This window comes from Agelaius tricolor, unplaced genomic scaffold, assembly GCF_023055355.1.
Source record: "Agelaius tricolor isolate 1412-34295 unplaced genomic scaffold, bAgeTri1.0.p SCAF_23, whole genome shotgun sequence".
Taxonomy (NCBI): Eukaryota; Metazoa; Chordata; class Aves; order Passeriformes; family Icteridae; genus Agelaius; species Agelaius tricolor.
The window spans coordinates 12573649-12715599 of record NW_027269283.1 but is presented as its reverse complement, the minus strand read 5'-3'; the positions used below and the strand labels follow the sequence as shown (position 1 = coordinate 12715599).

The 141951-nt window shown below is 50.1% G+C and overlaps 1 protein-coding gene and 1 long non-coding RNA gene across 5 annotated transcripts; one reads left to right on the top strand and one right to left on the bottom strand.

Annotated features, from left to right (window-relative positions):
• Positions 1-31770: 31770 nt before the first annotated feature.
• Positions 31771-51267, top strand: LOC139599385 (uncharacterized). 3 transcript variants are annotated; one of them, XR_011682228.1, is made up of 5 exons: positions 31771-33692; positions 35058-35128; positions 35555-35638; positions 41137-41223; positions 46319-51267. It is a non-coding gene; the product is annotated as an uncharacterized lncRNA (long non-coding RNA). The 3 variants fall into 3 exon arrangements; XR_011682226.1 differs by having other exon boundaries at positions 41137-51267; XR_011682227.1 differs by lacking the exon at positions 35058-35128 and having other exon boundaries at positions 41137-51267.
• On the bottom strand, positions 48189-132845 carry NFATC2 (nuclear factor of activated T cells 2). 2 transcript variants are annotated; one of them, XM_071446647.1, is made up of 10 exons: positions 132557-132845; positions 116990-117499; positions 115523-115691; positions 104903-105105; positions 102881-103053; positions 93599-93739; positions 83010-83065; positions 82092-82218; positions 79867-80559; positions 48189-54139 (listed from the first exon to the last, which is right to left on the bottom strand). In XM_071446647.1, the coding sequence occupies exons 2-10, from the start codon at positions 117484-117486 to the stop codon at positions 54084-54086; spliced, it is 2115 nt and encodes a 704-aa protein (XP_071302748.1). In that variant the 5' UTR covers positions 117487-117499; positions 132557-132845; the 3' UTR covers positions 48189-54083. The 2 variants fall into 2 exon arrangements, with proteins under 2 accessions (XP_071302748.1, XP_071302747.1); XM_071446646.1 differs by lacking the exon at positions 132557-132845 and adding an exon at positions 125949-126300 and having other exon boundaries at positions 116990-118016.
• Positions 132846-141951: the final 9106 nt, after the last annotated feature.

Below are 141951 nucleotides of genomic sequence, written 5' to 3'. Positions count from 1 at the left end.
CCTCATCCTCAGAAGTGTTATGTTTGCTTGTCACAACAGTGAGGTTGGCTTCAGTTTCCATAGTTCCACAGCACCCCTCGTGCTGGGCAGCTGAGAGCAGGGAGACTGGGGCACCCAAACTGGAGAGCAAATGAGAGGGGACAGCAGAGGGCAGGGGAGGCCGCCCTGGAGCTGATTAATGTCCTGCTTTGAGCAATGAGCTGCTCACACCCTGCGGGTGCCGCACTCTCCTGGGCACCAAACCCCAGCCGTGCCCATGGGGCCCCCTGTGCCCCAGTGCCGGGGCTCTGGGGGCTGAGGCTCCCAGGAGAGAGGCTGGATGTGCCCATGGGGATAGCAAACAGCAGAGATGCTGTGGCTCTGCTCCTGGTTTTACTGGGCTTTATCTCACAGAAGGTGTCCTGTGCTGCTGGATAAACTGAGCCCACTCAGCAGCAATTTGTCTGCGCCCTCCTGATGGTTGCAGCCCTGGGATTTGCAGCACTGAAGGTCTGGAAATCCTCCAGACAAACGATCAGATTCCTCTCCTCCTGCATGGACACGTTTTTCAGTTGAAAAGAGTAAATCAGTCCCAATGTAGTGGATGTCTTCTTAAGAGAAACGGCTTGGTGCACACACCCTGGAGAAACTTTGGCCAATTCCTTTGTGTGGTTCATTTGCTCACAAGGTACCAAAGTGATGACAGACCTGGCTGTTCATTTTGTACTGCTGTGGCACAAGCAGCTGTAAAACCCAGGAAAATGAGCACCCTGCTTGAATCCTGAATGTTCTGGGAGTAGAGAAGGTCCCTGTGGGGTGAGCAGGTGTTTCTGAGCCACTCTGGATGCTCCAGCAGGACCTGAGGCTTTTGGGGGCCAGAATAACACACTGGGAAGGACAAATGATATTCCATCTTCTTTAGGCTGAATTACTTTTCTAAAAGTGGTTGCTAATGCTCTCTTGCTGTGGTATTTTAAGACCTACTCAGATGAATAACTGCTGTACCGAAGAGACTTAATTACTGGAAGATAATCCAATAATGATTCAATGAATGACCTGTTCCATGAGATGGTGAGGTTCAATATGGTGAAAGATCTTGTTGTTTTTTTTTCTTCTCATAAACACAAATTACTTAAGGTTGGTTTCATGCAAATGAAAAATCGCCAACAAATTAATGCCAGAGAAGCCTAATTTATGGATTTTCCCCATCTGTTAAGATCTAGCTTATATAGATAAATATATATATGAGATTATAGAGAAGCAGAGAGCTGAAAGCACGAAGTTCTTTGTGAGCTGCAGCTCTTCTTGATGAAACTCAGCCCATGGAATTTCTCCTGGACACATTTTGCCAGACATTGTGTCCTGCCTTTTGCAGAGCTTTGTGTTCCCAGGTGCTGGGATGATGAATGCCCATGGATTATCATCTGTCTCAGGTTTTGACACCTGCACTTTTAACTGCAATACAAAAGGTAATTGTGGGCCTTCCAGGGCCTGTGTTAGTTACAAAACACTAAACCCCAACACTGTAACTAAACTGGGACAAATCCTTTTAGATAATAAATCATTTTGCTGCCTCACCACACGCGTCCTGAAGCTGCTGTTCCTCTCCTGTGGTGGGGCTGGGGCTGCTCTGGGTCTCTTGGCTGCTTTAGTGCCACTTCTGCTCACAGGCAAGGGCTGGGGTCCAGGGAACTGGAAATAAACCCTGCAACTCTTCCAGTGTCAGGGAACAGGTCTGTCAGGGAATCGAGCTGGGCCTTCTCCATCTCACCTCAGGAGCAATCTCTGCTTTGGGGCATGCTCAGCATCCCCTTTGTGCCATCAGAAATTGCTGCTGCAGACCCCAGTGCTCTGTGCATTCCTGTTTCAGTCACTCCTAGCTGCATCTGCTCTCCCTTTCAGCTGTTACTCACCAGTTGCAATGCATTTAACTTCCTCCATCTTCACTCTGGAGAATGAACCTTTTCAAAATGATTGCTCCCACTCATCTCCAGAGCAATCGATAGAGCGAATAAACCTGGAGGCTGCCAGGGGTTCAGTTCAGTGCCATTTTCTGGAAAATGTTTGGAAACTCAAAAGAATGGCCCTAAAGGTAGGGCTGAGTTCATGAGTGCTGCTGTGGCCCAGGGACTGTCCTTTGGAGCTGTTTGTGCCAGCACAGGAGCAATGGGGTGTCCCAGGCCAGAGCTGCACCTCAGCTCTGGCATTTCTGGGGCTGAGGGCAGGGCAGGGATGGCACCAGAGCTCTGTGCTGCCCTTCCCTGCCAGGGATAACTCCTCAACAGGACCACCAAGGAGCACAGAGCTATCAGAAGTGACTTGGATTGGTGGATCATGGTTGGCATGGAGAATTTCACCCTTCTGATGTCTCTTTTCCTACCCTGGTGCTACATGAGCCCCTTCTCCTCTTGGACTGCTTTTCATGGCCAATAAACACACCCGGGAGAAAAAAGGAACGTGCTGTAAAGCAGGAAATATCCTTCTGCAGCAGCTCCTCTCCTTCCTCACAGGAGTTTGGTGCAGTTTGGTTGCAGAGTGTGCCAGCTAAACTCAATCAGATGAATTATTAATGCTTTGCAGGCTGCTTCTTTCAAGTGGCTGAGCTTCGGTGGGGCGTGTGTAACTTCAGCTCTCAGCAGCAAAAATAGACTGCAGGCCTCAGAGGAATGGGAAGCTTAACAGACTATTTTTGTCAGCACAGTTTTAGTTCTATTATGTGTTATTTTGTCAGAGTGGATAGGGTGGATTGTTATTTTGGACGTAGTGGGTGCTCTGACTGAAACACCGCTTCTGTTTCCTTTCTATATGTCACAAGCTGCTTCGAGCTAGGAGCCCCATATTTCCCACATTTCCTGATTGTATCCATGGCCAGAAGGAGATAAACAGGATGCTCTGGCTGCTCTGCAGGTTCCCTTGCAGCCTGTCTCAAGCAGCCACATTTCCTAGGGAGAGGATTTGAACCTCATTAACAACTCAAGGTCAAGGTGGTTGAAAATCTTTCTCTTTATTGACCTTTCTCAGTGCTGATGTTTAATTGGATTAATTAATTTGAGCACATGCCCCCTCCCCTGCCATTCTGCAGTCCCTGTGCTGCACCCTGTCCCCAGGCTCTGCTTTGGGGGTGATGCTCTGCCAGAGCTCCTCAGTCCCTCAGCCCAATGAACAAATGCAGGATCAGGAGGAAAAATGCTCTTGCAGGGCCTTTAGAAGTGTTCAAGGGTCTTAACAGAGAGTTTATTTGCTGGAGCTCCTTCCTGAACAGGATAAATGCTTGTTTGCACCCTTTGCTGCCTTTGTTCTGGCAAATCGGGTCAGGTTTTGTCCAGTTCTTTACTGAGCATCACTGCTTGGGCTGAGGACTTTGCTGTCAGCATCAAGCTGGGATAGAAATGAGTTCATACACATTCCCTGTGTTTCCATAAGCACATGGAAATGCATTTGGCAAAGCCAGTGGGGAAAGTACTTTCTAGTTGCTCTGAATGGTGCCTTTCACATGGGATTTGTTGCATTTTGTGTGCGAATACAAATCAATATTTGGGAATTTGTTCTGCTGGCAGTTCCAGGTGACTGCCTGGTCTGTAGCACTTGTGGGTGATGCTGAACACTGACCTTGTCACACCCCGGTGAGGTCAGACTGGCCCTGGAGCTTTCTTAATGCTCTGTTTTAGTTGATGGCAGTCTTGTTTTCTGCCACACTCAAGATGCTGGTCTTGAGCGCTTCACTTCTCCTTTGGGGTCGATGGTGGCAGAGAAAATCTCAGTTTGTTCTGTCTTTGGTGTGTTTTATTCCTTTCCTTCCCAGGCTCTCAGATTTATGGGGACTGGTAGGATAATTTCCTGCCATGCTGTGCTGTGCCAGAGCCTTGCCCTTCTCCTGGTGCACTGCATCATCCCCTGCAGGTTTTGTGACATCTGGTGGCTGACATATTTTGAGATATTTCAAAATTCCACATGAATCATTTTATTTGCTTCCTCATAATTTTGGATGTGCCATCTTGTCAGTGGTGCTAACATTTAAGCTCTCTTTTAATTTACACTATTAAGCCACAAGGAAAACAATCAAATACAGCAACTAAACATGGTTTGTCTTTATCTCCAGCTTCTGTGTTTTGCTGATAAATTCACTTACAAGCTATTCCAGTCAAGACATGACCTTTTTCTTTCCCTGTGCTTATTAAATGGCACAAATAATAAAAGTTCATGAACCCCCAAAATTACTGCTACAAGTAATTTTTTTTTTAATGAATAAACAACTTTGCTCTGAATGGAGGGGCATGGAGAACAGGAACTCCATTTTGCACATGAGGAAGCTCTGCACACTAATTTTAGTTATTTAATCTCCCTGTAACAGTAACCTGTCTCCCCCCAGGCAAGGACAACTGTGATAAAAATTAGAAAACACCTTGTTTGTTTCCACTTCCTGCATTTTTATTGTCACCTCCACCTCCCACTTTTGTTCTCTCTGAATTTCAAGGCTTCACATCTGGTCTGGTGTTAATTGCCCCTAAAAAAAATCTGTCTTTATTGGAGGAATCACAAATCCTGTAATCTGCCATAGCTGCTAATTAAATTACAGCTGACTTTTGATGTTACAGAAATAAACATTTCCTTTGCATTTTATTCTCTCTCTTCTAAATGAACTATGGAGTAATCCTTGCAGAGGCACATTTCAACCGCAAATGCTATGGAATAATTTTACATTAAAATTATTTCTTTCAAGGCAAAAATATCTTCAAAGTAGAGGTGTAGAGAGGATTTGGAAAGGGATGTAACAGCTGAGTTGGGTTGGGTTTGTTTGTTGAGGGGTTTTGGGTTGTGGGGTTTTTTTTTGTTGCTTGGGTTTTTCTCTTCTTTTTGGTAAGAACGAAAACGTTCTCTTTGCAGAATTTCCTTTATTCTCATGGTTTCATGTGCCTGCCTTTCTTCTGCTGGGCTTGCTGTTCCAGGGGAGATGTTTAGAGCCAAATCAATATTAGAATATTCCTCTGAACTTTGGGGTCTGAGATGAGAAGAGCTCCTGTCTGATTACCAGTGGCTTTGCAAAATCCAAACCTGACATGGGTTGTACTCGTTGCTGATATTGATCTGGGGAGGTTTTTGCTTCTCTCCAAGCTGTGACCTGAAGTTTCTGAGCTGTTTCTGCTCCTCACCATACTCAGTTCAGATCTATAACCACTATTACTCAGGGAAAAGGCATCCCACAATTATCACAACATTTAGCCATGATTTTTTTCCATTCTCTACAAGAATGTTTGCAGATAAATACCCTGTTTAACCCCCTCCCTTGGTGAATTTATGGATATTTATAGATATATAGATATAGAAGCTTTGCCTTCATTGCCATGGAGGGAGTGTGAGCTCTCAGTGAGCCTGGGGATGCATGGAGGGGCTGGGGGGTTGAGCCCAGGGGATTCAGGAGCTCCTCTCTCCAGGGAAGGCCCTGCCAGGGTCGGTGGGAGAGGAGAGGTTTGTTGCATTAACTGCAGACCATTGGGTCATGCTGCTCTGAGGAAGCTTCTTCACAAAGGTTCTCGTTGCTCATCAGGGGACTGGGGGAGTTCATTCATCCCTGGGAATGCTGCCTGGAATTTGCTGGATTTGTCCCAGGGAGCTGCTTTGGCCTCAGGTGCCAGCTTCCACTTTGAAGGATGTGAGGGTTACCCATAACACCAAAACTGCCATGGCACAGAGGGCCTGTCCTGCTGCCAGTGTTGTGGCACTATTGTTCTGCTGTCACTTATTTCCCAGTTCCCCACCCCGGATTCAGCTCCCAGCGCGGGTTTCCCTGTGCCCCGTGCCCCAGGAGAGGATTTCTGCTGCTGAGGAGGGCAGGGCTGCAGGCTGTGCCCCCATGGGTGCCTGTCCCCAGGAACACGTGGGGCTCTGCTAATGAGCTCTTCCAGCTGTTTAGAGCTGAGGGTTCATTTTTATCTCTCCTTACCACGTTCCTGTGGCAATGCAAGTGCCTTTTGAAAGTCCTGTGATACCACCCCTACGACCCAGCGCTGGATTTCTCTGTCATTTTAATGCACAACATATTCTGCCCATCCTTTCTAAGTTTCTCTCCCAGAAATGTATCAAATTCCAGCCCAGAAGTCTCTCTCTTTTGAGATCCATTGATTTAGCTCTCATTATGTATCTTGGAAAAGCTCTTCAGCAGCCCTTGGGATGAAAATCTCTTGAATATATAGAGAAATGATTTTGCTGTTGCTTCACATGCTTGACTTCAGTTGGCTTTAAGCATCAATGAAAGTTACAGCTGCTTGAGAAATGAGGGTTCAGGTTTTTCAGATCAGTCTCCCTTGCTCCCATACCCGTACTCTGATTTTTCCTGCCATTTTTCGGTAAAACATTCACATAATTCCTTGCCTAATCGACAGGAGGAGTTAATGGCATTGAATGCACAAGTGGTGTTGCTGTGGGTAAAAAATAAAAAGCCACTTGTGGGCGTGCAGGGCACACTAATGAGGAGCCTCAGCATGTGCCAATGTTGTACCCTCACATGGAGGCCTGAGAGGTCCCAAATCAGACACACAAATCTGGGAATCAGCTCTTTGCAGGTGGAATTTGGGAAGTTACTGCCCTGTAATCACAGGTGTTTGTCATGATACACATTTATTTAGGCTCAGAATAAAGAAAACCAGAGGAGTGAGGGGGCTGCAAACAGAATTTGAAAAATATTTAAATGAAAAATGAGATTATAAAAAGCTGGTTTTGTCAACTTCCCAGGCAACTGGAATATGAAATGGTCTAATGACTACATGTATTAAATGAGATTAAGAGCAGAGTTTGAAATGGAATCAATATAGATTTCAGGGGATAAAAGGATTATGATGAATGAAAAACAAAGCCAAAGGTGCCAAGTAAATAAAATACTTAAAAAAAAAATTGACTGAAATTTACATTGCAATGGACTTTCTGCCCGACGATTTTCTCTTTGGTTGACTAATTGTACCCATTAATTACATGAAAGGCGGTGGGAAATGCAGTGTGTTGTTCATTTTGGGGTTTAGCCCAGCATCAGCAGGGGCCCAGGAGCACGGGGGACATCCCCAGCTCCTTGGGAAGCGTTTTATTTCTATTTCCTGCATGTCTGTCTGCATGGCCTGTGCAGCTGAGAGGTCCTGGCCGTGGCAGGGGAGGCAGCAGGAGCTGAGCACCAGCAGCAGCTCTGGCATTTAGACAGAGAAACTTTGACAAATCATCACTTTGATATCCTGTGAGCAAATAAACCACACAAAGGAACATTCCAAGCCCTGGCAGGGTTTGTGAAGGGCCTGGCACCTCTGCAGGCACTGGGAGGTGGGCACGGTGCGAGAGCCAAACCCAAAGCTCTGCTGGGGTTTCCTGACCTTCCCTCAGTGCAGGAGAGCTCCAGGGAGCCAGCCCCGTGCCTGCCTAATGGAGGCTTCTCAGTTCCAGGTGCTCTTTTTGGTCCTGTGTTCGTTATGGATTTTTTCTGGTTCCTTTCTGTTGCTAACAGTCCCCAGGTTCCAGCCAGTCCCAGGGGCAGCTCCCAGCAGCCCAGGTTTGGTGCTGAGGGGCTGCAGAGCTGGGCATGGAGGTTTTCTTCTACAAATGGCTCTGAGGGAGGGAGGATTTACTCTTGTGATGTGCTCTGAGGGGGAGAGAAAAGAGCAAATGATCAAGTAAGGACTGCAAAGTCTCTTCCCTGTGATCCTGACACAGGCTGGAGCATCCTTGGTGTGCAGCTTTCCCCTTTGGATCTTTTCCTGTGCCATTTGCCAGGGTTTCTGATCATCCTCTTCATGGGTGTGTGCCAAAACCATCCTTAGTGTAATTACCCACTGCTGCTGCATCCCTGCCAAGGGAATGCTGTGCCCATTCTTCCTGCTCCACTGATCCCGAGGCCCGTGGGAGTCCTGAATCCAATGGGGAAGAAAGATCAGCAATGGAATACTACTCTGCTTGGGATCCAGGGACATCTGAGCTTCCTTTTGCTCTTCTTTCTAAAAACAGATCAGCTGCCTGCTCCTCCCTTTCCTCCTCCTCCTCCTCTCCCCAGCTTGGCTGCTTTCCCTTTCCCTATTTTGGAATGGAGATCAGGCTGAGTCAGAGTGAAGTTTGTCAGATTCTGAGGAAAATAACTCCCAAGAGCCTGGGCCTGGCTCAGGGAGGAGCTGGGACAAGGAGAGCAGTGGGGCTGAGGGGAGAGCTGCTGGCACTGAGGTACAGCAGCCTCGGCTTCACCTCTGAGCCTGGGCTCAAACTGGACGGCACCTGAACCTCACAAATCCTCATAAATCCACCCAAAAAAGCGTGAGCTGCCCTGAAATCTTTCAGTCACCCGTCTTAGTGAGATCCTTCTGGCTGTGCAGATTGAGCAGGTGAAATTCAGGGGTTTGGATGGATGGTGGTGGTGGAGCAGGATGATGTTGGCATCACGGGCTGCAAGTCAAAACATCCCCAGGAACCCGGCAGGTTTGGAAGGGCTGGGCTTTGGCCCTGCCTGGAACCAAGGGGCTTTGGGGTCTCTGTCTGACAGGAGCCAGGACAGGGGGGTGCCCTGTGACCTCCAACCCTCTGCAGGAGATCTGTGAGGATTCCTAAAGTATGAAAAAAATCATGGTTTATACAGACCTGTGGAATTGGCAGAGGCTGTAGTGAGAAATGTAGTTTGGTTTTCAATCTGAAGTCCCTTGCAGTTGTTTGTCTTTGATTTGAGCAGAATGTATAAATGTGTAGCTTGTTGTCATGGCACTCATGAAATGCTGCTTTTCCTTCAGCTTTGCACCACTTCTACCAGAGCTGTATTTTATTCATTCATGATCATTCCTTATCAGTAGCTGCAGCGTGCAGGGTGACTCCTGTAGCAAGGTGTGAGTAACCTGTGTGCAGAGTAACTCCTGTAGCATGGTGTGAGTAACCTGTGTGCAGTGTAACTCCTGTAGCATGGTGTGAGTAACCTGTGTGCAGAGTAACTCCTGTAGCACAGGGTGAATAACCTGTGTGCAGAGTGACTCCTGTAGTACAGTGTGAGTAACCTGTGTGCAGAGTGACTCCTGTAGTACAGTGTGAGTAACCTGTGTGCAGAGTGACTCCTGTAGCACAGTGTGAGTAACCTGTGTGCAGAGTGACTCCTGTAGCACAGGGTGAGTAACCTGTGTGCAGAGTAACTCCTGTAGCACAGGGTGAGTAACCTGTGTGCAGAGTAACTCCTGTAGCAAGGTGTGAGTAACCTGTGTGCAGAGTGACTCCTGTAGCACAGGGTGAGTAACCTGTGTGCAGAGTAACTCCTGTAGCACAGGGTGAGTAACCTGTGTGCAGAGTGACTCCTGTAGCACAGGGTGAGTAACCTGTGTGCAGAGTGACTCCTGCAGTACAGTGTAACCTGTGTGCAGTGTAACTCCTGTAGCACAGTGTGAGTAACCTGTGTGCAGAGTAACTCTTGTAGCACAGGGTGAGTAACCTGTGTGCAGAGTAACTCCTGTAGCAAGGTGTGAGTAACCTGTGTGCAGAGTGACTCCTGTAGTACGGTGTGAGTAACCTGTGTGCAGAGTAACTCCTGAAGCTCAGTGTTTTACTCCATGTGTCCCCAGTTCCAAAGAGCAGCTGTGCTTGTGACCATGCTGAGGCTCTCTGCATTCACTGACAGAAAAACCACTTCATAAATATTGGATTGAGCTGCTACCTGCAGCACACCTGGTGTGTGATGGTGATCTAGAAATAAATTGGTAGGAATTAGGTGATTATCACTGGTGGTATTCATGAGAGTTTCCAGGCAAATAAATAATGGATAGAAATGTCACTTACTCAGCTTTAAACCTAAGAACAGCATCCTCATTATTCTGTTGACTCAGTAAGAGGGAAGAGCTGCATGAGGGAAGAAAATGGAAAGCTGAAGACAATCAAAGCATTTCAGAAGCATCCTAAACTCCCCAGTCACAGCAATTTAGGGATGGAGAGCCCAGGAGGGGATTAGTGCTGGGTGAGAGGTTATTCAGCACTCTTATCACAGCACTTGCATTGATCTGGTTTAAGAACAGAAATTATCGTTTCTCCCGTGCCAGGCCTGCCCTCCTGGCCCAAAGCTGCCTCGTGCTGCCTCTGCCAGGGGTACCCAGGCTCCTGGGAGCTGCCCCATCTCTGCCCCCCTGGCATTGCTGCTCTGGTGGCCAGGGCTGAGTGCAGCACAAAACCACCCAATAACCCCCAGCGCTGCTGGCTCTCGGCGAGGAGGGCAAACCCTGGGGCTGTGTTCTGCAGAGCAAAGCACAGCGGGAGTTTGGGTGGGGTTTGCCTGGGTTTTGGCCAGGCCTGGGTGCAGTGTGTGCAGCAGGGCCTCAGCCAGGCTTTTCTCAGTGTCCGGGGGCCTCCAGAGGGGTGTGGCAGCTCCCTGCTTTGTCACAGCATCCTTTGCAGGGTCAGGTTTGGCCTTGGCCTGCTCCCCTCCCTGCTCTCCTGCTGTGGAAGTTCCATTACTCAAACTCTGATAAAAATGCTGAGCTCTGGAGCTATCTGCTGTCAGGTAATAGTTTTGTGCTATCTCCCTTTCCTTCCAGTACTGATTTGTGACTCGCTTCTCCAGCTATTCATTTTCTGAGCCCTAGCATCAGTGGGAGAACCTCTAGGAGAAAATGAGGACAGTATTTGTGCAGTGCCATTATTTGTCTAAAAATCCATTTTAATACTTAACAAAAAAAAAAAAAAAAGTGGCACTAGATATTTTCCTTTGAAGTGTGTTTGTCCTTGGGAACCCCCCCACTATTTCCAAAAGCATTTCTCCCTCTGACAGTGTGTGCTGAGTTAAAGTGAGGACAGGAACATCTGAGCATCTCTATTTGTGCAGCTTCTGCTCAGTGACTTCCACTGGGCTGGAGGTAAAAGGCTCTGCCTGATGCTTTAAATCCCACTGAAGTCTTGTTGCAGCTAAACGGGGTCATTTGGGGTCAAACAAAATTAGTAACTTTCTCCTATTCCTTTATATACAATGCCCTGTCTTTATTAAGAAACAAATATATCATTTTTAAAAAAACAACCCTGTCCTTTGTATTTTGTGGTCAGTGGCTTTTCTGTTGTAGTGGGTACTGAGATGTGTCACTGCTGTCACAGGCTGGGTGAGCTTTAGTGCTGGGCTTTAATTGGTGGGTCATGTTACTTTCTGAAATAGAGAAATAATCCCTGTCACTGTGGCCTGCCTTACAGCAAGCCACAGAAGAACTGGGAATTCAGGGAGTAAAAGTGGCTTTTTTGGCTTTCATCATGAATGAAATATGAGTGTAATGGCACCATTATGCCAGTGCAGTCAGATTCTCTGAAAGTTGCTGGACTTGTGAAGAAAGGGTGAGTGGAAGTGTTGGTCACGTTGGAAGTGCAGCATGAAAGGGTGAGTGGAAGTGTTGGTCATGCTGGAAGTGCAGCATGAAAGGGTGAGTGGAAGTGTTGGTCATGTTGGAAGTGCAGCATGAAAGGGTGAATGGAAGTGTTGGTCATGTTGGAAATGCAGCATGAAAGGGTGAATGGAAGGGTTGGTCATGTTGGAAGTGCAGCATGAAAGGGTGAATGGAAGGGTTGGTCACGTTGGAAGTGCAGCATTCCAAAGGTGCCATGGCAAGGGTGTGTGCCCATTTCTGTGGAGGAAAGCCAGTGTGGCCCTGCAGGCGAAGCCTCTGAGGGAGGGGTGGCTGCTGGTGCACAGAGCAAATCCCCTCGTGGTGGAATTCCAGAGTGAACCAGTTCTGTCTGGTTAATATTCCTCTGTGTTTTCCTGCAGAAAAGGGATATTCTCAGCGTTCCAGCATTTGGGCTTTAACAGTGATGCTATTTTAGCACCTGGAGCAGAGGGAGCAGCAGATGGGATCAGCCCTGGCCCTGTGTGGAGCCTCCCAGAGCAGCAGCAGCAGCAGCAGCAGCCCTGTCTGTGTCTGTGCCATGTGTGGGTGCTGGGGGCTCCCTGGGGAGCTCTGGGGTGACATCTGGGTCACCTGAGCCCCAGGGGAGGGGACCTGGTGGGGCTGGGACAAAGTGCCCTGACTCACTCATGGCAGCATCCTCAGGCCAGGTGAGCCCTCCTGTCCAGGCCTTGGTGTGGGGAGCTCCAGCACAGGAAGCTGAGTAGCCCAGCTGGGTGTGATGAATCCCAGCTCAGATATTTGAGCCCTGAAGAGTTCTGGGGTTTTTCCAGGGGCTGTGGTGCTGGCAGAGCTGGAGTGTCTCCTTACCAAGGCAGAGGAGTGTAGGTGGCAGCACGAGGGTGCAGAAACCCAACCTCATAAACTCTATTGGAGCTGCCTCTCGAGCTGTAACCCCCAAACTTCAGCCCTTTCATTGCAGGAGTTCTCAGTTTGGTCTCTCCTGCTTAGCTGGGTGGGATATTGGGGTAAATATCACTGCACAGCCAGGACTGCTCCATGCTGTGTGTGCTGCCCTCTGCAAGGGCTCAGCTTTCAATGCACAGCTCACTCCCAAATCGTGCCATTGGGAGATTGCCCTGCAATGAGACAGAGACAAAAGGGAAATATTTCTTTTCTCCTTTGTTTTTGGGCCCAAGGAACACTGGGCACAGGCATCCTTTTTCTCCCCACAACGACAACAGTTGTTCTGACAATCCAGAATTTTCTCCCTCTCTCATCCTATTAAACAGCACAGACTCAGTTGTTGTTTTGGTTTGGTTCATTTCATGTTATTTTTTTTTCCCCTGTCTTGAAAATTCCATTTATAGAGTGGCTGGCACAATTCTGCTGCCACTTATCACGATCTAGCTGAGCTGATGGCACATTCACAGATCTGGAATGCACGCTGAGAGGATGGAGAGCAAAATGCCTGTAATGGGTTCTTGGTATCTCCAAACCCCAAAGAGCCCTTGTTGATAAATTCTGATTTTGTGTGATTAGGGGGGAGCACCTTGCTGGTCAGGGAAAGTGGCAGAAAATCAAAGCTGCAATTCAGAGCCAACATCCTAATGTGGGATCTCAGATTGCAATTTCTACTCACACTCGTGGTCATTTTTATCCCCATGGAGCATCTGATGGAAGCAAGAGTTGCTGTAATTGGATTCTCTTACCCTTCCTGTTACTGGTCAGGAATTTAATTGAAATTCTGGTCTTTTTAATAATTATTGAGAAATCATCCTTTTTCCCCCCCGTTATGGAGGCTTCTAATGTGAACACGATGTTCATGTAAAAATTGAATTTAAAAACTCTTTCTGGAGCATGTCTGAGTTAATCAGCTAAAACTATCCTTTCATGCTGAGCAGAGGAAAATACTCTGCTGTTTAAGGGTAAAGCTCTGTCCAGCACTGAAGAATGAAACAACCTAAAGGCTCTCAGTCAAGTGGGAGAATGAAGGGAAGCTGGATACGAACCAAGCACGGAGTCTGTGCCACGTGCAATGTTTAATTACTGAAATGTAAGGAATAAAGGCTCTGGGAGTCTGAAGAGGTCAGAGAGGGGGGAGGTCTCACACCACCACCATCAGGGGGTGTTTGTGGAGGTCAGTGAAACCAGTGTCACACTCTTAAAGGACAGTCAGGAGCTCCAGCTGGGGTACAAAAGGTACCAAAAGTGGGGATTTTGGCTTTGTTTTCCTGTATTCTGATCCTAGGCTGCTCTGCATTTTAACAGCAATCTTTGAAGGAGTGTGTGAAAGGAAAAGAGGTGAGGGCTGCAGGAGTCTCATCCTGCTCCCTGCTCTGGAAACGTCTCTGATGCAGCTGCTGAGGCACAGCCAGGGAAAAGGCCACTGTCCCTGGCCAAAACCTTTAAACACAGCCAAGCTCCTCCTCATTTACACGGCTTTTGTCAGAAAATCACGGATTTCAGGAAAGGCGACTCTTGAACTCCAGGAGCTGTGGTTAGTCCTGTCACAGGCATCCTCCATCCTCCTTCCCTCTTGAACTCCAGGATCTTTGGTTAATCCTGTCACAGGCATCCTCCATCCTCCTTCCCCCGAGGGGGGCCCGGTGGGGCACAGCACTGGCTCTGCCTTTTCCCATCAGCTGAGACTGAAAGCGCTTCCTGGAGGCTGCCACAAGCAACAGCTCCGGGCTGAGCCCTGAGAGCAGCCCTGGAGCCCATTCCTGGGGCAGGCTGAGCGTGGCACAGCCTCTGCTGGGGGCTGCTGCAGTTTGGGCTAAATCTCAAACACAAGGGATCAGGAAAATGGCAGCCCAAAACTGGGATAGCCCAGAGTGGTTCTTGCCAGAGCACAGGCTGTAACTCCCTGCAATCTAACACTCTCCAGGGGTTGGGCTTGAATAAAATAGGAACTGGTGACTCATGCCTTCGTCTTAAACTCTGAATGAACCTAAGCATGAAATTAAAACATGAGTAGCTTTCCCCCCTCCTTTAATTATTTCCACATTTCTCTGTAAATCTTGATTCCTACCCAGGCTGGAAGTGGGGATTCTCTTACCGCAGACAAACCTGTGCTCCCAATGCATTTGGAAGCAGAAAATTCATAAACCTCTGTAAGAAAGTTTGTTCCTGGGAGAATTCTGCTCTGTGCAGGGCCAGTGTCCATTTTCTTCATCCATTGTATGAAATATTTAATCCTACAGGTGCTGGAAAGTTGTTTCTTGTAAGGACTTGTACCCACATGGGTAATTACACCTGATATTATTAGAAGCTGATCAGGATTTGCCCATCATTTTTAATAAGGCTGCAGAAATCTCTGAGCCCATCTCAAGAGTTATTCAGGCAATATTTCTCCTGATTTCATCAGCTCTGTTTGCTTGATGAGCTCTGATGAGGGGGCTCAGGGTAAGTGCAGTGATTGCAGAGGTGCCACGTTCCCCTGGGCTGCTCCTTCTCCCTGTGCCAGGGTTGGCACTGCAGCTGCTGGGTTCATCTCCTGGGTTGTTTGGGGTGAAAGGAGCTCTGCTGTGAGCAGGAGCCACCCCTGCCCCTGCTGGGTTCATGTCCTGGGTTGTTTGGGGTGAAAGGAGCTCTGCTGTGAGCAGGAGCCACCCCTGCCCCTGCTGGGTTCATCTCCTGGATGGATGGGGGGAAAGGAGCTCTGCTGTGAGCAGGAACCACCCCTGAACCTGCTGGGTTCATCTCCTGGATGTTTGGGGTGAAAGGAGCTCTGCTGTGAGCAGGAGCCACCCCTGGGTGCAGCCTCCTTCAGGGGGAGGCCAGACCTGACCACCAGCACACATTTGTGTCTGCCCATCTCTTGCTGCCATTCTTGACTTTCCCTCCCTTGGCCAGGAGTGCCAGGCTCTGAACACCCCCCTGTCCCAAATTCCCATCTCCACAAGGTCCTGGAAGGAGAGTTAGTTGTATACAAGGTCTCTGCCCATGCGTTTTGGTGCCTAATTGGGAACTCAAGCCTTTCTTCACAGGCTCCCCGTGCCCCTTCCATCGTGGATGTGCCTCAGGGATGCAGCCACAGCTTTCTCCAGGCACTTCTCCCACCCCAAACTGCCCTTGCTCTGCTGCTTTTGTGTAGGATCTGTGATTGTTTGCCTGCACACCTGAGCTCTGCTGCCAGGTTTATAGCAGAGCCCTCTCCTCTGCAGTGCCTACTGCACGGGGTCCTTCCCTCCCATTGAAATGCCTTCCTGGCACTGCTGTGGATTCCAAATCTCATCTGGAAATCTCTTTTATTACCTCTTTAATTTCCTTTTTTTTCTCTCCCCCCACCCTCTTTTGCTACCATTATGCTGACTTTGTAACTCTGTTATTTAAGTAAAAAGAACATTTTAGGTAGAATTTTATGAAAGCCATGCCTTGGCATGCCTATTAAAAAAAAAAAAAAAAGCAAGTCCCAAACAAGATTTATATGTGATATGGCATAACAAAGATTACACTGCATCTAGATTTAAATTAAGACTAAGAGCCTGTTGTTCATCAAAATGAACAGGGGCCAGAAAGTGCCAGAGGGGCAGAATGAAAACCCAGCCTTGAGAGGAGAGTGTGAAGTCTATAATGAGAGCACAACTTTATCCTTGTGAACATTATTTGCTATTTCTCCTCTGGCTTTGCCCAATTTAATAAAATCTTGGAGAACTTTCAACCCTGCACAACCGCAGATTTTTAATGAAAAAAGATGAAAGAGATCAGGGATCTCTGTACTTGCAATCTCCTAAGTGAACCTCTGTACATCAGAAGCTCTGCCTGCATAGAAATGGCTGTGAGAGGTAATTTTTAAAGAAATCCCCATAAAGTTTATTCTTGTTTTATTGGATACTAAACCCAATACTCCCTGTATGCTCTTGGCTTCGTGTTTACACTGGAAAACAGAGTTTTCCAAGGCAAAATCTCTCTTCATTTGTGGCTGTGGGCAGGTCAGTGTCCTTCCCTGCTGGGGTTTGTGTCTGGGCACTGAGGGGATGCTCAGGGGTCCCACAGAGCACCTGGAGCTGCACAGGTGCCAGGAGGGCCCAAAGCTCCCCTTGTTCCTTTAACCCCTGGGGGTTTGGGGGAGCAGAGGGGCCAGGCTGGGCACAGAAATGTCCACAGATGTGTTTTCCTCACTTGGAGGCTGAGAAAAGCTGGGTTTGTTTGTTTGTTCCTCGATGCCCCATCAGTGGAGCTCGGTGATGCCCTGGGTGTCACAGCCCATCAGGACAGCAGGGTGGGTGTCACAGCCCATCAGGACAGCAGGGTGGGTGTCACAGCCCCTGGGGACAGCAGGGTGGGTGTCACAGCCCATCAGGGGCAGCAGGGTGGGTGTCACAGCCCATCAGGGGCAGCAGGGTGGGTGTCACAGCCCCTCAGGGGCAGCAGGGTGGGTGTCACAGCCCCTCAGGGCTACAGGGTGGGTGTCACAGCCCATCAGGGGCTGCAGGGTGGGTGTCACAGCCCCTCAGGGACAGCAGGGTGGGTGTCACAGCCCCTCAGGGACAGCAGGGTGGGTGTCACAGCCCCTCAGGGGCAGCAGGGTGGGTGTCACAGCCCCTCAGGGCTACAGGGTGGGTGTCACAGCCCCTCAGGGGAGCAGGGTGGGTGTCACAGCCCCTCAGGACAGCAGGGTGGGTGTCACAGCCCATCAGGGCTGCAGGGTGGGTGTCACAGCCCCTCAGGGGAGCAGGGTGGGTGTCACAGCCCCTCAGGACAGCAGGGTGGGTGTCACAGCCCATCAGGGCTGCAGGGTGGGTGTCACAGCCCCTCAGGGGAGCAGGGTGGGTGTCACAGCCCCTCAGGGCTGCAGGGTGGGTGTCACAGCCCCTCAGGGCAGCAGGGTGGGTGTCACAGCCCCTCAGGGCAGCAGGGTGGGTGTCACAGCCCCTCAGGGGGCTCCAGCACGGTGACCCCTGCAGCCCCTGGGGGCTGGCACCTCCCAGCAGCTCCCACTCCCGTCCTGCCTGGCCTCTCCCACACTCCTGAACAGAGCCCTGAGCCTGCAGGCTGAGGGGCAGAAGTGTGGAAGTGAAGTGTGAAAATGCAGATTGCCAATTTCCCTGTTCCAGGTGCGGTTCTGCCTGGGAAACGTTTGCAGCTGTAACAAACCCAAACAGAATGGCACCGTTTATTAAGCCAGAGGCAAATGTAAATGATGAAAGGCTGCTGTGTAAAACTGCATTAAACACATCCCATTACATGATGCAAGCCACATTATGTGGCTGCTTAAACATAATGCTCCCTTCATTCCTCTAATTCCTTGGTGATTTAAATTTCTGTATTTTATGAGGTAGGAAAATAAGAAAATATTAATTGCACTTGTGCATGCTAATGTTCTGTTATCCATATAAAAAAGAGAGATAAAATGATGGCTCCAGGAGGGATGTAGGTCTCTAAATTCCTGTTGTCAGGAAGGGAGAATCTCTTTGCACCCTGGGCTGACTGAGGGGGTGACCCCCCGTTTGTTTGGAGTTTTCCAGAATGTTCTGCACAGCTCTGGGAGCCGAGGTCACCCCTGCAGGGCCCCGGGGGCAGCCCCTGGAGTGCCCATGCCTGCTTTGGGAGGGGCTGGTGCTGCTGGGGCTCTCGGTCAGGGCCATTGCTCTCCCTGAGAGGGCAGAGCGGGGCTGTGCCATCCCTGGTACATCTCAGCTCCTGCCCATCTCTCAGTCACAGCCTTGCCAGGTGCAGAGGAAGAGAAGCCTCCAGGAGCATGAACAGTAGGTGGGTCTGTTCTGCCTCGCTGGTTAAAAATGGAGTTGGAAAGGAAATCGATTTCCCATCCCAAAAATGATATTTGCTGTGGCATAAAACCCATTTTGGGCTGTGCTGGAGGTGAGGCTGAAGCCCTGCAAGGCTCAGAGGAGACCCAGCCCTGGGGCCAAGGTGTGGGCACCGCTCTGGGCCGATCCAGGGCAAGGGGAGCCTGGCTGTGAGTCCAGACACCCTGGGCTGCAGAGCAGGCCTGGCACAACCCCTGAGCTCTCTGGGAGCCCTCCCAGGGTCTCAAATGTTCCCAGGGGATCCCTTCTCAAAAACAGATCCATTTCTCTGTTCTTTGAGAAAGTGCCATTTTCTGGGGCTTGGGTTTTCTCCCAAACAGACCCAAGGCAATCAAATTCAGTTGTGCCAGAGCAGAGAGACTCATTTTGAAGAAATATTTATTATTTGTGGAGAGAAAAGTATTCCCATTTATTCTCCACTATTTATGGTGCTCTCATCTCCTGGTCCTTGTTAGTGTGCATTCAGTGGGAGCCATCAGCAGCTCAGTGATAAAGTGCTGATCTCAAACCCTAGCAGGGCACAGCCACAGCAGCAGAGCATAACTCACAGCACCAATTAAAAATATTTACTGCGCTGCACTTCCTATATGAAGTTTAAACACAGCTTTTTCGTCTTCTCAGGGCTCTGTTTTGCATAAGTTTGATTACAATTTGCAGTTCCCATAGGCAGGAACAGCAGTGATGGCTGGGATGTGCCAGAAGGGGTTTGGAGGCACCACAGCTCTGTTCATTTGTCCACCCCTGCTCTTACCCCACGCTCTCATTTTCCAGTTATTTGGGGACTTTCTGTGCTTCTGGGTATTTACCAGTCTGGTCACTGGTGCAGGCCCTGCAGAGACCCAGCAAACCCACCCTGGGCCTGAGGGCATCCTCCAAACCCTCCAGGAATGGCAGGGGCAGCCCCGAGGAGCAGAGGAAGTGGAGGTGGTGGGGATTTGCTCAAGTTGGCAATATGAATTAAGCATTTAAATTTTAGCTTGCAGAATTATGTGCTGAATTTTAACCTTTTACTTAAGAAACCTCTGCCATGGTACAAAGGGCAGAGGAAAATGCCAATTTCTGCAGCTTCTTGTGATAAAGGACAATTCCAGGAGAGGACCAGGGAATGCAGAAACCTTGCTGACAACACATACCCGCTTCATAACCACATCAGGCCGTGGAGCCTTTTTATTCTTATTTATTTTAATTCTCTTATTTATTCTTAATTCTCTTACTTATTCATAATGCTTCACAGAGGGGGCATCCAGCTCCCTTTCTGGGGTATCCACCTCCCTTCCTGGGCATCCACCTCCCTTCCTGGGCATCCACCTCCCTTCCTGGGGGATCCACCTCCCTTCCTGGGCATCCACCTCCCTTCCTGGGCATCCACCTCCCTTTCTGGGGTATCCACCTCCCTTTCTGGGGCATCCACCTCCCTTTCTGGGGTATCCACCTCCCTTTCTGGGGCAAGCCCTCCTGCATGTCCTGAGGAAATGGCTTTCCAGGAGAGCTGCCTCAGCAATGAAGAATTAATGATGTCACAGCCCCACTCCCAGCCCGAGTGGCCCTGGAGCTCTGCGGTGTCCCCAGGATGAGGAAAGGGCTCTTGCCTTCCCTCCTGGGTGCTCCTCTCTGCCGAGGAGGTGATGGGATCTCAGAGCCCTGACCCCAGCAGGAAGGTTTGGCTCAGGAAGGTCTGGCTCAGGAAGGTTTGGCACAAGGCCTGCATCAGAGTCTGGATTCACACCCCCTTGCCTTTGAAGAGCTCTTTAAGGCTCTGTCCAAAATGTCAGAAACATTTCCAAGAGCTGCTAACCTGCAGGCGTGTTTTAACCTTGGATGGCACAAAAATCACAGCAGAAACTTCCTAGAAGTTCCAGCAGCAGCTGCAGGAGCCTGAGGGCAGTGCTGCTCACAGCCCTTGGCTACATCTAAATTAGACTTGGGAACAAATTTCCCTTCACTTTATTCCCTTTGTGTTTTATGGATGCAAATCCCCTTTAGGTCCCTTTCTGGGGAGTAATTGCACTTTACCCTGGTGTAATCCTGGCTGGTCCTCGGCTCAGCTGGCCCCTGGCACCCAGAGGGTCCCACAGCTCCTCCCTGGCCTTGCTGGGGCTGGGGGCATCCAGCAGGGACAGGGACACTGAGGCCAGGGGGCTTGGCTGCCTCTGGGCCCCCTCGGCTGCTTTGCCCCTGAGGTGCTGGGGGGCTCCAGGAAGGACTTTGCAGAGGGTGGTTTTGCTCAGCTCCTCTCCCAGTATTTTTGTGCACCTCCCATTATAGTCATTAGGCTTGTGTGGCTGTTCAACCCCTACATGCTCCACATTTGTGTTTTCCTCCTACCTTTTCAAAAATAGATATTTCAGCGATCTGCAGCATCACATTTGTTGCTGTGGAGACGATTGTGATGTTGCCAATGGAGATGTGACTTCACTGACAGCCCTGAGGAAGGACAGGAACATGAAGTGGGGCTCTGTTTCCCTCCTGCCCCATCCCTGCTCGCCCCCTTCCCTTCTCTCTTCCCCCTGCTGCACCTTGAGCCTGCAGGGATGCTCAGATCCATCTTCCTCCTCAGCCCGAGCTGCTCTTGGCACCAATATGGATATGGAGCAGATGCAAATTGCCTCTAATTAGAGGTAGAACACAGGACTGGATTAATGATTTGTGGATTCTTGCCACACTCTTAACAACTTTACCGACACCCTTTGGGCTGTAATTGTGTAGGAAGAACCCACCAAAGGTACAGGCACGGATAAATTGTCTGATATTCAGGGAAATGGCAGTAATTTCCTGGTTCTTTGCGTGGGCAATCCCAAAGCTAAGTGACAGGTTGGAGGGAGGGAAGGAAGAGGGATGGGCAGAGTGACAAGCCATTATTGCTCCTGCTGCTCCTGCTGAACGTCTGGCAAAAATACAAACGTTGGTCCCCACCCTGCTGCTACCCCTTGGTGTGCCTGATGAGAATTGGTGAGAACAGGCTGGGCAGGAGAGAGGAGAGGAGGAGGAGAGGGGGCTCTGCAGGAGCCCAGCAGAGGCTGCTCTGCTCTGGGGAAGGATGGCAGCTCTGGAGATGCTGGGATGGAGATGCTGGGATGCAGGGCTGTGCTCAGGGATGGCAGCAGCTCTGGAGGTGCTGGGATGCAGGGCTGTGCTCAGGGATGGCAGCTCTGGAGATGCTGGGATGGAGATGCTGGGATGCAGGGCCCTGCTCAGGGATGGCAGCAGCTCTGGAGATGCTGGGATGCAGGGCCATGCTCAGGGATGGCAGCAGCTCTGGGAAGGGCAAATCCAGCTGTGAAGTTTTGTAGAAAATTCCCACCCAAAGGAGCTGTTGGCCCCGGGGAGGTGCAGGGCCCTGGGAATCCAGTGGTGTTTGTCCCTGGCAGCCCCAGGCTGCCTCAGAAGTGGTTTGTGCTGTGATGGTAATTGGGTTTCAGCTGATTGCAGCAAAACTATGAATCAACTGCAGCCCATTTTTAATAATGAAACACTGAAACATAATCAGAAATATATTCACAGTGCTACAGCTTCCAGTGATTACATGCAGCAACTGGTGCCTGCAGCCTCTTTTTGGACTCATAGTCTCTATCTTGCCTCTTTTTTTTTTTTTGTTTTAAAGTTGAAGCATCAGAAAAGAATCCAGTGTTCAGAGCAGTTGCTCTGGCCTGAGCTGGAGCTGGATGCAAGGATGCACAGTGCTGTTTCTGTGCTCCAGTGCACTCATTTCTGGTGACCTGCTGGGGAGAGCCTCCTCTCCCTGCCCCAGGCCCAGGCCATCAGTGGCACCAACAGCAGCACAGAATGTGGCAGCCAGGATGGGCTCCTGAGATCCCTCGTGAAAATGGTGCAGTAACCTTGAGTGCTGATAAGGGAAAGTGGATTTTCCCTCTCCCGAGTTCCGCCCTGACAGGAGGATAAGTTACTATGGTGATGAAGGCTATAAAACAGATGGAAATAAATATATGTATAATGCCTTTTAGGTATGATCTGACAAAAAAGTGGTGACCTGGCTCCATGGGACTCGGTGGAGATGGGAGTGTGCTCCCACTGATATTTGTGGAAGTCAGGAGTGATGGATGAGAGCCTGGATTCCTGTCAGGACAGCTCTGCAAGGAGCCTGAGCTGCAGCAGCAGCTCCTGAATCTCACATTTCTGCCCTGGTCACTGCAGGCCTGGCACCCCTGGCCCCAGCTCTGGGCTGTGCTCCCAGCACTGGCAGCTCCCCATCCTTCCCCTGGCTCTGCCTGCTCACCCTGCCTTTGCCTGCACACTCAAACGTCAGGGGCAGAGCTCTGGGCTCCTCACAGCCCAGCTCTGGATGCTTCAGCTCCAAACATTCTCTGGGGGACAAAAGGAATTCCTTTCCCTGCTCTCTGCACCTCCCTGCCCGCAGGTCACTGGATGGTTTCCAGCTGACCCTCAGTAATGGTTTGTTTTTCTCCTTCCATAATCTCCCCCAGCCTGAGGCTGCTTGCCACTGGACTCCTTCTGCCCCTTATCTCCATCAGAAAAACGCCAGAGTGAGTTATGGGGAGAGCTTAGCCAGCACCGAGGGTAATGGGATCATTATGGAGATTCATTTTGGAGCCTGTTTTGCTTTCAGAGTTTGGTTCATGACTCATGTTTGTTCACAGGATGTGATTATAGAAGTTTTTAGAGCAATGGCATGTGTGCACTGGGGAAGGGCTCACGTTGGTTTAAAGGGATCCTCTCGGATGAGGAGGAAAAGTCAGGTCTCATAGGAGACATGAGGAGTTTGTTTTATGTCCCAGCTGGTTCTGTGAGCCTGCAGGTGCCGTTCTTCAGAGTGAGCTGTGGCAGGGATGCTGTGCTGCACCTGGGCTGCAGGCTGGGATTGCTCTTGTGCTGCTGGGATCTGCTCCTTGTGTGCTCTGCAGGCTGGGATCTGCTCCCTGTGCTGCTGGGATCTGCTCCCTGTGTGCTCTGCAGGCTGGGATCTGCTCCCTGTGCTGCTCCCTGTGTGCTCTGCAGGCTGGGATTGCTCCTGTGCTGCTGGGATCTGCTCCCTGTGTGTTCTGCAGGCTGGGATTGCTCCTGTGTGCTCTGCAGGCTGGGATCTGCTCCCTGTGTGCTCTGCAGGCTGGGATCTGCTCCCTGTGTGCTCTGCAGGCTGAGCAGCTGCAGAAGCTGCTTTGGTCAGGAAACCCCAGGGAGATGAGTGGAGGGCAGAGCAGGGGCTGAGTGAGCTGCTCTGCTGCCCTGCCCCAGGGTTTCAGGTGGGCTGGCAGGAGCAGAGGCGCCTGCTGAGCCCTCACACTGAGCTGTGCCCCTCATCCCCTACAGCTCCTCCTGACACAACAGCCAGGGCTCGCTTTTTGGGGGAGTTTAAGGGAGCACAGCAGCTCCCAAAGTGCTGAGATCCAGCCCTGCTGCTCCAGGTCCAGCACACAAAGGGCAGATATTTATCAGGGGTTTATTTCCCCATTCACAATTTTGTTCTCCCAGAGGAGCTCCTGGTGGGCTGTGCCACAGCATTTCATGGAGTGCCTCAGCATCCCTGCAGTGCCAGCAGTGCCCTTGCCTGGCTGGGAGTGCTTCAGCACCTCCAGCAGAGCCTGGCTGTGCCCAGGTGTTGCTCCAGCTGGGGCTGGGCATGGTCAGGGTTTGGGCTGACCCAGAGCTGCTGTGGCCTGAGCCAGCTCTGATTTATCCCTGCACTGGCACTCCCGGGGCAGATGAATCAGAGGAATATTTGCATTCCCTAAATTTAGCGTGTGCAGCTCTGGAGCCAGCCCGTGTGCCTGTTTGCATTTGCATTTTGTCACATTTAGCTGAGGGAGGTGCAGAACATGTTGGGTTGAGCAGGACCCCTCGTGGCCACTCCACCAAAACCTGGCACTCCCAAACCCCTGGGGTTTGCTTGCAAGGGAAAACTTCTCCAGCTATGCCAACAAAGTTTAAAAAGTGCACGAAAATATCCAAATTACGGAGTTTACACCTCAGTTACCCTCATGGAAAGCTGCTCTGCTGTAATTGCATCAGCCTGAATCCACAAACCAACACAACCTGTGGAGCTTCCTCTGCCAGCAGCCTTTAAATCTCTCCAGTGCTGTGTTTCCAAACTGTCCATTGGTGTTTGCTCCCACAGCCTCCATTAAATGCAATTACTGGGCATTAAACATTGCACAGGCAGCAGGGCCTGCCATGGAGTCACCCCTGCCCTGGGACTGCCCTGTGCCCTGCCATGGGCACAGCCTGTTCCTGCCCCAAGGCTGCTGCTCCTCCTCAGGATGGAGCAGGCTCTGGATGCTGCTGGAAGCACCAGGGATGTACAGGAGGAGCCACAAGGGCTCTTATCTCACATCTCCATCGGTACAAAGGTTTTATCTCACAATCTGATTTCATTTTCGGTCCTGAGAGTAAAAGGAAGCTCCCAGAGGTCTGGGTGTTGTTTTTGAGGAAATTAATTCCCATTTTCATCCCCGTTCACTGCTGTGATCTGAAGTTATTGAAGCACAGGCAGAAGAAATGGCAAGGTTTGGGTGCACCAGGAATTTACCCCACTAAAATGAAAGTGAACCTTTCCCAGTGGAGCGCAGCAAGTTCTGTTCCTGCTGGTGGCTTTTGCTGCTCGTTGTGCTCCTGTCTCCTCCCCTGGCAGAGGAGCTGGGGGTGCCGGGGTGTGGGCACATGCCTGGGAGCAGGGGAGCATCACTGTCCTACCACCGAGGCACCAGGCCCTAAAGAAGATGTTAATGAAGCTTGAAATCGCATTTGCATTGCAAATGACACGATTTGTTCTGGCTTTATAGGGAATTAGTGTGAGCTGTTTGCTGCTTTGTTCCAATTGTGCATGTGAATAATGCTGCAGCTCCGTGGCTCAGCATGGGAAAGATCTTAGTCACAAACAAGGCAGGGGAAATTAAAAATATGCCGTGTTGAACACATCAGCTATTCAACTTCCTGACTTCTTTTTTATCAGCCACCTTCGAATTACCAGGCCACAGAGGAGTCCTGTTCTCCCTCAGGCCTGAAGGATTGATGCTGATTTGCTCAGTTCCAGGCAGATTTTTAATTACAGCTACATTAGAGATTACCTGAGGGGTTAAACCAGGCTCCTGCAGTGGTTCATGAGCTCTCTTGAGCACACAGAGCAGAGAGGGTGAGGCTTTGCCAGGCTGTGAGCAGGTTCTCCCCATGCAGGGCATGGACAAAGCTCCTGGCTGCTCCTCCTCAGAAGCTGTAATTTCATGGCAGAGTTCTTCCTGGGCATGTGGAAGAGCTGAGGGTGACTGCTGGGTCATTCCCATGCTGAACAGGCAGGGAGCCTTGGGAGCAGAGCTGATCTGTGTGCCTGAATCCCAGGATTCAGAAACTCAGGGGGGACGCCTGGGCTCAGACCCTGACCCTGATGCTTTCATTCCAAGCCCGTTGGAAATGTGGAGATGGCATTTCCTGGGTGTTTGTGGATGTGTGTGTGCACACAGTGCTGTGTGGCAGAGCTGCACTGTGGAGCAGAATTAACCACATTTGGGGTGCTTTATTGCCCAAAGGGCAGCAGGGGGGACCTGCTCAGGGCACCCAGCCCAGCCTGGCTGTGCCAGGGCAGCTTTGGGAGGCACATTGTGGTCAGAATCAGCTGGCTGTGGCACAGAGCAGCCCTGGAGGGCAGCCTGGGGGCTTTGGGCAGGGCCAGGGGAGCTGCAGCAGCCTGGGGGCTTTGGGCAGGGCCAGGGGAGCTGCAGCAGCCTGGGGTCCCTTTGGGCAGGGCCAGGGGAGCTGCAGCAGCCTGGGGTCCCTTTGGGCAGGGCCAGGGGAGCTGCAGCAGCCTGGGGTCCCTTTGGGCAGGGCCAGGGGAGCTGCAGCAGCCTGGGGCCCCTTTGGGCAGGGCCAGGGGAGCTGCAGCAGCCTGGGGCACCTTTGGGCAGGGCCAGGGGAGCTGCAGCAGCCTGGGGCCCCTTTGGCAGAGCCTGCACGGCTCCCTGCCAGCCTGGGGCTGCCTCTGACAGATGCAAACAGCCCCAGAGCCCCTCTGAGCGCCTGGGCCTTGGCCAGAGCAGCCCCTGGAGCAGGCAGAGCCCTGAGCTGGTGCTCAGCAGCTGGGGAGTCCCCGAGGCCAGCAGGGCTCAGACCTGGGGGAGCTTCTGGCTTGGCCTAAGAGCTGAATTTGAGAAGTTGCTGAGGGTTCAGGAGCAGTTCCCACTTTTCCTGATGAGGGCTGTTGCTGTCCAGGGCACATTTGATGAGCTTTGGCAGGAGGGGTGGGAGTTTAGGTGCTGGCCTGGTGGCAGCTCTGCCTTCCCTGCTGGGGTGGGCAGAGGGGGAGGCACAGCTGGGGCTCTCTCAGTGCCCCAGCACAGGAGCTGCTCTGTTCCCCTCCAGAGCAATCATCCCCAGTCCAGATAAAAGAAAAGCAGCCCAGGTGATCTCACAGTCAGCATCCAACCTGCTGAAGTGTTGCCTTCTTTCTCCCCCTACTACTCGTGTGTGTTTTTTCCTTTTAATGCCATTACAATTTTGTTTTAAAGTGAGCTCTGTGCTGCCTCAGCCTGACAGCAGAAACACCTCAAGGCTTCACTGTGCTTCAGCTGAATGCCACTGTTATAAATGTTTGCAAAGTTGTTTTCAAAAGGGTGCAAAGAAAATCTATTCCATCTGCTCGTGGTGGATTTCAGATCTCTCCATCCTTTGGCAGCTGTATCAAAACATGTCCTGAGTCTGTGGCCTTCCCAAACTGGTGCCTGTCTGCCTCAATTGGCATTTCCAGGACTTTCTGAAGAGATTTTTGAGAAGTTTAGAGAGGTTCAGCTTCCTCTGCATACAGAGACGTTGCTTTTTTTGGCTCTCTGCAAACAGAGGCTTCAGAACAGTCACATCCACAAATTATTTAACTTTCAAATGCTCATTAAATCCCTGGCTCCTTCTGCAGGCTCTGCCAGTGCCACGCACCAAACCCTGGGAGCGAGGTAGGAGGAGGAGCAGGCTAAGGATGGCTTTTGCTCCCCTCTGCTGCAGCTGGGCTGTGCTGTGCCCTCAGCCCTGGGTCCCTTGGTGCCCAGGGCAGCTGGGGCAGCCCCAGCAGAGCCCAGAACAAAGCCTGGCTGCAGAGGGGCTGGGCAGCACTGGGGGATCCTCCTGCAGCTCCTTGGGCTCCGTGTGCAGCAGAGCACCCTGAAAGGGGCTGGAGCCTCCGTGCCCTGCTGGGCCTCCCGTGGGCAGGATTATTGTGGTGCCTGAGCTCAGCCACGCTTCTCACCATCTAAACCTTGTTTTTATTCCTGCTGCATCGTTTGAGCAGGAAAAATGAAAGAAAAATTGCTGTCATAAAAGACTCATCTGCTTGCCATGCCACTGACACTTAAGGATTGCACACATTTAAACACTCCTGTGCACTACAGAGGGGCTCAGAGGAACCAGTGATTCAAAGGGAGATTTGGTAGTTCAGCCACCCTGGGTGGGTGTGAAGCAGGCCTGGGATGGAGAATGATCCCCCTGCATCCCACCCTCCCTGCAAAACACAGGAGAAGCAAATGAGATCAAATTGTTTTCCTTTTTCTCTGAGGCTTCTCAGGGGGAAATCCTGGGCAAAGAGGATTTTTCAGAGGATTTTTCAGAAAATATGACAGTGACACACTGGCACAAAGCAGGATGTGGGGACAGGGGTGCAATGTCAATTATTTTGTGCTTGAAGAGGGATTTCCTGAAGGGAGTGCTGCTGGAGCTGTCTGGCTGAGGCTGTACTGGCAGGTTTTTGCAGGTTCAGTGACTGTGGCCAACAAGAACGTTCCCCAAACCAATTTCCCTGAGCCCTGCTGGCCTGTTAGGAGCCTTTCCTCTGGGGCCTGTCAGAGGGAAGAGGAGGAGCTGTCCTGGTGCTCTGCATCACACACTGCAGCACTTTGGGGGTTTGCAGAGCATTTTGCAGGCTGCATTTGCTGCCCAGAACACCATTCCCCGAGCTCTGCATGGTTTGCTTCCCAGCTAAGCAGGATGCTTTGGAAATGGTTTCCCTTCCTGGGGCTGTGTCCCTTTCCCTGCCTGCTGCAGTGGTGCTGCCTGCTGTGATTGCTTGGTTGGAGGCAGGACAGGCTCTCTTCTGGTCTTTTTGCTGTATCAGGCTCATCTTGGATCCCTGTCATCCCAGCAATCCAATGTACTCTGTATATAAACTCGGAATATATATGGAAAATGTCTGACTCTGAAGCACATGGACTTTGTGTGGTTTGGACACAGGATGGCTTGGGATAAATAACATTTATGTTCTCTACAGGAAGATATTTTTAGTATTTTATTAATGTCTTTGTCAATCAAAGTTTAAAAGTTATTTTTGTAGGAAAACCATCCTATGCTAAATGTTTGAAGCTTTCACAGTAAGTAATAGTGTGCATATTGCTACTGCTATTTAAAAACTAATTGCTAAGGTTTATTGGAGAACTGTGAATATTAAAGGCCAGATTTGTCCTGTCTCATACCATGCAAGTCTCATTAAATCTGTGATCAGAATCTGATCCAATAAAGAAACTTTTCTCCACTGATCCTCAGCACACCTTTTAAGCCAATTAGCTTGGCTGAGTGTTCTGATTTGATCTTAAACAGGAACATGTTCTTAGAAAAAGATTTATTGCATCCATTTGAATCAATACTGCTGTTAAAAGAACACTGGGAAAGAAAAGCACAAATGTTATATGAGGTAAATCAGTGAAACAGGACAGTAAATTTAATAGAAAAATGCAGGAATGAGAATTGACAGTCCCAGTCTCAGCCAGGGCCTGGGTTTGGTGCAGACATGGAGAGTTTGAGGATTAACCAGAACAGCTGAAAACCTCCTGCAGGACACAGAGCACAGCAGAGGCTGGGAGCAGGCAGGGAGTGAGGGGAAGGAATCTGGCAGCTCCTGAGCCCCTTGGAGAGCTCTGTGTGTGCTCTGTGTGTGTGTGTGTGTGTGTGTGTGTGTGTGTGTGTGTGCGTGCTGCTCTGTGTGTGCTGTGTGTGCTGTGTGAATTGCTCTGTGTGTGCTCTGTGTGCTGCTCTGTGTGTGCTGCTCTGTGTGTGTGTGTGTGCTCTGTGTGTGTGTGCTGCTGTGTGTGCTCTGTGTGTGCTCTGTGTGTGCTGTGTGTGTGTGTGTGTGTGTGTGCTGTGTGTGTGTGCTGTGTGTGTGTGTGTGTGCTGTGTGTGTGTGCTGTGTGATGCTCTGTGTGTGCTGCTGTGTGTGTGTGTGTGTGTGCTGTGTGTGTGTATGTGTGTGTGTGTGCTGCTCTGTGTGTGCTGTGTGTGTGCTGTGTGTGTGCTCTGTGTGTGCTGCTGTGTGTGTGTGTGTGTGTGTGTGTGCTGTGTGTGTGTATGTGTGTGTGCTCTGTGTGTGTGTGCTGCTGTGTGTGCTCTGTGTGTGTGTGTGTGCTGCTCTGTGTGTGTGTGCTGTGTGTGTGTGTGTGTGTGTGTGTGCTGCTCTGTGTGTGCTGCTGTGTGTGTGTGCTGTGTGTGTGTGCTGTGTGTGTGTGCTCTGTGTGTGCTGCTCTGTGTGTGCTGCTCTGTGTGTGCTGCTCTGTGCCCCAAACGCTGCTCAGGTGTGAGATCAGAGCTCCCCTGGCAGGCAGGCTCCCCTGCCCTGGCTCCTGGGCCACAGGTGCCAGTCCCTGGTGCCTGGCACTGCCCTTGCTGCCAGCCCTGGGCAGGTGTGGGCTCACCTGGCTGCCCCACCCAAACTCACTGCTGGCTTCACACCTCCCATGGGAAACACCTCGGGGATCATCGAGTCCAGCCAGACCCGAGGAGCAGGAGAGGAAGGGAAAACAGGAGGGAAGGAAGGGAAAACAGGAAGGGAAGAAGGGAAAACAGGAGGGAAGGGAGGAATAGCACAGCCAGGAGAGCAGCAGGCAGCCCAGGAGTGCTCTCACAGGGCTCCAGCCCAAAAGAGAGGTCTGGCAGTGGTTTGGTGGTGCCAGGCTGGGCACCATGGCTCTGCTGGCAGGCAGATTGTCCCATGGGGCTGTGACATTGTCCTGCTCCTGTGAAATGTCCCTAATAAGTGGGAGCAGCACATGGAGCTGTCTGAGCTGTGGGTGAAAAGCCTCATCTCCGAGCAGGGAGCTGCTGCTGGTGTTATTGTTAACAGTTTCCTGCCAGAGTGATCCTTTCCCTCAGGTGTCACCCACAGCCCCATGTTTGCCCTGTCCAGCTCTCCTCCCTGGAGTCGTGTCCCCCCCAGGCACCCAGGGCACCCCAAGGGGAGCCTTTGGCACCACAGATCTGCTGAGACTTTGGGCAGAGCCCGTGGAGCCCTGGCCACCCCAAGTTCCACACCACACTCAAGCCCAGATGGTCTCTGGATTCCAAACAGAGACAGCTGGCAGTCTTTGACTTCCAGACATCAAACAGCCTTGTGTTTGCTCGGATTTCCCCTCCAGCTAATCAGTTAATTGGAGTTAAGTACTCTGAGACGTTAGACATCCCTCTCCTCCTGATGAAGAGGCACTGCCAGCCGGGCTCCAGGGTCCAGCAGCTCCTGCCCTCCAACGTGCCTGGAATGGCAAGCTCAGGAGGCACAGACAGGACAGGGGCAGGGCCTGCAGCCTGGCACAGAGCAGCTGGGATCAGATTAGGAAGGAATTGTCCCCAGGAGGGTGGGCAGCCCTGGCACAGGTGCCCAGAGCAGCTGGGGCTGCCCCTGGATCCCTGGCAGTGCCCAAGGCCAGGCTGGACACTGGGGCTGGAGCACCTGGGACAGTGGGAGGTGTCCCTGCCATGGGTGATGTCCAATTGCCCTCCAGCCCAGCCACTGTGTGCTCCTGCTCTGTGCCATGGCCTGAAATGCTCTGCAGCTCCCTCTGAGGCTGCTGTTATTTTTTTATGAAGGCCAAATTAATTCAGAAATATGAAAAGAATGGAAACAGGCACCAATATGCCAATTTATGCATTTAGCTCTCCCCCCAGCATTTTTGATTTTCCTCTCCTTCTCCTTTCCCCCATCCCCTTGAGCAACTCAGGATGGCTGTGTTTCAGTAAGAGCTCAAACGCCTGTGAGTTCCTCCAGAGTAGTCTCATAAATTCTCATCCTGGTCTTCCCAGATGCACAACTGGTTTTTAAGTGCAGTATAGAGGTTTATCCTCATTTAACCACTCATCTCTCCATTTTTGATCTCTGCAGGCTGAGATTTCAATAGTAAACAATATTATAAACCTTAGTTTTTATGAGCTTTCACAAGCCCCAAACATTTGCTGCCTTACCATTGCACAGAGATCCTAGACCTTGCTGAAGATCAGCTCCTATAAGCCAAGAAAGTTGCTCAACAAGTTCTTTCAGAGCTGGTTCTTTCATAAAACTTTGTTTCTAGAATTCTGGGTTGGTTTTTTTCAGTTTGAATCCTGGTAGGATGTTTTAGGCAGCTGCATTTTAATCTTTAGCATTAATTAATTTGGTAAAGTATAAAGTAGCAGAAGCATAGATGACAATGCTAATGAAAGTAATAAAACCAGATTAATGGCTAAATCCAAAGAAACAGAACGCTCTGTCTCCCTGCAGACATGGATATTAATGAGATTTCCTTTGTTTCTCTCCGAGGGTGGGCAGTTTCTCCCACCCCACAAATCTCTGCAAGTGCCAAAGTGTTTTGGTATTTTGTGCCTGGTTCCACTTAGAGCTGCAGGCAGAAACTGGTAAATACAGTGAAATATTGTTAGAAACAGGGGTTTCTGACCTGACAGTAAAAGTGACAAACCAACAGCATTAATGGGGCCTTTCTTTCTTGAGGTGACCAGAGAAGAAGAGGTGCTTTGCTCTTGGTGTCTATACCAAGTGAAGTTCTGGGATTGCTTTGCTTGGGTGGGAGACACAAAGTTTTCAGCGTGTACCCGACTTATTCTGGAAATTTAAATACATAGAAATGGAAATTTAAATACATAGAAAAGAGGTGAATTAGGGAGATTCTGCCACACCAGCTGCTGGCCTGGTTATTTGCTCAAACAAATAGTGCCAAGTGTCTTGAGGAGAAATGGAACAGACTGGCGAGTGAGCAGTGCCTGTGAGCAGCTCCCATTTCCCTGAAATCTCTTTGTGCTCGGTGCCCCCTCCCCTCCTGCATTTCCAGAGGCCAAACAGGGATAAATCACAGCTCTGGCACTGGTGGGGGATATCAGCACCTCAGCCTGCCTGCCCCTTGTCTGGGAGCAAGGGCTGAAAGGAGGAGAGGGTCAGTCATTGCCAGCCAAGACATTTCTCCTGGGGAGAGAAACTCCACAAGGTGTGAAAAACGTGTGGAATTTTTTATGTCATTAGTGCTTCAAGATACTGGTTTAAAGAAGCCTCAAACATTTTAACTTATTGAATTATTTCATTTTCTGTTTTACTTTTCTATCAAGTCCCTTCTACCAAGATGACTGGAGAACCTGTGGGTAATGAGGCAAGAAATATTGACAGCAAGGGCTGATCAATGGTGAGGGTGAGAACGTTTTTTCAAACAGTTTGAGGCTTTCTTAGTGCTACTTTAACTCAGACTTCTGAGAATCGCTGAGGCATAAAAAGTCTTTGTTAAAATTCATTACTTCTTTCCCTTTATTTAAAGAAGGAGAAATAAGAGACTGCTGATGAGTTGCATGGAAAGGTCAGAATTGACAGCAACTGTAAAGAAGAACAAAACAGCTTTAAAACCTCATCCCTTTCTGATGATAAATAAAGAGCATAATCTCAATTATTTTGCTCTTCTGAGGACCAGTTTCAAGTGAAGACTTTTTTATTACATGCAATTTCTTGTCTGAAAACAAAACAAGTTGGCAGGAAGAAGTGTCCTTCCCTTGGGTGCGCTTGGCCAGTGAATTCTGAGCAGGCAGGGCCATGGATTGTACCCCAGAGAGGGCTGGACCCTGCAGGGACAGCAGGATGTGCCTCTGTGTGTCCCATGGAACGAGGGGAACTCTCTGCTCTGCTCCAGCACAGCTCAGAGCCAGCTCAGGGATTCTCTCACCTGCTGGCTGAGCTCTGGCCTGACTCTTTGGACCCACCAGGAAAGTTGCCATTTAAATTAGGCCTTTTTGGACCAAGGGAGGTTGTCCCCAAGGGAAAAACCCCTGCTGGTGCTGCAGGTGCAAACCTCATCTCCAAACAGCGAACCATGGAGAGGAGAGCAGGCACAAGGAAGGGCTGAGCTGGAACAGCAGCTGTGGCACTTGAGCCCGCAGTGCATGAGCTGCCAGCCTGTCCTTTGTCACCGGGGTGTGACTGGGACTGTGGCCTTTCAGCAGCAGCCCCGGGCTTCCCAGAGAATCCATCCCACCCCTGCGAGGCAGGACAAGCACCAGGGCTCCAATGGAAATCCACATTTCATCCCAAAGCCCTGGGACCAAGAGCCTTCAGCACGCTCACGTAAATCATGAGAGCGGTTATGAGCTGGCTGGATCGTTTCTAATGCACTGGATGTGTGTATTTAATCCTGGATGTGTGTATTTAATCCTGGATGTGTGTATTTAATCCTGGATGTGTGTATTTACTGACTGTGGAAGGGATGCCAAACGTCCCTGCTCAATCCGAGGAGCTGCCTCTCCCTCTCCGATGCTTTCCATGCGCTGGGCAGGTGAGGAGACTTTCCCTAAGTTACAGAAGGAAAAGGCTCCCCTCTCGTGGCTGCGAGGGAAAACGGCATTTTCTGCACAAAACTGGGTTCTGCCCTTCCCGAGCTGGGGAGAAATAGAAGTAAGTTACAGAATTCTAACTTATATTATATTCATATTATATTATATTCATTTTATATTTATATTCATTTTATATTTATAGTTATAGTTATAGTTATAGTTATAGTTATAGTTATAGTTATAGTTATAGTTATAGTTATACTATGTTATATAATATTATATATTATATAATATATAATATATATCATATGTTATATATCATATATTATATATATTATATATCATATATTATATATTATACATCATATATTATATATTATGTATCATATATTATATATTATTGTGGTGCTCCAGCCCAGCACAGAGCCTGCCAGCTGTGCTGCAGCAGGGGCTCAGCAGCCTCTGCCCTGTTTGCTTCAGGGAAAGGGAAATATTTGAAGGGAATTGACTGAAGTTATTTAAATGACAACTAAAAGTCATGATCTATATCAACAGTCAGAAACATTCGAGGTGAAGAGCAGATTTAAAGCTGTTTTGCATTTGCTCTTTTAAAATGCTTTCTTAGTAAATGTTGACTTTTATGTGTTGGATTTATTTTGCTCTATAAAGTCTGCTCTCGGAGAGGAGACCTGATAGATGAATGTTCAATCCATTCTGTAAATCAGGAGGCACCCATTCAGACGAGCAGGTTTTCTGGTTTTACTAGGTTAGAAATGCTGGAAAGCATCTGTTATTTACAGGACACCTGGTTTCACTTCCAGTTGGTGTGAAACTGCTTTTGAATAAAACCTGAAACTCAATTTAAAAGCTTTAAAAACAGCAGCTTGAAATTATTACTTAGAAGCTGTCTTGAAAAGCTTTGGCTGTATCGGGAAGAGAAGCTCACACAGGCACAAGTTCCAATTAAAATCAGGTTTTTATGGACCTAGGGAAGCCCAGGAAAGCCAAGTGCTTGTTCCTCATCTGTGTCTGTCAGAGGTTTGGAGCTCACAGACTCAGCCTCCCACCCCTCCTTGCTGTGGATAAATGGCAAAAAGAGGAGAAGTTTTCTTGCTTTTCCAGTTCCTTATTGGTTCCTCAGTGTTGAAGGACCTCTCATTGAGCACAGATGTACTGAAACTCAAATACACTGAATTTCCTTTTCTCCTGTTCCTGCTCCAAGTAAAGCTCATTTACTCATTTAACTGTCCAGCTTCTTGGAGCCTTACTCCCTTGTCTTCCTCTACAATATCAGCAGCAGTGATGCACTATTTGAGAATATAGAAATAGTTTATATGAAATTTAAAATAGCTGGTGTTTAATTTAGGCCCCACTCTAAGCTGGTATTATTTCATATTTCCTCTTTAAATGTGCATATTCTTAAAACACAAACACATATCAAATAATCTGAAGGGTTTTTCTTAAATATGTATTTGATCTATTGCAGAGACACTTAAATTGCAGGAAATAATTTGATCCTTGGGATTTGATGCTGGACCTACAAGGAAATAGAAAAAGGTTTGGATTCAAGGTTATGATCTTGGACAACTCTCAAAAGGAAATACAGAAAAATGTGGTGTAGGAAAGAGGCAGCCTGAAATTAGAGCTGTTGTTAACACAAATAGAACAGATTTAGGTTTTGGTTCTTACCCTCGTGCTATTTTTATACTAAAAACAGGCTAAAAAGGGGAAGTATTTTATCTAATGAAAATCCAAATATAAACAATGCGGTTTTGATTTCTAGATTTTTCTATTGAGGAAAATGTATGATTTTCAAATAATTAAAATAATCAAAATTATTAATATTGTTATTATTACTATTGCTACTATTATTTAAGATGGGCTGTAATAGGCCCAATGCTTTGACATGCACAGTAGAACTATTCATTTTTAATTATTACTTTGTGGAACTGAATCTTGTCATTTTTTCCTGATGTTGAGCAGATCTATTCAGAACACCTGAAAATGGGATGGAAATGGAATTGATCTCAGAGCCAGAGCAGGACCAGAGGAGCTCCCAACACTGGTGTGAGTACAATTTCTCAGAGCTGATGAAAATCTGGCTTTTCTCTGGTTTTGTGTCCTGTCCTTGGCCATGTCCTGCCCTTGGGCCCATCAATATCACTTTGATTATCACTGGGGCTGAGGCAGGGCCACCAGGGACCCGAGTGCTCCTCTGTGTTTGTCCAACAGAAAATCTTTTGGAGCTGGAAACACCCCCAGGTGTGTTTGCTGTGTTCAGCCCACGGGCACTGGGCACATCCCCAGCTCCCTGGGGCTTCTCAGGAGGTGCAGCCACAGCCCCAGGGCAGCCAGGGATGGTTCCCTCTCCTCTGAATGACAAACACAGCCAGGGATGGCACCTGCAGCCAGCCCAGCCACAGCCCCAGGGCAGCCAGGGGTGGTTCCCTCTCCTCTGAATGACAAACACAGCCAAGGATGGCACCTGCAGCCGGCCCAGGCACAGCCCCAGGGCAGGGTTTGTTCTCTCTCTCCTCTGAATGACAAACACAGCCAAGGATGGCACCTGCAGCCAGCCCAGGCACAGCCCCAGCAGGGAAGGGCACCATGAGGGCTGGGAGCTGCTGTGCTCATCTCCTGCACCCTGAGCAGGATTCCAGCAGGAATTTCCCCATGGAAAGGGGGTCAGACACTGGAACTGCCCAGGGAGGGCTGGGGTGCCCATCCCTGGAGGTCTCCAGGGAATTCCTGGGGGTGGCACTCAGAGCTCTGGGCTGGGGACAGGGTAGGGATGGGCACAGCTTGGAATGGGTGTTCTGAGAGGGCTGTTCCAACCCAAATGATTCTGTGATTCTGAGAGCTTTATTTATTTAAGAAACAAGGTGCAGAGGTCTCAGATCCTCCCTGAAAGTGGAAACCAGCAGCCTTTGGGCATGGCAGAGGTTAGGGAGGGCTGGGTTCTTCCCTTCTGCCACAAACAGCCTCCCCACCCACCCCTGCTGCTCAGCATCCCCCTCAAAAGCCTTTTTGGGAGTAAAAGGTGTATTTAAGCCATCCAGCTTGGAGATTTGGGTTTGCCCTTTAATGCTTAGTGAGAGGTGAAAGCTGTGCTGTGCTTGGTGCCTCATTGCTGTGCTCAGGGACACACGAGGTGTGACTGGGGCTCCTCGGGGTGAAATGAGCTGCAGAACACAAGCTGCTCTTCTGCTCTACTTTGAAGCAATAATTTATGATTCTAATTAGGCTCTGGTTTGCAAGAATGATGAATATTCACATTTTAAATAGCTGAGAAATATTAGAAATGTCTGACAGCTTTATTGGTGCCAGCTCTGAGGGCTGTGGGGGATGTTGTCCTCAAGGTGCTTTCTCAGCATCCCTTCTGCCCCATCCCTGGCGCTGCCCAAGGCCAGGCTGGACAGGGTTGGAGCAGCCTGGCACAGTGGATCTGTCCATGGAATGAGGTCCCTTCCAGCCTTTGAGCTCCCTCAAAAGGGCTGAGCCATCTCTGGAAAGCATTTTCTGTTGGCCAAAGCCCGTCCCAGGCTGGCTGGGGAAGGACAGCTCCGAGCTGATGCATTTTCCACCTAAGTGGATCAGACAGACCAAAGGGGAGCGTGAGGAAGTGTCATTATCCTGCTCCATGGGCTGGGAATGGCAGGCAGTTGCTCATTCAAAGTCACACAATAGATGTGTGGGTGCCAGATGCTGGAGATGCCAGAGATGGGATTGAAACCCAGATGTCCTGAGTGCCAGCTCAGCACTAAATTCGTGGTTAACCATCCTCAGATATCCAAGAACCTTCCTGATTCAGTCAGTACTTAGAACACTTTGCCTGCTGTGGGGATACCTCAGAGAACTCTACAGTTCCCAATGTAAAAGATGCTTTTGCTGTCCTCTTTGTCTCCTTTAGATAATGGAGAGTTCATCCATCTATGAGGTAAGAGAAGAGCAAAAGAAAACTACAGAGACTTTTCAGAAGTTGCTGTTCCATTGTGACTGAAAGCACTTGCCAGTAACAGCTGAGAATTCTTTGTTAGGAGAAATAAATCTGGTCCCACTGATCCTGTAGTAATCTCAGGTACCCCTCTGTAATATTCTGTTCCTTGGTTTCCCTTCATTCTTTGATGCATTTTTAAACGTTGCAGATCATAAAAATTGTGTTGTTTTCAGATTGATAAAGCCCTTCCTTGCAGCAGAATAAATGGAGCCTCTCTGGTGGACACAATTGGTCTGATGCAGAGCAAAGGGACAGCTTAGAAAGGAGAGCACTACCTCCAGAAAACCCAGAAAGGAAAGGAGGGGAATGTGAGTTCCAAAGGCTGTAAGCTTTGGAGCATAAATTACAATGGAAGTTTATGGAGTCTTTTGGATTAAACCAAAAGCCAGCCCCATTAAACCAAATGGAGCATTCCTAATCTGACATGTTGACAAGGACAGCCCTGCCTCTTCCAAAAGGGAGTTTCAAATGAATCCAGATTTGTCTGATGTTCCCAACAGGGGCTGGGCTGCCTCCAAAGGAAGCGATCCAGGCCAAAAGTAAACAAGATGCACATGAAGCAGTTTGTGCCACAAGGAAAACTTCCAGGGAATATGCAGAGAGGAGCAGGGGAGCCAGCAGAACCCCAGCCCAAGATGTCTTTCCTGTCTCCTCCTTGAGTCCCCTTTCTGTTCCTTTGGGCAGTGTAAATCGGAGTTTCTGCCCCAGGAGATCCCTGCTCCTCCTGCTCCCTCTCCTCCACTTTGTTTCCCCCAGCACTCAGCTCCAGGGGTGCTCAGAGGGAGCTGGCTCATGCTGGGAGCAAACCCAGCCTTTCCCAGCTGCTCCCACTGTGGCAGACACGTGTCACAGGCACTGCAAGAGCAGGACAAGCACCTTCTGCATTTGCATTTCATCCAGCTGGGACCAACCTTTTCATTTTCAGCGAGACCCTGGGAGAGCTGTCCTGGAGATTTGGGGTTGTTCAGCCTGGAGAGGAGCAGCTCTGGGGTCACCCAGTTGTGAGCTCCTAGTACCCACAAAATGATGGACAGGGACTCTTTACAAGGGCTGGAGTGACAGGACAGTATTTGGAACTCAGAAATCTCAGAAATCTGTTCCAGAGATGTGTGCTGCCTTCCACCCCTTTAACATTTAGATTTTGTGAGTGTCACACCAAACAACAGCAGTGCTGTTTGTCCCTGAGCTGTGTCATTTGCTGTCCCCAGTGATAACTGGATGATAATGGAATATTCTGGTGGAGTGTGACACTAGAAATAAATACTCTAAGAGAATTAAATGTGAAAAACAGGTTATTGGTGCCCCTTGCAAAGAGATAGCACAGGATATGGCTGCAGAATGGAAAGTGGAGACACTGCTCATAAAGCAGAAAAGAGACAATCAGTGATTTTATGTGTGTGTTCCCCACAGTCATGTTGGCTTTAATGGCAGTTTTAGGTACTGCCAAGGAAGATTTTTTATCATATATTCCCAGATAGCTGTATTTATAGATCTCCATGTACATGAGTAGATAGATGTGTGTGCATTTGTGTATAAAACCCCACAAAACCACAGCTGCTTGTTCTGTCTGGTGGAGATTTATTCTGATAATATTACAGCTGCATGTCCCAAAAAAGGGAATTTTGTTTGTTTGTGCTTTTTGTAGGTACTACAGAAGTAGCTGGAGTTGGGGATTCAAGCAGATGCTAAAATCCAAGGTTGGCCAGATCAGAACTTGGGCTTGAGAGGTGTGGAACAGAGAGAGGATCCTGCAGCAGCTCTGGGCAGGGATCCTGCTCTCTGCCTGCCTGGAGATGCCTTTTGACTTGCTCTCAGCAGGGAACTCACATTTGAGGCTTTGGCTGTGCTCCAGGGGATGTTGGGGCCAGCACGGACACTGGAGTCTCCCATGCTTGAGGAACCAGCAGAGTCAGGGGCTCTGCACTGGAGGTGCTGCTTTGGAATGGTTCAGAGCAGGGGTGCAGTTGGGATTTGGGGGGTGTCCCGGGACAGCAGGGCCCTGAGTGCCTGGGAGGGGCAGCTCCTGCTGGCCTGGGCCCTCTGCACAGCCCGGCTGGTGCTGGCCTGGGCACAGCTCATCGGCCTCTCCCTGGGGAGGATGGAGGGGTGGGGGTGACTCACAGCAGCTCTGAATCACCGGGGCTTCCCCGGCCTGGCCTGGCCTGGCCTGGCCTGGGCTGGGCTGGGCTCGGGGCCCTGCTCATCCAGGGTGGATGGGATCAGCCTGCAGCTGCCCCAGGAGCAGGGACAGCCTCCCCCCGGGGCTGGGAGAGCCCTCAGGGGAGCAGGGAAGGGAGCTCGGTCCTGCAGGACTCGTGGCTGTGGCTCCTGTGCCAGGCCAGGTTCCCTGCAGGGGCTGGGAGCTGCTCTGCTCTCCTGGCATCACCCCCTGCTTCCACCCACCCCTGAAAACCATCTCTGGCCCAAACTGGAGCTGTGAGCTGTACCACATGCTCTAAATGAAGTGCTAATTAAATACTTGTACTTAATGTAGACAGCATTTCTTTGAGCAGGCTGTAATGCAGTGCAGATGTCCCAGTCCCTCAGAGAGCAGCCCAGAACAGCGAGCTCCTTGTGTCCCTGTGGGCTGGGGCTGAGCCCAGGGGCTGGGGCTGCTCAGCCCCTGGCTGACCCAAACCCCCTCCCACAGGAACCCCAGCACTGGGAGTGCTGCAGGTGCTGCCATGGGGGTGCACACCTGGCCACGAGGGGAGGAATGGGGCAGCTGCTGAGCCACAGGGGGCTCTGTGCCCTAAAGGGACCAGGTGGGAGCTGCTGGTGCTGCAGGAGGGAGCTCTGTGCCCTAAAGGGACCAGGTGGGAGCTGCTGGTGCTGCAGGAGGGAGCTCTGTGCCCTGCAGGGACCAGGTGGGAGCTGCTGGTGCTGCAGGAGGGAGCTCTGTGCCCTAAAGGGACCAGGTGGGAGCTGCTGGTGCTGCAGGAGGCAGCTCTGTGCCCTAAAGGGACCAGGTGAGAGCTGCTGGTGCTGCAGGAGGGAGCTCTGTGCCCTAAAGGGACCAGGTGGGAGCTGCTGGTGCTGCAGGAGGCAGCTCTGTGCCCTAAAGGGACCGGGTGGCTCCCGGCTGGGGCAGCCCCAGTGCAGACAGAGCTGCACAACAAAGGGAGCCCTTGGGTTCAGCACCAAAAGCCTTTCTGGCAGCAGGAGGAAGGCTGAAAGGCCAGCTCTGGAGTAGCTGGATGCTCTGCTGAGGTTCCTGCCCCTGCAGTCGTGCTGCTCCTTGTGTTCCAGGGTCAGCAGGCGCTGGGCTCAGGAGAGCCACCCTGCCCAGGCTCTGGGGTGTGCTGGGCCATGTGTGGGCAGTGTCCCAGCCCATTCCAGACTGCCCTGGGCTCCTGTGAGGGCCCTGCTGGGCTGCATCCAGCTCCAGCTCTGTCTGCAGGGCAGGGCTGGAGCAGAATGGGAGCCTTTGTGCAGAGCCAGGCCGGGCTCAGTGGGACACACACGGGGCTGTGTGTGCAGGGCTCCTGCAGGGATGGTGCTCACTGTGCACTCTTAGACCAGAGGTTGTTATCATTTATTTATTGAGGTATTTATTGTTGTTATTTAGTGAAGCCAGCGTGTTTCCCTGGTGGAGGAAGGACCAGCATGGACTGAGCTGCACTGGGACCCTGCCTCCAGTGCCCCAAGCCTGCAGGTGAGAGTGTAAAGAGCTTGAAAGCTGCTCCTGTAGCGATTCATGGACTATTTCCTCAGCTCTTTGAAGATGGTTCTGCAGGGCTGGGAGTGCTTTTCAGGGTTCTGTGCTCTCTTGGGAGAAAAAGGAGGTAGAAATGCAAGATGTTGTAGGAATAAGAGAAAGGGGGAAGAGAGAGCAGATGGTGAGGTGGAGAGCTCCCCTTAACCGAGTGTTGCACACTGAGGATGGGAATTCAATTGCCTGTTGCTATTTATTGTGACCACATCAAATTCAAAGTACTTGAGTATTTAACTCACTGTGGATTCAGAGGTGAGTCATGAAGCAGAGCTGATCTTTTATCTTGGCCATGCTGGTGAGTGTTTCTTAGCAAGAGTCTGATTTCCACCTTCTCTGTTCTAATGGCATTGCCATTCTCAGATCATTTTGTTTTAGAGAAAAGGACAAAATGAGTAAAACTGCTGCTGCTGAGGCTCTCTGCTATGGCAGGCTCACGCCCTGCTGCAGGGATATTCTGAATTTTCACTCTCCAGACAGAGCTAATTCAGAGAGAGGGTTATCTCCTCACTCTGCTTCTGTGGACACTTCCAGGGGGATCCTCACTGCTGTTGGTGAGCAGGTCCCTGAGTCAGGCCTCATTTGGCACATCTTTGCCAAGAGACAAAGTGCCATTGGTGTGAAAGGCACATCCTGCAGCAGGGAGAGTTTGGGTGGGAGTGCAGGGGAGTGCTCCCAGTCCCAGGGCTAAGAACTTCCAAAAAAAAAACCAAAAAAAGAAGAATCCTGCAAAGCTCCAGTCTGCATGTGGAAGTGGATCTGATTTTCAATTTTCAAGTTCACTTCTCCTAATATTTCTGGGTAGGGCAAGCTGGAATAGGCTGAAATTTGTGCTGTAAATAGGATCATTCACAAGGGATGTACTTTGCCACAAAATCCTGTTCTGCCCAGGGGCCAGGCAGCCCCTCAGCCCTGGAACCATTTGTTGTGGTGCTGGGGTGCTTTTCTCTTCCCACAGAGGAAGAGTCACGTTTGAGAGAAGACAGATCCTTGTCCCAAGGATGATCTTGGAGCCAGGGGCCTCGAACAGAGGCTGCTTTTGGAGCAGGGATGTGGAGATTGTTAATGCTGGAGAGGGAACTGACTCATCACATCATCAATTCTGCTCCTCTGCCAGCACAGCACAAAACCTCCTTTATCATCTCCCTCTCTTCTTCAGTTCTCTTTTAGAGGAGTTTAGAGCTGCTCAGGGCTCCTCCTGCCCAGCCTGTGCCAGCTCTGTGCTGCTGGCTGCACCCTGGGGTGATGCAGCCCTGAGCAGGAGGAGAACTCTGCTCATCTGGGCACAAGGCAGGGGTGAATGTGAGCTCCTCACTCTGGGGTGATGCAGCCCTGAGCAGGAGGGCTCTGCCCACCCTCAGCACAAGGCAGGAGTGAAATTCATCTCCTCACCCTGGGGTGATGGAGCCCCTCTGTGCAGGAGGATTTTTCCCACCCTCAGCACAAGGCAGGGGTGAATGTGAGCTGCTCTCACTGAGCTGCACACAGAGCCCTCAGGTGCAAGGAAACTCATCTTTCCCTGGGGCTCAGCCCTGCAGTGTGAGCTCAGCAGCTCTGTTTGGACAGCAGGGGCACAGGAGGGCTCTGGCCATGGGGTGGCCCTGGGGCCCAGCCTGTTCCCTTTGCTGGGGATGCTCTGGGCGTGCCAGGCACTGCTGGGAGAGCTGGAGCTGCTGCTCTGCCCTCACATCTGCCTTTGATTTTCAATCAGAGCTGCCTGGGGAAAGGCCAACTCATCTACAGTGCTCAGGGAGGGTTTTTGTTTGTTTTAAAGGGGCTGCTTTGAGCCAACTTCAGTACCACAGAATTGGTTTTTAATACACTTTCCCCCCCCCCTGAATTATAAGTACTTTTGGGTATAGAGTATTTCACATGGATCTTAGGGGGAATTATTATTCACCATGATTTGTTTGTATGTTAAGAAGGCCCAAGACCCTCCTGTAGCAGGGGCACAGCAAAATAGGAACCCAGTGGTCCTCATGGTGCCAGGGATGCTCCTGGGGAGGTGCTGCCTCTGCTCCCTCCTCGGGAACCAGGGAACCTGAAATTTTCACTTCTCTGAGAAGCAGAGGAGGAATTGTCCCAGGTTTTATGTGAAACTTCTGGCACTTTGTTCGGGCTGGTGTCACATCCTCTCCCATTTGTGCTGCTGTGGCAGATGAGGAATTGGCTTTGTACTGAAGATCCATGAAAAGTCATTGTTTAATCAGGAACTTCAAAGGAGCTGGAAAAGGATCCATCTGTGATTCAAGCAGCTCAAGCTTTAGGGGACAAGTCTGGTACCAAAAGGAAAACAACAGAAGGTCTCAGATCACAGAGTTTTCACTCTTTTATGGCAATTTCTCTGTGAATTGCACTAACAGAAAGACTGGCCTGGAACTAACACAGGCTGCAGAAGGACCTCTGGTATTTCTTGCTGACCTTTATTTATCCAGGGCTTCATTTGATACTTTAAAAAGAGTTCTCTGAGTGGAGCATCCAGTTCCTGCTGGAAATGGCTGAGCAGTAACCCCTGGGCAGGGCAGGAGTGGGAGTGGGGCAGGGCATCCACCAGTGCCAGGAAAGGACAGAGCAGGCACAGCCAGCCCCTGAGCCCAGCAGAGGGGCTGGGACCATCACAGCCACACCTCTGGGCCCTGTGCCTGCCTTTTGTGTCAGTTAGGGCAAAACCTGGGTGAAAATCCTGCACCCACACAGCCTTGGGACTCCCGGACCCCAGACACCATTTCACCATGGATAAATGTGACCTTTCAGTCTGCTGGAGTCACTTCTTTTTTTCCTTTTTATAAATTATTATTACTCTATAGCTGTTGATTTATATTTTCTATAGCTGGTGTTTTTTTGGCTGAAGGTGCAGGTTTTAGTGCTGAAAATCCACGAGCCCCAGCCTCGCTGTGCCAGCAGGTGTGACAGGCAAGAGTCTGTCAGAGAACTGGTTCAAATATCTGTCAGAGAGCTGGTTCAAATATCTGTCAGAGAGCTGGTTTAAATATCTGACAGTAATGACTGTGTGCCTGTAGAGCAAAGCCCAGCCTGCAGGAGCCCTCACCTCTTCCTGCTGTATGGCAGAAGCCCAAAAGGGCCCTCAGTGCTGGACAAGCTAAAATCCATCATTCTTCCTGGGTTGTTGTCTTTTTGCCCTCAGAGGCTGTGACTGCAGGGCCAGGCTCCTCTCTGCCTCACGTGCACAGTGGAGCACTCAGAATTTTTCATCTCTACTTGTTTCAGTGTTTGTGGGACATTTTCAGGGAGCTGGGACAGCTTGGCCTGTCTCCTGTGGTGTGTGTAGTGACATTACCAATGCAAGATGAATAATTTTAGCTTTTTAAGGTTCTTAATTGCAATTTAAGGGTTTTTAATTGAAATTTCTTTCCTTCCTCCATGCTTGGCCTTCTGAAAATGAGTTCCTTTTTTAAAAATTCTTTTTTAAGGAAGGAAGGAAAAGCGTTGAGCTTGTGTCTGGCCCTTTCTGTTTGAACAGAGCCCTGTGTGTTACCCCCCAGCACACAAAGGGGCTCTGTGCAGGCAGAGCTGCCTGAGAGGCTCCTTGTTCAGGCCCCTCCATCCCTCCTGCAGATGGGGCAGATTTGCACCAGGGGAGCTGGGGAAGGGAGCAGCCGGCTCTGCTGGCAGGGAGGGCTGGGGTCATTGGTTCATTTAGAAATGAAGGCACGCTGAGGAGCAGAGGGAGAGTGCCAGGCTGGCTCTGCAGGATGCTGCTGGCACGTGGCAGTGCCACAGGGACAGCCCAGGGCTCCTCAGGTCTTCTGGACACTGGAGTCCCCTTTGGAAGATGGGACTTGGGAAGGGAGTCCAATGGTGAGGCATTGCCTGGACAGTAAAATCAGTTCAAGGAAATAATGAACTGCTGCACCTGCTGGTGTGAAGCCTCAGGACCTTCACCAGGTCAGGAAGCCATGGGAGCAGTTTCAGATCCCACCTGGCCATGGGAGCAGTTTCAGGTCCCACTTGGCTGATTTTCAAGCAAAATAAATGCCAAACACATCGGGGGCACGCAGGGATGAATGGGGAATGCAGGGATGAATGGGAATGTTTTGTGGCTCAGCAATTCCTCCTCCTCCTCCTCCTCGAGGGTCTCAGACCTTCCCCTTCCCTGGTGCTGAGCTGGGTTAGTGAGGGACCAGGCCAGAGCCCAGACCAGGCCAGGCTGGGCTGAGCTGTGCCAGGAGCATCCTGGGCTGGGCTGAGCTGGGCTGAGCTGGGCTCAGGCTGGGCAGTGCCTGCTGCTCCCTCCCAGACCTGCAGCTTTCCTGGCAGTGTCTGCTCAGCAGGCAGGCCATGAGGAAGCCTCTCCCACTCCCTGTGTGCTGGTGGTTTGTGTTAGAGGAGGAATTGCAGCTCTTGGCTCTGCTGGAGAGGAGCTGCTCTGCTTTCCGAGGCGTTGCTCCTCGGTGAGTGTCTCCAGCTGCTCTCCCCTCAGCCCGGGCACTGACTCATGCTTTTTGCCATCACAATAAGTCTGTTTTCATAAACAAAATTAAGTGTGCTGTGTTTATTCATTAGGGAGATTTGAAGTCTCTCAGCAACCAAGAAATATACTTGGTGGGATGATCTCCTCTCCATACTCCCCCTTTTGTCTTTTAACAGCTGAGTTGGAAGAGAAGCTTTGGGAAAGCCCTGGGTCAGTGTGTGCTGCTGGTGTGCAGCACCTCCAGGAGCCTCAGCCACTGCCAGCTGCCTCTGGACAGCTCAGGACTCGGGCTCCAGAGAGGGGAATTGCAATGGCACAGAGAAATGCTATTGAATAGGACTGAGATTGCTGAGAGACAAATGGAACTAGAAACAAGTTTCAAAGGATGTAAATAAGACTGGATACTTTAGAGAAATGGAATGTGAAAGATGTATTGTAGTAGGAACTTATCAAGGGTCATTTTAGATGATTGGCTTTGAGGCATTTCCAGCAAGGTGTGACTAAAGCTGATAGGCCAAGGAACACTTATAATGTATTGTAATTAAGAAGTAGTTTTTGATTGTGATGGTGTGAATTATAACATCAGTATTGTCTCACCTTTCACAGGAGACTGAAAATGGAATAAAAGTTTTTAAAACTCCTCTCTGGGTCAGAAAAGGGCATAATCCAACACCCTCCATGTGGGTCCCTCCATGGCCAGGCCAGCCCTGCTCCCCTGGGTCCCTCGGGTGGGCTCCCAGCCAGGCTGTGCCCAGCTCCCTGCAGATGGCACTGCCACCCTGTGCTGCAGCAACCCGAGGAAATGCAGCCTTCTGCTGTTTGTGGGTATGGCTGAGCAACAGATAAAGGGTTTATTTTAGTGGCTGCCCCCGTGCCCACCTGGATTTGGCTTAGTTTGGTCTGTGGAATAAAGAGGTGCCTCTGTGCTGCAGTCACCCCCAGTGCCTGCAGCTCCTGCAGTGCCAGCCTCTCCCAGCAGTCCAGGCTAAGTGATCCCTCAAACCTCAGCAGTTTTCTGTGCAGTTTTGCCCTTTGGGTCAGTAGGAGCTCAGATCCTCTGCTGGGGCTTTGTCTTCCCGCAATAAAATAAATTCAAGCCCCTCTACCCCGGGAGCTGCTGAGTTCAGAGGAGCAGCCAGTCCCAGTCAGGCACAGGGATGGGGAAGGTGAGGATGGTGCTGGGTGGGAGCTCCTCTTCCCTGTGAGGAGCAGCCCAGTGAGCCTGGCCACCTGAGCAAGCCAGTGATGATGTATTGAGAAAAGAATCTGCTCTGAAGCTGAAAGGCAGCTCCTTAAATTGCCTAAATTACATCTGTATTTCAGGGAAGAAAAAGAAGCTGTAAATCGCATATTTACACAGCGGAGCACGCGAGTGCTCATATGAGACCCAGATGTTCATTAGAAACATGGGCTTTTCTGCCTTGCTGCTACCCTGAAACTGGGAAAAACTCAGCTATGTTGAAGGGTTACAAAAGAGCGAGTTAAGTCTACAAAATCCAGGAAATTTCCCGTTAAGACGAAAAACCTGGGGTAGTGTTGTGGTCCTTTAATTCAGCCCCAAGACGTAAATTAAAGCCAGAGGAGCAGGTCAGGTGCTCAAGTTCTCAGAGCAGAGCTGTGGAATTTCCAGGTTAAGTTACTTAAATTTTCCTGTTGCTGAATAGAGCTGAAATCCTGTGTGCCATATATTTGCTCATCATAAAATGTTCTCTCCTAGCCAGTAACAGCTTCTTTGTTGGCGAAGCCTGTCTGGTTCCTGAGGCTCCCAGCCTTTGTGCAGGGGTTGGGACTTAAGAACTTCCACATGGCCCCTGCTCTGAGGCTTTTGTGAATAAGCAAGGCAAAACACTTGCTCCATGGCCAACAAATGCATGGAATATGGTTTGAATTCTCTGGGTTTAAATGCAAAGGATAATATTGATTTTGTTAAGGTAAATGTCTTTAATTGGACGCTGCATAAACTCGGCTCTCACTGGGCCATAATGGGCTCTGGGCATCTCTCCAGCACAGCAGTATGAAAACGTCTCTTTTAGTGTCTCCAGCAGAGAAATGCAGAATTAAGATTTAGATGAAAAAAAGTGAAATGGAGTCCATCCTCAGACTATCAAAAAGCATCTACTGCTGCAGAAGGACATTTACATAGGTGGAAATGACTGCTTTATTAAGGTCAAGCCTCTGCAGCACCTGTTGGTGTGGATTGTTTGGGGCTTTTCATTGGGGTGGTGAAGATAGAAAATGAGAAGAGGGAAATTAAGAAGTCTCAGTGTGACCAGTCTCAGGCACAGGACCCGACCCAAAGGGGAGCTGAGCAGCTCATTAGTGATGAAATGCTCCATGCTCTGCAATCCTTTTGCACAACCATTGCTGAGAATTTCTGAGGGTGACAGGACAAGAAGACAAGTGGGTGACTCAGCCCCCTGATATTCATTTATCAAGGGCAGTAAAGGTGTTTAAGAACAGACTAAACACTCTTGCAGCAGGTGATGCCCTTTCATTTATTGCTAATCTACCATAGTACAGGCAATATATAAAAATACTTTACAGATAGCAAAAAATCATTACATTGGAGGTTAACAACGTTGTTGTAGGAATGTAAATGATATAAACCCCTTTTCAATTGTGAGAGTTGGGTTTTTGAACAGGAAACTTGATTCAAAAGACATCAGTTAGGATGATGTGAGTGACAGTGCTTACTCATGTGTCAAAATATGGCTTTACCTGAACATCCAGGGCAGGGAGGGCTGGCTTGGGGGGAATCACTTCATAATTACACAGAGAAAAATGTGAGTGCCAGGCAGGCCAGCACTGCTCAGGCTCCCTGTGCCCAGGTGCCACCAGCACAGTGGTGCCCCAAGCAGAGCCCATCCTGCAATAACTGCAGGTACCAGCAGCACATCTGGGCACTCCTGGGCTTTACAAACGTTATGAATTTCTGAGACTTCTGGAGCTTTCCACCCAATGTTGCTATTTTAGGAGTTACAGAAGGAAACTCAACCCCCCCAGGTAACTTTTTGCATTTGAGGACATCTTTGCAGCATCAGCACCTTCGGATGAAATTTATTGCAATGTGCAGGTACTAATTTATACTTTTGTACCGCTGAAACAACACAAATGGCTAAAAAACCTTAAACAGACCAGGGTGGGATGGACACTGGCTGGCAGCTACAGTTGGTGTCAGCTGGGAGCCCTGCAGTTAGAACCAGCAGATACTAAAGACACAGATGCCAATCTGATTTAAAACATTCCAAAAGGTGGATTATTCACTGTGAACTGAGATGAATAAAGGATTACAATCTTCCACGTGTGATGGCAGAGTGTTGCCTCACAGGTAAGAAACCACTGCCATGTAAATGATGAGGAAAAGAGTTGGTTTCTGGAGAATTTTACAATTCACCCCACTGAGACCCAGCAGTGGCATCTCTTCCTATTGCACAGGAATATGGAACATAAATAACAAACACTCAGAATTGCAGCTAAACTGGAACATCAGATCATTTTAAGTGGTGTAAAAATTATGAGGATCTGAATCGGTTTAAGATTTGAAATTAAGACAGTCATTTTCCTGAGTCCCATCTGGCAGATCATTGTTCCTTATTAAGTAGCAATTTGGAAAGAAATGCAGGGGAAAAAGTCAGATTGAAATATTTAGAAACATATTTCTGAAGCGTTTAAAGCTGTCTTTGAAGTCTTTGGGAAATTTATCAAATACATCTTTTTCTTTTCTTTTTTTTTTTTTTAGAACAACGACAATTCAACAACAATTGCATAGAAAAGTAAGAAAATGAAAACTGATCCTTTATAAATACAAACCTTAATCCAAAAGTTGTTGCATATTTGGTCAGACAAAAAGCACAGTCACTTTTGTTGCAAAGATACGGATTACAAAATGCACTTTAAAAAACATGCTAGCTACTTTGAGGACTGGTCTAGATATGTTATGAAGCAGCAGCTTTTTATACACTGGAGAATAACATAGTGCTGGTTTTGGAAATCCTCTACATTCAGGAACTGCTGTATTCCTACAGAATGGAGGGGTACATATTTACATGGATACAAATAAAGCAAGTGCAAAACCCATGACTCTTCTACATTCTTTCTCCCAGTAAAAACAACATACATGAGACACTTTCACTCCTCTGCTGTTGCTCAGATCTCATTTTTTGCTCATTCTCATGGAGAAAAACAAAACCAGGACTTTGTATTTCATTGCAAGTATCTTCACAAGCAATTCCTCTCCTGGCAAACTCGACTTCCAACACTCATAACTGACAAAAAAAAATCTTCCTGATATCTGCCCACTCCCACTCCACTCTCAGACTGTTTACATATCATGAATGATGATTTTTATTCTACGTATATTTGATGCAGAGTTTATAGAAGCTCATCCTGTATTCGCAGCCAAAGCTCGGATGGAAAAATGGAAGTTAAAAAAAAATACACACACACACACAAAAGACAAATAAAAAGAGATGAACTTTTGAGTTCCAACATGAACTTCACATGGTGCAACTTTGGTGGAAAATGCATTAGAGTTGTTCACCCTGCAGACAAGATATTTGTAGGCCTTTGGTACAATGGCAGGAAGGCACTGTGGTGAAACATTCAGATAACTGAGGAAAGAGAGAATTTCCTCATGTGCAAATATGGCTATCTTCCAGACAAAGTGAGAACAAATTGCTCACAAAATGTATTAACTCTTCCAAGGTTAAGCTCGTGCCTCTACAGAGAGAAAGTTGTACTAAATAACAGAAATACTAATACTGGAAAAACTCTGCCCAGCAAGAACAGGAAATAATTTAGTACTGTATATATTGAAACTCTTCAGCCTAGCTATATATTTTAAGATATCATTTTCCTTTTTAAAGAGACAACGATGCACAACACTACGCCTGAGGATGCTCCTTTTCTCCGGAAATAAATACAAAGGTGGTTGAAGCTGAATTGTTTAACTACTGCTGCATGGAAAAGCAGATGGGGCAGCAGAGCCTCAGCTCGTGCAGCTGTGGCTGAAGCCCTAAAATTCAGAATACATGGGGTGAAGCCTCCAAGCTGAGCTGCTGGGAGACAACACAGGAGGGACCCGGCTCTGCACGGGGTGTTCACTTCTAACCATGGATAAAATAATCACCCACAGAGAGCAGGGCATGGCCTGGGCTGGCAGGGACCCCAGGCACAGCCAGGGATCCAGGGGCAGCCCCAGCTGCTCTGGGAATTCCAGCCCAGCCCCTGCCCACCCTGCCAGGGAGGATTTTTATCCTCATTTCTGATTTAAAGCCATTTGAAGCCATTGCCCCGTTGTCCTGTCACTGCCAGCCTGTGTAAAGAGCCCCTCTCTGTGTGGGTGTATTATACAAATGACATTGTGCACTGCATTAATACCTATGCATTAAAAAGGAGGAGGGAATACAGCCAATGCAAGCGTGCCTGGAGCACCTGTAGCACATTAAAAACCCCTTCCCCCCAAAAAAAAACCCAAACAAAAAACATCAGCCCCAAAAAAACGGGAAAAAACCCTCAAACCCTAAAAAAACCCCTCCAATCAAACAAACAAACAAACAAAAAAAAAAGGCAACAAAAGAAAAAGCAACCCCCAGAAATAATCCAACAAATCCAAACCCAACTCTCTGTTCCCCTCTATAGCAAAGAGCCTGAAGAACACATGAGCACAGTGGAAATAATCTGGTGTATTTGGCTGCAGGGCTGTGCCTGCCTGGCTGCCCTGGGCCCTGAACAGCCTTTGCTCCAAGGTTTCAGCTACTCCTTCCTTTGGGGGGTAATTTATTAAAAGGACATTTCAGCCTCAACAACCCAGAAGGCAGAACTTAAACACTGACCTTTCCCTTTGCTCAGATCCAGCACTAGATTTTACTTCCAACCCCCTTTCCTAAATTGATATTATCAAAAAATAAATATGCAAAAAATTATTCTCCTAACTCGATGAGTAGTTGCTGCAGACAATCACCAGAGCAGCAGCAGCAGCAGCACATCTCACATCTGAAAGGACCTTCCTGGGCTTCTTTCAGCTTCCATTTAAAATCCAGCAAAAGAGAAGGTTCTGCCAGTAATCTGAAGATATTTTTTTTCTGTGGATGGGTTTCTGTTGTTTTTTAAATTTCTCCTATACTTTACAGGTTGGATCATGGAAAATGTTTGATACATCCAAGTATGAAACTGGGGAGATGCATTTGGTCTGTTCTTTTACTCAGCTATAGCACAGAACTTCTGACAAGGCAACTTTTGGCCTTTAGAATATGTCAAAATTGTCTCATTCATCAGACTGCACTAAAAACCCCTAATATGTGTCAGATTCTGGCCCAGTGACAGCTTTTAACAATCCAAAATAGCTTTTTGAGGCGTGAGAGCCAGTCAGGCCTGCTGAGTGCTGCCTAACAGGAATTCCCCTCTTCAGCAGGGCTGGGCCTCACTTTAGTTTCTGGAAAAGGCAGCAATTAAAAAATTAAAATTAAAATGAAAAAAGGCCATTTTCACCTGTGCAGGTCCAGGCTGGGGCTTGGCCAGGGCACCTGCAGGGCAGAGCTCACCAGAAGAGCACCAGAGAGGCACCCCAGGAGTTCGGGGTGTTGGGATACAGGGAACTCATTTTGGGGTGAAAGATCTGAACCCCACAAAGCAGGAGTAGAAGCCAGGGGTGCCATTGATGCCAGGCTGGGATGTGCAGGGCTCTGCTCTGGGTCTGGATCTGAGCTGGGCAGAATCTGGAGTTCAGAGCTGCTCTTGTGATGTTCAGACTTCGGTTCAAGAGCCAAATTTTAGCTGAGCCCCAGCTCAGGTGTTCTGAAGAACCTAATGCTTCTGTCTCCCACTCTAACCCCAAGACCTTGCAGAGTTTAAGCTTTCAGTGGCAGAAAATATATTCTTTCTGATAGTCCTGAAGAAATTTTAGTTGGACCAAGCCATGCTGTGCAGGTATTGTGCAAAACCTTTCTTGAGACATTGGGGAACCAATTTTGAGGCTGCTCTGCTGTATTCCCATCCCCTCACTCCTGCTGTGAGCAGTGGACACTGCCAAGTTTACTGTGACACAACTGAGAACTGGATTAATTTCACTGTGCTCTAGAGCAGAGCTCAGGCTCTGCATTCCTGAAAATATCAGCATTCCTTATTTATAAAACCAGGAAAGATTGCTATGGAATTCCTAAAATGTTATGGCTATCTTTGACTGTACACTGGTTACCCACTCAGAAGCCTTTTATCCCTGACTCCCTAAATATTCTAACTTGTACAACTGCAGGTGGCAGTGGTTACCTGGAATGTGCTAAGCAGGAGTCAGGACAGGATATTCTAACACACGAAGCAAAACATAACAGAATACTAACTCCCATGGAAATGGAACCTTTCCAGGAATTGCTGGTAGCTTTGCAAAGCTAAAGAGGCCAGGTGAATATAAATAAGTGTCTATTTTCTCTGGATTGTATGGCTTCTGTAAGATGCAATTATTTTCCTCTGCAGCTTGGGTGAGTAAATGTGCCAGCTGCTAAATGAGACAAGGTATGAGCCAAGAGCAGGTTCTACATGAAAAGAAACAGCAAAAATTTGATAGAGAGAAAATATCTAAGGTGTGTTCATATACTGCCTAAATACTAGTAAGGATCAATCATAAAATCTTTGGATTTACTGTGACTCCTATATATTAATCTCTGGTTTACCTGGGTTTATTTTACCTTGGGGCAAGCATTTGCAACTGCTGAATTGCTCTTTTCACTGGTTGGTTATGAGAATCCCTCTCTTTCAAATTCCTATCCAGCCTGACAAGAAAAATGAAGAAAACTGGATTGAGCTGAGATCTCCTGTTTGAAATACCAACCCCAGTGCTCAGAGCAAACTGGCTTTGATCCTGGACTGGCTGAAGGCTGAGCGAGCTTGGCTGCCTCAGTTCCCTGCAATAATGACATTTCTCAGGAGGGCTCTGTGACCTGCAGGGCACATCACTGTTGGTGCCCTGCAGGATGGTGCTCCTGCTCCATGAATAGATTGCTGTGTTCCCTCTGCCCACCCCAGTGCCCTGCCCAGGGCACGGCTCCTGCGTTCCCCCACGGATGGACGGATGGATGGATGGACGCACAGACAGATGGGCTGCAGCAGGCCTGAAGTGTTTCCTCAGACAGATGCTCTGTTCCAGGAGAACAATGTGGTCTCTGGATGGAAGGAAGGGTGTCCTGCGTGCTGTTTACACACAGAGGTGCGAGGTGCTCAGCCAAGGCTGTCATTGGTGCCAATTCATTGTTCCTTGCACTGAGTCTCTGCCTGGAGATGAACTGCAAAGGAAGCCAGAGGTTGCAGGGGCACTGGAAGGATCTAAGAGGTCACTTGTGGAAGGATTTGGTAAAAGTTGTCTCACAAATCTCTTCTTCTATGTCTGACTTCTGGCAGGGAGTCCGGAAAATTCCTTCCTGATAATTTCGTTAACTGGGAAATAAAAGAAAGAAGAGGAAACATTAAAGCACTTCCAACATCAGGACAAGTAAAAAGTAAAAGCAATCCTTGGGCAGTCAAGCTGCAAACATCCCCTCTGCATTCATAACTCAATTTCACTAAAATCTAAATAAAAGATTTTTAGGAGGGGAGGGGAGAGAGGGTTTTTTTAGGAAGGAGGGGAGAGAGGGGGTTTCACTGCATTCAACATGATTCAGGTGCCATAGAACAGAGAGAGGTGTGCCCAGGGCCTGCCCCAGCCCTCACACACACTGCCTGTGCCACAGGCACTGCCCTCACCCCAGGGGAAAAGGGAGGAGCATCTCCAGCTATCCAAGCATTTCCACAGCTTCACTAGGCTGAACGAGAAATACTTTAAAGAGAAAAAGGCCAGGTTTGGAGGAAATACAGTGGACAGTGATGAAAACACAGAGGCTGCAATTCAGGTGAAAAAGTTTGCATTTGGGTGGTTTATGTTTGGAATTTTTTTAATCCCACTCTAGACTCTAGCTGCTTTACATCTTTATTATCATTTATTTGCAGAGTGGAGCACAAACACCCTGCACTGTTTGTGGGAGAGGCTGGGACAGGCCTGTCAATAAAGCTCAAGGGAAGACACTGAAGAGCTCTGCTGTCTGTTTAAAAGTCAGAACAATATCACTTTAATTACAACAGCCAACGTCTCCTGGGAACTTTCCACACTCACTTGCCTAAAGCACCCTCTGGCACCTCCTGGAACAATAATTCTCTCTCTAGAATTCAGGTGCTCCCTGGAATTTAGGTGCAGAACTCCAGAACTGCCTTTTTGGGGCTCCATTTCACCTGCAGCCCCTGGGTGCTGTATTCAGCATGGTGTGCAAACTGCTCAGTTACTCTGATTAATTTGCCTTAAAACAAGAAAACTGAATTTTCTAGGTTCCAGACCCCAGATCTAAATGACTTCTCCCTGCTGATATTTAAGGGCTGAAACAGGGACTAATTCAAATCAAAGCAGGCCCTCACCCAAGACTGATTAATCCTCAGGTTTGCAGCTCTAAGACTCCTCTATATTCTATCAAATTTCTAATAAATGTTTATGAGAAACATTAATTAACATAGTATTAACTTACATAGAATTTCAGTACTTCCCCCTATCTAAAAGACCTGGTGCCTAGTCTCTGGGAAGGGGAACACATGAATTAGTTTTTAGTATTTACGATTCATGGTTTGAAATCTCCTTCCTCTCTGCATGCTGGGATTTCTCTCTGAGGAAGTAAAATCTGCATTTTTTCAAAGCTCCATGTTGCTGCTGGACCTGTGGGGCTCAGAGATCCCACCAGTAACAGCCCATGGCTCAGCTCTTCCCAATTCTGGCTGGGAGATGCCTGATTTGAGCCAGACTGGGGCCTCCTGGAGATGATTTGGGCGAGAAAAGCAGAATTCCTGCCCAGCATCCCACCTGCCACTGCCAGCTGCTGGCTCTGGGGTGACTTGAGGCAAAGGAGGAAGGTTTGGGTGCTCGGGCAGGGCTGCTCTGCAGTGCAGGGCAGCAGCCAGAGGGAGGGGAGGTTGGTCCAGCCTGACAGAGCCTCCCCTGCTCACTCACAGCTTCCTGCCTGCTCTACCCAGGAAATGACAGGAGCAGGTCTTCAATGGAAAGTTTTCACAGCCTCAGCTAAAAATAGCAGTGAGGTAAAAGAAGTGGGCACCCACTCTTAGAGGGTCATTTCCTTCTGAGAAACAAGTGGGCTGAGGCTGCAGGCAATTTATTTATCAACACACTTGTTTGTGCTACCAAAAATACCACAGATGAGTTTTACCTATCCCTTTCATCTACTACAGTCATGGAAATAGCAGAGCCAGCAGTCATCTGCATCTAGGAAGGGTTAAATATGAAGTGAAACACAGCAGATAATTCAGTGGAGCTCTCTGAAGAGGCTTTGAGGGTCCAGCTTTGGTTGTTCCCTCTTTAGGGCCAGGTTGGATGCTGTGGTGAAGTGCTGACTCAGCCTGCAAACTTCACTTTCCCTCCCCTGAGGTCAGCAGTGGCTTCTGTGGGCTGAGGTTACAGGGGGCTGCAGCCTGAGCAGGGCTGAAGGTGCAGGGGAAGAGTGTGAAGCATGAACCCCATGGACAGGCACACCCAGGACTGCTCCCTGCCAGCTCTCCCACGTGGAAAATTGGGGTTTTTGTGAGAACCTGAGTGTCAAGAGCTTCCTGTTATCAGCTGGCCTGAATGCCCCACAGCCACCCTGAGCTTCACCCAAATCCAAGTGGTGAGAGGAGTGTTAGGGCAGGTGAGGCTGGGCATCACTAGAGTGTGTCAGGGCTTGTCCCAGCACTAAACCCTACAACCAGAGTCCCTAAGGCCAATCAAGATGTAAATAAATTAACAGGAATGATCCCAAGGCATGGCTGGCTCTCCAAGCTGGAAATGACCTCCAGCCCAGGCCAGTGAGATCACACATCCCTGGGGATCTGCTCCAGGACTGTGTGCCCACAGCCAGGGCTACCCAAGAGACCTGGGCTTCCACAGAAGGCTGCCCCAAACCAGAAACTGAGCCTGAACCAAATCTGCCTGGAGCAAACCAGCAAACTGAGCCTGGACTAAACCAGAAACTGAGCCTGAACCAAACCAGCAAACTGAGCCTGGACTAAACCAGCAAACTGAACCTGAACCAAACCAGAAACTGAGCCTGGACTAAGCCAGAAACTGAGCCTGAACCAAACCAGCAAACTGAGCCTGAACCAAATCTGCCTGGACTAAATCAGCAAACTGAGCTGTGCCTAAACCTCAGAGGAAGCCCAGAGCATGTGCTGAACCTGCTGGTCTGAACTCCCAGCTATCTCTTTTTGGCAGTGTGGTTAAAATGTATCTCAAGTATCAGTTGTCATTATTTGCTCATTTCTAGCTGAAAGGAACAGGAGATGATGTGATTAATAAATAAAACATTGCTGTTTAAGGTGCCTGGCACTGGTTGCTCTGGAGCACACCACTATTGATCTGGTTAATGAGAGAACTGATTAAATGAGGCCACAGGCACATATGCAAAGATAATGAAAAATTAAATCATAAAGAAAGATATTGAGATCACAGCTGCCAGCAGCCTGCCTGGGCACCCTTCAGCATGTCCTGTGTCACCTCCTGCTGCTGTAGGAGTGGGACAGAGCCCTGGGGGTGCCAGGGAGGTGACCCAGAGGCTGCTGGAACTGTGGGGGCAGTCTGTGTCCCTGGTGGGCATCAGCCCCTGCCCCAGGCCCCACTGACAGCCAAGCCTCCCCCTCATCCTCCCAGCTGGAAACTGGGCTGAGTTCCTGTGGGGTGACACAGAGACAAAAGGAGCCCCTTGAGGGGGCAATGTCACCCTGTGAGGTGCCACACTCACCCCTCTGCACCTGTGCCACCCCACAGATCCCCTGGGTACCAGGGATGCCATGGGTGCTGCACACAGGTGGCAGTGACCCTCTGGGGACAATCCCACAGATCCCCTGGGTACCAGGGATGCTCCACACAGGTGGCACTGACCCTCTGGGGACAATCCCACAGATCCCCTGGGTACCAGGGGTGCCATGGGTGCTCCACACAGGTGGCACTGACCCTCTGGGGACAGCTCCACCTGTGCCACCCCATACAGGTGGCACTGACCCTCTGGGGACAGCTCCACCTGTGCCACCCCATACAGGTGGCACTGACCCTCTGGGGATCCTGCAGCAGTTTGGGGCTCCTCAGGAAGGCAAAGCTCAGCCCCAGAGGCTCCTCCCTGCAGTGCTCCATTGTCCTGCCACGGCCAGCAGGAACTGGGACATGCAAAGCAAAGCCCTGGGCAGGAACTGGTGCAGCAAAGCTGACCCTGGCTGGCAGAGTGCCCTCAAACCTGCCCTGCCTGGAAGGATGGGATCCTCTGGATGCTTCAGCCCAGCATGCACAGCCCCACCTCTCCTTCCCTGCCCACCAGGCCCCAGCTACCTCAGGACAGCTCTGTGCTACACAAGTGGGGAAGAAAAAGAATATTAAAATAAAAAAAAAAATTAAATAAAATTAAATATTTTAAACCCTCTACGCCAAATAAAAAGGTGGCATGACTTCTTAATTGAAAAAATAAATAAATAAAGGTTAAGAGAAACACACAGCTGGAGAAAAGGCAGAAAAATACCAATTACCTTTCTTTTTGATTGCTTGGATCAAAGATCACAGTCATTCTTTTTCATATAATGTTTTGTATCCAGCTAAGGTGTGTATCTATCAGCTCTGAAAAAGATTTGCAAAACCATTTTTGAGAAAAAAAGGTAACCTTTGACCTATGCTGCATGGCCAAGTGTTACAGCTTTCACTACTCTTCCACTTTGTGGGTTAATTTCATAAAAGGAAATTTCAGCATAGACAACACACAAGGCAGAATTTTACCCCTGACCTCTCTGTTTGCTCAGATCCAGCAGGAGATTTTACTTTTCCCCCCCTCTTTTCTCAACTGATATTATCTAAAAATGAATATTCCAAAACTTACACTCCTAGATTGGTGACAAAAGTGAAAAGCTGATGATTTGGTCTGAGACTCCAGAATTTTGCCTTTGCAAAATTCACTGCTCTGGTCACCCCAGTGCCCAAATAAGATCCAAAGTCAGTCCCTTTCAATGGAGAGATCCAACCACAGTGGCTGTGAAAATCAGACTTTGCCTTAATTGCACAGAACAGGAAAGATCTGAGTAAAGAAGTCATGAAAGTTACAGTCTTTGCTTCAAATGCAAGTAAGGTGAATTATTTTCCTCAGGAAAAGGCAGTATTTAAAATTTTCTGCCTTTTAAAAATTTCCTAATCTTTTTAGATTTCTTTTGAATTCACCATGAAAGCATTTGGCACTCCTGCAAAACCATGTGGAAAAAATAATAAAAATTCGCAATATTAAGGAGCAAAAAGTGCTTCTTAAAAACCAAGTTTGGAGTGCAAGATTCAGAAGTGTCTTTGCTGCTGGATTTCAGGTGACTATATATAGAAAGGAAGTATTTTCCTTGGCTCCCAGGGATTGTGCAGCCACGTATCATGCCCTGGAACCTCCCACTCAGTACACAGCCTATTTTATATTCTGCATCCTGGAAAATCAGCCCCTGCACACGAGAGCACAGCGACTCCCTGGCTGGGAAATACCAGTTTGGGTGCACCAGGCACAGGGAGCCCAAACCAACAAACTGGGCTGGGGAAAAGTACTGGGGTTGTTTTAGAAACCAACAGCAATTAAAGGCTTTTTTCCTGGAAAATGGGGACGTACAATCACTGAGGTGTTCTCGGTGTAAAGGTTTAATTACACATCAAACCCAGGGCTCCCTCCTCACTGAAATAATGCCAAGAGATGCACCCTGCATCTGCCTTGTCCTGCTTATCCCCCACAGAGTCTGTGTGACCTGAGACCCTCCTCAGCACCCTCCAGCCCAGCAGCAATCAGCTCCCCTCCATTAATTAAGCCAACTCTTGGAAGAGTTGCTGACCTCAAACTAAGTGGCAACTCAAGTCCCAGGATGCATTTTTGCTGTGGGAGTATCAATAGACTCCAAAGCCATTGGCATCTTTCCATGAATTTAGCAACATAATGCAGATATCTGATGGAAAACAGAATCTAAATAAAATGCATATTTTTGGCTAAAGCCCATCCCAACTGAAATCAATATCTGAACTGCTCTGGATTTACAGGATCTGGATTGCACCATGACATTTAAACATCCTTCCCTTATATTTCAGCACAGTGCCAGAGTGAGGTGCAAAAATTAAACAATTGGTATCTTCAGTATTGTCCTACCCAAATTTAACAGTAAGCTGGGTGTGCCTGCAAGAAAAGAGCAAAAAATAAAGATAGCATTTCTGCTAAAAACATTCAATGCCCTAAATGCACTGTAGATCAAAACCAGCAGGAAGGAAGTACTCAAAACACAAATCTGTCTGTGACACCACCTCAGAAACACTAAAGGTTCTCTAAGCACTTTCATTATTGTCACTGTACTTCCAGAAAAGATCAAGAGCCTCAAAGCTGGCAGGAAAAGTGACCCAGAGGGGAATGGGGGGACTCCAGGGCTGGGAGCTCTGTCATCATCCTGCCATGTGGCCCTGGCCAAGCATCCCTGGTACAGATCTGCTTTGGGCTGCAAAATGCACAAAGGCTGGGAGGTCACACTCCTGGAACCCCAATAATCCCTGCTCAGCTAAGAGAAACCAGCCTGAGAGGTGACAACCTCCACAACATGAGCTACACCCTCTGCAAATCCACTCTGCTGTGTGTGGGGATCTGGGAGCAGAGAGCAGCACCCCCAGGAGCCCTGCAGGAGGGTTTTAAAGTCCTTAGGCAGGACTGCAGACCCTTGAGAGCCCAAAGCACCATCAGGTGCTCAGCTCACACTGGCAGGAGGAGAGTTAGAGCACAAATGACATGGAAAATGGGGCAGGAGGAGAATTACAGCACAAATGACACAGAAAATGGGGCAGGAGGAGAATTACAGCACAAATGACACAGAAAATGGGGCAGGAGGACAATTACAGCACAATTGACAGGTTCTCCTGCAGAAACAGCTGCCAAAGGCTGCCCTGCATGAGCTGCAGGGAACAGTCCTAAGGCTGATGGGTGCCATTTGTGGTGCTTTCAGTTATCTCATCCATTTGATCCCTGTTTGAATCCACTGGGTTACGTTTTCCATGAGCCAGGGAATTGTGATATTTGCAGGCACACATGCACACACATGAGCTGGGATTCTATCCTGGCTGCTGGCTACCACAAAGAGCAGTTGTTGCTCCAGAGGGTGATTTCCTGTTTGCTTGATGGATTTCAGTATTTAGTCACCACTTTTTTCAACAGGCAGTTCTAAGACTGGTGCAAGCCCTGCCTACACATGCACTGGTGGAAGAAGGGGCACCTTCAGGAACAATTTCATGTCCTTTTCCTCCTGCCCCAGCAGGCTTCAGCAAGTGCCTGTGGGCAGCCCTTGGAGCTGTTCTGCAGGCTCAGACTCCCTGAGCTGGGTTTGGAGGGTTGTGTCAGACACTTGGAGCAGAGCTGGGAGAGGCACCTCAGCAAACTGGGGTGGTTTTGTTTCTTTAAATCTCATTCTCTACACCCTTTCTCTGCCCAGAGCACTGCAGGCACTGACACAAACCCAGGGATGGTGCTCAGGGTGGCAGCCAGGGCCAGGCCCTTCCCAGGTTACTGACCAAGGACTGGCTCTGGGTATCAATGCCAGAGCTACATGGGCATGAAACAAAAGCTCCTGTATTCCTGTTTGCTAGGATGGTGATAAACATCCTGTGCTTTATCAGGTAAACCCCTGAAGCCTGTTTAGTCACCACACAGGAGGCAGAAAGGGGCTGCAAGGAGCTGAGGCTCTGTGCAGCTCCTCCACCAGTGTCAGCAGCTGCTTTGGGAAGAGTACCTTGAAAGTGGAAAACTAGATCAGCCTGGGTGTGATGAGGAACTCCAGGCCACCGTGGATTTGGTTTGTAGTAGCTTTCCATAACAAAGTCTTTTTTTAACTGACTTTCTTTCTGCTCACATATATTTAGATCTGACTTTCATTCTGCAGCACTCTGATGCCAGAGAGTTTTGGCTGCAATTGCAAGGAAGGGACACGTGTTTGAGTCATGGAGTTGGCTCTCTCTCCTTGATACTTAGTGAGTTACTGAGAAAAGATGAAGTTTGTATTTAGCTTTAGTTTACATGCAACAAGACCAAATAAAATATTCCAAGTAGAATGAGCACATAATAAATAAATACACAAAAACTTATACCAGAAGGGGATGGAGTTAATTTTATAAACCATGTAACTTGGCTAAACTCATGCAGAAATATTAGGCTGATGGACTGAGGCTTAGGAACCACAAGGCAAGAATCCTCATTTTGTCACTGCTAACTCTTGACTGTGCTGCTGCAAAGCACAAGGGTGAAGTGTGCTCCTGTCTGGTTTATTGTGCTTGGTTTGGGCCTCAGGGATTTGATCCACACTTGCTGAGATAAGCAGTGTCATTTGGTACTAAGACACATTTCTTTTAGATCAAAAGCAGCACAACCAGAGGAGGCTGGCGATGCAGCAGCACCTCGTGGTTTAAAACCTGATGAAATTGGAATTGGACACCACAACACCCCTAAAACAGCAACTGCAGGGAAAGCACACGAGCAACAGCTCTCTATCCACGTCACTGTGCAGTTTCATCATTCTCCTAAAGTTAACCTATTTACTGGGGCAGGGTGAGTCATTCAGCAAAGTGATTCAAAAACAGAGAGAGAAAAGGGAATGGATGTGAGAAAGGCATTTTTTACAGGAAATAATTGGGGGGAGGGCAGAAGAACAGCTACAGCACGTTCAGGATTAGCTGAAAGTACAAGATAGGCAATGCTGCTGCTTTTTTATTTCTGTCACAAAGGAACCCCCAGAACAAATATTTAATTGAGGGGAAACAAACCATGTAACAAATATTTAATTAAGGGAAAACAAACCATATTAAGCCTTCCCTTTAGGCAGTTTTGCAGGGGATGAACAGTCAATAATGGAATCTTTTCCCTCCCTTGAGCTCTAGTGCTTATGTCTGTTAATCCACAAAACTATTCACTGGCTCTAATTCTCTGGCATCTTATCTTGTGCTGTGTCTTCACTCTGACACGTCCCCTCTGAAGGGCTGTGAGCCCTGCAGAACCCCAGCCTCTCCCCACTCCAGCCTTCCCTCCTGACACATCTGAACTGAATCCTGAGCCTGGTTCTCAGGGGAAAACAGCAGAAAATCCCCATCCTGAGGTAACAGGGAAGATGCACAAGTGGCCTGTGAGGAATTGTGCCAAGCAAACCCAGCTCCCCTCTGCCCAGACATGCAAATCTCCCTCTGCCTGCAATTCCTCTGCTGGACAAGCAGCCCCAGCCCAGCCAGCCTGCACGAGGCAATGGCTCCCATGTGCTTGATTGTCAGCAGGACCACGGGCACAGGCACCACACTGGGCAGGGGAACACACAGCATCACTTTCACACACGGATTATTTCTTCTATCATGCCTCACATCCTTTCACAAATGAGTATTTGGGAGAAGATTGTTCCCCCCTTTGGGAAGGGCCTCCAAGGGCAGAGATGGGCAGCAGCTCTGCAGTCCTGCCAACAGCAGTCCAGCACTTGGGGGCTGCAGTTACTGCTCCCAAGGCAGCTGGAAAGCAGCCAGACCATGAAATATTTAACTGCTTACTGACAGAGTGTTACAATTCACATCTAATAATGTCAAGGAGGTGCCACATACAAGATACTGTGTGCCTGCCCACATCCAGCTGTTTGCTCTTATTTTGCACTTTGACTGGAACTCCTTTGAGGGAGGAACTGCTTTTTTTAACTGTGGAGTCAAAGCAGCATCTGCCACAACAGAGTGCTGGGGTTTCTACCATAAAATAATGTACTAATAAAAATACTATCCAATACTATGGGGTACATGTACAAATCAGAGAACATGAGACAGACCTAATTATAAAGAGACAGGGATAACTGGGAAAAGGAGTGCAAAAGACCAGGGGAGCAGATACTGTAACTGGTTTTACATCTTGCCTCAAGAAGGCCAGGAACATCTGACAGTAAACAGCTTGAGAGAACAAGAAAAATGTTATCTGCATCATCCAAAGCCTTCAAACTTTCAATCTGAATCAATGGCATGAACAAGAAAACTTTTGTTTTCAATACGAAGAGAAGACGAAAGAAAAGAAAAAGCATTAAAGGAAAGAGAAAAGAAGGGCTATCAATTACCAGAAACACAACGAGCTCCTCCATGTCCAGCAGAGGTTCACCTTTAGCTGAAGTGCAGCCCATACTGCTGAGCTTGGGCAATTCCCAATAATGAATTACAGCACAATAGCAATAACCTCCATTTGTTCAGAAATTAGCCCTCAATTATTTCCAGATCTCCTGCAATCAGTTCAGATATCCCAATTCCAGATCAAGATGCAGGAACCACCACCCAAAGAGACTGCCCCAGGGAATCCTTCCTGGGGTGTAATGATGAGCATCCCCAGTTTCCAGCTGTGAGGTCTGGGGCTGTGTGGGTCCCCAGGCCAGGCAGGCAGGAGGTGAATGCTGTGCTCAGGCAGTGTCCCAGGGGCACGCTGCAAGCTCTGGGATACCTGGCAGGCCCATCCTGATCTCTCCAGCTGTGTAACCACGCTCTCCTTCAAACACAAGTGTGCTCAGCCAGCTCAGAGCTCCGTGCCTCATATTGAACCTATTACTTTGCATTTAACCATGCACTGCTACGCTTCCTGGGAGAATTCCAACCCAACAACAGCGCCCTTGGAACCACAGCATGATAAAACACCCTCCTGCCCGAGAGAAAGATCAAACTTGCTTAGCTTTGACGTGATCTCATCGGAGCCCAGCACACACTCAGCAGCAGTTGGCAGGCTGGGAACGGGGATTCAGTGGGAATGCTGTCTGTCCTGCAGAGGGAACCAGCCACGGACAGCTGGAACACACAGCAGCAGCAACAGCAGGGCCAAGGGCACATCCCCAGCAGTCCCTGTGAGCAGTGCTGGCAGGAGGGTGGCTGCCAGCAGGACAGAAATGGCCTGGTCACACACACAGGGCAGGGCCCCCACACGGAGCCTGCAGCAAGGCCAGCTCCGAAAGGGACCTGGGCAGCTCACTCTGAACTGGAGCTCTGACACCCAGCCATGTGTCACAGCACACACACACAGGACGTGTCACCCTCAGGATGGGGCACAGGCCGTGCCCAGCACCTCTGGGAACACCACAGAGAGTCCTGAGCAGGACTGGGAACATCCTTTGGGATGGCCTAAGGGAATGGCCTTGGGATGGCCTAAGGGAACAAAGTTTGGGATGGCCCAAGGGAATGGCCTTGGGATGGCCTAAGGGAACGGCCTTGGGATGGCCTAAGGGAACAGCCTTGGGATGGCCCAAGGGAAAAACCTTTGGGATGGCCCAAGGGAATGGCCTTGGGATGGCCTAAGGGAACGGCCTTGGGATGGTCTAAGGGAATCGCCTTGGGATGGCCTAAGGGAACAGCCTTGGGATGGCCCAAGGGAACAACCTTTGGGATAGCCTAAGGGAATGGCCTTGGGATGGCCCAAGGGAACGGCCTCTGGAATGGCCAAAGAAAGCAGCAGGACGTGTCCATCCTCAGCTGTGCTGGCCCAGCTCGAGAGGCTCAGACACTTGGCCATGGGCTGCAGGCCATCTGCAGAGCCTGTCCCGGCCAGCTCTGGCTGTGCCCTGGCACTGCAGGCCTGCCTGGCAGGGAGCACATGCCATGCTTCCAACCACACTGGAGTTGTGCCAAAACAGGCCTGGTGAAGGGGAAGGAATATCCCAGGTACTACAAAAATGCCACATCAAGAGACCTAAACATGGAAGTGATGGGAAAAACCAGACTATTCCTGAGGCTGTGTGTTCCTGCTCTTCGGCCAAGAAGCTAAAATTTGCTCAAGCTGAAGTGGGTGGTTAAGCCTTGGAAACTTCAGAACAAGTTCATGCCACTGTGGGTGCTGGGAGAGGGCAGAAGGAGCATCACAGAGCTGGAAACTTCCCCTGTTTTGAACTGACAGCAAGCAGAGGCCTTGGGAGAGCCCCCTCAAGCAGAGCTGGGTTATGTCTCATGGCCAAGTCAGCAGCCAACATCCTGTTGGTGAGCTGGGAGTGTGCTCTGCCCTGGCTGGGTCACACATGGGTCACACCACGGGGCTTTCCTTGGGGTCCCCTCGGCAGCACCGTAAGCAACCCCTCAGCATGAGTAATCAACACTGAAAATAATCACCCAGTGTGTCTTTTCGGGCTGGAAATCACCACGGGGAGTGGACACAGCCAGCAGAGTCTGCAGAGGGTTTGGTCACTGCTGACCCTGGCTGAGGGTGGGATGACCCCCAGGAGAGACAGGCTGCAGCCTCCTGGCCACAATTCCTGTGACTCAGGAGGGTGACTGGCCCCACTGGGGGCTCCCTCCTTCTCATTCAAGGTGCTCAGAAACACCCCCAGCTGTTTTCTTTTCCTCCCAATGGTGTGAGGTGCCCAGCCTGGCCCTGCATGGGAAGGGGCCAGAGAGCAACTGCTCTGGGCTTGGCTTAATTTGAGAATGTCATCTGCATCCAGCTGTTAGCCTTTTGGAAATCTGCTGGGCTTTGTCTGCCTCGTGTGGCTGATGCTCCAGCTGCACACCCCTGGCAGCCAGAGAGTTTGCTTGGAGGACCCAGACAGGAAAGCCTGTCCTGAGAGCACCCTAGGGCTCCCACTCAGGTGGGAATGAGGCTAAACTGCCCTGCAGTCACAGCAGGAGGGTGGGGAAGCTGCACAAATATGTACCCATCAATAAAACTGCAAACCATTACAGCATTGCTACCCACTTTCTGGTTTGCTGCTTTTTTGCAGTTGTTTTTGTAAAATCCCATCTTGTGATGGGAAAAATCAATGCTATCTATGATTGAGAAAGAGGACAGGCTGGACCAGAGTGCCTTGAAAGGGCAGGGCAGACTGCAGAGTTATGAGGAGGTGGAGGCTTGCTGAGACTTCTTTCCAAGGAACAAATCTTTAACCGGGTGTGGGTTATACATGTGAAAACAGGGTGATCAGGGGATAGAGCTTTACTACCTGAACAATTCTTCCACTTGACAGCTGAATATCAAATCCCCTACTTTTGTCCACAACAGCTCCAATTCCACACTGAGTTACTCAGGGACATGGACAAAACCATCCATCACTGAACAGTCAGGTAAATACAAACCACCACTAACTGCAGCCTGATCACAAAATTGGCTTTCACACCTTTCCTGAGCAACCACAGGAACGATGTGGGGTGATTAATAACTCCTCATTATTTACTAACAAGCTATAAAAGAAAGTCTAAGTGATAGGAAAGTGTATTTGGAGCAGTGCTGTGCTGGGGGTGCTCCCCTGGCAGGGGCAGGATGGCCCTGGAGGCAGGGATGCTCTGCAGGGCCCTGGGGGGAAAAAGGGAGGCAAAATCCCCTCTAGAGAATCCCCAACTCCTGCTGATGCTAAGCACATTGTACTTAAAATTAAACTAAGCAGAAAATACATAGTGTGGGCTGCCTGTAAGGTCACTAAGCCGGGGAGAAGGGACTGCTTTAATTTCCCTTTTACCTGGAAAGAAAAATAAACTGGAGAAAAAAACCAGTCCAACAAAATAACCCCACCACCTCTTCTGAGGGCTGGAAAAAACCTGTCTGAGAGGGGAGATAGGTGCAAACACCTCATTGAACATGGGCTGTTTTCCATCCCCCAGCAGAGGCCTTGCTGTGCTCTCAGCTGGGCTGGACACAGGCAGAGGGCTGGGCGAGGAGCAGGAGGACGTGAAGCTGGCTGTGCTGTCCAGAAGATGAAAACACTACTGCTGTTTATAGAGGGAAACCCAATTCGTCAGCCCAAATGAATTCCTGGGCTAATCCATGCAGGCTTCATGTTTTCCACCGGCCCCAGCCACTGTACAGACTATCTTTAGGAGGCACAGTGTGTTTGGAAAGGAGCAGCTGGAAAGAGGGGACGCTTATGCCAGCTTGGAAGGCTCTCTGCTATGGAAAAAGAGGAATGCTCTCTTGGGTCTCCCCACAAAATTAAAGCATCTTCATCCAGAGCAGAGCGATGCCAAGCACAACAAACAAAAGCGGCTTTCCCCAACTCTCCTGGGCAGCCTCGCTCGGGGCTCACAATGGTTTCCATAGAACTTGTTTTGCTATCACAACAAATTCGAGCTGTCCAGGCGGGATGGCCGCGCTGTTTTCAAAGACAAGAAAATTCATTTCCTCACTTCTTGCCCTGCCAAAGCATTTCTGCCTCCGTGCCACAGACAGGGGCTCCCCAGATAACCGAGCATCCGAGGGTGGTGGGAGAGACCCCAGAGGCTGCGCAGGCTGCCCTGTGCTAACCCCAGAGGCCCTGTGGCACTCAGGGGCTGTGCAGGCTGCCCTGTGCTAACCCCACAGGCTGTGTGTGCCCTGTGGCACTCAGGGGCTGTGCAGGCTGCCCTGTGCTATCCCCAAAGGCCCTGTGGCACTCAGGGGCTGTGCAGGCTGCCCTGTGCTAACCCCAGAGGCCCTGTGGCACTCAGGGGCTGTGCAGGCTGCTCTGTGCTAACCCCAGAGGCTGTGTGTGCCCTGTGGCACTCAGGGGCTGTGCAGGCTGCCCTGTGCTAACCCCACAGGCTGTGTGTGCCCTGTGGCACTCAGGGGCTGTGCAGGCTGCTCTGTGCTAACCCCAGAGGCCCTGTGGCACTCAGGGGCTGTGCAGGCTGCTCTGTGCTATCCCCAAAGGCCCTGTGGCACTCAGGGGCTGTGCAGGCTGCCCTGTGCTATCCCCACAGGCTGTGTGTGCCCTGTGGCACTCAGGGGCTGTGCAGGCTGCCCTGTGCTATCCCCACAGGCTGTGTGTGCCCTGTGGCACCCAGGGGCTGTGCAGGCTGCTCTGTGCTAACCCCAGAGGCTGTGTGTGCCCTGTGGCACCCAGGGGCTGTGCAGGCTGCTCTGTGCTAACCCCAGAGGCTGTGTGTGCCCTGTGGCACTCAGGGGCTGTGCAGGCTGCTCTGTGCTAACCCCACAGGCTGTGTGTGCCCTGTGGCACTCAGGGGCTGTGCAGGCTGCTCTGTGCTAACCCCAGAGGGCCCTGTGGCACCCAGGGGCTGTGCAGGCTGCTCTGTGCTAACCCCAGAGGCTGTGTGTGCCCTGTGGCACTCAGGGGCTGTGCAGGCTGCTCTGTGCTAACCCCACAGGCTGTGTGTGCCCTGTGGCACTCAGGGGCTGTGCAGGCTGCTCTGTGCTAACCCCAGAGGGCCCTGTGGCACCCAGGGGCTGTGCAGGCTGCTCTGTGCTAACCCCACAGGCTCTGTGGCACTCAGGGGCTGTGCAGGCTGCCCTGTGCTACCCCTCACCCTGCAGGCTCCCATCCTGCCAGCCCGAGCTCGGGCACTGCACGCAGGTGGGGAACAGACCCCAGGCAGCAGGGTGTGCTCACTCAGGAGGACACCAGTGCCTGGTGCTGCTCACACACACTCTGAGACCAAGGCATCGCTGCAGCCTCTCTGGCAGCAAGGGCTGGGTCATTTGCCAGGTTCTGGCCCCAAGGGCTGCACTGCAGTGTCCCCGTGGGAGAGGCTCCCTCCAGCCCCTGCACACACACACACGTGCTCAGCAGCAGGCTCTGAAAGCAGAGATGTGTTTCTGCACCACAGACTGGAGGAGCATTCAGTGCTGCATCTAAACCAAGACTGTTATCTGAACAGCCTGAAATTCTCTGAAGCCATAATCTTGATCTAAAATTTACATTGGTTTTGAAGAGCTAAGAAGCGTAACCAAGAACAAAACAAAGGGCCAGAGATACTAATTTCTAAAACAGACATAGCACTAGTTTTGTGTTTTAATAATAGCCTATAAAAATTGTCCTGAAGAAAAATTTGTATAAAGATCAATGGCATTTTTAAAAAAAGGAAACATCTCTTACAACACTACTAAGTTATTTGAGGGTATGAAGCTGCAGGATGGCCTCAGAAGAGCCCTCATGTAACCCAGCCTACCTAGCTGAAAATCAGGGTCTACCTGCTGGATGCTGCAATCTTGGACTCCTTTCCAAGGAAAGAGACAGCACCCCACTCAAAGCAAACAAACAAGGGTGCAGGAGAAATCAGATAAGAGAAAATGTAATGCAATTTTAAGGAAGAAAGATACACACCCAAACTACAATTAAAAAATGCAGCTGCTAAAAGTTCCCCTCATGTTTGCCTCAGTCCTGATTTAAGCCTGGATCTGCCTGATGCCTGGTGTGTCCAGACTATTTCCAGCCTTTGCAAACATCATTTGCACAGAATTAGAATGACTTCATCTGCAGTGACTTGAACTGGGGCACTTCCCTGAGTCCTAAGCTCAGATTCCTCTGCTGGTGACCAGGGGCAGAAGTAGAAGCCCACAAGTGGCTGATGAAGGCCCAGCAGTGGGAGGGATCTGACCCCAGAGGGAATGCAATGTCTGCTCCAGCAGCCAGGGCTCTGGCCCCGTGGCTGTGGAGTCTCTGGAACCCAGACCTCAGCAAAGAGCTGCTCACAGTGACAGATGCTGAACCCAGGGAGCTTCAACTGTCACAGTACGTTCACCACTGACCCCCATACTTATGAAGTGGTTCCCCCTTCTTTTAGGCACTCTCACTCTTTCCAAAGAAACTGAGAAACCACCTAAATAAACCAGCAGCCATCCATTGCAAATGTCACAGGAGTCATTCCTGTGTCTCACTATTTGTCCTACATTTGACTCCATTCATTCAGGGCTGATGAAGTCATTCATCATTAAGAAACCAAACCAAACCACACCACACCACAATTTGGGAACCTTTGACTAGACTGCCCTGACAGAACTGATCACAGGGAATGACTGCAAACTCACACTTCTCTAATTTACTGCTGCCTTTGCCCTCCTTGCAGAGAGTCAGAGCAAGTCACCACTGAGGAAGGGCCATGCTGCTGGCACTTTGCAGGGACATCACCCCACAGCTTGTGCAGGGTCTCAGCTTCACGCAGAGCACAGTTATCCACAATTATCCTCGTGGAAAAATTCCCCCTCAGGTGCAAGCCTAGCACCCCAACATCCACAGGCAGAAGTCAACAACCCTTTTCTCACTACATCTAAATTGCAATCTCACTCTAAAGAAGCAGTGTTTGTTCAGCTGAAGGCAGAGGTTAGTCTATGCTTTGGAGTGCAAAGTTTCCAAACTCAAAAGGACATGGCTTGATTAAAATGGGAACTGTGTGGATTAGGAGAACGTGTCAGAAGATGAGGAGTGTCAGCCTTGTTTGTCACTGGGTCACCAAGAGCTGCTCTGGTGAAGCTCTGTGATCCTCAGTGCTTTGACTCCAGTTAACAGTAGCTGAAGATTTAACTCTTCTGTACCTAACACTGGCTAAATCCAACTCAGACCAAGTTCTCAGTCATTTGCAGACCATTAGTCATGCGAATTTGTAGGGATCAGAGTTTTAATTCCAAACAGACTGCAGCATCCCTTGGAGATGTGCACACAAACTGGAGGATATGAATGCTTGCAAAATTGGGAATCCTTGGATTTCAGGTTTTTGCACAGACCCCTCTTAGAGCGAGGAGTCATCTGTGAAATCCCCAGCTGGATGCATGCCCAGATTTCTGTGCTTGCAAAACTGAAGCATGGGGACTCAGTGATGATTCAGACACAACTGCATCGCTTATACATTTTAGGTTTCTTCTTGGTAAACACAGAAAAAGCTGCATTACAGAGTGAGAGTGTGAAAGCCAGCACCTGCCTCAAAATCCAAACCAGCAGCTGAAGTGCTGCAGGGAGTTTTATGGTCCCAAGTATTTGCTCTTCCCCCATCCCTGACTCTCCCCTGGCACAGCCAGGGATGTGCTGCTTGCTGTTCACATCACAGGAGCTGCAGTCACCTATTAGGTCATGGAGCACCTCACACAGCCAGTGCAGGATTGTCTTGTACATTTGCTTTAAAAATGCCTCTAAGCACTCACTGCATCCAAATGTGAGCACAGAACTCCCTTGGAACTGGTGAGGAAACAGCAATAAAAGGGTTGGGCAGTGTAAGGCCATACCAGCTTCTGCTGGGCAGAAAAGCAGCTCTCACTGCTCTGAGTTCTCCCAAGAAAACTTAACTCAGATGGGACATTCAGATGATTCATCCTCATTTTCTTAATTTAAAAATGGCCAGAGATTTATCAATAAATACATATTATAAATTATCATTATATTTCTAGAGGTATAGTTAATTATAAATAAATCACATTATTATTTATAACAAACCATGAAAAATAGGTGGAAAACCCCCAGATTTTAAGCTAATAAATTCTAGGTCTCCATTCTTGTGAGACAAGAGGTTTATACAGACAAAAAGTGCCCCACCAACTATCCCTGGTCCCTGGCAGGAGCAGACCTGAGCTGAGAAATTCTGCTTCTGCAAGTAATGCTGAGAATCCAGGCATTTTTCTACAGTAGAAGACTTTATAACTGCCTTTCAGTTTGCACCATAAAAAGATTGTAGATCTTTAAGATGGTTATTCTTGCCAAGCATTTTATTTCACAACAGTTAAAAAAATGTGCAGATGTTTTCCAAACTTTTCTGAGCAGCAAGGCTCTGCAGCTGCTCCCAGCATTTCAAAGTGCAGCTCAAAAAGGACTCGAGTCCTTTTCAAGAGCCATTGCAGGAGGAGCTGAACCCTCCCAATTATTACATCGAGCTTTAAGGGGAGAAAAGACCTTTCCCCACCTCTGTGCATTCCTAGCATGAACTCAGTTTGTAGCAAATGAAGCTGTGAGGAGCAGCAATGCCAAACCCAGGCGTTCAGGGCTCATGAGTCAGGCCTCCAACAATCATGAGACTGGTTTTTCAATCATGCAATCAACCTCCCGCCCCAAAGTTGCATCAGTTTTGTCTGTCTCAATTTTGAAAGCCCAAAACATGCCACTTGTATTTTTAACATTTTGGTTTTTTCCTCGGATAGGACCTGAAAAGATCAGTAAGAAAAGTCACCTGCACAGGGACTTGTAAATCGCCATTAATATTCCAAAAATGCAATGAAATTTGCAAAGAATTAGCAAGAGCCTCGAGCTGCCATGTGGATGTGAGCTAGTTCACTGATTAATATTCAATTACATCATGCTCATTCTGAAGGGGAGCTAAAAGGATTTTAGGATTTTCCCTATTTGTGAGGGCAAACACCCCCTTGCTGCAGGTACAAGGTCCCTCAGCAAAGCCTGCTCCTGGCCATGAGCCCAGCTCAGTGCTTCACCTGTGCTGGGAGTTACTGGGATTCATCCTGAGGTACTCAACAGACCAAGCAGGCTGAGCTCTGCAATGACTGTCACATAAAAATCCCTTCTATTTCCCCATATGTTCACATTGACTCTATCAGCTACCCCAGCTGAGCAGAACAAGCCCCCTGCCCCTACACAGCCACCCCAGCACAAACCCCTGCAGGGAGGGAGCTGCTGCTGTTCCCTGACTCTGCTGATCCCAGGCTTTGACACCAGCAGAGTTTTCACCAGAATAGCTGTGTTAGCAAAATAAAATTAAAAAACAAAAAATCCCAACCACCTTAACCAGCCCAGCTCTGTGGTGAGCTGCTGGAGTGTAACACAAGCCCTGCTCGAGGTTTGCAGAGAGCATTTCTCTGGTTCAATGCAAAATGGAGAATTCAGCACTAGAATGAGTTCATCCCCTTTCCTACTTCACATGGTTTTGTTATAAACCATTTTCTAGCTGCACACCTCTCATCACCAAAGTCCCCGTTTTTAAAACCTGCTGTTAAAACTGTTACGATTTTGACAGAATTTCTGTGTGAGGCACCCAGAGTTTTCCCAGCTTCTGGAAGATCCCTTTTCCTCACACCTGCACTTGCTCACACAACAGCTTTGCTCAGTCTCCAGATTCATCCCAAGCAATGAGAATGTTTCTGGCAGGCTGACCCCAGTGCCAGAGACCTGCCAGCAGTGCTCACTGCTGGAAGCACCTGCAGCTCTCTGACAGGTACAGCCCGACAGGAGCTCTGCCAGTCCCTCCCTTCAGTGCAATGTGATTTAACCACCCACAGCACAGCCAGTGCTGCTCCAGCTCCTGCACACCTGGGGGCACCTGGAAGTCTGGGATTCTCCAGGAAAGCCACAGTTTCACCACTGACTTCTTGCCTCAGCTGGAGCCAAGTCCTTCAATAGCTCTGATCCTGCTTCAGCCATCTGTGAGAGCTGGGGACAAGCCTGTCTGCCTCCTCCTGCAGTGGAATAATTTTAATTCATTACCATTTCCCTGCACTGGAGTGAAAAATGTTATTGCTATTATCCCTTTAAATTGAAAGTGGATTGAAGGAATAAAAGTAAATGTATGGTCTATTTTGGCAGATGCCTCCCAACAGATGGGTGTCTATGGTCTCCTTTGTAAGAGCTGTCTGCTGCCTGTGATTCAGACTGTCTAAGGAATGCCATGAGCTTGGACTAAATGGACAACAAGTCTGGGAAAGGACTTTATTGTGGTTTAGAAGCTTTCAATTCCCAACTGCACGAACAAGCTCTTTTTTTCAAGTAACTCTTTGCCAGTATTTCAAAACTATCATTGCAAATGGCCTGATGCCTCCCAAAAGCTGAGTGCTTTCAGCTGATAAGAGGCAGCCTTCAGAGGGGGACGTGCCTTGCACCTCAATGCCCTGAGCTGGGCTCTGCTGCCCAGGGAGGAGGCAGCAGTGGCCCCGTGCAGCCCTGGGCTCCTCGTGGGCTCTGCATGTTCCTGTGTGCTCCATAGGAAACGCTTTGTCACACAACTGCCTGTGGGCACTGCCTGCACCAATTAAAGATTCCTGAGCTCCAGAACAAAGAGGTGCCAGTGGAACGATGGTTTTAATCACTCAGTTCATTTTCTTCCTTCCTCTACTGCTGATTTGGGATGTAAGGGTTTTTCTTTTTCTCGCTTTGTTTTGGTTTGCATGCTTTGAGGCTGCTGGGGAAAGGGCAGTCTCCAAACGGGGCTGGATTTGTCTGAGCTTTTAAACACTGAATTTTTGCTAGAGGTGAAGAAGAAGAGCAGATGGAGACTGCTATAACAATACAAATACTTAATTCATATTCAGGTATGCAAGTGTAGGGATTTTTCTGAGAATCCACGTGTGTGTAACAAACAGAAATTAATTAATTCTTAACTGTACAAGAAGGAAGGATAAGGTATTTTTTAATAAAGGTAAACTGAAGTGCAGGGACGTTGAATACTTTGCTGAAAGACCAAGCTCAGACTGAACCCAGACCTTCCTCCTACCAGACTGATCCTTCTACTTCCTGCCAGACTTGAGGGTTTTGGGAGCAGAACGATGGCTTTTCCTCTTTTTACACTGCCTCTAGAAAAGCAAGGCACAGGACAGGGCATGGAGATCCTAACACAAACCCACAAGAGTAGTGATCCAAAAATAAAGCTGCAGTGTACTGAGGGAGTGCTGCAAGGTCCCAGCAGAGAACAGAAAATCTGTAATAATGTGAGTCAGAGCTTCAGGAATGAGCCTAATGAATACATAGATTTGCTAGAGTGTTTGAGCAAAATGCTTTGGAGAATATACAGGCTTCACTCTTAGTCAAACTCTGCCTGAGCAGAAGTGACCACACCTTCTATGAAAAGGAGTTCTAATTAGAAACAGAGCATGGCTTTTTTAGATGCAAATTGTTGCTCAAAACTGAACCCCAGCCCATTTGCAGGACTCAAATTCACCCTGTCTAAAATGCCAGCAAACAAGAACATTCCCCTCTGCCCTGTCTTGCTACTTGACTCTGCACGGACACAAGATGGAAACAACTTCAAACCAACCAAAAATCTGCCCCTAGAGCCACCAACCTCTGTGCTCAAGACAGTGTTTGGAGAGAAAAGCAGCTGCTCTCAGGCAGGCAGGACCCTGGCCCTGCCAGAGCAGCCCCAGAGCTCAGGGGGGCTCCCTCTGGAACCCCCAGCTGCCAGAGGTGCCTGTGCCACCCCTGCATCCAGGGGCAGGGCCAGCAGGATGCTCAGGACAGGCCAGAGCCCCCAGGGCTGGCTGGCACAGGGAGCTCTGCCCTGCAGCAGCACTCTGGGCTCTGACAGCGTTTGCTGCAGGCACTCCCTGCCCAGAGAGAACAGAGCTGGCCAGAAAAGAAAGCTTCCAGCTGAATGTGAATTGCATGTCACGGTACTGGGGGGACAGACTGAGGGTTTTCTTGTTACTGAATGAAAGAACACAGGAAGGAAATGCAGGGATGAAATGTAACACACTCTGAGTAGTACTGGATGAGCAAAACTGCACACTGAACACACAGCTTGTCATGGAGGGGATCTGAAGAGCTGGGTGGTGTGAGGACCACACTGCACATCCTGCACAGCCGCTTTCTAAAGAAATATCTGACGTGTCTCGAGTTTTCTGCGAAATACCTGAGCTCACTATAAAACATCTCTGCTGATCAGCAGCCTGATAAACCACTACACAGCATCTGCCTTGCTCCTCTCCTCCCAGAGGACATCACTGTGCACCAAAAATAATTGACAGCTGCTGTATCCAGCAGACTGGGGAGTGTCAGATGTGGTTAGGCAGTTACTATTTGAATTATGACAATCATTTTTCTTTGCAAAGATCTCAATCTAAGGCAGGCAAGCTGATAACACTCAAGCCATGATCTGTGTGTGGAATTGAGCCTCGTGTCTGAGTCCCAGAGGGGGAACTGGCTCTGCAGGAGGAGCACAGACATTGCCCCAGCCCAGGGTATTGCAGACAGTGCTGCAAAGAACTACATTTTGGGCTGGGTTTGTGCTTTAAAGAGTTAATCTCAGTGCTCTGAGGGCGCTGCAGGAACTACATTCTATTTGTCAACATACTGGTGTGGTTGTTTGGGTAACTTTTACCATCATGGGCGGTTTGGTTATGAACAATATTAAGATGAGGCCTCGGCTGAAAGGAGCTGATGACTCTGTCACCCCAAGGCTTTCACTTGCATTTGAGCCTGGTCCCTGCTTGCCAGCACTAGCCTGGACCTGATGCATCCCCAAGGGTCTCCTGGCCCTCAGGGACACTCCTGCCCTGGTAATCCACAGTAGTGAATCTCTGAGGCAGAGGTGTGTAACAAAGGTTTCCCTGTCACTTTTTCATGAACAGCCCCCTCCTCTGGGGACTCTTCCCAGTATTTGCTATCAGAAAGTTACAGATGTATCTATTTTACAGAGAAATGTGGAGGGGTATGCGTGTGAAGGCAGTCCTGTGTGGAAATGCTGAACTTGCATCAGTCCCCGATGGGTGCACATCCAAATCCACCCTCTGACACTGGGGAGTGGAGCCTTCCCTGCTGCAAGCCTGTTTTGTCACCCTGGCTGGGAGGGCAGGGCTGGGAGGCTGCAGGAGGCACCGCAGCCTGCGCTGGGCTGAGGCTGCACAGAAAGAGGAGAAGAGGGGCCAGAGTCTCCTTCCAGAAAGCAAGAGGCAGCTCTGCACATCTGCAGCAGGGCCAGGAACCAGCTACAGCTCTGCTGAGTGGTCCCCAGGGGGCTGGGGAGGGCACCAGCTGGGCACCAGGCACTCCTGGCACATGCAAAGCCCATCTGAGGGGATGGTAAATCCTTGCCATCACCTGCCTTGGGCTCCAGGCTGGTCTGGCTGCACTCAACCTCGAGAGCCCCCAGGCCTGGAGTCCTCCTGCAGAGGGGAGAGCAGCTCTCACCATTCCAAAGCAGGTTAAATGTGCTGAACTCCCAGTGCTTTGTGCCCTGTGGAGCAGTGAAGGCTCTGAGCAAAACCAAGCCATGCTCTCAGGAAGGACAAATCACCTCTTTTTACAGCAGGGAAGAGAAGAAAACAATGAGGGGTGCTGCCAGCAGTGAGTTCAGGGAGCTGAGAGAGGTGCAGAGAAAGGACAGTGGTGCCAGCTGGGGGATGCTCTGCTCTGGGCACTGCCAGGACAGCCCCAGCACCCTCAGCGTGCCCACCCTGAGAGGCACCAGCTCCAGGAATGAGGAACTGCCAGCGTGGGCCATGCCCAGGCCACTCCACAAAGCTCAGGACAGAAACAAAGCCCAGGACACTGAGGCTGTGGGTTAACCAAGGCAGCGGGCAAGGGCTGCTGAGAGGAGGCACCAGAACAAAGAGCCGAAAGCTGGATGTCAGCAGAACTCTGGAGAAAGGAGAACAAGGCAGGGGCAGCAGGAAGATGGGGGAAGGGAGGAAGAGCAGAGGGAAGTGAGAGGCAGCAGCAGTGATTGCCCAAGAGCCTGGGCAGCAGCAGCAGCAGCACTTGGCTCGTGCCAAGCCTGCCTGGGCCAGCACCAGCTCCGTGTCTGTCCGTGGAAATCACTGCAAGGCCTCACAGCTCACTTTATCTCACAAGAGCTCTCTGGATAAAGGGGATTTAAGGGCAAAGCCTCCATAATCCGTTGGGTTTGCTTTCTTTTAATACCATAAAGCACAAACCCAAACTTTCTAGTCAGGAAAAACATGGCTTTTGTTATGTTCTGAGTCACTTTTCCCCAGCAGCAAACAATGTGGCTTTTCAATTCAAGTCCTGAACATTTCAGAATGAAATGCTTTGCAAAGCCCTAAAGTAAATCACAATTCTCCAAGTCACACTTCCAGCTGATATAAACTCACTGAGGTCAGTAAAGAGACTGCATGTGGCCCATCCTGCCTGGCCTGACTTGGGTGGCATGATTGATAAAGCAATCCCTAGCTGAAATCAATTGAAGATGATGCAGGCAGCCAAGGAGAAGCCTGGGATTTCATTATTAATTGCTGCAGTTCTCCTAATGGCTCCCTTAGCAGGGGGGCTGAGTGCATTCTGGGTGAGCCGTGCTGCCCTTGGGTGTCACTGGCCTGATGCAAAACTCAGCAAAATTAACTTGGCAGTCTATCTTAGGAGTTCTTTTAAGTGGACTGTGGCTTGACTTTGAAGATAGAATCTTGAAGCAAAAGCAATCTCTTTTCTTTCTTTTACAAGGTGTGTACCAAGTATTCTTGGAAATGTGGAAGAATCTCTCAGCTTCTCATCTTAAAAACACCCTAAACAACAGAGCTTTGTTCTATCAAAAAGATTCTCTTGCCTCGTTATTATGCCCGACTCCCTGAATGAAAAGTGAATCTCCCAAGTTAAATGAATCTCCTGAATCTCCTGCTCAGAGAAGGGAAGCAGTAAAAACTCTCCAGATTTTACTGCGATGGCACCAAAGCTGCATCACCCGCTCTGCAAACGCAGTAACAGAGGAAACCATCCAACCTCTGCCCACAGACCCAGCAGTGAAGGCTGCACACGAAACAGAGCACTCAGGACCCAAGCTGAGGAAAGCAAAACTTTCACAGGCACAACTTCACAATTACTCCAGTAAGTGCAGTAAAAATCCCAAACTGCTGAGTGCTTGGAGCACATCCTGGTGCACACCCAGGAGATCCAGCTGCCACTGCCTGCACTGAGAGGGGAGCAGAGCTACCATTTGTGACAGCCAGGTCTGTACTTCCTGCACAGGAACATCCTGCATTTGCAGCAATAGTTCCAGCAGCCTCACTCTGCTCCCACCAAAATCAATGTTGGGTTTGCTGCTGCTCTCTGTGATTGCCGTGTCCAGCTGCACTATTAATTTTGCATTGATTTCCTCCTGCCAGAAACATGCTTTAATAAAAGAACCAATCAACCAGACTGCCAATGGCTGCCTACCTAAGAATAAGCAGGATATGTTCAAAGAAAGCTTTACTCTAACTTATATTCATTCCTAAAGGCTAAATCAGCTGGCTCACAACAAAGGAACAGCATTGTTTAACTTATCAATGTCCCACTGTTCATCTAGAACATCTGCAATGGTTTTGCCTGCAGCACTACCCCATTCATTACAGGCCTTGATAGATTGCTCAATGGGCTTTTTTTTTGGTACAAAATGTACAAGAGCATTTTTACAAAGTGGACTTTGCCCTGATATGAAAAAATATAATAAAATAATAAAGAAGTAATTTCAGATCCGCCATTTTCCAAACTGGCAATGGAACCTTTGGCAAAGGGAGACAAAATGGGACCAGCTCAACGTGGCACAGAGCAAGCAGAGGGGTCCTGTGGGTGAGTGGCCAAAGTGCTTTGCCATCAACCAACAGTGCACCTAATGAGCCACCCAACCCAGCCTGAAAGCACAGCAAATGTCCACAGCCACCAACATCCACAGCGTGCAACAGGAGCACAGGCAACTCTAACCTCAGCCCCTCCCTCCAACAAAGCAGCCCTGAGAGGGGCACAGCACTCACCATCGTCCAGGTAGGCCTGGTCCAGGTTCTGCTCCTGCTTGATGGTGACTCCTGCAGGCAGCACGTCCTTGTGCTCGGTGCCTGGGGGCCCGTTCTTGGCTGCCCTGGTGCCCGGGGCCGCCTGCTGCTGGATCACTGTGGGGTACGAGCTGGGGCTCAGCCTCTGCGCCTGGCCGCCCTGGGGCTGGCTGGACCTCGACACGCTGCCCGTGAAATTCTCACAGCACATGATGTGCTGGAACTCCTGGTGGCTGCCACACCTCAGCTGCTGGTTGGTTGGAGAGTAGTGGATGACAGGAGAGGACTGCTGGTGGCCCGGGGAGTGCTGCAGCACGGCCGCGCTCTGGGCTGGGGAGCCGGCGTGCACCAGCACGGACCTGTGCCCGTCCCCAAGGGCAGCTGGCGTGGCCATCAGGCCGGGCTGCTGGTAGCCCAGCTGGCTGGGGCTCAGGCTCTTGCTCCTCTGGTAAATGACAGCCGGGTTCTGCTGCTGGTACCGCGAGTCGGGAGAGGAGAGGCCTGAGCGCAGCTGCTGGCAAGGAGCCATGGTGGCCACGAGGCAGGAGGGGGACTCGGTGGCCAGTGTGTGCTGTGAATAGTAAGGCTGTGTTACTGTCCCCAGAGCACTGTGCACTGGACTGCAGATTAGGGCTGGATCATAGTCATCAATGGGCTCTGTTTTGATTGATGGTACTAGAATAAAGCATGCAAAGGACGTTATTTGTAACGAGCTGAGGAGAAACAGAGAGGTTTTCCTTGAAGCAATAAGAGATTTAAGCCTTTTACAAGATTTGTGTGTCTAAATTCATATGTCACAAGCACTGAGTTTAATAAATCACCCACATGCAACCACTGCAAAGATTCTTCAAAGCACTCTGTGCTAAGAGGTTCTTGAAAATTCTTAAATGCACTAATGAAGCACAAATTGCTAAAGCTGAAAAATTCAACACTTCAGCTCCTGTTTTAATTCATTTAAGGGCCATTCTGGAACACAGACAAAATAAGAAGTCACAGATAGGTGTTTCATGCAGTACTTCCATCTCACAGGAGGCTGAATCAATAGAAATCCCAGGACATAAACAACTGCCCATCTTTCTGTCCAACATCTAACCAGTGCCCAAAGGCAGAGCTGAATATTCTAGAGCTTTTGTCTCTGCTGCACAAAGTTCCCTCAGTGCTGAGAGCTGAAGACCTGTCTGACACCATCTTTTAAAAGACCATGATTTAGTAAGGGTTGTATGAATCCTGGTGGGATAAATGATGGTCCTCTACATTTCCAATGATTTTTTGGTCAAATCTTCCCCAAAACTCAATACAGAAACATCACACCACCACCATACAGTGGTCATGCAAAATTCCTGTCTGGAAGTAAAGCTTCCTTCTCCTAAGTGGTGTATTTTAGGTTCTATATTGAGATGGAAGTGTGCTTCTCAATACTGTTCCAGAGCAGAACAATTTAGCAACTGAACAAACCCTTCACATTGGTGATACCCAATGGAGTTCATAAATTCAGGGAGAGGACCAGAGATTTTCAGGCTGGAGGAGACCAAAATAAGAGTCTGAATGAATGTTTGCCTTTCCTTAGAGACCAGTCAAATAAAGACATCATTTGAAGCTTGCATAAAATCTGGTGCTGTTATTTTATGCTTTCTGCTTTCCACAAACACAATACTCTGGTTTTCTCACAATAATTTCCCCCCAGCCAAAGCTGAGAAATTCTGGGAATCTCATTAGTAATCCTGCTGCATTTATTGTGACATGGCTCACCAATCCCCCAGAGGAAGAACATCACAAAAGCATTCATATTTTTCCCAGCTAGCCTCACTCTGAAGAATATATATTGCTTGCCTTCCTCCATCCCAAGCCCTTTCCCAGATCTGATGTTTTCTTATTGCTGGACACGTCAGAGAAGGCAACACTCATGGTTTTCAGAGGGTCACACCACGTCCCAGACTGAGCCTGTTCCCACTGAGGCTCTTGGCAAACTCCCACCAAGTGAATGGGGCAGCATCAGCCCACAGCCAGAATAACAGATCACTGACACCCCAAACTGATGGAAATTCCTGATCATAAATCACAGGCATCTTTTAAACCAAGCAGCTGCTGAGGGCTGAATTGAATTAGCAACATTTAGATCCTCAAAGAATGGCAAGAAAACAACAGAGCAGAAAATCAAACCCTGCTCATGAACTTGGATAACAAGTGGCTCTGTCCCTGAGAATTACCTGGGTGATAGGTGAAATGCTGGGGCTGGCTTCTTTTCCTTTTGCCATTGATGACATAGAAATTCACCTTCACGGCGGTGCGGATGTGCTTGTTCCTGTACTCAGGAATTTCCACAAAAAGCATGCTCTGAAAGAAATGACACAGGGGACAGCAAGGGATCAGCACCTGAGGCTGGCCAGGGGCTGCAGTGCAGCTGCCCTTGCTACACCTCCAGCCATGACAAGAGGAACCTCCCTGTTCATCCCTATAAAGAAGAGAAAAAAGGGGCAGAGGGTGAAAGACCAGCAGCTTTTTGGCACTGACAAGTTGGTTTCTATGGACTGTATCCCTCCTGAACCTGGAGAGAAGTCTCAGCTACAAATAAAACATGAAATGGCGACAAATGCAGAAGCTCTGCTAATCCCACAGTGCCTGATAAAGGAGTGTGCACTGCAGAATTCCCTCTTTTTGTCAGAGTAACTCAATTATTCTGTAGGCTTTGGATTTATCCACAGGCAGACCCTGCTGCCTCCTGGGGCACCATGGCCCATGGCAGAGTCACTGCTGGCTCCTGAGAGCTCTGCCTGCCCAAGCAAGGTCCCAGCAAGCCAAGGGAACAGAGGGGCTCCTTCCCTCCACAGAGCACTGGAAATCCTGCAGGACAAACCCTGGCTTTGGACACAGCAGCCAGGGCTGGCCTGGGGGCAGCATCCTGCAGAGCCTGGGCTGGCCTGGGGGTGTGCAGGGTAGAATCCAGCAGGGACTCCCTTGGGGTGGCTCTGCTGCAGGAATCAATCCTTCCTGCAGCACATGCACTGCTGCAGCGTGTGGCACTTGGTCACCGTGGCACTGCTGCTCTTTCTGCTCCTGCCCTGCTCTTTGGGAGCTCCCCTTGAACACAAGCTGGAGAGGACACCCCCCTTGTGTTTCATACTCACAGGCTGGCTCTTGTCTTTGTCCACTGTTGCCTCCATTTCCCAGATCTGCTGCCCATCTACAAGAATATCACAACATTAACCTCACTGTGTTGTTTTGGTTTTTTTTTTAATCAAAGAACTTATTAAAAAAAAAAAGAGAGAGACAAATCAAGGGCATTAAGTTAGCAAAGCTCTCAAAATGGACTTAATTTCAAGCACCTTCCCAGTCCTAACTGAAAGCAGCAGCATTTCATTGAAACACATCACTGAACACTTCTCTCGCCAGGAAAGAGCTCACATACATATTAAAGTTCAATGTTTATGTAGAAATTAGCCAAACTGAGGAATGAAATATTTAGCACAGGTGCAACATCTGCTTTTTACCAGGCCTGAGTCCAGCCAGCCTGACTGGTGGAGGGCACCTGAAGGTCACACAACTTGTGAATGGTCACACTGGGTCAGCAGCTCAGCAAACTCTGCTGCTTTGAGCCAAGACCACTTGGACTCCCACAGAATGCCCCTGACAGCCCTAAAGCCGTGGTGAAGCACCAGATATTCACTGTACTCAGTGCAAAAGCACTCCACTGTATGTGGGACAGCCTCTGCCCTGAACCCCTGCAAGCTCTGCTGCCCTTAATTATTGCATCCATGCAGCTCATCTCCATCCTGAGTTACACAAAATTACACTAGAGAGAAAATAAAATGTGATCCCCCTGTATGGAGCAGCACCACAGTAACCCCTGTGCTGCAAGAGTGTGTCAGCAGTGACAGGACATTCATTCACAGACTGGGTGCTTCCTCTGGTTACAAATATTCCTTAAATATAGAAACATTTTTTGCAGTGCTTTCCTTCTTTATTTTTTTTAGATTTTAATCTTTATCCCTTTGATTTTCACATTCCATTGAGACTTTTAGCCAAGCAATTTGCAGAAGAAAAGTACTGATGGGAGGGAAAAAAATTGCTTCATACCTTTCTGAAAGCCTGCTTTTAAACTGGCCAGGGGACACGTATCCCAGTGACCTGATGGACTGGGAATGCTGCAGCCAGGAGCTGCTCTCTGCTTTAGGGGAGCAGCTCTGCCTGCTTTGGGGTTCCCCAAAAGGGCAGGACAAGGGGGAAAATCTCCTAAACCCAGTCCTTCTCACAGAGCTTTTTATTTTTCCCAACTCTTGGAAGTTCTGCAAGAGCTGCTTTTGTCCTCTGTTATTTAAGCACTTCTGCTTCTGGCAAAAAGGGAAATGAAAGAGTATTTTTAAATGCATTTTGCATTTCTTCTGTTGTTTGCTCTTTGTTCTGTGCTGGGCCCAGACAATGAGCTGACAGATGTGCCAGGCCCTGGGGCAGCCTCTTCCCAGCTGTGGCCAGGACACAGCCCCAGGGTCCCTTCTAGGACAGAACCTCACCTGTCCCACACCTGGACAGCTCTGCTCACACCCACTGGGCACAGGCAGCTTGTCCTGGAGCTCACAGCTCTCATCCCTCCCTTGGGATGGGCTCCTGGGGCTGCTGTGGGGCAGGGGGCACCAGGACCTTGCTGGGCTCCCTCACCCAACCCTCCCTGGGCCATGGACACAGCCAGGGAACAGCTGGGAGTGTGGCCCCATCAGGAGATCCCAAAGAGTGCAAGTGTGGCCCCATCAGGAGATCCCAAAGAGTTGGGAGTGTGGCCCCATCAGGAGATCCCAAAGAGTGCAAGTGTGGCCCCATCAGGAGATCCCAAAGAGTTGGGAGTGTGGCCCCATCAGGAGATCCCAAAGAGTTGGGAGTGTGGCCCCATCAGGAGATCCCAAAGAGTTGGGAGTGTGGCCCCATCAGGAGATCCCAAAGAGTTGGGAGTGTGGCCCCATCAGGAGATCCCAAAGAATTGGAAATGTTGCCCCATCAGGAGATCCCAGGCTTCCAGCTGCAAGGAGGGAACACTGAAAAACTCTGAATTTTCTTTCTCTTTTTTGAAGTTCCCTCCTGTGAGTTGTTCTTTTCTAGCGTGGGGCTGAGCGGCTGCTGGGGCTGGGATGGCCTCAGCAGAGCCGTGTGTCACTGCACAGCCCAGGGACTGCTGCAAAGGCATGGAAAACATTCCATGGTTAATGTCATTCAACATCAGCCTCCACTCTGGCCACTGCCATACTCCATCTGTAGCCCTGTTAATGCAGCCAACTCCTTGCTGCTCTTGAGACAGGAACAGGGAAGGGGGAGCCAAAATACTGGGGGGGTTAATCCAGCAAATCCTTGTCTCACTGTGAGGTAGGAAATGCTCTAAGGGGAGATTCCTGTTCTAGGTGAGCTCTGAGAAAAGAAACCATCACAGTGTGTGAGGAACCTCCCCACAATCCTAAACATCCCAAAGGATAATTTTTTAGAGTTCTGTGAGGAAAAGAGGAAGGAAAAGGAAACAAGAGAATCCATCATAAAGGGAGAGCTCTGACAGAGACACACATGGGAGCTGTCTCAGCAATGCCACATGAAGATGGCCTGACAAGGACAGCCAAGAAGGAATATTTGACACTGGTTTTGCTCCAGGCAGAATGTTTTCATCTTTGTTCCTGTACTGCTAAATTCAAACAGTCTGTGCAGATACAACAGCACTAACTTCACAAAGAAGGTGGAAATCAAAAGGATTTGTTGGTCCAAAATGCATAAACTAAAGTAGAAACGGGCCTCCAAGTCATGTGCCACATCCAAGGAGCCTGTGGAACACATGCAACCACAACCACAGGGGATTTGATTTAGTAACTGAGCCACTGAAATTGCACTAAAAGCTAATGAAGCCAACCATAAAAATCAAATGATGTTCAGGCTGAGTCCAAAGTCTGTGTGGGTCAAAAGTAAGAATGAGAAAAAGCAAACAAGAAATAAATGTATTTGGGGTTATCATTCCAACAATGATAGATGCTTCTGTTTGGATATATTCCATATTTGTGGCAGCTAAACAGGTTTCTAACAAATCTGTCAGCAGCAGCAATTGCTGTTCTTTGAGCCCTGTTGGATTTAAGCACTCTGCAGTTCACTCCCTGACCTTTATATTCAATATGATGATGTGGCTCCATCTGTCTCACTGCTTCACTTCAGCTCGAGACAATCAATATTTGCTTTTCCTTTAACTGCTCTGGATGTGCACATTATGGGGAGCTTTTGGCAGGAGGATGAGGGAGGCTGTGAGGAAAATGAAAAATACAACTGCATTCACAAGTCTCTCTTTCTACTTTAACCTATTCTTTTTCCTGGTAATGAAAAGAAAGCTTTTGGTTATGCACACCCTGGGAGCTAATGGAGAGCAGGAGGAATAAACTGAGAAGTCTCAGGATCATTTCAGGAAATTCTGAATAGAGAAAACCTGCACCAAACTGTCAACACATTTATCACCTTTACAATGTGCATAAATGCAAATTTTTTTTAGGAGGAAATTAAAGTGGGGGCTTGGAGAAAATCCTCAACAAAACCAGGATTCTTATTGTAAGGATGTACTAAAAATCCTAAGGCTGATGTGACAGTGGAGCACAGCCCCAGGGCAAAACCTGTCACACCCAAGGCCCTTCCCTGGAACCCAGGTGATGCCTGGGCACCAGAAATGTTTAGCTCTGAGCAGGAGGCTGTGCTCAACCCTCCAGAGATCCCTTCTGCCTGAATTACCCCATAATTCAGTCACGCCACAATGGGACAGACAGCTCCTGCTTGGAAACACAGGAGCCTAACCCCAGCTTGATTAATAATTTAATCCAAAGTCTACAAGTGCAGATAGCTGCTGATTGCATAGAGTTCAAGCTGCCTCCACCACGGACAGGACAGAAAGCTGAAAGGATCACTGGGGAGTCCAGGGCCAGGTCTGTGTGTGTGGTGCCTTTCAAGCTGTGCCTCCACCACAGGGAATCCAAGCCCTGCCTCTGGAAAGGGCAGCAGTTGCACTCAGGATGATAAAATATTCCTGGATTTAGACCCTGAGGTCTTACCAGCCACAGCTGCCTCATGCAGTATTTTTACTGTTGTGGTTCCCTGCTCATTTAATGGTTTGTCTTAGTTGGCAAGTCTTTAACACCACAGGTCAGTGAAATGTTCAGGAAATAGAGATTTTTGTGCTGCTTCAGGGCTATGAGACTTAGCATTAAACCCCGATGAGAGATCTGATTGTGTCAGCACTCTTTGGGGGAATGAATGAGTTGTTGGAAGAAAGTAATTCTACCCTTCCTAACCCAAACTGCCATCATACCAAAAGTCCTGCTTCAAACTGGGGGAAATCAAAATGTCAGGCTGCATTAGGAACATTTGGGGTGATTCTCTGCAGTCCCTTATAGGACCCTTTTTAATTAGCCAATTAAAGGTTTTCTGAACCAGTTACAGCCTTTACACATTATTCAGGATCCCTTACTCATGACTTTGGGGTCAGTAACTAGCAGGGAAACAAACTCACTGCTTTATTTGAACAAACATGACTGATGGACTGAGAGGCTCAGGAAATGTTCTCTGCAGTTCTCTGCAGCTGAAGACTAAATATACTATTGTGCTGATTCTGGATGGGATTCCACGCCTGCATGTGATTTGAGGCCTGCAAATGTACACTGCTTTTCAGTCAAGCATTACACAAATTACTTAATGAACAACCTGTTACTGGTTCCCCAGAGAAAGCCAGCCTGGTGACCAGAGGGGCAGGGCTCTGAGTGCTCAGTTCTGCACATTTCTGCACAGTTCAGCTCTGCACAGCTCCCCCTGGGCCTGCAGGAACTGTCCCCATGCACTCTGATTCTTGGAAGGACTTCCAGAAAAGCACCATTATCTCTGTCAGCTTTTATCAGTAGATGACAGACATCTCTGGAAAACAAAGGAGGGTTTTTAGAGCCACCCCAAGAACAAAGGGAGGGCAGTGAATGATTTCCAGTTGGGCAAAACCACTCTGGGCAGCAGAAACCTTATGAGGAACCCTCACTCAGAATCTCTGCTGCTCTGGACAAATTCCAGACAAATTCAGGGACAAATTCTGATTTTAGCTGGGAACTTACTCTGCTTCAGGCCAGCACAAGGCTGCTCAGCATCTGGTCCTCAGCAGTTGCCTCCTTCTAAACTCTTACTTCAAAACCATTTTCAAACTTTACAGCAAACACAACATGAGTGTATTTAAAACTCATGAAAAGCAGAACTATTAAATTTATCCCTGAGCTTCATTTTCATGGATTTCTTTTTCTTTCTGAAGCAAGACTGCCCACTGCAGTTAATGGAGCTCTGTTTGTTAAGAGCAGAGGCCAGTGCCTTTGCTGCACTGAGGACAGAAGTTTGAGTCACCAAGGCTGGAGATACAGGGCAAGGTCTGGGAGGTAAAAGGGCAATGGATTACTCATCCACCAGCCAGCCCAGCCCCAAATCTGACATTTTGCACAGTGAGAACAAGTCTAGAGGCGAATTCTCCCCATCTATTGTTGAGGAATTCAATTCCCATTAAAATAAAACATAAATACAGTAGTTGAACAGTGAAGCAGGAGGAACAGTATTTCATTCCAGAGCTCTTCCAAATGATTCCTTATGCCAATTCATCAGAATAGATTTGTTGTTTTTTTAAGATTATAAGTGTGTTTGTGTGTGTGTGTGTGTATATAAATTATTAAACAAAAGCTTCTCTCAAAATAAAACCACTGGGAACCTCCATGTAATAAAATGAGTCACACCAGGATGCGATGACTAAGTGGGAGAACAGGGAATTCCACTCCCCATGCCAGCTTTCTTCATGATCAATTTTCTGTCAACAGGTGATGGGAGCTTGTCTCTCTGCCTTTTGTTTATGCCAAGAGTTATGATTATTTTTTAATATTCTCCCTAAACAATTAAGCTGAATAATCAGGACCAGGCACACTTCCATCAGGCGCCCCCATGGTAAACAGTGAGCCAGGGAATCCAGGCCAGCAGTGGCTGCCTGTGTTAATAAGGATTTACCAGCTGTAAAATTCCAAAATCTTGTGTCATACGGGGAAACCTTCCAAAACACTGGATTCCACCCTGTCTCGCTGAGTCTCCAACAGCTATGGCAACTCCGTTTCTGCAGCCACACTCTTCTGCATTTTTCTCTGGGTGAGCCCTGGATTTTTTCCTGTTTTGCAGTGTTTTTTTGGAATCCCTGTTTTTTTGGAATGCCCCGTAGGATTACAAGAACACCTGGGGAAGCAGCACATTCCAGCCAGGGGAAAACCTTTGGGGAGAAAGGTTTGCTGGCTTTCAGCAGCTACAGCAGCAAGGAGAGGCACAAGGTGCCCCATTATCCCGAAACTTTCTAATTTGCACAGCAGAGCCAGGCAAACCAATCCTCCTGATTAATACTCCTTACCCTCACATTCAATATTCACAGTTGTTTATTTGTTCAAGTAGCAAACATCTCTTTTGAATGAACCTGGGAAAACACTGAAAGTTTTTTAAAAAGCTTTTTTGTCTATTTTATCTTGAATTTGCCTGGGAAAATTGCATCATTAATGTTGCATTATTAAGTTCACAGAGTTAACTGCTGAAAGTTGTTTGTTATTTTCTGCACTTCCCAGGAGTGCTTGGATCATTCATGAAACTGTCAGACTACAAAAAGGGATTCAGCTCCCTGTCTGGAGCATGGTGAGGAACTGACCCAGCAAAAAGGGGAACACTGCTGTAGACAGAGTTGGAATTTCCTTTCATGTCTCCCATAGAGAACACGATCCTACCCTCAAACCCCCACAGCAGCAACCTTCTGTCCACATTAAACCTGCCCTGATGCCATCCCACCACCATGGCCTGCAGTGCATTGTCCTGCAGGACTCCTGGGATCCCCTGGCACACATCCCATGCTTGTTTCCAGCACGTGGGGTGCAGCATTTTGGGCACTGTGCACACAAAACCTCAACCAGCACCGCCGCCCTGCACACCCCAGCCCGAGCCAGGACACATCCAGGTGTGGCCAAGCACCACTGCTGGGCTCCAGAGCTGGGCAGATTTGTTTTGTCCCATTTGTTTTGTTATTTTGTGGATGTCCACACCTGGCAGCTGCCCCAGTTCAAAGGGCACAGGCAGCACCTCCTCTCCTTACCCTGCCTGGCCCAAGCTGGAGATTTATGGTGGAGCCACTCCAGGGATGGACGTTGTGTTTGGGCTGTTCCTCCACCACCCACATTGTCCTAGAGATGATTCACGATGTCCATGTGGCCACCAGAAGAGTTTGGCAGGGGAAATCACAGCCCATTTGCACTTTTCTCCCCAAGAAACACGAACCTCCTCTATCACTGACAGCTGAGCAGCAGTAACCAGTACACAACTGGGAGTAAACACAACGCAACCAGCATCTGACTTGCAAATTATTACAAGACAATTAAAATAAATAAAAGGGGGAATTCCAGATCCCTTCTTTTTTTAACTGCACTGTAAGATCTGGGCCCCAACCAAACACTAACACCCTCGACCTTCACCCTATTCCAAGTCCTTGATAGCTCCAACACTGCTTTTCAAGCTTTGTCTTCCAGATCAAAATTACAAGAATACAGTCCAATCTGGTTGCTTCCCTGACCTACTTTAACTTAGCTGGGCTCAGTTACGTGTCTCCAAGTTCAGATCTTCAAACTCCATCAGCCAAACTCTGCATTTGTGTGCTGGGCTTAAGGAATTCATGAGCTCCCCTGGCTCACAGCAGCTACATTTTATGATCTTGCATCAGCAAGAGATAACCGTAAGAAGAAGTCAGAACTCTAAGGCTTGCATGTTGATAAACTTGAGCATTCAGAAAATTAACGCTATTTATGCATCAGCATTTCAAACACAAGTATTTTATCCCTCGGAGCACTGAGCTCCAGCCCCTTCGCTGTGTTTCCTGCTGCCATTTCCTGTCGTGAGGCTGAGCCTGAGCCTGTCCCAGCCCTGTCCCCAGCAGCTCCTGCCCCCGCCGGCGGCTCGCGTGACACGACACTCCCTGCCACAGTGACATCCCCCACAACGCAGGGAATTGTCCTTCTTTTCCAGGTATTTCTATGGAAAAATATACTATCTGCACTTCTGTGAAACGACAAAGCAAGCCTGCTCATTACTGCTCACGGGGACACGTATTTTTGTCACAAATGTGACCAGTTCCACGTTCCTCTGCCTTCCTAATGGTGGGTAAGAATCGTCCACAAGATCCAGAGGAAATGGAAGGAGGTTCTGAGTGTTTCCCTCAGGGATGAAACCTAATTTACAACTGTGACCCCAAGCAGCAGCTCCCTCAGCTCTGTAAAGCACATGAGTGATGCCCTCCCAGCACTGTTTCACCCAGATCCAAGGGTACCTGGAGTTTGGAGTCTGTGGAACAATGAAAGAATCTGGCTGCACAAAAATACGTGAAGAAAGATTTTTTTTGGGGGGAAAAAGAGCCTTGCCACTCTCACCCTAACCACTGGACAGCCAAGCCTGGCGTGCCCAAAGCTGTGGGATGTTTGCCTACACAGCTGCTCTCACCCTCGCTGTTACCAGCACAGCTAAAACTGGTGGCAAAAGTGGGAAATCCAGCACCACTTGCTAGCACAGACAAGGTTTGTGAGCTGTTAAAATGAAACTCTAAGCAAACCAAGCTTCCCCTGCAAGCTTGCTGCATCTTCCTGCCCCGACAGAGGTGTGATTGTCTCACAGGCTCCGCAGCAGCGGCGTGCTCTGGAAGAGACGCAGCCTGCTGCAGCTGGGGTCAGCAGAGCTGTGCTGCCACCCACCCCAGCACGGGGCCTGTGGCTTCCCCTGCCCCTGAGCAGCTCATCAGCACTTTCTGCACGGGCTGTGCAGGGCAGGGGAGCCGTGGGTGGATGAGCTGCTCCTCCTTCCACCCAGACACTGCTCCATCGATGCCTGGGGCTGCACGGCTGGGCTCACTGCTCTGGGCTCCTGCAGCCCAAGGCAATGGCAACTATCAGCAGACATCCCAGGGGGATTTAGAATTGTCTACAGTGCAGAATGAGGGAGGCTGAAAGCCTCAGGTGCACAAGATCCTGATTTTCAGGTGAGCTGGGATACTCATCAACCTCTGACAAGGCAGGCACAAAGCAATTCTCAGTTTGCTGCACTCAGCCCATGCATGACCTGCATGTCCAGCCCAGCTTCTTAACCTTCCTCACCTTAGGATCCACCTATTAAACAAAGCAATCTTCATTTAAAAGCACTTCAGGCACCTCTGCCAGAGGTGCTGCTGCACTATGGAACACACAGAGAAGCACTGAGCACAGAGTCCCCCAGATAACCCACTGCAAACCACACAGAGCTCTGATTCAGCCTGAGTGTTTGACTCTGGACCTCCCATCCTCCAAATCCCCTTGTGCCAGTCATTTACTCAGAGTCCAGCAGACTGAGACTGCCTGCAGAGGCCGAGGGCTGGGGGGAGGCAGGATATGGAACACCAGCAAGCAAATCCCTGCTCCAGACTGGGCACTGCTGCTGGGATAAGTCCTGTCTCTCCCCTACCAGGAGGGAAAAAAAGAGGAAAAAACTCTGCAGTTTCCCCAGCAGCGAAGAAAAGCTTTAGATTTAGTGTGGAAAATATTGTTGTTCTTTTCACTTTCTAACATCTCTTGCAGCCAGAGCCTTCTCTGCTCTCCTATGGAAACAGGGGCAGGGCGTTTGGGATGTTTCCTCGAAATGGCACCAAGAGCTGCCTCCTTTGAGTGGATCATCTCCTGCAGCTACTGCAGAGCATTCTTGGGACAGGTAGCACTGCAGGCTGCCAAGATGTTCCCCAGCACCTTCCCCAGGCGCTGACATGGTGGAACAGTGGCAGCCCAGTGGGAAGGAATTAATCCATGGGCTGAAAGGAAACAGAGCGTGCCAAAAGAAATCCTCTGACTGCACAGGCTCATCTGAACCTCCACAGCTCTTCAGAGCCTTTCATACCTGCAAAACCAGCCTGGCTTGCTGCTGCTGTGGGAAGGAGCTGGGACCCACAGGATGCTTTTTCTCCCCCCCATGTCACCAGCTGGTGCCCATGTATGTTCATGAATGTACATTCATTTTTGGCTCAATTCTCACTTTTTTCCAATGGCATTACCCCATAGAGCATGGACATGCTGCTCACTTGGGCAATGCAATCTCTTAAACTCCTTGCAAGTCACTGGACATATCACTTAAGGTACCTCTACCTCAATTCACTGACAGAAAACTTCTAAGCACCAGGTTTTCTTAACAGCACAAAGGGAACACAAAGTTTACAATCAAAAATATAGAAGGAGAAGGGATTGATTCATTATGTATAAAAATAATTTTATATAAAAAGACACATTATGTTTGCTTTTCCACCACAGATTTCTAGATGGAAGAAAAAATCTTAGCCTGTAGCTCACATCAATAAAAATGTTCATTTCAATGATGATTTCTACGGTAGCATTCACTAAACATGAGATTAGGCAAGCACAGAGGAACATTGTAGTGCTCATCTCCTTTCTCTGCTAACAAATCCTGTCCCTGCTGATTCCCAGTGCCTGGATTCTTGTGAAGCAACAACACAAACAGTTGCTCCCAAGTCTAACTTTACTCACATGGTTTTACTTACATGAACTGGAATGGGACTACTCACTTGAGTATCATGACACAAATCTTATGATGAGATTTGGCACTACAGCTTTGCCTTATCCCGTTAGGGAAAGTTAGGAAAAACCTGCCTTACCTGATGTTTTTTCTGTGAACACCACCTTGGACTCTGCTGTGAAATTCTGTCCAGTGAGGATCATCTGCTGTCCTCCATAAACCAGGCAGCTGTCAATGTCTTGTCTTTCAACCATTGGAAGCTCATGAGCAGACCTTTGGGCTGTGGACAAATTGCAAACATGAATGAAACCAGCTCTGTTTTACCAGGACTTTCCAAATCTTCCCAGAACTATCCACAGATTGATCTTGTCATCGTTACCATCCCCTGACTGCCAAAGCAGCTTCTCCAGGGCGCTAAATTTAGGTCCGAGAGGGAAAAATAAACTTACTCAAGGCATTTTATTTGGAAACATTCAGGAGTTGGCTGCAGTGGTTCAGCTGTGCTGGCCCTGCTCCTTGTCCTTGAGAAAGGACAGCTTGGATGAATGAGCTGAAACTTGCCCATGCCTGTTTCCAAGTCAACGGCCAAATTTTCAAGTGCAGGCACACTACAGCCCTAGAGCCCAAAAATTCCACCTGCACAGAGGATTCCACTGAATAACACTGAATTCCTTCAGAGGGGGGAAAAAAATAAAATCAACCTCTTTTCCAAAATCCCAGTGCCTCCCACAGGGCAGGCCTGGCACAGGGGTTGCCAACAACAGCTCCATCTCCAGCTCCAAGTGCGGGCACCGAGCCCTGGGGGCAGCCATGAACCCCCAGTTGTGAGCAGGAGGGGTCACAGCAGGACTGCTGCAGCCCAGGGGCTTCCCAAGCATGTTCCTGAACATCTGAGGAGCAGGGCCCTGTGTCACAGACTGAGCCTGACTGTGAAAGGCAAGGGAAGGAAAGGTAGGGTGGGATCCAGATGGACACGGACGTCAGCAAGGCTTTCTAAGGTCTTTACTGTTCTTGGCCACGAATTTGGAGCGTGACTTTAGCAAGTTATTCTCTCTTTCCCCAGCCAGAAAATCAGGAGAGCACCATCTCTCCACCTGCTTTCCTCTGATGCCATTAGAACAGCCACTGCATGGTCAGAAAAGCCTTGGAGAGCCCTGCAGAGCCATCCCAAGTGTTTGCTATCGAGAGGTGAGAGCTGAAGGAAGTGAAGATGTGAGAGCTGTTCCCTACACCACAGGCAGCTGGAAAACATCAGGAGCTTCCCTGTGAGCAGAGCAGGTGGGCAGCAGCTCGGGGCTGGTGAACTGTGAGTTCATGACCTGCACTCCAACTCCTCCAGATCCATCCACCCCAACTGGAAAGGCCTCCAGGGGATCCTGCTCATCTCTTTCCCAGCTGCCTTGGCTGGGTTTCAGCTCTCCCTGACAGAGACCCTGAGCACTTGTGCCTTCACTGAACACCGCTGGCTGCAGAGCCAGAAATGAGGGAATGTGATCCTGGATGTGCAGTGCTGGGCCTGACTCACACCAGGCAGGCTGTGACCTGACCTGGCACTGCTCTGCAGCCCTCGCAAAGAACAAATCCTCTCGTCACCTGGAGAAAATGTTAGAGTATCTGGTGAGAAAACTCCAGCATTAAACCTTTCACAGCAACTTCTCTAGCTCTGCTGAACCCTGCAGACACGAGACAGAGATTTTGCTCTTATCAAAGAATAGAGGTAATTGAATAGTTGTAACTTTCTTATGCCATTTGAGAGGCATTTTTGAAATCTATTTAAAACTGCTTTAGGACTCATTGTTCTTTTCAAGTATATAACATCTGGGCTAATATACTGCCAGTTGCAAAATATATATTCAGATTACTTTCAAAGACGCTGATAATTTCTTTCACATGGCTGTAGGATTAATTTATTTCCCAAAATACTAACATTTTTGACGAGTTCCTAATTGGATTTATCACAAAGACAGATCTGTAACCTCAAAGGCTTAAGAGTAAATAGCAATCATGAAAAAGCATGTCTACAACAGTCAAGAGAAAACATTTAAGCATTTAAGCATTGCCCTGGACACTCTTTATTCCTATTCAATCATCAAATTTCACTTCCAAAACATCCTAAGTCATCGAAATTCCAGATTAACCTACATCTCTTTCCAGCTTTGTTGTTTTAACAGAGAGCTTGGTACCTGCCATCCCACAGATCAGTGGTTTCCAAGGCTTTTTCAGCAAGAGGAAGGACAGATTTTGGCCTGGAAGTGACACTGACTCCTCTCAGTCACATCTGGAGCTGCTGCACCTGGCACGGCTTTGGGCACCTCCAGAGCTGTGCCTGCCCTGGCACAAGGGGAGGTGTGCAAGGCTGCTGTGCCTCAGATGTGCTGCACAGCAATCCCACCTGGAGCAGCCCCACTGAGCTCCCCAGTGCAGACACCACTCCAGGCTTTCCCCTGCCCTGTTTCACCTGAATTCCTCTCCTCCCTTTGGGTGGTCTGAAATCCTCTTCGAATAATAAAAGCCCAGCCACTTTTCATTTTCCAAGGTCTCTTTTTTTCACCCAGGCGTGTAAGAAGGCTTCACCCCCTTCCCCATTTCCACCAGTACAGAGGTTCAAGCTTCAGTGTGGAGCTGCCTCAATAGGATTATTTTTTTTTCCTCTGCAAGAAATATTAATTGCTAATAAATCCCCTTCCTCTAAGGCTCATGATGGGTGCACTGCATGCAATAATTTCACACTATTCCTTCTCTTTCCCCAAGGGTTGGCACTTCATAAAGTGACCTACAGCTACTGGAGTTTATGAGCTTTGAATAAACAAAACACTGTTGATTTAACCAGTTGGGGTGTTTACTTTCAATAGCAACAGTTACTGACATAAGGCAGCAAAGCAAATGCTATAGAAATACTCACACTTGGCCTGAAGCAGTGTGTCAACCTATTAACAGGGGACATTATTTTTCTATTTTATTTGACTGTTTGCAAATCAAGATGTCATGGATTCGTGGTGCCAAGAAACACAATTCACGCAGTGACACAAGACAGAAAGGGAGCCACTGTCTGAGCGAGAGCCCTGCAGCACCTCCAGGGAGCTCAGGCTGCAGGGAGCAGGGGCTGCCACAGCCCCCCAGGCTCCCCTGCACCCCCTGCTGCCAGCCCCAGGCTGTGCCAGCAGCTGCAGAGCAGCTGAGCATGGGCAGCAGGCTGGGCACCTCACAGGGGATGCACAGCTGACCACGGGGACTGTGCCAAGGCAGGCAAAGGTGGGGCTTGCTTCCCCACCTGCCCACAGCATCCACCCCTCTCCTCCTCAGCAGAGAGCAGATCTGGGGAAAGGGGATGTCTTGAGAAAACTGATGACCTGGAGAAGTCTGTTGCAGCTCCAAATGTCCCCCAGGAGGGTGTCACCCATTGCTGCTGGGAGGTGACAAGGGACAACGTCAGCTGGAGCAGCCTGGCCTGGTGGAAGGTGTCCCATGGCAGGGGGTGGGACTGGAGGAGCTTTAAGGTCCCCTCCAAGCCAAGACATCCCATAATTCTATAATTCTGTCATGACCTCCTGCTAGAGTGAAGCCCCTCCACTCTCTCCCACACGTGCAGACCGACTCCAGATCTCAGGTTCTCTGTCCTCCCCACTGCTGGCAGTGAGACAGCAGAGATTTGATCCTTGTGACACCTGATCAGGAGGAGCAGGACTGAGGCTCAGTGCAGCTCAGAGAGGACAAAGCCACTGCTACCTGTGATTAACTCACAAGCCAACAAACCAAAATTGTGGCTGTTTAGGAGAGGTGGCCTCACCAGAACAACTATTCAGAACCTCTCTGGACACCTCTGTCCTTACCCTGCCCAGAGCAGCCCCAGCTCACCCCAGCTTGCTGGAAGCCTTCGAGCTGGGACTCACCACCCCTGCCATGTCTTTGCAAACCTCCAAAGGCTCTTGATCCAGCCCCTGATTCCTGTTGGGCTTGAGAAGAGCAGCTAGAGCAGGATGTCTGCTGCTAAAGAAACCCTGACCCCTGGAAGCAATAGCAGAGGTGTAATTTGTTATGGGATTAATTCTTCCACCTCGGTGCAAACCTCAATGAGCCAAAGCAAATATTTCATTCCTGCTGTCACACTGGGTTTATTTACCACGAGCTGCCTGCGGTAGGATTGATAGGAACAGAGCTGCTGTGCTCAACACTCATCCAACTCATTAATGTTTGAGAGACTTTGATCCCCTGCATCACTCCCTGAAGCATCCTGAGCTCTGCAGTGGGAGCAAAGACAAAGGCTGGGCAGCCATGGGAGGACCATGGGCAGGAGACATCTCCAGCAGCCAGGGAAACATCAGCAAGGCACCCTAGAGAGAAGCACATTTCTGATCAGGAGGACAGGATAATTTCCCTCCTGGTAGGAGCATGGAACAGTGGAAGATGTACAAACCAAGTAAATAAAGCTGATTTCCAGCCCCCATGGGGAAACCTTGAGAATGTGGTCTCAACACTCTGAAAAGAAGAACACAGTGTGACTGACAACAGTTTCTAATTTGCTGCCAGCAAGACTTAATCAGCAGTTTGTGCAGAGCCATCCAAGCAAAAAGCACCAAAAATAGAGAGCTTTTCTCCACCTCCTCCTCTGCAGATAATTTATGATGTCCTCGCAAAGGAGAAGTGACAAGCAGCCATGGCAGCAGTGTCAGATAAGTGTGAAACTTTCTATGAACTGCAGCCAGCTCAGCAAGCCAGTGTGTGATGAATGGCAGGGAAGCCATGGCCTGGGCTCGCTTCTCTGTCACTCATCCCTGTGGGTATGCACAGCATTTCCCTTCAGTCCTTGTGCAGGGATGTGCTCTGCTGGAATGCTGCTCAGCACTCTGTGTGTGCTGGGCTGTTGGCCTGTACCACAGCAGCACTAAAGACAAGAAGTGAGCAGGAGCTGACCCGGAGCAAGGCTGGCATCCCCTTCACTCTGACTCCAGCTTTAAAGACTGAAATATTTCAGCTGCACATTCAGAGTGGCAAATGTTGTCAGAATTAGCTTTTACATTCGGTGCTTCAAGAGAGAGAAGGTGTTCTTTAGAGAAAGCACCAGTTTTTCTGTCAGCTGCACTGGCAGCCAACTGCGGGACTGTCTTGAAGTTGAAATGAAAGGGGGAAAAAATTCATTCAATTCAACTGGAAACCATGAGACTCCCATAATAATCAGGGTTATGGTTAAACTTGCAAATAGGTATCTCCCAAGTGCAAAGAGACCATTTGTTTCTGCTTTTCTATCTGAATAAAGCAGGGCTCCTTCTTGCCTGCTGCTGTGTTCCAAGAGCACAACTCCCAGCTGAGGAAAAGCACTCGCTGCCTTGCCAAGACAACATTCTTTTACATGACTAGCTCTTTCCTCTGTAGTTATTAATGTCTCACAAATCATAGGCTCAGATTGTCTAATATTATGGGAAAATCTACTAGAAGGAGAGAAAAATAAAGGAAACTTCCAGGGAAATTGATTAAAGGGAAATAAGAAATTTGACCCAATTTAACGGAACAAAATACGGCCAATAATAGAAACTATTTACATTCCTCTAGATGGACACACGGTTCTTTAGCAATAAGTTTTGTTTGTTTTGCCTTTTTACCACCTTGGAATATCTATTATAAGAACAAGATTTTAGTCCCCTTCTCTCGTGCCAAGTGCAATTTAAGTCTGCGTTTTAGGGGATTCATGAGCACAGCTCAGAGTCAGCAAACACGGACTCTGCAAAGCAAGAACTGTGACAGACTTTGGGAAGGTTTAACAGGATTCATTAGAATAAAACCTGGGGCCCAGTGTAGGACACTCCTGAGCCTCACACTCAGACATTTGCATGGAGCAGTTTTTGGTTGCTGACAGCACAACAAGCTGCCCTACTACCCTGGATTCCACCCTGCTCCCTCTGCTCCAGGATGCTGCAGCTGAGGACTGCAAACAGAATTGGGGCACCCAGCCTGACTCCCAGAGGTGATGACAAATCTGCCTTGGAGAGGCAGCCCAGGGTGAACAATTTCTGTAACACCAGAGCCCACCCACTCCCCAAGAAACGAGCTCCAGCTCTTGGGGAAAGGCAAAGGAACGGAAATCATCCTCACAGCTCAAAACTAACAGGCTGCAAGTGTCCAGCCTCTCCAGGGGTGGTTTTCCACGTGGCTGTGTTTGAAGGGACAGGTGAACTCAGTGACCCCTGACCTGCAATGTCACCAGCAGCTCTGTGACAGCCCTGCTGGACCCCTGACCTGCAATGTCACCAGCAGCTCTGTGACAGCCCTGCTGGCCCAGCAAGAGCTCACCCAGCTCCAGCCCAGAGCAGCGAGCTGTCCCAGCAGGGACGGACGTGGGGACACAGCCAGCCCTGAGCAGGGATGGGGCTGGAGCCAGGGCAGGCAGGACACGGGCTCAGGGTCCCCACATCCCCCGTGGGGCTGGCACTTCACTGCTCAGCTGCAGCACACCAGGAGAAGGGATCTCTCCCACCTCTCCAGCACACAGCTACAGCAGCGTGGTCTCCCACACCTGCCTGAGCCATGGCCTGCTGCCACAATTCCCAGAGGGATTTCAAATGCCTGTGCCTCCCCAATGGCTTCAGGATGAATCAACAGGCAACAGCAGAAAAAAGCTGCTGAATGGTGCAGGCTTGTCTGGGTCTGAGGTCCATTTTAAGGCACAAGTGATCATCTAAGCACACATCACCCCCTGTCCTCCCACACAGCTCCTGGGGAGGAGCTCGCTCCGGATGATGCCCTGAACCTGTGAAATCCCCTCCGAAAATCTGTCAATGCTGAGTGTGACACAGATGAGGTGGAATCAAACAGCCCTCTGAAAAGCAGCTGTTTCACAGTTCTTGCTTCACTGCAGCTAATGATCTGCTGACACTGCTGGGAATTCCTGGGGATCAGCTTCTGGGGAGGAGAGGCTCAGATACTCTGTTGGTAGCAACGCACTGGGGCAGCCCTGGGAAGGGAAATGGGCCGTGATCCTGGAGCTGCTGCTCACCAAGGCTTCCCCAGAGGGACAGCATTCCTGCTGCCAGACAGGAGGGATCCTGAGGAGAGCCCCTGGGATTAGGGTTCTCAGCTGGCCAGGTCAAAAAACACCCAAACAAAGGGAAAAAAGCAAATCCCAGCAGCACAGAAGGTGGGACAAGAAGAAAACATCCCCCAGCCCCAGGGCCCCTTCTTGGCAGGGCACCTGAGCCTACCTGGGACTGCCTGGGAGCCCTGCAAGGCGTGCAGATTGGCTGGGACAAGCTGAGGTTACCTCCTCTAGTGAGATCTAGGCTGCACTGCTAATGCTGGCTGAGCCCCCTGATGTCTGTAACTCTCTTCCCAGAACCAGGCTGAGTGCTACTGAAATGCAAAAACAGAGCTAAATATGCAACATACACACTAAATGGCAGAGGCTTAGTACTCCAGATCACTTCATTCCCTGCTTCCTTGAGTTCAGAAAAGCACAGTCCTTAACATATCTCCCCAAACTGCCTGTATATCTACTATTCCTAAAATCAAACTTTCTCATTTTATTTCCTTGGGGATCAAATACGTTTTGTTTTTTTGGTTTTTTTTGTAGGAGTTTTGCTGTCTTCTATGCAGGCAATATTTTAATACTTAAATTATAAAAAACCCCACTAACAATAAGCCACTCATACTGGTATCTCCACCCTTGGCTTTTTTAATACCCCTAAGACTCATCAATGCAAAGACATCTCAGAATAAATGCCTCAACATCTTAACCAAGGCTCTGCCACAGCACTCACTGCACAGGCAAATTAGGTGTGTGCATACAGCTCAGAAAAATGTGATTTATTCTGCAAACCATGCCTGGATTTCTGCTTGAAATGCAGTGATGGGCACAAACACAACGTGCCATTGTGGAAGGGCCCCAGCAATGCCTGGCTTACTCATGTTTGCTTTTCCTGAGGAGAATTTGAGTAGGTGGGGGGTGATCTGTGGGGCTCCCTGTGGGACCCAGGGCCAGCCTCTCCTGCCCTGGGCTGGAGCTGTTTTCCTGCCTGCAGGGTGTAGGAGTTACACCTGGAGCTTCCCCACGCCAGGAGCTCCTCTCTGAGTGCTTCCTTTAGCAAATGGACCTTTGTTCCAGCAGGGACACGTCTGGGGTGGAGGCCACTATTGTTTCAGCCATCTGCTCCCACGGAGGAACGGGACAATTTCCTATGGACAGAGGTGCTGGCTACTCCCACTGCTGTCCCTTCCCCATCACAGTGCCCAGAGGCTTCACTCAGCTGCTAAAACCTTCTGATAGTTGGTACCTTCTCAGAAACACTGCCAAGAGATCATCCATAGCCATCATCCTCTCCCAGCCTTGCCTGGACTATTCATTTGTAATGCTTTTTAAGAAGCTGCCATCAATAATTCACCAGCCAGTTTGATTTCCCACCCAGAACTGGCTTCTCTCATTCTAAGCAGCTGTATTTAAGTAAAGTCTGCATCTCAATAAATACAACTGACACATGAGAGACTCAATGGCTTTCTTCACATGACTTATGGCAAGACAGGTTCTGCTAAAGGGGTGAGTCATTCAGCAAAGGCAGAGGAAAACTGTTCATTATGTATTTGTGAAATCCCCAAACCACAAAAAGGCACCATTTAACAACAAAAAGCATCACAGGATGCACAGGAACCAGTAAAGTGGGTAGAGCCCTTCCAGAAATGACTGTGACACAGGGGGCCTCATCAGAGGCCTCTCTTTCTCAGGATCCAGTCAGTTATAATGAGTGGGAGGTGCAGATTGTGAGCTCACACGTTTATGGGATTTGCACTTCAGAAATCAAAACTGCCGGTTTTCTTCTGTCCCTCAGGGGAATACCAGAACCACCTGTGCTTCAGCCTCCTGAGATGTGCACCCCTTGGCACTGACAGCTAGAAAAAACAATGCCCAGAATGCACCTGAGCCCAGAATCAGGGCTGTGCCTCCGTGTCAGCTGTGCTCCTGCCACAGCTCAGACCAGAGGACTCCGGTCACTCCCTTGGCACAGGACTGGCCACAGTGCTTGGAGCCAGCCCAGTCTGAGTTCAAACCTCCAGCCACCTGCCAGTTTGTGGAGGACGAGTTCTGATTGTGCCTCCACTCGAAATAAAGCCAGGAAAGCAGACAGCTTGAACACTTCACCAACAGGGACAGCACAGGTGTGTCCCTACACACACCCCATGCTGCTTCCAGGAGAGCCAGCAGGACCCAGCAGCAATGCACTGATAAATGAACTCTGCAGCAGCCCCCAGACTTGCAGCACAGAGCTTGCTGCCCTCACAAGCCCCCCTGAAGAGCCACCTGCCCCCTAAAGCTCTCTGAGGACAGGGAGTGCCTGGAGGGAGGGGAGAGCCACAGGCACAGCTGGCACAGCTGGCACAGGAGGCAGAGCCAGCCCGGAGCAGGGCAGCAGAGCAGCAGCAGCAGTGCAGGGATACTCACAGCACTCGATGGGGTTGGAGGCCGCCTGCAGGGACACGACCCTGCCGCTGGGCTCGGGGATGTGCACGCGGAACACCAGGCGCACCCGCGTGTTCTTGCGGCCGATGTCGGTCTCGCCCTTGCGCAGCTCGATGTCCGCGTTGCGCAGCTTCAGGATCCCCGCGCAGTCGATGCTGCAACACACAGAGCCCAGCTCACTGCCCTGCCCGGGACCTGCTCCCTCCCCGGGGCTCACAGCAGCTCCAAGGACACGCTCTGCTCGGGATCCAGACATTCCCAGACACACAGCACACGAGGGGTGAGGAAAGCCCAGACACGCAGCACACGAGGGGTGCTGCTGGACCTCTCCCCGCTCTCTGGCCACAGCAGAAGCTGCTCTCCAAGCATTAAAACCCCAAATCTTGTTTCCCAGTGCTAAGCACAGGAGAGCAGAAGGCAGAGCCCTGCCCAGGGCAGGAGCCTCCATCAGCAGCTCTCCGCAGAGCCCAGCTCCCAGGGACTGCCCAGCATCCCTTCCCTGCCCACAGCTGGGCAGGGCAGCTCAGCCCCGTGGGGAATCACAGCAGCTGGGGCAGCTGGTTACAGAATCCACACTGCCTGCACCAGCCAGGCACGTGGAATTCAGCTCCAAAGCACTGCTGGCTCTTCCTGACTGCTCCAGCCTGGCCCAGGCCACTGTGTCATCTTCCAAAACCCGGGGACATTGTTCCCAGGCAAGGCAAGAGCAGATATTCATTCTCCCATTCACTGTGTCCCTGCACAAAGGGAGGGTGCAGGGAGCAGGATGGGGCTGAGCAGCAATGAAAGGATTAGAATTGCTTAAATCAGCACTGCAACTTAATATTTGGTGTAAGTGAAGATTAGCTTCTCCAGAGTCCAGTGTAACCTTGCAAACATGCCTGTGTTATGAAAATGTGACAATTATTTGTCAAGCTCAGCAATAGTTCTCAGAGCAGGCAGTGAGTACTGCTATTAAACAGGCACTGCCAGCCCATTTTGATATCAGTTCTAAAAACACATCATTTCTCTTCTCTTGATATGAATTAAAATCACGTTTGGGGAGGTATAAGCCCCAAGCTGCTTCTACACCCACACTGTTCCTCACCCTTACATATGTGCAGGGGTTTATTATTCCAGGGTTCCTTGTTAGGAATGAGGTATATTTTCTAAAAAAATATGAAGAAAGAATGTGGATTTTGCAATGAAGTAGGGGGGCTTAAAAACATAACTGCTCTGCCAATTTTGTCAGGCTCCTCTGAAGGATGGAGATACAGCTCTTCCCTCTGCAGAGCAATCACTCTCATGCCTGGCACACATTCAAGCCTGAAGTTTTCAGACTGGTGCCCACTTCATCCCTCTACCTCCATAAAACTGAAAGGAGTAATACAGACAAGATGTGCCTGTACTTGCTTTTCTGTTAACCTGTTACAAGAGGAGATCTCGTGGCCAGAGCACTTCAGAAGAGATGCTTTGTATTCCATTAAATGTTGTAAAATGCATCCCGCCCTTGCTCCTCACTGTGTCCCTGCAGCACAAGGACCTGAGATTTGAGTCTTCTTTTCCTGAGTGCACTCCAAACCCATTCTGACTGTGAGATGATGGATTAGTGAGACAATGGATGTCCCACCCTGAAGTGTCCAAGGCCAGGCTGGACAGGGCTTGGAGCAGCCTGGGACAGTGGAAGGTGTCCCTGCCATGGCAGGGGTGGCACTGGATGGGCTTTAAGGGCTCTTCCAACCCAAACCATTCTGTGATTACAGCACAGTCACTGCAGAAACTGGAATACAGAGCAGAAGTGCCTGTGTGGTCACCTGCTGGATGGGAACTGTCCCAGCAGCTTTAACCCAGGTGCTTGTGGCTGGTCTTGTAAAAGGGTCTTGCCCTCACAAACCACCCAACGTGCTGGAAAGGGGAGTCCCTCCAGAGCATCACTATTCTTTAAGTGACTCCTTTCCAAAGAGAAAGAACTTCAGTGCCAACTTCATCCACCTCAACCTTGTTAACAAAAAGAAATCTACTTACGTTGCTTTCATGTTGTTTTTGGGTTCCAGGGGGATCTCGAGCACCTTGGTGTTGCCAATGATCTTCTCGTAGCTGGTGGTGGTGACGGTTTTGCCCGTGATGCGATGCACCTGGTAGAAGGCGTGGGGCTTCAGGATGCGCTCATCCGCCGTGCCAATGAAGATCTGCAGCCCCAGGGGCTTGTTCTCCATGTACCCGTGCAGCTGGCAAGACATGGAAACTGCTGTCACACACCGGGCCTGCAAAGCCCTCAGGAAACCAGGGAGGTTTGCAGACATGTACAGATAAATGTGGGTATCTGCACTGACACACTGCTTGTGGAAGTTCATCCTTCCCACAGCTGCTGGTTCACCTTCAACCATGCCTCTTACATGATATTAAAACACCACCTGTACAGGTAGAGATGGCATTTTGGATCTGGGACTGAACAGCACAAGGATGGCTTAGTTGACCTCAGAGCCTGGGGTTTCTAGGCCTCAAGGACACACATTATTCTGTCTTCTTTGTTGTTTTTTTCACAAACACCATTTGCTGCAAGGAAACCAAAATGCCTCCATAGAGCAGGGAGACAAGGAAATTTCTCCTTCCTTATTAATGTTCAAAATTACAAATCAAACCATTCTAAATTTCTCACATAACCAAAAATGAGAACCAGACATTTATCTACCACATAGCCAGGGATCGAGCTGAAAGGGAACTTTATGGCCTGAGACATGCCAAATTTGTTTTCAATTACTCTGTCCACATACAAAACCTTGATGAAGCCATACAAAGCAAATAGTACTGGAAGATCAGAGAAAAGGAAGATTAAGCTAATGGTATTCATGGCCAAACCAGGGTTTTTTTCCTTTTTTTTTTCTTTTCACCAGTCAGCAGGAGGTATCCTTGCACATAAGGATTAATTCCCCCCTGGAAGGGGACCACATGCAGCATCAATGCAGTGCTGGCAGCCTTCCTCCAGTGTGGCAGATGTAAGTGACACTCACTCACTCTCCAGAGCCACCACTCCTCACCCAGCACACACTCTGGAGCCAGCAAAGCCAGGGGCTGTGCCCCAGAGACCCCCAGGCAGGGCTGAGGGAGCAGCCTCCCCTGCACAGCATGAACAGCTCCAGGAACAGCTCCACTGAAGGCACCAGGCCCTGGGCAGGGGCTGTGCAAGAGCAAACTGCAGAGCCCAGCCCAGGCACAGCCCAGCCTATCCCACACCTCGCTGGCACCAGCGTTCTGGAGATGGGCAGGAGGGGAACGGGGCAGGAGGCTCTGTGCAAGCCTTCAGCTGCCTCTGGGAGCCAGGAGAGGAGCAGGAGGCTCTGTGCAAGCCTTCAGCTGCCTCTGGGAGCCAGGAGAGGAGCAGGAGGCTCTGTGCAAGCCTTCAGCTGCCTCTGGGAGCCAGGAGAGGAGCAGGAGGCTCTGTGCAAGCCTTCAGCTGCCTCTGGGAGCCAGGAGAGGAGCAGGAGGCTCTGTGCAAGCCTTCAGCTGCCTCTGGGAGCCAGGAGAGGAGCAGGAGGCTCTGTGCAAGCCTTCAGCTGCCTCTGGGAGCCAGGAGAGGAGCAGGAGGCTCTGTGCAAACCTTCAGCTGCCTCTGGGAGCCAGGGGAGGAGCAGGGAACTGGACTCGGAGCACCAGGGCTGGTACTGGAGACACAGCATGGCCAGGATTGTGAGAAATACAGCAGCAGCCACGGGCACATTTAGAAAGGGATAAAGCAGATGGGAGATGAAAAGCAACAGAGGCCAAAATGACAGATCTTCTGGGAACAGGCACTGATGGAGGAGTCAGGCTCTGCTGATCCACAGCCCAGATCCACTGGGAACCACACAGAAACTCACCCTAAGCACAGGGCTTTCAAAATCCAGCCTTTCCTGGCCTTCAGTGCAAAGCCCTTGTATCACCAAAAGCCATCCTGTCTGCACAAGGGGTGAGGGAAGAGCAGTTTTTAAGCACTGAGTGTGTTTATTGTCATGCCTGACAGAGTAATTCTTGGTGGAGCCAGCTACAACAAGGAGAGCATCCTTTGGACAGGAGGGGTTATTACAGTGACAGCAAAGCAGCTTTTGCTCTCCCCTCTGTACTGGCAGAACAAAATCCCGGAGTTATGGGTGGGAGACTGAAAGGGAGGAAAACAGATAATAAATTACAAAAGAAAATCTGCCCCCAGTGAGCACAGTCAGTAGCAGCTGTAACAGAACTGGCTACATACACAGGGTTTCATACTGGCCATCTTTAAAAGTAATTTTAAGTGGTGTTTGCTCATGTACAGAATGAGTTCCCAAGACAAAACTGCTCATGGTTGTCCAATAATGTGCATGCCTGTGGGTGTGTGTTGTATAAATGCATACAGACTTAAAGAAGAGAAGAATTGATTCCCTGTTCATAGGGCACTGTCTGTATCATCTGCTGGCCCAGGGGCATAAAACACACAGTAAAAGGCCTCCTGATCCTCCACAGAACCAGATTTTAAATCAGTTTGGTCAGTGGAAGAAAATTACTTCTTTTTTTTTTTGTTATTTATGATATTATGGCAATGCTCTGGGATGATGTAATTGTAAAATCAGAATAGCATTATAAAATGCAAATACAAAGAGAAAAAATATATGTAAAAGAGTCAAGTGTCCCCATTTAAAAGGGTTTATCCTTGAGCTAATTGATTGCATTTTCAGGGCTAATATATTGATCATTTACCATAACCATCTCCATCTACCTTTCACTTGCTATGAACACAGTAGGATGACTAAGGAATAAAAAAAACCAGAGATGAACAGCTCACAGAAACACTCCAGGAACTTGAAAATCAGAGTTTTACACTCATCTTCACCACCAATTTAGCACAGCTCCGGTCATGTCACAGCAGCTCTCTCTTTACCAGCACCAGGGAACAGTGATGCTCCCCCTGCTCAACAGGGACAGAGTGTAGAGAAAATTCTGTGAGCTAGAATGAATGAATATATCAAAGCTATGCTTCAGAGATATGTCTCTTCTTAAAGCTGAACTGCTGAGGATTGTCACTGTCAATAGACACTCACCTCCACTACACCAGGCAGCTGCTATAATATTTAACCAAAGCACCAATCTTTTCCTTGGAGAAGCAAAGGTGGAATAAATTTGACCCTTAAACAAACCTTGAGAAGTGAAGATTTAAAATGCTTTTTAAAATACTAACTTTGAAATTCATTTTTTCCTCCCTTAATGACAAGCAGGCTGCTCTAAAATCTCTGTGTTTCAGTGTTGTTCTGCTCATCAGAGCTGCCCTTCCAGGGGAGCACCAGCCCCACACCAAGGTGTGCCTTCACTCTTTCTCACTTCTCTTTCCATGAAGAAAACAAAATCATCTGGATTTCAGTTTCAAGAGAGCGAGGATCAAGAAAGATTTATGAATACAGAACTCTGGGAGGAAATATTTTTGTGCATTATAAGGTGACCTATTCACAATAAAACTCCCCAAAACTGTATACAGATCGAGTTGGAAAAAACCCAACTCCTTTGAGTCACATTTGCCACAAGGGGAAAGAGAAGCCAGACATGATGTGTACCTTTCCATACTCTATTTTGGGACTTTAAGATCCTATTTCTTTCAGTTGAAAGATTTTTCTTAAACTTTGCTTTTGCCTAACTCTTACAATATTAACACAGCCAGACATGGGCTGGTCTGTGACCTGAGGAAATGCAAAGCACTTTGGCAGATAAACAAATAACATCATTCCGAAAACAAGGAGACTTTTCTTGTTTGGTTTGCTGCTATGATTGGGTTCCTAAACAAAATGGAAATGTGTGGCCCGATTAAAAGCATCATCTCACCTCTAGAGAAATCAAATTCATTCTGCACTCCATCCACGGATCAATACCAGTCAAATTTGGGAAAGGGGAGGATTTGAGTGCCATTTGCAAAAGGCACCTGTGCAATTCTGCATGCAAAAATGAGCAGATGTGCCCTTAGCTGCTGAGTTTGTTCAGTTACACACCCAACACCACCCTGTGATGGCCCTGGCACTGCAGCCATCAGGAGCACACATCAGGCATGTGAAACACTTCTCCTGACCTGCTCCAAAACTCAGATCTCCCCACAAACTGAGACCCCAGCTCCAAATACACAGCACTTAAAGCCCAGGTGTTAATTCCCTCCTAAACCATTCCCTACCCAGTGCAGAGATGACCCAAACCCTGCACCCAAGCAGCTGGCAGTGCCCCTGGCCGGGGGATGTGAAACACAGGGTCACTGCTGTGCTGCACAAAGAGCAGAGCTCTGCACAGGTGAAGGCTGCAACACTGCTCAGCTGAGCTGGAATCCAGGGATGCATTGACAGCAGAGTCAAAAAGCAAGGCAAATTCTTTAAAGATTCTGTAGGTGATCATCTGTAGATAACAACATACCTATACAGGGGGAAATCAGTGCAATTTTGAAATTTAGATCTTTTAATCTAGGATATGCTTTCTTGAATTTAAATATTATTATAATTTATGTTGAATTACATTATTAGCAGGAAGAAGAGGGATTCATAGAAAATAAATATGCTAACTTTTTTTTATTCTTACCCAGAAGCCAGGCCAGAGAGGGGCAGTGATTTCCCAGGTCCTGCAGAGGATGAGCAGCCAAAGCCCAGTGAGAAACCCGTGGTGCCTTGTGCCCTGCTGCAGGGGATGCTGACAGGGAATGCTGACCCTGTCCTGCAAGCACCCCAAACTGGCACTTCAGGCACCGCTCAGCAGCTGCAGCACCTCAGTTCCCAGCAGTATTGCAAGCTTTACCTGTTCACTGCTGGGCTGCAAGCCAAATTTTCTTGGGGATTTCTGGTTTGGCTGCTGCACATCAAAATCCTCTGTGCAGTGCTGGCTTTGCACGATGAGAGCAGCAGCATCTGCAACTGGTACTGGTGTGCTTGAAGAGCCCCAGTAAGAGCCTGTGTGGACCAACTGCTCTGGAGAGTACAAGGGAGTCATTTATTTCCCTTTCACCCCAACAGAGCTCTGCCTGTGGGTCTTTCTCCCCGGGATGGACAAAGCTGCATCTTTCAAGCACTTTCCTGTCTAGACAAGGCAAGCCGTGGCCAGGAGGGAAGTATAAACGTGGGGAATGGATTCTCTAGGCTTGGGGGTTTTATCTGCTCGAAAGCACTCGGCAAGCCGCTCTCGGAGCCCAGGGTGAGCCGGGCTTTGGTCCGTGCATCTCCGGCTGTGTCCCCTGGAGTCCCTGGGGATGTGCGTGTGTGCGGTCAGCTCGGCGATGCGCGCTCATCCCGGCCGGCAGAGCCGGGCGAGCAGCGTTCAACGAGAGGCGAGCACAGAGCCCTGAGAATTCGCTTCCTCCGGGGGCTCCCTTCCTGCTGCCGTGCCCGAGACCAGCGGGGCTGCTCCGCCCCGGCACCGCTCCCCGAGCTCTCCCCGGGCCTTTCGGACCCTCCCAGAGGATGCTCTGGGCCGACTGCCCCGTTTCTGCCCCCCCTTCCTGCTGCAAACGGCTCCAGCCTCGGGTTTGGATCGTTAATCCCCATCGTCAATACCCGCTGACCACAAGGATTTTCTTGGGGAGGTTTTTGCTCAACAATACTCGTAGCGAGATGGAAAATGTCACTGCATTGTCTAGGGGAGAGTGGCATATCAATAACTGTCAGGCATTCAACAAAGACCTCGTCCAGCCACTGTATCATGTAGCAGCTCCTCTGCCTGCTTCACTTAGAGCTGACATTGAGCAACAAAGCCCAATCTTCTCACATGGTTTTGTTCAATTTAATGTACTTGGGACACTGCAAAAGAACTCAAACCAGAAGGAAATCTTTGCCTTAGTTCCTTTTGCTCCCTACCAAAGCTGTCTAAAAAGGCCTCTGTAGACAATCCTTTGAACATCTGATTCTGCTAAATTATAGTTTTTTGATACTCAGTTTTAAGTGTTTCTTATTTTGGTGACAGTTTAGTCAAAATTCCAAGGGTTGAATCTCGCTTGCTCTGCTGTTTCTTACAGTAAATGACAACCAGACTCCCCCTCAGTGTCTTACTGGGATTGCTGCTTTCAGATGGGGTTAATATAATAATAATTAATGTCTCTGTCTGGGACAGAGACAGCAGCCCCTGGAAGAAAGCAGTCAGGAGGGTTTGCTCCTGCCTGACCTCACGCCGCAATGTAAGCAAGTTGTTTCCTCTCTGGGCTCCGGTTTCCCTGCCCCTGTGAAGAGCTGCTCCTGTTTTCAGGATGCTTTGGCTATCTCAGATGACAGTTTAAAAGAAGAGGCACAAAGCATCTGTCCATGTGCAGGGAGGAGGATTTGGAGCTCTCATTTTCACAGCTGGCTAAGAAAACCAACTGTGCCATTAAAGCACTTCCATGACAAAGGAGCTAAACCTCCCCAGCACGACAGAACTCACTGTGCCACCAGGAAACCAGAGGGTGAAAATTTGATGATTTTGACACAATCACACTGGGGGAGTCCCTCAGCACGGAGCTCTGGCACCAGTTAGCAAAGCTGGACCCTTGCCAACTGTCAGAGGCACTGTGGAGCAGCCCCAGCCCAGCTGGAGCGGAGCAGAGGGTGGCAAAGCAGGGCTTTTCTAAAACCTCACCTTCCTCTGCCATACTCAGCTCATCCTTCCCCAGGAACATCCCCTGTGCCACCCTGGTGTGCCACAAAGCTTGACAGCAGCCATGGTGACAAGGGCACTCCAACTGCACAGACATCAGTCTTGAGAGAGCAAGGGAGAGCTGGAGGCTCAGCTGGGCAGGGAAGCCCAGAAGCAAAGAGCTCTGGTGGGAATTTACAGGATACTGCCCACCCTGTGTGAACTCCTCCTGAGGATACTCCAGCAGGCTATGAATGGGGTGAGCTCTGTGCTGGAAGTGCCCACATGTGAAATTCCAGCTTTGCTTTACAGCACACTGACCCCCTCTGCACAGTCCTGAAGTGAGAACCTACAGGAAATCATTATCTTGCATCTCCCTCTTCCAGGAGAATTTGTGACCCACAAAACCTGCACAGGCATCCCCCTCAAACCAGCTGGTACACGCTGCTTCCCCTCACCTCTGCCAAAACTCCTCTCCATCAAAAGCTGTGTATTCTCAGTTAGGCTCAGAAGTTTCAGTGAGAGCTTTCCATTCACCTCCACTCAGAATCATAGCCATGCCTGCAGCACAGCACGGGGCTGCTGACCTACCCTCACATTTGATGGCATATTGGTTCTGGAGAGAATTTCCCAGATGCAGCTGAATTCTCTGGTTTGGCCACCGCACATCAATCCCTGCAGCAGCACGGGGAACAGCAGTAAATAAACCCAGGGCCCAGAGCTCAAAGCTCAAGAGGCCCCTGCAAGGATCCCGCTGTGCAAACAAGCCCTGTAGGCCTGCAGTAAATCAGGTGTGAAAGGTGCAGGTGCTTTGTGACACCAAAAGCCCTGCAGGAGCCAAAGCCAGCTCCAGAGCAGGCCAGGGTGGCTCGAAGATGCTGTGCAGCACCAGCCAGCTCCAGCACAGCCTGGCCTTGCCCTGCCCTGCCCGGGGGCCTGGGGAAGGTCGGGACAGGATAAACTCAGCTGCTGGGATGTGCCCTGGGCAGCAAACCCTCTGGGAGGGCTGACAGGGTTTCAGCAGCAGCGGCCCCACGTGTGAGAGTGTGAATCACCCCATGAGCTGTGATTTGGTTTTGAGTTTCCATCAAAGGCTCTGGTTTCACTAACACACCAATGAATTAGCTGAATGTTGGAAGTCACATACAGTTAAAAGTCAGAGCCCCATGGGAAGCCCAGGCTAAGAAACAATGTCTCCTTTGACTGTGAAACCACAAGAAAACACAGACGGCAAAATTCAAATATAAAAGGAAAGTGGAACATACGTTTGTTATTGTAAAGCAGCTCCTGTGAGCTCCACTAACAACTCTGCCATTCCAGTTTCTTTTTAATAAGAAAAATAAAAAGAAGCAGTGAAAGCCACCACAATTTTTAAAGTTAAACCCAGGGGAACGTTGGGCTGGCTGTGGTGAACAGGAGCCCCTCTCTGCACAGCTTTCCTGCTTGGGAGAGGAGAAGTGAGGGGGAGCCTGGCACACAGGGCTGGAGGGGCTGGGGGTCCCTGTGCCTGCCCCTGCCCTCACCTGAGCACTGGGGTTTGGCAGCCCTGCTCTGCATTTGGATGTTGTACCAAGGTAAACAGTGGGTATTTAACCTCTGCCATTCCACTCCAGGACTGTGTTTGCTCTGCCATCCCCATCCCAGTCACATCCACAAGCTCTTTGCACAGGAGCAGCCACTGCCTTTCCCAATGGACAGGCTCCTGCACAGCCTTGACTGGAGCAGCTGGGTACAAATAAGCAGCTTTGGGAAAAAGAGCTGGGAACCAAACGTGCCTCCCCCTGCTCTGTGGGTCTCAGTGACTGGGGGGACCTCAGGATGGAAGGATCATGGAAACTTCACCTTTGTCCTGGCTACAAAGCATCTCCTGGCTATTCTCAGCACCTTAACATCCAGGGGATACTCACACCCCTAAAACCTGAGCTTCCCTACAGTTAACACAAGCTGTAAACTCCTCCCAGGAGTGACTCAAACACCTGAGCTGGGAGCCTGTGCTCCTCCATGGGACTCCACACGGCCCTGAATTCAGACAGGAGAACATTCCATGGCATGCAGGGCTTCTCCCCCTCCTCCTGGCACAGCCAGTGTCCCACTCCACCTGTGCTGCCTCCCTGAGGCTTTGGCCACCAGCCCTTCCCTGCCATGCTGGGGTGCACCACTGGTGCAGAGCCTGGGCACAAACTCGGGGCGTGACACGTGAAGAAGAGGAAGCAGCATCAGAAAGATAAACCACAAGATAAGGCTTGGAGGATATGAGATCTGCTGGTTTGTAGCTTCAGAGCACCCAAAAGAAGAAATCTGCATGCAAAATGCATTTTCCAAAAAATAAATATTGCAGGGCAGCACTGTGCTGCAAAAACCATGACCTCTTCTGCCAGCAGGTTCAGCTGGGTAATTAGTCACATGAAGGGTTAATTGAAGGCTTTTTTTAAATCAGATTTGTTTCAAAAGGGATTGTGTTTTAGAAAAATATTCTGTTTACATCTAACAAGAAGACAAAGTTAAGCTTCACAGAGGGGAAAGAAAGAGAGAGGGAAAAAAACCAGATCCCCCAAAGCCAAATAACTTCTAACATGAAAACTTTGGATTTTACTAGCCTCCCCCAGTCTGAGATGTCATAAACCATACAGGTGCAACTATCTCATTACTTGGCATTCATATGAACCTGGTTATGTTCAAGTGAACACAAATTCAACAAATACTTCCAGCTTTACAAGAAACCTTCAGAAAGAAACTGTCCATATTTTCCCCAGATGCAGGCCCAGCTGTGCAGTGGCACATCTGCTTGGGGAACTCAAGTGGACATTTGAATTTATAGTTTTAGATCCTGAAGCTTGATGGCAAATTATGATAAAACTAGCAATATTGGTTCCTGTCCTCAACAGAAAATATAAATGCCTCTTTGATTGATATTGATTGCAGGAAGGAAACAAATTCTATTTCCCCATGTCACAAAAACTCCTTCACTGCAATAAGGACCCTGTTGATAGGGATACCTTGGGAGGGTAAGTGATACTGTAGCTGCAGCCCAACTGAGAAAGGAGCAAGTGCTGATTGGTATCATTCCTGCTTCCAGGCAGCTTCAAACACACCACAGGAGGCTGTGAGCTTGTCAGACCCAAACCAAAAAGCCTGCATTACTGAGGTATGGCAAATGGGACTGCTGTTTATTATTACCCTGCACGCTTTACTCAAATACCCAGGCCATACATGTACATCCAGCTCCATCAAAGCAAACAAATTCAATGATTTAACAATTTATGGCTTGATTTTAAAAGGGGGTGAGCCTGCAGGGGAATACTGAACATATGCTTGAAGTTAAGTACAAATCAACCCAGTGAAATTAGTGGTATTGATCACATGCTTGAAATTACACATAAATGTTAATGTTTTCCTGGTTCCTGCAAGCCCTGAGTGTGTCAGGAACATCTGTGGGATGCAGCCAACTTTGTTTAGTGAGGGCTGAAGCTGTGGCTGACCTGTTCAGCTTCCACACATCATTCCAGCACTCTCCCAGTGACACAGCACAGCCCCGACCCCAGCCTGGCTTTGGCTTTCCTTCAGGAAACATGGGCTGAAACCAGGGGAAATGAGGGAAATGACTGATGTGCCCCCACTTGGCTACACTGCAGCTACTCAGCCAGTATTTTATACCGCCCTTTGAAAGGTGAAGGAAAAGCTGTTCACACTCCAAACAGAAGAAGGCTTCAGCTCATTCAGCTCTCAGGTCAGCAAAGGGACAAATTCGTTCTCTCCACCACTGGCAGCCTGAGTTTTGCTCACTTGTTTCAGCAGTGACTTCCCAGGCACCTCATGACAGTCGTGACAGGGGATCACACAAGGTTTATACAGCCCAGAAAAGGCAGCAAATACATTGCCCATGTTTCTGAGCTTTCAGAAGCCAACCCAAACCAACCTTCCCAAAATCCTGGACCTCACCACGGCTCAGCTCACACCCTTTAAGCACATCCCAAAGCTCACAGGGCGCTCCTCTTTCAGGGACAGCCCCCAGCGAGCATCTCAGAGATGAACTTGCCCCCCTTTTCCTCCAGGAGATCCCCAGGACCTTACCTGGACCACGGGGTGGCCCCCGGTGGGAGCCTTGACGGCGCCGCGGCTGCCCTCGGTCTCGTAGTGCGCGCGGTGGTGGGGCTTGGGCTGCACCTCGATGCGCAGCTCGTAGGGGCCAGACTGGCTGCACAGGGGCCACTCCAGGGGAGGCAGGGACTGCACGGGCAAGCTGGGACACAGAGAGACACACACACCGACAGGGAAACTCCTGAGAACCTCATTTCTCAAAGCCTGCTCCCTCCTTCCTCCCAGCGCCCCACCTGAAACCTTCGGGAGTCTGCTTGAACTCCCGTGAGATTCTGCTGCACTGCTCACACCTGACTGCGAGCTCTGCTGAGAAGACAATTTCTGTGGGCTCATCTCCTTGCAGAAGAGGGCAAGATATTTCTGTTTCTTAAACAGAAATACCTGTAGCAGTTACATTTTTTCAAAGATCCCCCTCTTTTACCTAGCTTTTGTTTTTCCAAAGATCCCCCTCTTTTATCTTGCTTTTGCTGTGCGTCTCCAACTTGGATCACAGCATAGGTATTGTGAAATATTAACTCCATTTGCCACTACCTACCAGCTGTGTAAATTAACAGTTGTTACAATTTCCATAAATATTAAAATGCACATCAATAAAATGCTAAACATTCTTACCTGGTACTAGTTTTCCTGTTATGAAAATACATAAGGGTTTATGACATGAAATGAATACACTGCAAGGTACAACTAAGGCCTGCACTGGATTTTAAGCCACTCTCACTCTGTGAGCAGAGGCTGCTGCCAGGACCGGTCTGACAAGGCAAGGAAGTCACAGCCTGTGCTCTTTCACTCACAGTTTGTGTTCAGCAGGTCAGGAACAGCCTGGGACAACCTCAGTGCCAGCAGGATGGCACTGACAGGGTGCCAGCAGGGACTGAGAGCAGAGTCACACACCTGGCACCCTCGGTCCTGCCACATGCCACAGAGCCAGACAATGGAGGGCTGAGATTTGGGCTAAGGGACAACTGACAAAGTGACAACCGACACTACGTCACCAGAGCCGACCAAATGCTCAGTGTGACCTGGAGCAGTGAGCTCTGTTTGGAACCAGGCATTACTTCAAGCATTTTCGTCCTTGAAGGAAATTTGTAAGTGACTTTACAGAAGAAATCCCACTATTTTAAAAGCGGCAGGATGGCACCAGAGCGTTCAGCCTTTGTCAAAGGCTGTCTGCAATCTGCTATTTACACAAATCATTTGGAAATTTGTAGTGTACTGTGCTATCAATTAAACTCTTTGGTGATGTTTATTCCAAGCCCTGACTTTTTTATCTCAGAATCCTGTGGACCAGGCTCCCATTAACCAGTGCTGTCCCTGAGCACCCAGCTCTGGCCTGCAGCAGGACCTGCCCAAGAAAACCCTCCCTAGGGATCATCAACCGTGACAGAGGACACCAAACCATGAAAAAACACGGAAAGCACGCCCACAGGAAGCATTGCATACCTGCAGATTGGGATTGCAGGCACCAGCTGCTTTGTCCAGGATGGAGGAACCAACAGAATGGATTCTGGGGCCGAGTTTCTCCTGTCCTCCTGCTCACAGGGCCCGTGGAAGTCGACAGTCTGAAAGACGTGACACGGAATGCTGTTTTTGTGGGAAGACATGGGTGAAGGATCAGGGCTGGTTTTCCAGATCTTCGTGGGGACGCCACAGGAAGGATCCGTGGGAAGGCTGCTCATAGCATCCATGGGAAGGGCAGCGCTGGCCAGCTGTGTGTAAGTGGCTGCAGAGGTCTCTTCTCTCGGGGGCAGGCGAGGAGAGGCCTGTGGAGAGGGGCTCCGTGACTGCCGGGGCGAGGAGCAGGGCAGCTGGGCGCTGTAGAGCCCGGTGCAAGAGAACCTCCGCTTTGCACCTGGCGACGAGGACCTTGAGTTGGGACAGGGAGATGGTGAGTGGCGTCCCAAGCAGGCTTCCTCCGTGGTGCTTGTTCGTGGTGACATTATTGGAGAGGTTCTAGGAGAATAATGAGTATGGATGTTTTGAAACTGTGGACAAAGGTCATCACTAGGACCATTATTTGGTGAAACACATGGAGACGTGCAAGGAGATACATTTGTCTCTGAAATGAAACTTGCAGAGGAGCCGCTACTAGCTGGGCTCAGACACAGTGGTTCTCTGTAGCCCTCAAAGCCAGGGACAGGCAGGGTAACCCTCGGGCTAGTGGTGGCTGAGTTTGGCTGATGTTCTGCCAACAGAACATCTGTGTCTCTGCTGCGGAAGGGGCCCCCCGAATGAATCAGTTCATGATATGGAGTTATTTCAATCCTAGGGCTCGGAGCAGAGGCCCCTGCAGCGTTGGCAGGGTGTGTAGGTGTTGGCCCTATGCTATCTGGCTGTCCATATCTGCCCATGGGATCTGCAGGAAGGTTAGGAAAAGGCAGGGGGCATGGCTTGAGGCCACAGTCCAAGACATCATGAGCGTATGTAACTCCAGAGGGTGGGCTGTTGGTTTTATGTGGAGTCGGTTCTTCTGGAAAAAGAAGGGTCTCTTTAAGACTGTAAATATTGTTACAGAAGCTGAGCAATCATGGATTAAAAAAATGCATATTTATAAACTGGCTGTGATCTGATATTAGCTTATTATTTAATTCTTGTTCACTGCAGTTAATGCCTGTGAGAAGTACTGGATTAAGAGCCAGGGAAGCTCAAGTGCTCAGGGCAGGTGCAGCATGGACAGAAGCACTGCAAACACCTCCAGCCAGGCTCCTGCTGCCTGAGCCTCACCTGAGGGATCCCCTGGGCAGGGCAGCAGCATGTCAGCCCCTCTGTCCAAGGGACACCCCAGGTGCTGTGACTTTGGTCACATTTTGCCAACCAGGAGCTGGACTGAAACCAGCACATCACAAAATCGCTTCCAAACAGGTCTACATAAAACCAAATGTTGAGGAACAGCTTTTGGAGAAGGGAGAAACACCTTCTTTACACAGCCAAACCCAGCCCGGAAAGGCTTCATGAACCAAAGCTGAGCTCAAACTCTTACATTGAAAAGTCAGTTCTGTGTGATGATTTGTTTGGCTCTGTGTCATGACAGCAAGTTTGGTGACGGGTTTCATGTGAGTCAGAAAACACATTCACAAATATTTGTTAGAGAAGAGAGGGGGAGAAAGAATCCAGCCCTGTGGTTAAGGGCAATCACATTCCAATTTCAGCCCAGGGAACATTTTCAGACAGGGAATATAAAATACACAATAACAAGTAAGTGTTCAGTAGAACTCCCTCTCTGCTGGTACCAAAAATCCTCAATTTGCAGAGATTCCCATTTTGCAAACTCTGCCCAGCTTGCAGAGCACAGGGATGGTTCCAGGGAACACAGAACTCCTACCAGCACTGCAGAGCCCAGCTCCAGTCTGGTCCCAGCACCCGAGGGTGTGCAATGGCTGTGGCATCCCAGACAGCAGAGCCATGGCAGGTATTCCCATGGACATCAGCCCCTGGAGCTGAAGAATATTTGTCATGAGACAAAAACATGCAAAACATTACCAGGATTTGTATATGTTTTAAAGATTTCAGTGTATCCAGCAGGAAGTACCTGAAACAGCTCCACAATTTGGGATTAATTCACCCTATCTGCTCGCTCTGGGCACAGATCAGTGCATGTCACAGGCAGAGGGTTTCATTTAAATATTTAAATTACTGCTCCAGCATTTTGTCTAACATCTACATGGCATTAGACAGCAATTCCCATGAGAAAATACCATACAGAAAGCCAGGCAGGAGCTGACTGAGCTTTCTGCAAAAGTAGCAGAAGTTCCCAGTGAAACTTCTACATGCAGAGAGATTCTGACTTATTTTCAGCCGGCTTCTGTTCATTTTCAGGAACTGCTGAGCCTTTGTGTTCAGTGGGAAACCCCAAGAGCCGAGCAAACAAACCAACACACAGAATGGCTGGGCCAGGAGGGGAGCTGCACACGACAGTCCAGCTTGCACATTTCTTAAGGTTCCCTCTGGCTTTTAATCCCAGCACACAGCTGGTTTGGGGATAGGAAAACAGCAACGAGTCACTGAATTGTGAGCCAAACGTATTTTTAGCGCCGTTGATTTCAGAGCTTTGGCACTCAGGAGCAGTGTGTCATCCCCATCACTCAGGTCTGACACATCAAGCCTCGAGATTGCTGCTGAGATTCCCTTTGAACAGAACTCGTCATGTCTGCACAATGAGCAGAGAAACACACCCCCCACAACCTCAGAGCACGGCTCCCACAGCTCTGGGGACAACCAGCCCCTTCCCAGCTGACACCAGGGGCAAAACCAGCCCCAGGCAGAGCCAGGCTGGATGCCAGGCTCGAGGCAGGATTGGTGCACCAGCAGGAGCAGAAACCTCTCCATGCTGAACAGCTTCACTCAAGGAACAGGTGAGCCTTTCAGCTCCCCATGCAGCACAGCCACAGCTAAGGCTGCCCCCCACACCTTAAACTGAATTATCTGTGCCAGGTACAACTGGTACACAACCAAAACTCAACACAGCAGCAAAGCCGGGGGGGAGGCTTGTGTTGGGTATGGGAAAAGCAAATGTATTTGTACGTGCACGTGTAATTTTAAAAGTCTGCTGAATAAAGAACACACCCCTTCCTCGCAGTGACAGCCCAGCAAAACCGGGGCTTCAGACAACCCACATTTTCCCAGCCTACCCCTGAAACACCGTGTTTCAAAGAGCACTTTCACCCTGGCGCTGCCCCTCCCGCAGGACCCACGCTGCAGGTGTGAATAACAACGCTCACACACACAGAGCAAGCCCCAGCCTGCCCCGGCAGCGGGCACAGCCCGTGCCGAGCAAACACCCACAGCTCCTGTGCAGAGCAGTGTTTATTTACCTTCCCCGCATGGCGAGCTGTCAGTGCCCGGGCCCGTGGGCACACAAAGCCTGCCCCGAGCCGGGGAGAGGCTGAGCCTGACTCACGGGCACGGCTCGGGGCCGCGGGAGCTGCAGAGGCACAATGCAGGCACTGTCCCCACGGCAACGCCGGGGATGCTCCAGTAGCTCTGACCTCACTGGGCAGGGATGCGGGCACCGCGCTGAAACAGCGACGGCTGCTCCCACAAATCAACGGCTCTTCCACGGAAATCAGCAGGAATGCTGCTTGTTGCTTCAGCACGAGGGGACTGGCTGCTCTGCTCCAGCCAGCTCGGCTGAGGTCAGGAATCTGCTCGAGGAAAGGGCAGGGCAGAGCCAACAGCCCCGGGACAGGAGCATCACCAGCAGCAGCTGCCTCTGTGAGCAGCGTCCAGCCCTGCCTTTGTGAGGGGCACAGGATGCTGGCCAGCAGCTCAGCTGCTTTCTCCCTGCCCTTGCAGATGCCAGTGGGGACACAGAGCCCAGGACACAGCAGTGGCTCCAGGCAGATGGCCCCAACACCACTCAAACTTCTCCCTGAGCTGCCAAGGCGAGCTTGGGTAGGAGCTCATGGCAGCAAACTTCACAGTGCTGGCCCTCTGCCACACTGGGATGGCAGGGAACAGCCCTGCCACCCTCCAGCTGGGCTCCCAGGGAGGGAGAGCCCTTACACAGAACAGGTATGGGATGGATCAGCCCAGCAAAGGTGTTTTCCAAGGAATGAAGTAACTCAGAGATAAGCTTTGTTCCCAAGGCTGTGCCACCACCCAGGGTTCATCCATTTCTGCATTTTGCATCCCAGAACACAGCCTGCAATACTCCAGCAAAGCACTGGCCTCTCCACTGCTCTTCTGATGGATATCTCAGACAGCTCTCAGCATGGGCAGCTCCAGCACTTCCCCCCTCCCTGCACTCAAGCATTTCCCAGCCTGAGGTTTCACTGCTGATTCACCCTCTGATTCAGTACCAAAAGATCCTTCTGCTTTCACAGGGGGGTTAAAAGAAAGCGAGTCTCACACCCAGGCAGCACTGGCACCTCCTTGGGCTCTCAGTCAGCTTTGCTGTCAGCAAACACCCTTCCCTGTGTCACTCAGCTCCTCTTCCCAGAGCAGTGTGGCCCAAGCCCTCTGGGATCCCCCCCAAACTGCCCATGAGCTGCCAGCTCTCACTGCCCCATATTCCCACAGGTCTCAGCCCCACGACTGTCTCTCTCACCACAGCAGGGTCTGGATGCTCCTGTACTGCAAATAACCCCCAAGGAACTCCTCTGGCCAGGCCCAGGAAGGGTGCAGGCAGCCTCCCCAGGGGGAGACCCTCAGCAGTGCCCTTAGGAACCCAGGGAGAGCTGAACCACCGGTGAAAGAGATCAAGGGATTACAGTTCCAAAGGACTTGACCCCTGATTTACCAAACCCTCTTTCACACATCTCTGAACGGCAGAAAGGAAAAGGAAAAGGCTCCCCAAGGCCAGGGCCACAGCAGTGTGAGCACACATGGCTTGAGGAGGGCCACCCTGCATTGGTCTGAAACAAGGCAGCGCCTTCAAAGCCACCACTCGGCCAAATGTGACAATTAGCATGAAATGAGGGAATAAAGGCCCACCCAGCAGCTGCATTCCATGCTGGGTTTATCCAAACCATCCTCTAGGAAAAGCTAAAGATAGCCCTGTGCAGGCCAGGGGCACAAGTTGGGCTCTGACCTCACATCCGCTGGCTGCAGCTCCCGGGATTTAACTGGAGTCCCTTACTTGCATAAGGAAAATAGTCGATTTTCTTTTTTTAATTAACTTGCTTATTGTCATTTGAAGGGGCCAGTCCAGAGCTTCTTTGCATTTTTCAAAAGCTGAGTTGTCTGTTATTTACACTAACTGCTTGGAAGCTCCAAGTGAGAGCTGGTTTCCTGAGTGAAATCTGGAATTCTCTGGGAGATGTGCATATTTGTTTCCTTATGGCAGTGCTGAACACTGCCTCCTGTGTTCCTGAGCCAGCCCTAGGACCCAACTGCGTGCACTTTCAGTTTTTTTTTCCTTTTAATAGCTTTGCATCTGGGAGAAGAAAAAAAGGAACGAGGCAAATTATTCAGGGCTTGACACCTACAAGACGTGGCAATGTCCCTGGGAGCCTGTCTACATACAAACAAGCATTTGGAAGAATATTAATATTTATGGATGCTCCCTGCTTCCCCTCCCTACACTACACACACACAGACCTTGTAGATCCATATCACCAGATGCAGTCTCAGACTCTAATGAGCTACAGCAAGGGCCTGAGCCTCCAGAAAATACTCCTTCCCATCTGCATTCTTACCTGCTGTCTCAGGGTTTCATCTGGAATCTCATTTAAACACAGCTTTTGTTTGGATTTGCAGAACACCCCTCAGAGCATCAGCTCCCAGAAGGGTTGTGCTCAAGCATTAAAAATGATGTGGCAGCTTTACCTCTCAGCAGATCATCCCACAGTGAGCCCAGCAACCCCAGGGGAGCTGCTGGAGCACAGCACTGTCTGCAGCTCAGCATTTTGTCTCTCAGCAGCCAGCAACAGGTGTGAGGGAAGAGCACACCCAGCAGCTATCAGAACTCACTCCTCTGGGAGCCCTGCTTGTAGGAGCTCATTTGGAAATGCTCATTAGCTCACCTGGCATGTTTGAAATGAGCTAAAATTTGGGCTATCACTGATACCACTACCAACACCTGCACAGGAACTCTGCAGGGAATGCATCTCACACTTTTGTGCTCAAAGGACACCGAAAACATCCTCAATGGCCAAATGAAATCACAGCTTCCACCTGAAAGCAGGGCATGCCTTGCCCACACTCCCACATCCTGTTCACCTGGACAGGCCCCTGAGTTCAGCAGATGTTTTTTGTTTGCAAATCCTGAGAAGATTGCTAATTAAAGTCTGGCAAGTAAAGGTAAAAAGCACTCTACAGCACTGCTGCTTTTGGAAATGGCTGGCTTCAAGAGGAACATCTAATATTAACAATATTGACTGCAGGGTTTTTGTTGACCCTTCTTTTCCCTGTTGCTTTTATATCAGTCCATGGCACACACAAGCACTACTGAATGCCAGACACTTTCAGGAAGGATATTTCTGGCATCCCCATGACAACAAGTTGTGATATAGGTCCTACTTTTAAAACAAAACTTTGGATGGACACTGCCAAATTCAAACCTTTCAAAAAACTGTTTCTCAGGAATAAACGTTCACCCCAATCCATCCCTAGAGCCCAAAATTTACGTTTTCCTGTATTTTTTTAATTTAAAAAATCCCTTTTAGGATGCTTATAGAGTTGCAATTTCAGGACTTGTCATGAGCAGTGGGTGGAGCAGCCCAGGCTAGGAGGCAGGAACCAAATGCAGGAACCAGACTGAAGAGCTGGGACCCACTCCTTTGGTTTTGGTTCCACTTTGAATCCTGCCCTGCACAGGACTGTTTGCCCAAGAGCAGTTCAGATGAGGCCAGGACTGCACATGAACAATGAGCATCAGTTACCAGCAGCATGTGGACAAAGCCCTTGCTCAGAAATGGACCATTTTCTGCTCTCATGTAAACACGCTTTAATCTTTTGTACATTAAAGCTTGCGGATGTATCCTGGATTGCTTACAGACTGGAGCTGCTGCCTTTTCAAAGCCAGGGAGAATGTTCTCCAGATTACAATGCTCATATATATGGTTGGGATCTTTTTTTTTTTTATTTTAATGCTAATGATTTCCATCTTTGGAACAAAATTACTACTAATTATGGTTTCCAGTCATTCAAAAGTGAAGAAAGCAGGCTCAAGAAGGAAGTTACTTCTACAACAAGCACACGCTGCTCCGCATTTATGTGGTTTGAAGATTAAACTTTCTACCCCCACCTACGTATGATTATATTCTGTAGAACTTCCCACTTAAGGCTTCACAGCAGCACTGTGTACTGTAAAGATGTGAACACACCAGCATCTGAAGCTTTCACTGACATTCCGTGTATTTTCATTAAAACCATTAACCCCTCCCCATCGTGGATTTATTGTAGCTTATTTTGATCTACGTGAAACCTTGAATGAAAATTCAGCTTTGTCCACCTGCTGGCATGAGCCATCCCCAGGCAGCTTTGATGCTGGTGCACATCTGTACACTTAAACAAGGACAAAGAGAATAAAACTCAGCAACAGCTCTCCATTTCACTAATGACACCACGACTCAGGCCTCAAAGGTCTCCTCCTTCAGAGGAACACAACATCTCTGAGATGCCCCAGGGAGACACCAGCTCTCCACTGAGCAGAATCCAAACCAGTGAAACCAGTGTATCTTGGAGACAACATCCCAACAAATCATTCCTCTGGGTCCTCTCCTTCAGCTTTGTCTTGTTTACACAAATCTATACTTTATGGGAAATATTCCTGTTTAGTACCAACAACAGACAGAGCTACCATTTAGAAAGTCAGGGAACACTTGCCACTGCACTTTAAAGTACCACAGCATAAGCCCAGAAAGGCAGAACAGTCTGCAAACCTTTCTCTTTTTTCTCAATTTTAACTTAAGCTGGTGCTGTTTGTCCCCAGGCTGGAGCCATGGCTGCGGGCGGCAGCTCCGAGGGCTGTTCGGGGCTGACAGCAGCTCCGAGGGCCGTACAGGGCTGACAGCAGCTCCGAGGGCCGCTCAGGGCTGACAGCAGCTCCGAGGGCTGTTCGGGGCTGACAGCAGCTCCGAGGGCCGCTCAGGGCTGGCAGCAGCTCCGAGGGCTGTTCGGGGCTGACAGCAGCTCCGAGGGCCGCTCAGGGCTGGCAGCAGCTCCGAGGGCCGTACAGAGCTGACAGAAGCTCCGAGGGCCGCTCAGGGCTGGCAGCAGCTCCGAGGGCTGTTCGGGGCTGACAGCGGCTCCGAGGGCCGTACAGGGCTGACAGCAGCTCCGAGGGCTGTACAGAGCTGGCAGCAGCTCCGAGGGCTGTTCGGGGCTGGCAGCGGCTCCGAGGGCTGTTCGGGGCTGACAGCAGCTCCGAGGGCCGTACAGGGCTGGCAGCAGCTCCGAGGGCCGCTCAGGGCTGGCAGCAGCTCCGAGGGCTGTACAGAGCTGGCAGCAGCTCCGAGGGCTGTACAGAGCTGACAGCAGCTCCGAGGGCCGCTCAGGGCTGGCAGCAGCTCCGAGGGCTGCACGCCCCAGCGCTCCGGCTGCCCGGGAGCTGCCTGGGCACGGTGCGGGGGTAGCGAGAGCCCGGCCGGGCTGTGCCGAGCGCCTCCGCTGCCCTGCAGCAGCGCTCACTGCCGGCTACACGGCCCCGGGGACAGCGGCGATGTCCCCGGCCGGACCGACACCGCAGCCTGGCTCACACCGAGCCGCTGGGCTCCATCCCGGCACACACCGAGCCGCTGGGCTCCATCCCGGCTCACACCGAGCCGCCCCGACACTGCAGCCCGGCACACACCGAGCCGCTGGGCTCCATCCCGGCTCACACCGCGCCGCTCGGTGCAGCGGCCCCGGGCAGGCACCTGCCGGCCCAGCGGCCCCCGACGGCCGCGGCCCGGCCCCGCCTGCCGGGCCGGCCCCGAGGAGCTGCCGGGGGCTCGGCCGCCCCGGGCGGCCCCTCACCAACCTTCGATCGGCTTGTAGTCGTAGTCGTAGTCGAAGAGGATGGAGAAGTCGAGCTCCTCCTGCGGGCTGTCCGGCCGGGCCGGGCCGGGGCCGTGCCCGGGGCCCCCCTCCTGCGGGCCGGGGTCGGGGCCGGGCCCGGGCCCGGGGCCCGCGGCGCTCATGGCGGCCCGGGAGCGGGGCTGCCCCGAGAGCCGCGACCCGGCGGAGCCTCCGGCAGCGAGAGCCGGGCGGTCACAGCGGGGAAACGGAGAGAACAACGCGAGCAAACACCAAGAAATGCCCTGGCTGGGGAGGCTGCGGCCGGCGCGCTGCCCCGACGGCGGGTGCGGGCGGCGAGCCCCGGGCGGCACGGCTCGGCTCGGCTCTGCACGGCACTGCTCGGCCCAGCACGGCCCAGCACGGCACGACACGGGCGGTAGCGGGGCAGCTTCCTGCTCCTCGCAGCCACCTGCGCCGGGGCCGCCCCCGGGGAGGAGCCGGCACCGGCCCGGCAGCACCGCACGGGCCCCGCGCCCTCCGGCAGCAGCACCGGGATAACGGGGCTGCTCCGGCCCGGGGGCTCCAGAAACGGCACCCTTGGCCGAGCATCTCCGCCCTGGTGCCCCTCGTCGGGTGTGACCGGCTGTGTACCCCAGCCCCTCTCTGGAGGGCTGCAGCGTCCCCGCCGCCCCGGCAGCGCGGCCGTGCCCCTGCCCGCTCCGGGCTTCGCGCATCCCGCGCCATGTGCTCCGCTTGCAGCGGCTGCTGAGAGCACAGGACAGCCTCTCCTAGCTGGAGCACCTGTAGAGGCACCGGGCCCGCCGTGCACAAGGGCTCTGTTCTCCTCCTGCCTCGCTCACAAACAGCGTTTCAGGGCATGGGCGCTCGCCGCGGTCCCTGCTGACCACAGCCGGGTGCTGCCAGCTTCCCCGGGTCCCCGCGGCACCTCCACCACATTGACTGCATTCATGCCATGTGCCCTGGCCCTGCACAGGGCGCTGGCCGCTGCCCCCCGACGGCCTCCTGCCCCTGGGATGGCTGCTAGCACCAGCAGTGACTTCACTCGTGGGCGACTGGGGACCCTGGCTTTGTGTGCTCAGCCATCTGTGGTTGCCTCGCTTACCTGTTTGTGTGCTGCCCTTTATGAGTGTGCAGATGGCTGTCATCGGGTCTGTGAGTTTGAAAAATGCTCCCAGTCTGTAGACAGGGCAGGGAGGAAAGGCAGAGGGACCAAGATCATTAAAAAAGTATTTTGGTGTTTACTTCAGCTTGTTTTTATTTGCTAAGCCTGTCAGCACAGCGGCATTAACTGCAAGACAAATCTTTAAGTTACGTTACTTGTCTAAGGTCACAGAAAGTCTGTTTTAAAGCACACACGAACTAGAATCTCTGCAGTTGGGTTTATAACCTACTGCCTTTCTCATTAATGTGTCCAGCCAAGTAGTGACAAATCATTCTCATCACACCCTTTTGCTCATCCAGAGAACAAGAACTCAGACTTTCCCTGTAGTTTGCAGTCAGGTTCTTCACTGAGTTCTGAAGAAGCCCAGGACTGGCAGGTCCCTGTGTGAGCAGAACCACCACACAGGGCTGGGGCTGAAAGGGCCCTCAGGGAGCAGCCAAACCTGCTGGGAGGCTGCACCAGGCCAGGGGGGCAGCACTCACACCAGAGTCAGGCCTTGTGGCATTAATTTGTTACTGGAAGGTGCCAGGGGATAGGGAAAAGTGCCTGTCAGAAAGGGCAGGTGAGCCTGCAAAGAGAATGTTCACTGAGGCATTCACAGACACTGCCAGCCCTTTGGGGAGCCTGTGCTGCTCTCTCTGAGAGCCTGGCTTCTTCTGAATTGTTTAAACATCTATTAAATTGGATTGTTTGTATCTGTTATCCAGTGATCCTAACCCTTTGCTGGTCTTTTATCGTTGCCTCTTCTATTTAAAATTCATTAGAAAAACAAAATATACTTGCTGATCTTGGCTTAGCACTAAAGAGAGCTGTCATCCTCACAGCTGACACCACACGGAGCACGACTGGAGAGCATCTATTGGGTTAGCCTCAGAAAGAAATGACACAAAACTCTGGGCTTTTCAAGTGAGATACAGGTGATTGGCAGGAGGGCATGGGGAGACGACCCTGACTTCTGCTAAAGCTCTATCCCATCCTTTGCTTCCCATTAGGCATGTGAAGCTTCAAATTTATCCTCAGCTACTCGTGTGATTAGTAATGCTCCACAAATGGAAAATGTACCCTTGGCTTTCCAAGAGCAGCGTGTCACTGCTGACACACGGAATCGTCAGCCCTGCCTCTGCCCAGGAGCGAGGTGACAAGACAGCAGTGAGAAAAGTGCTAGAGAAACATAGGAATTAGCTCAGCTGATAGGATTCAGGGATTTTTGCCCAGCCTGACAGATGTCAGGGAGCGGGAGGCACCGGGCTGTAATGCAGTGTGTCCCTGCTGCTCCTCCCTGCAGGGCACACCAGGACACCATCCCATATGGGCACTGCTCAGAACCTACAGCAACAGAGCTCCCACATGCTCTGAGAGCACAGGGATGTCAGCTGGAGCGCTCTGTGGGCTGGCTTTGCACCCACCTGTGTGTTACTGCGAGCAGAAATGTTACAAATGCACAAAACATGGATCTGGCCTAAATATTGGAGGGGCATGAAGCTGCTGGTAGGTGTGGGCAGCTGCAGAATCCAGCTCAAGTGACAGCTGTAGTTTTTGGAGCCTTCCAAATGCTGAGTGGAGTTTAGTTTAGACCCAAAACAGGCTCTTGAGCCCACAGTGAAAATAAAACATTATAAATTAAGTTTTAGCTGTTAATAACTACATAACTGACAAATACTGCCCACAGTCTGTCATTAATAATTAGTGGTGAAGGAAAGGCAGGGAAGCTCCTAGACTTGAATAGACTGTGGGCTCTTCAGCCCAGCATATACACTCAGAAACATCAAAGAAAAAACCCAGATAATGTGACAAATGCTTCCCAAAGCTTGATTTTCACTAGGGCTGGAGTGAAAGGCTGGAGTACAGTGATCAAAGACCAGAAATACTGCTTGGTGTTCCTAAATCTCAATCCTTTTCACATCAGAGCCTTCCTTTCCCCGAGGATCCTGCATGCATTTCCCCTGTGTCAGGGTCATGGAGAGTGGTCCCGGCTCTGCTCGGGCTCTCAGCAGCCACCCTGAGATCCAGGAGTCAGCACTAGCTCTGGGGTTTTTCTATAAAGCTGTTTTCACGAGCCAAGAAGGTGTTTGAAGGGCTGAAGCAAAGCCTGTCCTTGGCAGCATTAACAGAAATTGCAGCCACGTATGCTTGCAGCAGGCTCCACACAGAGCAGAGCTGGAAATCACTGTGCTGCCATTTCAGGGAACTGCAGGATGGGAGCAGGCCTTTTCCACAGACTTGGATCCGTGCTGCCCTTTGGCAGGGCTGTGCTTCAATAAAACTTCAGAAGAATGTGAATACTGGACTACCTAGGTGCTGGGGGACGGGGAATCCACAAACAAAGCCACAAAGAGCACTTCTAGTGTAATACTGACTGGAGTTAGAGACTGCTCCACAGATTTCTCAGTGTTTAAATGCACTGCCAATATAACTTCTCATTTACTATTTTCAGTTTCTACTTGTACTGCCCCACTGTATTCCCTGCACCAATAATTTCACTAATGCAAGGGAGCAGAGGATGCTCTGAGGTGAAGAAATTCTGTTTGATCTCAGAAATGTCTGTGCTAATTATTATTTGTCCCACATGATACATAATTTACTCTGGACCTCTAATACTGCAATACTGTCACATTAAACTTTTTAAAAGAAAAAGAGGCAGAAAAAGTGGATTAAGAAAGCTGCATGTCTATTTAGCTGCTAAACCCCAAAGAAAATATGAGTCAATGCTGTCTTAAAAATCTAAGTGTTCTAATGGTGTATGTGGCAGGCATTAGAAATTTAACAGGCAACTAAAACTTGCACATGGACTTAATCCAAGCTCTTTAAAATGAGCTCAGCCTGTGAGTGACTGGTTGCTTGGTCTGGAGAGTGGGGAGTGTTATTAGAGAAAAAAAAGGAGGGAGAGAGAAGGGAGAAATATCTGGTAGCTCCTTTGAGAGGCACAGGCACACACACTACTTTTCAATTTTGGGGTCAGCTTGAGTCAGAGATATTACCCCCCAATTTCAAGCTTAAAGTGGTTTGGCAAGAAAGGACAATGGAAAAATTGCTCATATCTCCACGTTCCCATTAAGTTCTGAAGTCTGCTGGGCAAACCAAAGGAATGCACATATCATAGTTTTTACAAAAAATAGATTAGACCAGTAGTGGAAAAGAAGTTCTAGGATATTATTATCCTTGGCTATTTTTTTAAAAATGAGTGATGAAATTTCACTCAGAATATCTGCTGGAATATTATAAAAGAGTGCTCCAGTTCTGACAGGGTCCCATCTGTGAATGTGATTCCTGCCCTGCACGAAGGACTCTGGAATCATTTGCTGCCTGTGGCTGCTGCCCCACAGGACAGGCTGGTGGAGAGAAAGGTCAAGTGACAGAGCATTCCCAGCCCTGGGACCCCAGGGTGGCACAGGGACCCAGGGGCACCTGGGCAAGGTCTCTGCCCTGGCTGGGACTTGCTGAAGCCCAGCTCAGGGAGCAAAGCCACCGAAGCAGCTTTTTGCTGGCAGGGTGTTTGTGCAGAGCCCTCATTCCTCATCCTGAGCCTGCTCCAATCATAAAAGGGGATAAGGGCTTAAAATTATTAACACATCATCATTTACACACCCTGCATTAGTAAGACTCTAACACTTTGTTGTGGGTGCAGGAATCCTCCCAGAGGCAGAGACTGATCCCAAAAATGCCGTGTATTATTAACCCCTTGCAGTTTCATGCTGCTTTTTCCTTGTGGAAATGCTGGGAGCAGCCTTGTGACACAGAGGACAGTCAGGGGCAGGGACTGCTCCAATCTCTCCTGCACCACTGACGGGAGCAGGCATTTGCACAAGGCAAAAACACATTCTGGGCCCGGGAGCGTGTTCTCCCTGGAGCATCTCAAGGCTCTCTGATTGCACTGCTCCACTGGCTGCTGTGCTCTCAAATATTCGATCTGGAAATAAAAGATAAAATGAATGCTTTTCCTTCTGGGTGTGACTGCAGGGCCCTGGGGAAAGCAGAGCTGCGCAGCACTGGAGGGGGTGTGGTGCTGCCCTGAGCTTTGGTGCTGCTGTCCTGCAGAGCAGGTGAGGTCCCTGGCAGGAGCACGAATTCTCCTCGTTCCCTTTGCTGCCCCGCAGAAAATAACTTCCAGGGGCTGTTGTGAGAGTGACTAAGAGCAGCTGGAGCGCTCCAGAGAGAGGGAGTTTTGTCTGGAGAAAGCCGAGGAGACACGAGGCAGGGCAATGGCCTGATCTTAAGGCGGTATAAAGCCACTCAAGAGTCTTTCCATTGGCTTGTCCGAGAATCGGAGCTCTCGGATGATCCCCTTTGGGTGTAGGTGTTAACGAGTGTGTTTTGGCAGGTGCCCGGGGAGCTCGCTCCGGCAGGAGAAAACAAACAGCGGCTACCAAGGGCCCTCAAAGGCGGCCGTGCCGCGCTCGCCGCGTCCCCCGGAGCCGCTCAGCCTCCGCGGCTCTGACTCAGCTCCGAGCGGCGCTGCCAGCGCGGGCGGGGGAACCGCGGATCCAGGATGGAGCGGCCAGATGGAAGAGCCCTTCCCTTGTGCCCCTCCTGCCCCTGTCCCGCAGCGGCAGCGCCCGGCGGGCGCAGCGCTCCGAGCGCCGGGGAGCGCCCGGGCTCGCTGCTGCTCGGCCGCGCTGCGGGACGGGGCTGCGGCGGCCAGGGCTGCCCCGCACCGAGCATCCTCCGCCCGGCCCGGAGAGGCGCCCCGTGCCCCGTGTCCCGTGCCCCGTGCGAGCCCGAGCCCCTCCGCCTCCGCACGCCCTGCCCTGCCCTGCCCTGCGCTGCCCGCAGCCCGGCGGGGCAGCCCGGAGGATGCCCGAGGGAGCCGCAGCATCCCCGAAGGCTGCGCCGTGCCCGGGCTGGGGAACAGCCGCGCTGCGGAGCGCCCGGTGCCGCGGGCCGGCGCTGACAGCGGGGCAGGCTCCTCCTCTCGCCGCGCTCAGCTCTTAACTCTTAACTCTTAACTCTCGCCTCCTCCTGAGCCCCGCACGCCGCCCCCAGCCCCGACCCCCGCCCGCCGCCCGGCCCGGCCGCGCCCCCGCCCCGCGGCACCGGCCCCGCCGGGACCCCCGCGCACCCCGGGCCCGCAGAGCCGAGCCCCGGCCGGCCCCGCTGCCGCCGCCGCCGCCTCCGCCGGGCCCGGGCAGCGGCGCCGGCCCCCAGCCCCCGGGCCGGGCAGGCGGCGCAAGGGTTAAGCGGCCGGGTTAGTCAGAGAGACTCCTGGGGTGATGGCTTGGATGAGGAGAGTCCCTCTGGCTGCAGTTGAAAGGAGGCTGCTCCAGACGGATTTGTATCGCCGTGGCGGATCGCTTCAAACCAAAGCAAACCTAAAGGCAGCCCAGTCCCTTCCCCGAGGGCCCTTCTGGCCGCGAACCCCTCCTGCCCACCCGCCTGCCGGCGGGCCCGAGCCGCGGGACGGACAGAGCGACACACACACAGCGCCCGGACACGCAGCACTCGCACCCTACCTTGATCCATAGACCTCATGATGTGGTGGTAGTGTACCAGCCTGCAGGCAGTTTCTCGCTGCATCAGGAATTTAAAAAAAAAAAAATCTATATCAGAAAAAAAAAAATTTAAAAAATTTAAAAAAAAAAAAAAAGAAGGAAAAAAAAAATCTCCTTTAAACCATCTTCAAGCAGTGCCGCCCGGACAGAGGGAACCCCTCTTGCTCGCCTCCTCAGTAAGTGTTTGGAGGTGCAAAGAGGGCTCCGAACTGGGCTGAGCGTGTTCCTGAAGTGAAGTCAGTTCTCTGCTCTGAGATGAGGGTTACTAGAGAGGGAAAGGCCACTTCCTTCCCTGCTCCGAGTGTTTATAGTCTTTGAATGCTGTAAAATAACGGGATTCCCTCACTGTTTCCTCCTGTTTATCCCAGTGCCATGGAAACCCCTGGATCGGCTCCATCTCCCAAACTGAGGGCTTTCCTGCAACTTCACACTCAGGAATCCATGACGTCTCCCAGCTCCGGGCCAAGGCAGCTCTGCGGCTTTCTCAGTCTGCAGCACAAGCACTTAATTGTTGAGCAGAAAGTTAGAGAGCGAGTAAGAAAGAAATATGGATGATGTTAAAAATCCCAGTGTGTGCTTTTTAAACAAAACTTGCAGGAACTGCAAAGCCTTTCAAAGCAACGGGGCTTCTGTGCAGAAGTTTTCCTTCTTCCCAGCAGAGACAAGCTCAGGCTGCTGCTGCATTTACCTTTGAATAAATCATTCAGAAAAGCGAAGTCCCCAGCTTATATTTATGCCTTTTAAATTCAGCAGCACTCTATTAATACCCATCTTGTTACTGGCACAGCTTTTGGCTTCTAATTACCACTGGCTCAATTCTTCATACAAAGACGAAAAGAAAAATTAAGAATCGGTGAATTTGTTTAGTGGCATTGCACAGACCTCTCTCTGTTCCTATTTTTAGATCAATTTAGGAGAGGAGCAACCCCATGGATTTCCACTGATACACGTGGAGCTTAGCAAGAACGAAATAGCCAAGGAAGCCTCCGAAACCAAGACAACCCGTGTGTGTTTACATGTCCGATGTATAAACAGGAAAATAAAGCAAAAGAAAACAGGAAAATAAAGCCGGGGATGTCATGAACTGCGGCGGTCTCACAATGTATGGTTTTCACTGCTCTGCGAGGAGCATCTGCCTCTCTCTGGGCTCTGGGCTCGCTATCTCCGTGCGACTGCACTTGCACAGAGCTCATTCCTGCAGGGATGCAGAGGTCGCACACATAAAGGATTCCCCGGGGAGGAGGCAGCTCCGGAGCCCCTCGGGGAGAGCGGCCGGGGTCACCGGAGCCCCGGTGAGTCACGGCAGCCGGGCTTGGCCGGGGGAGCGCGGAGGGCGGCCTGGCACCCGCCCCGCATTTCCATTTTTCACTCCCTCGCTCCCCAAATCGACTCGAAGGAGGTATCGCAATCAAACTTTCTGCTGCTCGCGTTTGTTGTCCCGCAGGCTAGCAACTGCAGCAGCCCAGGGAAACTCAGCGCACCTCACTTTCCTATCCTTTGTCATCTTTGGACACGTCGGGGCGGAAATCCCTTCCCCGCGGGCTCATTATGCAACCGGGGACCCCGCTGGCCACGGCTGCCCCCGGGCCCCGCGGCGGGACCCCCTCGCACCCCCCGGGTCCCTCCCGGGAGCCTTTTCCTCCCCGGCCGCGGGGCTGAGCCTCTCTCCCGTGGGGATGCTCCTGTTGAGCCCTGGCGCGGCGGGGCGGGGCCCAAAATTGCACTGGACCCTCAGGCTCGGACCCGGAGGCTTTTCCCTCCACAGCCCTCTCGGCGAGCAGCTTCGAACCACGCGAGAGAGTCCCGCAAAGCCCCAGGCGGACCCGGCACAGGGGGCACACCTGGGCTCCCTGCACCCCTGGCACAGGGGGCACACCTGAGCTTCTACACACCCCTGGCACAGGTGGCACACCTGAGCTTCTACACACCCCTGGCACAGGGGGCACACCTGAGCTCCCTGCACCCCTGGCACAGGTGGCACACCTGAGCTTCCGCACAGCCCTGGCACACCTGAGCTCCTGCATCCCCCGCACAGGTATCACACCTGAGTTCCCTGCACACCCCTGGCACACCTGAGCTCCCTGCACCCCTGGCACAGGTGGCACACCTGAGCTCCCTGCACCCCTGGCACAGGGGGCACACCTGAGCTCTCGCACAGCCCTGGCACAGGTGGCACACCTGACACCCCCCCCGCATCCCCTGGCACAGGTGGCACACCTGAGCTCCTGCATCCCCCCGCACAGGTATCACACCTGAACTCCCCGCATTCCCCCACACAGGTATCACACCTGAGTTCCCGCACACCCCCAGCACAGGTATCACACCTGAGCTCCCTGCATTCCCCAGCACACCTGAGCTCCCACACACCCCTGGCACACCTGAGCACCCACATCCCCCGGCACACCTGAGCTCCCCGCCAGCTCTGAGCGCATCCACCACCAGCAGCAGCGCAGTCACAATCACCGGATTCCTGTTTGGGAACAGTGAAGGGAAACCGAGGTTTCCCAAAGCTGCTGCTTTGTGTGGAGAAAAAAACCCGATTTTAATTAAATACCAGTCGGGAGAAATAAGAAATTAGCCCAGCCTGCAGCCCCGCTGTGCTCTGAGCAGTGCCCCCAGTAGCCCCAGTAGCCCCAGTCAGAATGGCCCGGGGAGCACAGGGGGCAGTGGGGACGGGCCTTGGGGCGATGGGGGCACTGAACGGAGCCGGGAAGGGGCAAAGCGGGGCCGAGGAGGATGAGGGGGGGCACAAGGCGGGGGCACCCGGCCAGGGGGATCCCGAGCGGATTTTGGGCCACCCCGATGGAAAGCTCGGCCTGGAGCCTCCCACGCGGAGCTGCCGGCCCCGGGCACGCAGGTTGGCTGCCCTAGGCTGCACCGTTTAAAAATACAATGTCTTTCTTTTAATAGCCCGGGTTGATCGGCTCCCGCTAGTTCACATGACAGGCTTTTCCTAAAATATCTTCTTCCACTAAGTTTTTTCCAACTTAAAACTGCTGAATCCTGCTACCCAAATTAAACTCAGTGCAACGCGAAAAAAAAAAAAAAAAAAAAAAAAGAGAAATAAATAAATAAAGAAGTGAAAGAGGGCTGGCGGCTGCCTCCGGACTAGCATTCCCCAAACCAGCATATGACACAACTGTAAGATTTCCAAGGCTTTTGGAGAGTTCAGCGAGAGAATCGTGTCCTCCACTGGCTGCAGCTTCCCCGCTGAGTTAAACTTTCCTGACGGAACCTTTCTCCATCTGGCCGCGGCTCCAGCGCGTTGTGAGCGGCCGCGGAGGAGAGGGGGATGTAGTTCAAGTCTTATATAACTGTGCAGGCTGGATGCGGGGGCAGAGACTTTCCCTAGAAACGAGAGATTTTTATATATATATAGTTATTTTTAGCTTCATTTTTCAAAGGAAGGCCAAATACCTCCGACTTTCCTTTGCTTTCTTATTTTGGTATCACTAAGGGATTTTATTTTTGGAGGTAGGGAGCTATTAATAGCTAATATTTTTAGCTATTTATTCCCTCTTTAGGAGAATACTTCCTCTTCCTTTTAGGGGCACATTCTGGACTGCATCTCTACCCCCCAAAAACCAACCCAGCTGCCCCCCACGCCCGCGGCAGCCTCTGGGATGTGCCCAGCGTGTGCCTGGCTTTGGGGCCAGGGCAGAGATGCATCTGCTGGCCCCGACCCCAGCGGCTCCCCGCCTCGGGGGGAGGATTTGGAAGCTGAACTTGTCCCCGGGAACGGCCCTGCCCGTGCTCACCCCGGGCTCACAGCCCAGGAGGCCGAGCAAGGAGCTCTGTGCCCGGCAGAGGAGAGCAGCAGGAGCCCGGGGAGAGCTGCAGGAGCCTGGGGAGAGCTGCAGGAACCTGGGGAGAGCTGCAGGAGCACGGGGAGAGCTGCAGGAGCCCGGGGAGAGCTGCAGGAGCCTGGGGAGAGCTGCAGGAACCTGGGGAGAGCTGCAGGAACCTGGGGAGAGCTGCAGGAGCACGGGGAGAGCTGCAGGAGAGACCAGGGAGAGCTGCAGGAGCCTGGGGAGAGCTGCAGGAGCACGGGGAGAGCTGCAGGAGCCTGGGGAGAGCTGCAGGAGCCTGGGGAGAGCTGCAGGAGTTTGGGGAGAGCTGCAGGAACCTGGGGAGAGCTGCAGGAGTTTGGGGAGAGCTGCAGGAGAGACCAGGGAGAGCTGCAGGAGCCTGGGGAGAGCTGCAGGAGCCTGGGGAGAGCTGCAGGAGCCCGGGGCCTCGGGGGCTCTGGAGGTCCCAGCCCAGGGGGGTCCCTGCCTTCCCCTGGCAGCCACCCACAGCATCGCTCTGCTGGAGGATGAACCTCCCTGCCCGACTCCACGCAGGCATTTGGCAATAAAACCCATTATTTTCAAAAATTATTATTATTTCTCATGCTCTTTAGGAGATAAGGCATCAAGGCTTCCTGAGGATGTGCTCTCAGGCCATTGGGGCAGCTGCCTGGATTTTATCATCAGAGACTTCATGGAGACATCTCTGTTTTCCACTTGCAAAAGGTATTTCAGTCTCACAGCAACAATAAGTATTTTTGACAAAAGCCGCTGGCCCTTCCAAAGTAAACAGCGCCCTCCCCGAGTGTCCCCCGCACCCGAGGCTCCTGGAGCAGCCTCCACACGTCCATGCCGGGCTGCAGAGTGGGGCTGAGCAGGATTCCCACCCTCAGCTGTGTGTTCTCTGCCCTTTACATGTCTGTGTGTGCTGCAGAGTGGGGCTGAGCAGGATTCCCACCCTGGGCTGTGTGTTCACTGCCCTTTACATGTCTGTGTGTGCTGCAGAGCAGGGCTGAGCAGGATTCCCACCCTGGGCTGTGTGTTCACTGCCCTCCACACATCTGTGTGTACTGCAGAGCAGGGCTGAGCAGGATTCCCACCCTGGGCTGTGTGTTCACTGCCCTTTACATGTCCGTGTGTGCTGCAGAGTGGGGCTGGGCAGGATTCCCACCCTGGGCTGTGTGTTCACTGCCCTCTACACGTCTGTGTGTGCTGCAGAGCGGGGCTGAGCAGGATTCCCACCCTCAGCTGTGTGTTCACTGCCCTTTACATGTCCGTGTGTGCTGCAGAGTGGGGCTGGGCAGGATTCCCACCCTGGGCTGTGTTTTCTCTGCCCTCTACACGTCTGTGTGTGCTGCAGAGCGGGGCTGGGCAGGATTCCCACCCTGGGCTGTGCCCTCTCTGCCCTCCCGGCTCCCTCAGCCCCAGCAGTGCCAGGTGCTGGAGTCTGGCAGCTCCTGCCCCTTCCCGAGCAGCCCTGGAGCATCCTCCCAGCCCGGGGCTGCTTCGGGCTCATTCCTGCCTGTTCACCTGTCTAAATTACCTCTTCTCAATGAAGGACATTCTTCTCAACTCCCTTGGCTGAATTACAGAGTCTTGGATCTTCACTGAGCTCCACTGGCCCAGGGAATCACCCACACTGAGCTCTCCAGGTATGGAACCAGAGCTGCTCGAATCTCCTCCCAATGAGAGCTGGCTTTTCATCCACCATTGGACATTCTGCATTGGGAAGAGTCTCCAACCTCTTGAGTTGGTCTCCAACCTCTCGAATGAGAGGTACCAATTCTTCTCCTTAGCCCTGGATTTCAGGCCCAGCTACCTGGAAAATTCCCATTATTGGTTATATCAGGACTTGTGAAGCTCCTTCCCTTTGGTGCAGGAGGGAAAGGGAGAGGAACAAACAAGGCCAGGCTGTGCAGGTCCAGAGGTGCTGGATCAACCCACAGCAGCCCTGGAGCTGCACCTGGGTTTCTGTCCTGCCTGCCCTGCCCAGTGGAGCCGGACACCTCTGGGGTCTGTCCCTCAATGTCACTGCACACAGCAGCACAAGGGAGAGCTGCTCCCTTCGGCACCTGGCTCCCATGGAATGAGAACAGCATCATTCATTCATCAATTTTGTTTCACATAAATTCCAAGGGAATTGTAGTTTAGAGTGATATTCTTCAATCTAAAGACAGCCAACCACCCACTGGCAGGGCACTGGCAAAAACATGTATAAACTGATAGCATTTATTTCAGTTACATTGAGATATAAGTTGGTTCAATAATAATAAACCCACAAATTAATGAGGTTAAACACCTGTGCATTAGGTTCAGGATGGAAACACTGATTCAGTCATTCATTATATCATATGATGGCTAAACTAAATAAAGATAATAAAGAAAGGTTATGACTGTTTTGAAAAGGTGGCTTTAGTCCTTTCATATCAGTGCCAGGGCAAGGGAATCTGATATTATATCCTGAACAGAATTTACAATTCATTACTGGGGCTCTGGCCACACCCGGCAGCTAATCTAGAATTTCACACATTTAATGAACTTCATACTTGAAATATGTGGTCTGTAAAATCTGATTTACACTGTTGTTAAAATAGCTGGCGTTTGAAAGAGAATATATTTTAAACTATGTATTTGTGCACAAAGTTTGTTGTGTTTTTTTTCTTTCCAAAAACCCCAAACCCATTCATTAATTCACCCCAACACGTATAAAACCTTCCCCACAGTGTAATTTCTGCTGCAGTATTTCTTTCAGCACCTCAGATTTACTCTCCCCGTTTCTCCAGGAGCCAACTGCATCCAGTTATGCAGAGGGGCAGAGAGCCCCAGGGTGACCAGAGGCCCTTCAGCCCGTGATGGAGTGCAGGGTCTGGAATTAGTCCTTCCCTGCCACCTCCACAAAGCTCCGCATTAGGTCAGGCCTGCCTGGGCCCGGCTCAGCCAAGCGTGGCAGCTTTTAGTGGATGTTAACACCTGGGGTTTCCTGTAGGCTCTGCTCTCACTGAGGGCTTTGTGGCACTCTGCTCTGCAGGGAGGATGAGCTGGGGCTCTGTAAATCAGGGCTCCTGGGGGGACATCACAGGGGTGCTGGCACCCACCTGTCAAACACAAGAGGCTTCTTTCCTTTGGAGGCAGTTCTGGAGAGCACAGCACCTGTAAGAACCAGCTCCACACTCCGGTGATGAGCACTGGCAAGAATTCAGCTCAGGCTTGAGCAAAACCTGAGGGCTGTGTGAGGGGTGGGTGAGGGTGACCTGCTCCTTTCCATCAGCCCCAGTCTTGCAGCAGACACCAACTCCCTGCTCATTTCCATCTGCTTTGGGAGCTCCTCTCCTCAGGGCTCAGTGCTGCAAACAGATTTCACTCAGAATTTGTCTTCTGGAGCCTCTCTAGGAAAAATCAGGTATTAAACTCCATCAGAGGCAATGCTGATCCTTATAAATGTGCCTTTTAATTCCAAACCCTAATCTCAGAATACAAAGGTGCAGAGGAGTTCTGCCTCTGTGGGCACCATCCCTTGCCTTTCCCAGAGCTTGTTTGAGCACAGCTTCTCCCCATGGCAGTGACACCATTGCTGCTGGAGCAGGGAAATGCCTCAGTGAGACCATTACAGGGCATTTGATGTTCTTATTTTTAGTAGGAGTCCTGGTCAATAGCAATTTGCATCACTTTTTGTCACAGGTTGGTGGCATCTGCACCAGAGGAGCCTGAGGTGAGGTTTTAAAGGCAGCAGGGGCAGCACAGGGCAGGCACAGAAGTGCCAGAGCTGCAGCAGAGCCCTGTGGAGCAGATGTGAGGCTCAGGAATCAATCTGCTGCCTGCCAGCAGCACGGGGCAGGACACCCCTGTGTCCCAGAGCCACCAAGGTGTGCTCTGGGCTCACTGGGTGCCACCACTCAGCCCCACTCATGCTCTCATTCATCCTGGGGTAACTCTGCTTTTACCCTGCTGAACAACTCTCTGGATATGGTTAAGCTACTCAGAGTGTACATTTAAAATAAAATCTGTTTCACATAAAAGGACAAATGAGAATGACTATTACCCCCATCTTTACTGCGTTAAATTCTTTTGCACAGCTTGTTCTTGTTACTCCTCCTTTCTGAGGGAATCTGAAGAGCAGACAATATTCTGCCTCACGTGGACAGTTCCAGCAAGCCAAGAGCAGGAGGCTTTAAAGAGGGAATGCAGTGATTTTAAAGCCCTTTTTGTAACCCTCAGGTCTTGGCCACAAAGGGAGGAAGAGCAGCAGAGGGAAGGATAGAAGGAGATTCTTCTCACAGCCAGATCCTGAAAGAGCCTCCTCATCTCTAGCTTTAATTACAGCAGCAACACTTCAGAGATGCACCACGTAACCCAGACACCCCACAGCACCCAGAGAGTTTTAAGGCCATCAAATGCTCATGGCCTAAGGAGGCCTCAGCTTTGAAGGTGCCCCTGGGCAGGGTGTGCAGCAGCCCTGGGTTTGCCTGTGCACTGCAGAGGGGCCCTCCCTGCTGCACACAGAGCCCCCCAGCTCCCACTGGCACTCACCTCTAACGTTCAGCACAGGTGTGATGTGCATCTGCAGCTCCAGAAGAACACAGAAGAGAATCCACTGAAATGTTGGGATTGGGGTTTATCAACACTCCCAATCAGAAGGTTTTTAGAGCCTGCAATCACATTTCTCATTTAAAACCAGACATCTGAATACTCTGTGGAAGAAGGAACTTTCCTGTTAGATTGACTCCCATGTTTAAAGTGCTGAGAAAATCTTAGCACCAAAAAAGAAATATTTTTCTGCTTCCTGTGCTCTGCCTGTGGGGCCAGCACAGACCACTGGTTCTCCTACCTGGGAAAGGGGAACAGGAGTGCAGATGTAAGACAATTATTTAATGCCACAGCAATGCAGGGGAGAAGAGGCAGTGGCTGAAGGTGAGGACAGAGCAGCTCAATGAGGTTTTCCTCTCCCCAGATGGTTCATGTGCAGGGAGGCCTCTACAGCTCCATCAGGCTCAGGGCCAGAGCAAGACACCCAATTCCAGCCAGCACCTATTCTTTCTCCTCAGGAAAAGGAAAAGCAGAGACACCAGTGTCTAATACAACCCCAGTTTGGAAAACAAGGCCAGTGGCATTCTTTGGTAAAGCCCAGGCTGAAAACTTACCCCAGGATGTGTGATCTTCCAAAAATCTGCCAGCCCCTGCAGTCTTCAAACTTCTTGCATGACCACAGCCACATGAAGAATGAAATGAAACCCCATGGAAATCTTTGACATTTCTACTATTATGCAATGTTTGGGTGAAAAAAATTTTGCTGAAATTCTCCTTCCCTTCCAGAGTAAGTTTAGAAAAACTATTTCTAGCTTTTTTTAATTACATGTTTCACCATTAAAAAGAAACCATCCATAAATTAAAGGAACCACTAGCCAGGGCTTATGTAACCCATTTAGAGTGGGAAATTGGTAACACTTGGGAGCAAAGTCTGTTCCTGTGATTTCTGGAGTCTAGACCATTCATTTGATGTGTGCAAACATCACAAAAATGGTTTATTTAATATTTGCATTAACTACTTTATACAAAAAAAAAAAAAAGCTA

What these genes read in the sequence shown, in the direction of transcription:
- NFATC2 (XM_071446646.1), bottom strand. Translation starts at nt 126,108, where the DNA reads ATGAGCGCCGCGGGCCCCGGGCCCGGGCCCGGCCCCGACCCCGGCCCG. An exon ending in CGACTACAAGCCGATCGAAG is followed by an intron (nt 118,017 to 125,948) that starts GTTGGTGAGGGG and finishes TTCTTTTTCCAG; the next exon opens with AAGAACCGACTCCACATAAA. An exon ending in GGGGCCACCCCGTGGTCCAG is followed by an intron (nt 105,106 to 115,522) that starts GTAAGGTCCTGG and finishes ATGTCTTGCCAG; the next exon opens with CTGCACGGGTACATGGAGAA.